Below are 144,179 nucleotides of genomic sequence, written 5' to 3'. Positions count from 1 at the left end.
CTTAGTAGAGATGTTCTTTTTCTTTGAGTGCATAATCGAGTTCTTTGATAACTTAAAGGCACTTGTATTATCACAACTTATAACCACTAGTTCCATCACATTTTCTTGAATACCTTATAGGTTGTTTGATCCAAGCTATCTATGTTTAGTTTACTACTACAGCTACAAACTCAACTTTTATTGTCAATTGAGAGATATAATGTTGTTTTTTTTTGGCCCATGTTACCAATCTTCTACCTTTTGGTTCCCAAAAATGCATATTGGAAATCCAAGACTTTCTCCAATTCTCTAATAGGATTATCAATCAATTTTCGATAGTGAATGGGAATAACCTCTTGATTCAATTCCCCCATACCTTACGCTTTACTAAAACTAGGTGGATAGACCTTCACCTAAAAACCTTGATCACTTGGTCCAAAGCTTGTCTATGGAGAATTTAATATTTGTGAGTTCTTAATTTGGAAAATACCTTAAAATCAATCAAAATAAAAGTTATATGAATGCTTTGAGATATTTACTTGTGAAATGAATATTATTTAAATGAAACCAATAGTGTTTTTGGATTATGGATATGGCATAAAATATTGAACTTAAGGCCTTAAACATCAACCCACTTTCACAAAATAAATTATAGATGAGTCCCTTATCCAACCTTGGGTAAATAGAGTCAAACTTTCTCCCGAATATACAACCATGACAAATAGTGTTATACCATCCACTACTTAATGAATTGAAGGTCTAATTGGCAAAAAAAACCTAGTCTAATTGAAATGAATTTCTTTGGAAAACCCAATCAAACAAAATTCACATAGACAACATTTCATATGCAAATTTTGATGATTAAAGACATGTACTAAAATCAATTTCTTCTGCATTAGTAGCAATTGATTTTGAAATAAGAAATCACAGGGGGTTAATTAGAGTAAAATACTTGAACGTCAATTTTCAAGATGAACAAGAAAAACATGGCTCTTGCATTTATTTTGAAAATGAGTACAATAAATTTGTACTTTAATTACAGTATCCAATATACCAAAAACTACATAAAACATTTTTTTTTTCTTATCTATGTATCTCTATATTTTTCTCCATTCTCTATCCCTTTTTCTTCTTATTTAATATAACTTCTCTCGTCTACTATTCAACTGCTAAATTTCCTTTGCAAATGATTCACTACTTGTATATATCTGATTATTCAAGAAAATGTGACTTTTCTAACTCAAGAGTCATGCCTTTTATTAACAAATTTAAATAACACTTGCTAATCATACTTGTGTTTGTCAAATTTAATTGACTTATTGGCTTAAATGGATTTGATCACCATGTACCCTTATTAACTTGCATATGTACAAAAGAGATGCCACCATAAATCGCCAATGATATAATTTTATGGACCTAATACTTTCTGAAGGTGCACTATATCTTTGCTTCAATATGCATACCTCAAACTGAGTGACATGGAGAGACACATAACAGACTGACTCAAATAACCACAAAGACATCACATATGGTTGTTGCATACTATTGTTTCTTCTACCAATTTTTTTCTCAATGTCATATACACCTAACTTCATCATTGATGTCATACACTAAGGGAAGAATTAAGCTCAGAAAAAAAAATCAACTTTCACTATTTAACACTTTTGGTCTAGAAAATATGCTTAGTAAGTGATGTTTAAGTCATTCCTTATATATACATACTCTTTTTTTTCACAAATATATCCCGAACATTTTCAACATTTTCACTCTACTCTCCTTAGGCAACATAAAGCATCGAATATATACACAATATCCCTATCAAGTGTGACAACATTTACATTTATGCCGTTTACCATTGACTTTATCGGGCTTTTATTTTAATCTCATCAATTTGGAATCGAACCTTAAACAAGTTTGAGAAATGATGTCTTAATAATTTAATTTATCTTTGGGGAGATCGCTAGTATTGTATATTAGTTGGAGCACCTTGAGAATACTACAATTCCTTGGACTATTATGTTAGTTTTCTGCTTTGTGTTATTGTTTGAAAGTTAATTGATTTCCTGAGAAATATCCACAACAACCTTTGAAAATTTTGTAAGCTAGTTTCTCCCTTTGTTCTGTATGTGCATATCTATAGTTTCAATCTACACCATGTATTTCTGATTTTGAAGGGTTGTCTTCTGTGAAGATAGATTCATGTTTATTCTTTAATGTAACCATTCTTTGTATAGTACATTGCATTTTCTTTAGATTACTAGTCTTCAATATTCTTACTTTTAAATTATTAAAGTGCATCATAGATATATTTGACTTCATCATGCCTACTGGTTGTTGCAGAAGCAAACCTCTTCTTTTTTGTTAATTTCTATTGATGTTGTTGATAAGTGACTACTGCTTGTAGGATTCAAGTCACTGCCACTCCAAGACATTAATAATGTATTTATCACTGCATTGTATTAGTTTCCTTCGTCTCCTACTGACTCAGTCAAAACAATATGTTGCCTTGGCTATGTTAATTACTATACATTGTATAGGCTAGGAAAAAGCTTATTAATAAAGAACATATTAACTCCATATTTTTGTTGCACATAAACTAGTGATGTATTTTATGTTAGTTATTTTTGCTCCTCCACATAAATACATACCAAAATTCTTATGTCAAACTGCAACTAGATTTCCAGTAGTCTCTAATCAATTCTTCAAGCTTCTTATGGAAATTTTCTTCTTTCCACTTTTGACATCAATGATTATATTTCCATTATGAATCTCCAAAATTATTTCTCAAATGGATGCCCTAATTTGCAAAAATTAGGTCTCTATCACCTCCAAGAAAGAATGCAGATCTAATTGTGATTTTTATTTCATGATATTTCGTTCCCAGTTAGCATATGTGAAGACATTGAGTTCAAAGGTTCCTTTGTAAGGATACCATAAATCATATTCTTCAGTATCCTTTAGGTATTGGATATCCTCTTTGCAACAACTAAGTGTGATCCTTTAGGATTGGCCACTATCTCTACTACTTGTGCAATGTTTGGTCTTCTGTGTACCATATACCATAGCTTATCATGGAATGGTAAAGTGTTTCATTTACTTTAGGACTCTCATCCTCCTTTGACAACTTGCAACATTTTAGCATTGGGGTGCCTACTAGTTAAGACTCATCTAGTCTAGAGGTATTTAGAATCTCTCTCACATACTTTGTCTAACTTATTAAGTTTCCACCTTTTAATTGAGATACATGTAGTCCAATGAAGAACTTTATCTCTCAAATCATGGAATCCCAAATTCTTTATTCTACTCCTCTACATACTCCTTTCTCATTTTATCATCACCTCCAAAGATGATATCATCTACAAATATATATGCAATCAATAATTCAATTTCAATCTCTTTCTTCAAATAAATGTTGACATTGTCATTGGTCCTCACAAACCCAATCTTAATTAGATATAAGTTAAGTCTCTCATACCATACATAGAGTGTCCATTTCAATCCACACAAGGCATTCTTTAACTTGTACACTTTGTTCTTTATAGACACAAACCCCTTAGGTTGGTCTATGTACAGTTCTTCCTCTAAGATTCCATTCTAGAATGCAGACTTTACATCCATTTAATATACCTTGAATCTTTTGTAAGCTGAAAATGCTAGGAGTATCTCAACTTCTTTCAATCTGGCCATTGGTACAAAGGTCTCCCCATATTCAATTTATTTTTCCTATGAATATCCTTTGCAAACAAGTCTGACCTTATTCCTTATTAAATCCCTATCTTCATTAATTTTATTCATTTATACCCATTTTTTGCTGATGCATTTGTATCCATTGCTCAGGTAACTAGTGTCCATGTCTAATTCTTTTCTATTTGGAAAATTTCTTCCTCCATGGCCTTCATCCAATCTTTATCCCTCAAGGTTCTTTTCTAGCCTTGGGCTCAACTGGCGAGAGTAGACATGTAGTCTCTCTTTTTTTTCTTCTTGTCATCACTACACCATCCTTATATCTAATGATCTAATCAGCTGAGTGGTGCCTTCTTACATACTTAGATAACACTAGTTCTTCCCCTACTGCTTCAACTAGTCATTTCTTAGGTAGAATTGCTTATGTCTGTACATGTTCCTGTAAAGCATCTATAGGTTCCTTTTCTATAGGTGCAACAAGTGGGGTGTAAATGAATTGCTTGTAGTCTTCTAGTTCTCTATCACTTCATTCATCATTTTTTTTAGAGAACCCATTCACTCTTATGTTGGAAAACTACACTATCTTATCCATCTTGGTGATTAGACACAGGTAGGACTTTCTTTTTGTGGAGTACCCTAAGAAGATTCATTCATCACTCTTGTGTTCAAATTTCCCTTGGTACTCATCTCTTTTACTATAGTATTTTCTTCCAAAAACCTTGAAGTAACTCATTGATGGTGAGTATTCAAATCATATCTCATAGGGAGTATTATGTATACATTTCTTCACTTGTACCTTGTTCAAAGTACACATTATAGTGATCAATGCTTCCCTCCTATAGAATTGTGCAATATTCTTTTGAATCATTAGAGGTATGGTACAGTCTATTATTATATTGTTCCTTCTCTCAACAACACCATTCTATTAAGGAATTTGGGGACTATCATGTGCCTCTTAATAGTGTGCTCCTCACAATAACTTAAAAATTCTTGTGAGGTGAACCCAACTCCCTTGGCTGATCCTAGGCACTTCAGAGCTTTGCATATCTCTCTTTCCACTTTAGCTTTAAACACTTTGAACATGAGGAATGACTCATATTTTTCCTTCAGATAAAGAATCCATGTCATCTTAGAAAAATCATCTGTGAAAAACATAAAATTTCTATCACCAAATATACTTCCACTGCTCATAGGACCACACAAGTCAAAGTGCATTGTCTCTAGAATGTGTTCTAAAGTAAATATTTTTCTATAAAAATGTGAACTAGCTAACTTACCCAGCTGACAATCTTTACACATAGCATTATTAGGCTTAGGAATTAGAGGCAAGCCTCTCAAGCATTTCTTTCTTCCTACCTTTACAATGCTATCAAAATTTGCATTGCATAGTCCTTTATGCCACAACCAACTATTATCTATTGTGGCTATTAAGAACTTGCTTATAGTAGAGTCAAGGTAAAATATATTACCTTTTCTTTTCTAACCAATTGCAAACAATGTACTTGTCTTGTCTAATATCATGCAAGACCCTTTGTCAAAATTGAATCTACAACCTTTATTACTTAGTTGAGCTATGCTCAACAGGTTATACTTTACTCCTTCATAAAAAATACATATTCACAATTTGTGGAATCATTTAAGGATATAGAACCCTTACATATTATAGCACATAGAGCATCATTACTAAATCTTATGTTCATTCCTCCATCACATTCCACCACTTTGAGGAATTTTCTTTGGTCTCTGGTCAGGTGATGAGAGAAGCCACTACTAATGATCTAATTTTTGTTGTGGCATCAAGAGAAGCTTTCCTATCAATGCATCAAGAGAAACTTCACCTTTCTCCAGTAATCCAAGTTCTTGGATGATTAAGATTCTTATAGCATATTGAGGTTACAATATCCTTGGTATCTTGCTCACTGTATTATCTTCCTCCAAGTTGCCTTCCTTATCTTACATTGACCACAAGATCATTTATTCTTTTACTATATTGATAAATGTTTTATCCTTCTTGCATCCTCATGTAATCATATTTTCCTCTCAAGCTATTAGCATTTGCCTTTTGGACATGCTTGTCTCCATCATAAACAGTTCCAAGCTTCCTAGATTTCAAATGCAATATCAAAGTCTTCTACATCATCATAATCAACATATGAGAGAGTACTTACCAGGGCATCCATGGTAAAAACATTTATTTCTTTCTCCTTAGTTTGGCTTGCATCAAGTGATATTGCAGGATGGATGTATTTGGTCTCAATGTGTTTCCAATATGCATCTCCCAAAAATCTGAGATGCAACTTTATTTTTCAACACTACAAAAAATATTTTTCCTTCAAAAACTTTGGTGCTTCTCTTTTCATCATTTTGATCTTTTCCTCATGTTCTTAGACTTGTCTTCAAAGGATTGTGGCTCTAATACCACTTGTTGGTCCACACAATGCAACAAATATTGAGAGGTGGGGTGAATCAATATTATACTAATAGATTCAAACTTTTATCGTTTAGCTTTCTACTGATATAACCTCATTTATTCTAACCATTCAATAGATAAACAACATAATATGCAAGAAAAACAAATCTACATGCATAACACAAATTTATTTCATGGAAACCCAATTAGGTTGATAACAATGGTTGCGAGATGATAATCAAGAAGTTTGCATTGTTATAGAGTGTGCCTGGTCAAGAGCTTATCTGTGTTAGAAGATTACAATGACACTATTAGGTGTCACTTCGATAAAAGACTTGAGAGAGACATGTTAGATTCTTTACTCAGTTAAAGGTGGTTTGGTTAAAGGACTTGGAACAAAAGTGAATGTGTTTACCCTATAAAGGGATTTTATACAAAGGACTTGCTAGAGTACACCCACAATGGGATTTTTTATTCTAATGATAAGAGTACAACAAAATGATTGACCCAGGAGAAGTAGCTACTTAGCTTGATTCAAATCACCTTTATGCTCTTAAACCAGTCTACAACTTGCTTAACTCTCCTTGGCTTTGCAACTCAGACTTGACAACTTTTGTGCTCCACCCTCACCACCCTCCTCAACTTCAACACTCTTTTACATTGTGTGTTTGGCTCTCTAGCTTCATATAACACACTTTTCTTCAACTCTCAATACCTTCACCTTTTCTTCTCACTTTTTTTCTTCATGTGACTAATGTTGGTTTCCCAATTAGATTAATAACTTGGTTCTAAAGCTACAACTCATGGATTGGAAATCCTTTACCTTTTCTTCTGACTTTTTCTCTTCATGTGATTTATGTTGGCTTCCCAATTAAATTAATAACTTGGTTCTAAAGCCATAACTCATGGATTGGACATACAAACTAACTAGTTATCTTTTTAATAAAGAAAGATCATTTAAATTATCAACATGAGGACACATACTTCAAATGGGTCTACAAAGTATATGAAATATAAGATTCTCTAAGCTATTATATCATTACAAAATAGGAAATGCAACAATGCTAGAAATACATCTAAGTGCATAGTAATGGAACTATGTATTACCAACTAATTCACATCTACAACTTCTATGTATATTGCTTGATTTATAAGTTTATTGAGTCTTTAACAAGTATATAGTATGTGACCTCGTCATTCTTTTAAACAACGAACAGACTTATTCTAAAACAATGACTATAAAAAAGAGTCTAAATACAACTTGTTTTCTTGACTGATTGGAAAAAGTGTTTGTTTGGGCTCTTTTATGACAAAGATGAATTTTGAAGATTTGTTGGTTTTCACAATACAATAAAAATCTTATCCAACCTCCTTTGAAGTTGTAACTCGAATTACAATAAATAGAAGAAGTTTCACTAAATGTGCTAATTTTCTATTCCACCTTTTTAGTAGTCCACTTCAAATGCATAATACTCTTTTATTATTGTGAATTGGATCAAACTCTATTACCAAATTATGTTCCTCATTTTTAGCTTTTTGGATCATTTTGAAAATCTAGATTTCATTAAGAAATGTGAAAGATATCTTCATTTTACTAAAATTGGGTTTATGTTGCCTTCAAACTCACCACCTTTTACTCAATCAAGTTCTTGTTAGTGTTTCGCATGAACAATTATGAATTAATTCAAACGGTCAAAATAGCTTGTGCACCTCTTTTTTAGCTTTCCAAATATGTTAGAAAAATCTAATTTCATTGAGAATTGAGTAAGATATGCCCATTTTACTGAAAAATGACTTTAACTTTTTCTACGTTTCCAAAAACTATTAAATATTGACAAGTGTCAAATTGCTTCTCCATGCCAGCTATATGAATGACTCAAATTCTTGGAAAAAAATTTGTTAATCATCTTAAGATAATTATTATTTAATAATAATCGTATATCAGGATAAACCATCACAATTTAACATTAATTAGCTAAACATACAAATGTTAATCAATAGCTTATTAATCATAGTAAATGCTTCATAAATCAAGTTAATCTATGGCTATGACTTGGAAATATATTGCAATCATGGGGTAAAGTGTTATAATAAATAAATATAAATATGACAATTTATAGGCTAATTAATTGCAATCAACCTAGCATTTTGGCATTCCAACTTCTTAGAATGTTCAATCCTACTTTTTCATTAAAAAATGAATGACTATATATAATACTTACTCAATCTCCTTCAAACCCTAATTCGAGAATTCAAAATTTGGGGTGTCCTACTTTTTCTTGTGTGCACTCTAGTCTTTGTCATGCATTGTTCTTTTAGGTTGTGTGTGTAAAGTGTACTTTCCTAACATAGAAGGTCATGGGTTTCTTATGACCCATGTCTGCTCATTGGGAAGGATTCAAATTTAAACTATCCCACCTATTTTCTCATTGGAGAATGATGTGACAGATCCCTCTCCATTCTTCAAGGTGTTAGATGATTTCACCTACCCTTGTGACGTGTCAAGTTGCATGTTTCTTGCCTTTTCTCTTTATGCTTGATACTTTTATAATCTCATCAGTTGTCCTTGAGGACTTCCTTTCATTGTGTCTTGTTTGGCAACTAGTCTTCATTTCTTGTTTGTCTGTCTTGACTCCTCACTCAATGTGAACTTGTACTTGGCCCAATTGTCTAAGTATAATTATGAAGATTGATTTCCTTTACTTGTCCTACTTTTATCTTACTCTAGTCCTCTTCTAACTATAACGCATTAGTTTCATACCTTGTCTTACTAGTTTCCCTTCCCATATCAGTCAACACTCCAATCCTTCATTGACATTAATGACAACACTACTTTAATATGTCTTACCAATAAGCTCCACCAGTCTCATAACTTGACTCTTTTGATAGTTATGCCAATATAATATTAGTTTGAATATAATTTAAGGAGAATTTATAAATGATGTTAAAAAGACAATGATATTATCTTTGATCATTTATTTAGAAGCCATACAAAGGCATGTGAAGAGATATAAACTTAACTGGTCCCATTCAAAGAAAATGTAGGGATTTGATAAACAAGTCAAATAGACCTTAAAAGACACCCTACAAAAAAGATGGCTAAATAATTGAGGGCCAGTCTATAGAACATAGGGTGCCCTCCTTGAGGGTTATAAAGCCTGACTTGAATAATAGTTTCAAGGAAGAACGTGGAGTAATTGAAGGACATTTTGTAGAACACGGGGGATCCTCCCAAAGAATTAGGAAGCCTGATTTGAAGAAATCTTTAAGGATTATGTAGAAACAAGTGAATATCTACATATTAGCTATTATAATTGAATTTAATAGTTTTTAATAACAAATATTTGCAAGGTAATTTCATTTTGTAACAACTTACTACTCTCTCTCTCTCTCTCTCTCTCTCTCTCTCTCATGACCCAAAGCCCTATGTCCCTCTACCATGACCCAAATGTCCCACTTACATGGGCTAGTGTTGGCAGACATCATGCCTTACATCTAAAAAAATGTCCCCAATCATAACATAGAATGTTAGCATTTGATTAACTATATATATATATAGTTGTTAATAATGTCTAATGACAATTAACTCACAATAACCAATATTAATTAATGTAGAGACATCTCTCTTCTACTCTTATTTATATATCTTAGATCTAGATTTGAAAAGCACATACCACAAAATGGTAGTGCTTCATACATTTGCAATGATCCTAAAAAGGTAACATACATCTCTCCTCCCCCCAAACCCATATGTCCTAATAACATGGGCTAGTGTTGGTGGACATCACACCTTAGATCTAAACAAATTTCCCCAATCACAAAGGAGATTGTTGATGTTGTAGCTTCAGTCAGATTCATTTGATCTAGACTCTATCCCTTATGGTTATTGTTTAATCATTAGTATTTGATTAATTGTCAATTATGTGTGTCTAATGACAACTAACTTACAACAAGTTCTCTCTAAGAGCTAGAATCCCTACCTTTTGGTTAAAAAAAGATGATTGTTTTAGTGATTTATTAATTAGCTATAATTAGTTTAATAAATCTATTTTAAGGTAGAGAAGAAAAATGAATATTTTATTGATTGTCTCAAAAATTCTAAGTTCAAAAAGACTTTCACATTAATAAAGAAGTCAGGGAAATAAATTTTTGCCTTTGATCTTATTTAGATTTGTATCATTTGGAGTTTAGAGTTGAGTATTTTCCAAAACCATATAAATAAATAAGATTATGAATAACTGTAGATTGTTTGTGGTGCAATCGGTAGTATGAATATCAAATTCGTGCATGACAACAAGAGTAGTATAACATAATTTTATTATTTAATAATAGTCAAATTCAGAAATCATAATTCATCATTGTTGTATTGCTCAGTTTTCTTAGATTAAGTTAAAACCTTTTTGTATTATGATCTTGCATTCATTAACTTGAGTATTTCATTACAAATAAAGTAGTTAAAAATATATTGATGATGTGATAACATAGAATCTTCATTGGCAACATGAAAGCATAGATAAATCATTAAATATTTAACAATCTTTAAAAGAGATCAATGATATAGATTGACCCTTTTTTCCAATTTGTCCCTTTCATATATAAGTCATTAAGTCTTTAATGACTTTAGATTACATATCTAAAATCATTAACTCTTTAACACCTTTCAATTACATAAATTGGACATTTTGTTAATATAAAGTAACTAATACAAAATAGAGTCAATCTAATAAAAGATAAAGAAAGTTGGTTTTATAAATGTAATCAAGCCTTTGACTTGTTATATTTAAATCTATTTTCAAAAGACTATTTTGTAACTTTTCTATTTTTTTATCCATCAAATTCTAAGTCTAGATAATTTCATATAAACTTAATAAGAAAGCAAGATAAGTTAATCTAAATGTACATGCTTAGACCCCCTAAACATCAAGCTATAACTACCAGAAAAGTGATTGTCTTAAGAACAACAATAATAGTACACAACCATATATGTAAAACTTTTGAAAACAATTCAAATACTATTAAAAAAGAAAAGACATTGAGTTAAAGTTGTTGGTTATCCAAGTCAAACAATTTGGTAAAGGAATACAAGATGAGAGTATTGTGGGATTATAATACAAATCGGTATGAAGATCATTATGCCCATTTTGTGATGTAAACATTTGAAAATATTGCAGTCAACAGTCATGCCTTATGGAATCGATCCATAGGAAATTAGAATGAAAGTCCCTAAATATATGAAAGACAATTGTCTTGCATGCAATGCATTGAAACCTTTCATCTACTCATTTACAAGATAAACTAGTAGAGAAAGGTATGGAAAAGATAGTTGAGGTTTGAAACCTTTAAACCCCAATATATTACTACAAAAATAGAGTGGCTAGCGTATATATAGAAAAACCTTCATTTCTAATCATAGGATATGCAAACTAATGTGGACCAGACAAATATTTAGTGCTTAAATCATTAATAGATAATATGGAAAACAAATGTTGGTCATTAGTAAAGCAAAGCAAAGTCATCAATGTTATGTTTCTTCAATTATATATGTATGCCAATTTTTTATGATAAGCTCCTCAATGTGCAAAATAGTAGAGACCAATAAACTCTTGAAAACAAAATATAGAATAGAGAAATTACAAAGCCATAAAATACAATGGCTAAAGACTAGTTATGCACACAAATAGCATTCAAAAAAAACTAATTTTACACACACACACACACACACACAAAAGCAAAGAAAATTCATTAATGTTATGTTTCTTCAATTATATATGTATGCCATTTTTTTATAATACGCTCCTCAATGTGCTTAGCACTAGAGGCCAATAAACCTTTGAAAAAAAAATATAGAATGGAGAAATTACAAAGTCATAAAATGCAATGGCTAAAGACTAGTTATGCACACAAATAGCATTCAAATTTTTTTTTAAACTATATATATATATATATATATATATATATATATATATATATATATATATATATATATATATATATATATATATATATATATATATATATATATATATATATATATATATATATATATATATATATATATATATATATATATATATATATATATATATAAACCCTTCTTGTAAAACATTAGGTATACTAGTTTTGACATGCAACACAACCCCCTTTCCTTGTCATCACATAATGAAAAACCTACAACAAATACAAACCCTTGAAAACAAAATATAAAATGGAGAAATTACATAGCCATACAATAGAAAGGCTAAAATGGACAACTAGGAACACTGATTTTCATTATCTTGAAACCCAATATAAGAGAACAACAAGCTAAAATGCAATAATGTAACTGAATCCTAAACTCAAGAATAAGAAACCTACAACAAATAGAAACACTTCAAAACACACACAAAAATGGACAAATTAAAGAGCCATAGAATACAATGGCTAATATGGGCAACCACACACAATAATTTCGATATCCCCAAACCCAACTTAAGAAAAGAACCAGCTAAAATGGAAGAATGTTTACCAATGCGCACACCTACAAATAAAGTTTTATACTATCCTCAACCAATACATGACAAAAATATAAACATGTATATATAATTATTTTTAATAGTGACATTCGTTCATGGAAACACAGTACAAGCACATAAGTAAGTCATTTATTAAACTTATATTTAATTCATTAGACCTCCATAAAATCCATGTATGGTAGACACTTCAACTACTCATCATGAATGGATTTAGACAATTTTTCTTTTAAAAAATATATATTTAAAACCGTTAGAAAAATTGTGACAACTAATCACAAAATAGTATTAGAATATGAAAAATGTCTATTTTAATAATAATATTGAGAAACATTTAAGATTATCCAATGTTTTCAAAATTTTGTCAAAAAAATATTAATAGTATAAACCGAGTGAAAACTATAGTCTCCTACCTTATAAGACAGGGACTAATAACCAATATTTATTAATGTAGAGACGTGCTTCTTCTACTCCTATTTATATACTTTGGATATGTATTTGAAAAACATATACCACAAAAATAGCAGTGCTTAGTACATTTGCTATGATCCTGAAAATATAACATGGTATCAAAGTAGGCTGGACATGTAAGAATTATAATGATGAAATAAATAAGCAACCAATATTACAATGAATGTATCTATCAAATTACTGCAACCAAATGTGCAGACATCACACCAATAGAAAATAGTACATGGAGAATACATTCTTCTAACATCACTCTATATTACATGTTTCTCTTGAGTCAAATATACTACCACATGATTGGACATTGAACATCATGCTATAAGATGATGACGACAGGAAGACAACTACCCTTATTTTCTCACCCGCGTGACTTACAATTCAAACCATAAGGTGAGTCTGAGTTTGACCTCCATTTGAGATGCCATTAAGCACATGGTCAACCCATATTATGAGAGAAAAAACAATTAGCATAAAAATATCATCTACAAATGCAGATAGCGTAATTTCCAATGGGACGAGAATAGAGAGCAATTATGTTAGAAGTTAAGGAGGATCAACACAAATATAATATTGTACACCAAAGATGTTGATGAAATGGAAGACATAGTCTCGCAGGAGGGTCATCTCAAAGATTGAAGCTTAAAGGGATTCAAACTGATGCAAACAATGAATATCAACTTGGGAAAAATAGTAATCAACCATAATATATGACAAGGAATAAGCATGTCGTTTGTAGCGATAGCAATTGGAATGACTTGTAGAGATCGGCCAATGACACATCAACCACTCACAAGATATACAAGTAATGTGTATCAAGGTTGGAATAGAGGGTGTTGGGTGTTGGAACCCATGCCTAAATAGGTAGGAAAAGGTAAGACGTGGTTTAAGTTGATATTATGTTATGAAATTAAAACATACTTAAATGTGTATATATGTTATTACTAAATCTATCATAATATAGAAATTCATTATTAAGGAATCTTGTATTAAATTAAGAATGATACTTAGACATTTAAGTGAATTAAAGGATACAAGGACATCCTTATATTTTCTTACAAGATGATTTAGTGTCTATAGTACCTATATAGAGTCATCACTCATCTCTATATATATAATGGCTTAGTCCCAGTGCAAGAGGTTAAGGTAACTCTTATTAGATAAACAATTAGATAATTACTATACATGGATATACGTGACAATTATCTATCTATCCACACACGCATGCATGCGCACAGATACATCTAATGACATTAAAAATTTGATACAATGATTGTGAGATCCAATACAGGAGTATGAAAAGTAAAATATTATGTGTTATTATTATTAGTAGGATGGAGTTAAATTTCTATCAGTGTAATTAACATTCTTACTTGTATCTTTATGCATCCTATAAGAGCATTTTGCATTGATCTTTTCCTATATGTTATTACAAGAAGAGGGAGATTGATATTCAAAAGGAGTCTAGCATGATTAAAGGCAGCCTCGAAAGAGAGGGAACAAATAGAGGATATGGTTCGGTCAACCTTCGATGATCTTGGTCGTATTGATTCAAATGGAGTGGACCATGTTGAGGTGGACTCTCCATTAATCAATAAATTATAGCAATCAAGACCACTATGCGTCATGGATATAAATCATGACTATTTGGGCCTACCCCTATGTACATCATGAGGAAGTGATGACTTCCAAATGATTATCACTTGTATCTATAGAAATCGTTGAAAGGTAACGATCTTTCAATAACTTAACCTTCTATTGTGATAGACATTTTATGATGTCTGAGATAGATCATAATAGATTGTAAACTTGCATGGTAGATTAAGCTCTTTAAACAAACCATGGGCATCTATTATGATGGGCAACTTATGATGTCTAAGCAAATCATGACAGATGATATCTTGCATGGTGGATTAAGTTCCTCAACAAACCATAACCTTCTATTATGATTGATATCATATGATGTCTAAAATATTACATACATGGTGGATTAGAATTTTTAAATACACCATGAAGTTTCTAAAACAGACCATGGTTGTTCCTATGGTAAGTATTATGAAGATGTGTGTACACACACCTTATTGAAATTTTTAGGCCAATACTCATGATATCAAATGTGATATCTAAATGTTGAATATCTTCTAATCAAATATATTATTATATTACAAGTGAGGTAATATATGGTCATGTGCTTATCCTCCCTAGCTAAGAGGAAATTTGATGTTGTAGCTTCAAATGGATTTCTTTGATCTAGACTCAATCCCCTATGGTTATTATTTAATAATTATTACATTTGATTAATCTTTCAGAACTAGATAAAGGAGAAGCTTCATCAGAACTTATGGCTCTTTTGAATGCAAGATCTTCTTCAAAGATTACATCTCTGCTAAGTTCAACAATTTTCTGTCCAGGTATGAAAATCCTATATGCTTTAGAAGTTTCACTATACCCTACAAAAATACCTTTCCTTCAGAGGATTCTAACTTGGTTCTCTTTTCTTTTGGAACATGGATATATATAGGACATATAAAAATTCTAAGATGACTTATATTGAGTTTTACTTTAGTAAATACTTCTTTAGGTGTTTTATCTTTAAGATAGGAGTGAGGACTTCTATTTTGAATATATATAGCAGTACAAGAGGCTTCTGCCCAAAGATAATATTCTAGGTTTTGGTCAAAAATCATAGCCCTAGCAGCTTCTATAATTGTCCTATTCTTTCTTTCTCCTACCCCATTTTGCTCTAGGTTATAAGGAATAGTGTACTCCCTCTTAATCCCTGATTCTTTACAAAACCTTTTAAACAAGTCTAAGGTATATTCTCCTCCGTTATTAGTTCTAAGGGCTTTAATTTTATGTCCTAAAATTTTTTTAGTTAATGCTTTGAATTCTTTAAAACTTTGTAGGATTTCTTCTAATTCCTTGAAGTTCTTCATCTTCTACTTTTGGTTTCCCTCCTTTCTTTAGTTTTTTGGATTCCTCTTGAAGAAAATCATTCTTGAGTCTATTGAAGTTTGGGAGCTAATCTCTGCTACTTATTCCTTGTGCAAATGTCTCCCATGAATCTGGCAATCCATCTATAGCCATAAGCATTAATTTTGTGTCACTAATGATGGTTCCTATGCTTGATAGTTGATCTCTAATGCCAACAACTCTTAAGAAGTAAGAACTTATCAATTCTCCTTTCTTTATTTGAATGTGATTTAATTGACTTTTTAGTGCAAGAACCCTGGTTACATTGTTTACTTTATAGGCATTTTGTGATGCATTCATCATATCAAAGGCTACCTTTAATGATTTTAGACTCCTCTTAATCATTATTAATCAACTGTATTATGGTTATGATTTAATCATTATTACATGGTGTGTGTCTAATGTCTAATGACAATTAAGTTACAATAACCAATATTAAATAACGTAGATACATGTCTTTTCACGAGATGTCTCTTCTACTCCAATTTATTGTTAAGAATATTAACCAAGATAAACCTACAGGTCTAACAATACAAATCGTACTTCCTCTTAATAGTAATATATCTCTAATGTTGGCATTTAATGATATATATATATATATATATATATATCCTATAGGTGCCAAGTAAGCCCTTTAGAAAGGATATATAAATAGGTTGTAAATGCAGATTATAGGACACACAATTAAAAAAGTCTACTCCTATAAGCATTTTATATCTTGCAATTTATATATGAGATTCTCAATCACAATAAAAGGTTCAATATTCAGTATTGTATCTGCATTATAACAAGCACTAATTTCATCAATATTCATACTACTTAGAAGATCATTCTCAGCATATAAGACTAGATTAAAAATCTGATTAAGAGATAAGGATTTAGCATAAACTTTACATGGTATCAGAGCTCCGGTAATCAAACCTAGGCTTTGCTAAATTTCAATAATCAGACTTTGTACACATCAAGAAACAATCTTCTATCTTCCATGGCTTACACAATTAGACCCAAGGATAGGTTTGATAGGAAAGAGCACTTTGAAGCTTGGAAGTTCAGAATCACAATGATTCTTGAAGAGAACAATGTAAAACAATTCATTGTTGGAGCATCTAAATAACCCCTAGTTGAACCTCACAAATCTCTCTGGAGTAGAGGAAATAGAAAAGCTATTCAAATCATCTCGGATGGAGTTAAAAATGATATTGTACCTATGCTTACAAAACATCAAACTTCCTTTGATATGATGAATGCATTACAAAATGCCTATGAAGTAAACAATGTAACCAGGGTTCTTGCACTAAAAAAGCAATTGAATCACATTCAAATAAAGAAAGGAGAATTGATAAGTTCCTACTTCTTAAGAGTTTTCGGCATTAGAGATTAACTATCAAGCATATGAACCATCATTAGTGACACAAAATTAATGCTTATGGATATAGATGGATTGCTAGATTTATGGGAGACATTTGCACAAGGAATAAATGCCAGAGATTAGCTCCCAGACTTCAATAGACTCGAGAATTATTGTCTTCAAGAGGAATCCAAAAAACTAAAGAAAGGAGGGAAACCAAAAGTAGAAGATGAAGAACTTCACATTCTTAATATAAACTCCTATAAAGGAAAGAAGAAGCATTTCAAGAAGAAAAAGGGAAATCAAAAGAATGAAAGCCCAAGAAAGATCTATCTAAAATAAAGTGTTTCAAATGTAAAAAATTTATTTTTCACTATAGATCTAATTGTCCTAAAAATTCCAAACAACAGGCAAATTTTACAAATGTCATTAGAGAAGAAGATACTTATGATCCCGAGAACCATGTTTTGTATTCCTCTCTATCAAATGAAATTTCAACTAAAGCATGGGTAATTGATAGTGGATCTTCTAGGCATATAATAGGATACAAAGAAACTCTAGATTATTTATCGGAGAAGGTTAATGGAAAAGTTACCATTGGTGATAACTCAACACACTCTATTGAAGGAATTGAAAATTTTACTTTGAAACTAAAATTAGGAAATACTCTTCTTCTTAAAAGTGTACTCTAAGTACAGGGGATTAAAAGAAACCTAATCTCAATTACAACACTTGAAGATGATGGACACAAGGTTGCATTCATGGATGGAAAAGTATTAACTTGAGCTAAGAACTCTTCCATCAAGAAAGAAAAGTTAATTGGTCAAAGAAAAGGATATTTTTATGAATTGAATACAGAATCTAGTCAATCCATTCAAGCCCTAGTCCACAAAGCTGAAGATTCAAATGAAATATGGCACAGAAGATTAGGGAATCGAAATTTTAAAAATTTATCCACTATTGAAAATATGGTTACTAGATTACCCAAATTAAATAAAGACCACCCTAGTATTGTGTTTTCTAAGGGTGTGCTATAGGTAAAAGCACCAGAAGTCCCTTTCATGATAGTACTAGGAAAACAAATAATGTACTAGAATTAATTCATAAATATTTATGTGGACCTATATCTTCTCGTTATCTTGGAGGATTTTGGTATTATATCTTGTTCATAGATGACTTCTTTAGGAAAATATGGATTTAATTTTTTAAATGCAAGGAATCAGAAGAAATCCTACAAAGATTTAAAGAATTCAAAGCATTAACTGAAATTTTTTTAAGACATAAAATTAAAGCCCTTAGAACTGATAATGGAGGAGAATATTCCTTAGACTTGTTTAAAAGGTTTTGTAAAGAATTAGGATTAAGAGGGAGTACTCTGTTCCTTATAACCTAGAGAAAAATGGGGTAGGAGAAAGAAAGAATAGGAAAATTATAGAAGCTGCTAGGGCTATGATTTTTGACCAAAACCTATAATATTATCTTTGGGAAGAAGCCTCTTGTACTACTGTATATATTTAGAACAGAATTCCTCACTCCTATCTTAAAGGTAAAACACCTGAAGAATTATTTACTAAAGTAAAACCCAATACAAATCATCTTAGAATTTTTGGATGTCTTGTATATATCCATGTTCCAAAAGAAAAGAGAACCAAGTTAGAACCCTCTGAAGGAAAGGTATTTTTGTAGGGTATAGTGAAACTTCTAAAGCATATAGGATTTTCATACTTGGACAAAAAACTATTGAACTTAGCAGAGATGTAATCTTTGAAGAAGATCTTGCATTCAAAAGAGCCATAAGTTCTAACGAAGCTTCTTCTTTATCTAGTTCTGAAAGAAATTGTGAATTTGGGTCATAGAGGGAGAACTTAGAAGAAATTGAAGATGGAATTCAAAATATGAACTTTGAAGAAAATTCAAAGAAAAGACCGCTTTGGGCCATTAAAACAGTTGAAGCAACTTAAGACTTTGTTGCACCTTTCAGAATAGTCAGAGAAAGCAAAAGACCTAAAAGATTCTCTAGTTATATAGCTAACATAAGTGATTTATCCAAAATAGAGCCAACCAATCCCTCTGATGCTATTAACTATACAAATTGGAAAGAAGCTATGATAGAAGAATACCAATCTATCATGAAAAATGATGTTTGGGAAATTGTTCCAAGACCTAAAGGAAAATATGTTGTTTCTTCCAAGTGGATATTTAAAATAAAGCATGTTGTTGATTTTAGTATTGAGAAGTATAAAGCCAAATTTGTAACAAGAGAATTTTCTCAGAAAGAAGGGATTGATTATGAAGAAAGCTTGTCTCCTGTGGCCACATACACCTCCGTAAGAGTAGTCTTAGCAATTGTCACATCAAAGGGATGGAAGGTACATCAAATGGATCTAAAAACAACATTCCTAAATGGAAAGATTTCAAAAGAAGTACATCTAGAGCAACGTGAATGATTTGAAACTCATGATCCTAACACTTTTGTTTATAGACTCAAGAAAGCTCTCTATGGGCTTAAACAAGCTCCCTGGGCTTGGTACGAAAGAGTTGATAATATCTCACTATCTTAAGATTCTCCAAGAATGAAGCTGATCCAAATTTATATTATAAAAGAGATAAAGATGATATGGTAATTCTAATACTGTACGTTGATGATCTACTAATAGTAGGTGATAATCATCTCATAGATTAGTGCAAGAAAGATCTAACTATAGAATTTGAGATGAAAGATCAGTGCATACATTAGCTGATGATGAAGTCTATTCTCACTAAATTTTTGTTCCATTATATGTTCAAGACACCAAAGAAAAGATTTGGTAGAATTCAACTAGAATACTAGTGAGCAATTGCAAAAAAGAAAATAGTGTGCGCATAAGTCCCTATAGAACCACTTATCTTAAAAAAATATCGGTCAGCAAGCTTGCAAAGAAATATTCCCCAACATCACCAATTGTAAAAGTATAATTGCCATGGTACAGAAATATTCTGTGATATTACTTGGTTACAATTTGAAATTTCATGACACTATGCCACACTTTTAGAAAATAAAAATTTGAATGTAAACCTTGTTGCCTTTTTCCTTATTATAGTGATCCTCCAATGTTGATAAGACCCATCCTCCCATCTATACTAGCTCTTGTTCAAGCCTAGAACTATAACCATTCAAATTCTAGCCAAATCAAATCGTCTCTTGATGTCCTTCCATACAATCGCCAGTTTTGATTGCTTGAAGTCTATTCCCTACATGCACAATGGATAAGACATTGGTACATTTAAAACCATATCCATCCTAAAATTCATTGTGATGGCTAGCAAGTTGGCTATATCAAAAGATAAGACAGTTACAAATAAAATAATTTTCACATACTTTAAAGTTCTATAGCAGCATTTGCTAGATTGTTGGCTTCACCATTAAGCTCCTGTAATTTGCATATGAAAAGAAACATATTATCATACACTAGAACAACTGGTGTCTATAATTAGACATGAATTTTAAAAAGGGAAACTAAAAATTTGGTGAGTGACACAAAAAACATTCATTCCTATAAATTTATCTAAGTTCCTATATCTATATCATTCTTGCAGTTTTGAAGTCTCAAAATAGAAATTGACACGACTAATCTATTTATCAATTCAACTTTTTGAGCATAAAAAAATTACCCAATAAATACACTTGAGCACATTCATAAGTGTTTAATATATTTCAACTCTCAGTAAGCTCATTGCATTAAGCTTATGCAAGAAGACATTCAAAATATTAATAACTTGGTGAACGATATTATTAAAAAAAATCATGTTGATCGTACTCATCGATATAAGTTTCCCTAAAGCCATAGAAGTATTTTTTATGATGTCAAACAAATATAATTGCAAAGAGTGTGCACTTTACCTTGTCTATGTGATTCATGCAAAATTCCTTAAATTTACTTTTCAATTGCTTCGTCTCCCTATGTAACCCAACGATGTTCTTACTTTTGACTGTGCATAAACCTTGGACCTGCAATTACATCACATCTTAGTGGAAAAGTAGTCCCAAGTATGAAACTATCTTAAATGAATGCAGAAGAACAATTCCTGTTGAAATTAATAGTAATTATATTTTAAACTATGCCCATGCATAAGTCTTAGACTATTACAGAAAAAAATTTCAGCTGAAACAAACTACAAAAAGATTCAAAATAGATGGATTGTATGCAGGAGCTCATAAATATATACTCACAAAGGCTCCTTGGAAGAAAGTACAATGTGAAAAGAACCAACAACACAAAATGTAAATTTGAGCCATCAAAAATAAACTACAGAAAAATAATAAATATAAATCAAGACAAAAATTTGACAATTCATTCAGATTAAAAAAACATGATCTAATTGTCAAGTCCACTTCAATCAAGATAAAAGATAGACCTAGCTAATAAAAAATAGCCATAAAGCATAATTAAACTCAACACATACACTATTAATATGCATATAGGAGATGGGAAGCCATTGGTGAATGGATTCTAATTTATCCATGCTACATAGGAATGTGTCTCAACCCCTCGAACCCCCATCCCCATCCCCTAGCATGTTTGCAGGACCTCGACGGGATGTTAGTGAATGTTTTCATGCCATCCCCCCAATCTACCATTCACAAAAATCATCCCAAAAGATATTCCCAATATTGGGGACATTGAAGAATGCAAAGGGGACAATTGGCTATCCTGAAAAGGCAATGAATGTCTCAGATGTCCCTTGACAGTCTCAGGCATCCCCACTGACTAGCATGTTTGCAGGATGACAAGATTTTAGCAAATTTTTTCTTGTCATCCCCCCAATCTGCCATTCAAAAGAATCATCCCAAAAGATATTCCTAATATTGGAGACATTCAAGAATGCAAAGGGGACAGTCGGCTATCCTGAAAAGCCAACGAATGTCTTAGATGTCCCCTAATAGTCTTAGGGACAGCTAGGTGTCCCCTCTCAAAATGAAAGCTTCACGGTAGTTTCATCCAAAAAGAGATGATTTTTAATTTTTTTTTCAGTTATAGTTGACAAGGATCCCGCCAACTATCCCATGCCCCTTATACACCCAAACATCTTGTTTTCCATGCAAAAGAAGAAAAAACTAAAGTAAGAACTCGAAACTTTGAGCTTCAAGGAACTGTAATTGAAAACTTGAAGCTTGGCATCTTGAAAACACTAAGGAAATTTCAAATAGCATATTGATATAACAGTGTCAAGGTACGTTATCTTGTGTTTTAGTTTTTGTAGCTTTTTAGACAGGGTTTGAAAATTCTAACTACTATTAAGTTTACTGCTTTTCTTTAATATAATTGTTTTAGTTTTTGTAGCTTATTAGACGGTTTGAAAATTATAACTACTATTAATTTTACTCTTTTTTTCAGATAATGGTTTCCTTTTTCTATACCAAAAATTCAACAGTTTTCAAAGTTCCAATGATGACAATGTGAATGAGGACAATGAAGAAATCGAAACATATATTTCTTCTAATTCTGAAAATCCAAGCATAGGTTCTATTGGAACTCCACAAGAATGTTTTGAATGTCATTCACCCTCTCTTCAAAAATTTGCAAAAGGGTCATTCAACACAAAATACCATTTCTTCAATTTGGCAGCAATTTTTCCATTAATAAGGGTGAAAATACAAGTGCAGCAGGCACTGGTTATCATATTTGTAAAACTGATTACCATTTAAGTCATACTAGGATCATAAAACATCTATTGGGTGAGTGTGGACATGTCATGTCCCCATTTTAGCTATGTCTAGCAGTGACATGAGAGTTAGCCTATTATGGAGTCTCATAGGCTGGTAGTGGTGATCAGGGACTCAGTCAAGGTTTTAAGCGTTCGAATTTGGTATTACAGGCAATAGTAGATTAGTTGAGAGCAGTTCCTTAATTTTAGGAGGCAGTTCCTTGATTGTAGGAGGAGATTCCTACCTTTTAGGAGGTGGTAACATTTCCAGAGTTGAGGTTCTATGAGATCACCTACTGGTCTCAATTTCAAGAGATTTGGGTGTGTTCCCTATATTTTAGGAGTATCCCTAGATTTGAGGGTGTGACTGCCAGTTGGCCTAGGTTGTTCGACATTAGTCACAGGCAGGTGACAAACTCAGTTTCATGTTTTAAAGGTGTTTTGGTTGTTCCTTGGCTACTTGGGAAGTATTTTAATATATTTAAATATTCTCCTCGGTTAGCATTTTAATAATTTAAATAAGGCTAAGTTTTTAGCCATTTTGGAGTAATAAGGAGTTTTTTGGCTCTATTTGCATCTATTTGCCTATGTGTGATAGCTCGTTGAAAGAGCTCAATCTCTAGTATTTTATTATCACTTGCTAAGACTTATTTGATGCTTGAAGCTATTTTTCATTAATAAAGTAATGATTTCCTTCTATTTGGACGCCTTTATTAGGAAAATAATGTTATATTATAAGGTTCAAATGCAATCCACTTTAGGGTTCTTTTAGTGTTTGAATTGCCTTGGAGAGGGGATATAAGGAGAACGCAACCTAAAGAGGAGTATATTTTATCATTTTATCATCCTATTTTGGACACCATTGCCCTGGACGAGCATTCCTCACCTAGGACACAAACCCTAGTGTTGAGATCTAATTTGTTGGGACAGAGCCCTCAGCAAGATCAGATTCGAAGGTTCCTATGCATATAGTTTGATCAAGGCAGTGGATTAGTTTCTAGTATTGTAGTTACACTTTGCAAGCAGTGGATTTTTAGGGAAGGTGGCCACTTTGGTTCAGCCCGACATTTATAATAGCAGCTCACGCAGATCCCATTTTTAGCTAGTATCCATCTTGTTTGAAGCATATTTGTATTGGTACTATTCTAGAACAAATCAGACTTTGCTGGTATGGTTTTAGAATCATTTCCAGATTAGTATGTATTGCTGCATATTATTTCTATCACTTCTATTTATTAGTTATTGTTATTTATTCATTGTAATAAATATATTCTAAAAAATACAAAAAGAAATAACATTCTTCTGCAACTTCTGTCTAGCTCTATAAGATCAAAGAAAAATCTATAGGAAAATATAATTTATATAATTAAATATTATAGTAGCAATAGAGCAAATATCCATTTGGGATATTTTAGTGGTATCAGAGCCTGATCTTGCCAGCCTATGGATTTGATTACGAATCTATGCATCCAAGAGCTGAGATACACAGATTTTATATGCGCAGGAGAGTTCAACCTAAGCAAGGTTTTGGAATTGAATAGGAAGTTCCTACCAACCTGTTGGGTTAGTTGCAGGTGAATACCATGGCCAGAATGAGAAATGGGTTCTCTAAGGTTTCATCTACGTCAATAGGTACAAATAAGAGGCCTCCTGCTAAGGCTTTCAATGATGCAATAATGAGAAGCTACCATCAGTATCGTTCTCTTCCTAAGGAGATACAAGACATGCTTGCATTCACATAATTTATGGGTATATCAGATGCCAAGGATTATTTGGTATCCAAAATTTCATATCAACAGCAAGGAAGGAAAGAAGAATCAAAGGATAGGAAAAAAAGTATTGGGAGAGAAAATAAGTTAACAAAGGAAACACTGACCAACAATAACCAACAAGAGGAATTACCACATGAAGATCTTGAGGGGGTATTAAAAGAGGATATTGAAGAGAGCCCTACTCTTCAATGGTAGTCCACATCCTTTGCTTATGGATTTACACATGTGCATAAGCTTATTTTGGAGAGCCAACTGAAGGTTGGTGAAGAAAATGTCATTGCAGCCTTGTCACATTTTGATAGTTCTCACAAGTTAGTAGAAAGCTACATTTGGAAGGTCCAACTTGAGGGAAGACATAAATGTAAAGAAGAGGCTTCATCAATCTCTAATTTTCATGTGCTTAAGACAACCATGGAGGCAATGAAAAATAATTACTTAAACCTTTTTTAAGATAGAGATCATCTTCTTGGCCTTGGTGTTATTTACTCTATTTCTTTGAGGGGGAAAGAAGAGGAGATTGATCAACTTATTTTAGAACTTTTAAAGGTTAGAAAAACTTTGGAAAATTCTCAAGAAGCTCTCCTCATGGCAGAAAATTAGATTGAAGAACTAAGTAGGGAGTTGAGTTTAATCCATGCTTTACCTAGAAAATCAAAAAATGGGAGGAACATTGTGTGGAGCTGAGTCTACTACATTCTACTTTAGCTCAATCAAAAAACCTACTTCTTGCAACATCCTGTTCAAAAAGACAACATATTCATGAGGTGAATGAGGAAGAGGATCCACTTGATGATACATTATCCAATGACACTAGTAGTTCCAATACTTAGGATATACAAGATGATTCCAAAGAAGGTATAGAGGAGGATTCCAAAATTTTGAGTTTGGATAGTGGCAATTTTACTTCCCATTCTCATGAGCTTGTTGCCTATAGTCTTTAAAAAGTTGATGACATACATTCAGTCATTGCTGATAACCCCTTTTCTAAGATGAGTGCTGATTTAATTTCAGATAACCAACCCTTTGAATCAGATGATGAGGAGACTCTTGATCTTGATGACACAAATGATATGAGGAGCTTAATCTTGGAGTATGATTGTGAATTTAAGCATACACTTGGTGGGCCAACCACTCAAAAATTGTCCCTTATGGGCATGGATGACACATATACTTCTGTTAAGAGGTGGCCTCATGGTTTCCTTTACAAGGCAAAAATAACCTTATTGATTGGTGACTTTGTACTCTTCAATCCATTGAGGATTAGTGACTATCCTAATGGGTATCTTATGACTCATCTGAGTTTTTCACTGTCTACATTAGGTTTTCAACAATATGGGAGTGTTGGGAGGTGCCCTTATAGGTTAGCGATGGAGTGGGGAGTGTTTTTTTTTTATTGGAATTGGTTTGATAGTATGTTTGATATCACTTGTGTTTCTGGTCAGAGTTATGATAGTGAGATATGGTGGCCATTGTTGATAGTTTTTGAGAATGCAAGATATTACTCACCCATAGTTATGGTGTCCTGCATAAACAAAGGGTTACTTGATAGTGATGGTGATAATATGAAGTTCTTCTACATCACACATAGTACAGGATTATCAAGCATGTTGGAGAGGTTGCATATGAGATTGAGTTACGATCTGGCAATAGGATTCATAATGTGTTCCACATGTTGTGTCTAAAAAAGGCATTGGGACAACATATTATACCATCTCCAGATCTTGGAAGAGAGGGAACAGTGGCTAAGAAGCAAGGTGATTCCAGAGTATTTGATTTGCTAGAGAGGTCTCCCTGTAAAGGACGCCCCTTGGGAGGGCGAGACTATTGTACAACATACAGCTTTGCAATTTCTTGTGGGCAAGCATCTCCAATATGGGGGGATTTGTCATGTACCCATTTTAGCTTTGTCTGGCAGTGACATAAGAGTTAGCCTATTATGGAGTCTCGTAGGCTAACAATGGTGATCAGGGACTCAGCTAAGGTTTTCAGCATCTAGATTTGGTATTACAGGCAATAGTAGATTAGTGGAGAGCAGTTCCTTGATTTTAGGAAGCAATTCCTTGATTGTAGGAGATTCCTACCTTTTAGGAGGTGGTGACATTTCCAGAGTTGAAGTTCTATGAGATCATCCCCTGGTCTCAATTTCAAGAGATTTGGGTGTGTTCCCTATATTTTAGGACTATCCCTAGATTTGAGGCTGTGACTACCAATTGGCCTAGGTTGTCTAGCATTAGTCATAGGCAGGTGAAAAACTCAATTTCATGTTTTAGAGGTGTTTGGGTTGCTAGCATATTTGGCTACTTGAGAAATATTTTTATATATTTAAATATTCTCCTAAGTTAGCATTTTAATAATTTAAATAAGGCCGTGTTTAGCCATTTTGGAGTAATAAGGAGATTTCTAGCTCCATTTGGATCAATTTGCCCATTTGATAGCTCGTTGGAAAGAGTTCAGTCTCTAGTATTTGATTATCACTTGCTAGGACTTATGTGATGCTTGGAGCTATTTGTCATTAATAAAGTAACGATTTCCTTCTATTTGGATGCCTTTATTAGGAAAATAATGTTATATAATAAAGTTCAAATGCAATCTACTTTAGGGTTCTTTTAGGATTTGAAATGCCTTGGAGAGAGGATATAAGGAGAAGACAACCTAAAGAGGAGTATCTTTTATCATTTTATCATCCTATTTTGTATGGCATTGCTCTGGAAGAGAATTCCTCACCTAAGACGCAAACCCTAGTGCTAAGAGTAGATTTTTTGGGATGTAGCCCTCAACAAGATCAGATTCGAAGGTTCTTATGCATACAATTTGATCAAGGCAGTGGATCGGTTTCTAGTATTGCAGTTACACTTTGCAGGCAATGGATTTTTAGGGAAGGCGGCCACTTTGGTTTAGCCTAACATTTATTACAACAACTCACCTAGATTCCATTTTCAGCTGGCATCCATCTTGTTTGAAGCACATCTGTATTGGTACTATTCTAGAATAAATCAGATTCTGTTGGTATGGTTTTAGAATCATTTTCGGATTAGTATGTATTGCTACATATTATTTCTATCACTTCTATTTATTAGTTGTTGGTATTTATTCATTGTAATAGCTATATTCTGAAAAATACGAAAGAAACAACATTCTTCTACAACTTTTGTCTAGCTCTATAAGATCAAAGAAAAATCTATAGGAAAATATAATTTATATAATTAAATATTATAGCAGTAGTAGAGAAAATATCCATTTAAGATATTTTAGGACAAAGGATTAAAGTTAGTAAACATGTCATCAGAATAAAATGTTATAATGGAAAAGTTGGAGTGAAGTCAAAATCAATGGTACTACTCATAATAAGAAACAAAAATCTACTGATTATAATGACTAGTCCAATGAATTTGTTTGCAAGAGATGGGGTAGAGGGAAATGAAAAGCCACTTTTCTAAAAGTGGAAAAATACAAAAATACGGTTGATAAATATGCAAAAACGTGAAAAAGCCAATGATTCAATTGCCACATATTTTTATGCCCTATTCATTTCATTTGGCTAGGTCCCATTATTTCAAAGCTCTACCAAAAAATGCAATGGTAGTTGGACCCTCTTGTGCTCCCCTTCGAGAACAACAATTGCATCCCTTCCTCCTTGAAAAACAAGTCTTAAAAGAAAACAAGTTGATGTATCGTTCCATGAAAGGAAAGTGGTTGTGAAAATGTCAATTAGTATTGAGCATAGTATAGTTGTTTCTAAATTATTAAAGCATTGAATATTAATTGGCACCATATATATCAATTGTTTAAGAAAATTTTCCTGAGTTGGATGGGTGAATAAATCTCAAGTTATTGGAATATGGTAGAAAGGAATATTAGAGAACTATCAAAGCCTACTTCCTACTACCACATCAAGGATGTTGTAGATATTTTTTAGTTGCACAAAAATGTATAAAAGTTTTAGCAATTAGGATTCTAAGACCAGTTGTTTGCACATGTGCTATAGATTGGATTCGCTAATTTTCCTAATGGACTTTTGTGCCTCCTTAGCAGTTGTAGAAATTTGTTGTTTAGTTTTCAGTGGCTATTTAAAAATAACGAAGAATCAAGAACTCCAAATAAAATATTTGCATGAGTTCAAAACATATGAAGAGAATCAAAGCACACTATTAGAGAACCCAAAGATGTTGAAACCTCATTTATTAGTTGGAGAAATAGGGGAATTTAATGGTGTAAAATAAGAAAGAAAAAAGATAATGATAAATTTATTATTTTACTAATGTCCAACAAATGACCACAAGAAGTCAATGGGACTGAAGAGCCAAACAAGAGAACAACCAATAGAAGGAACACCAAATGGTGACCACAAAACAAAGAGCAACGGAAAGAAGGAAAGAGAATCTTGGACCTTGACAAACATAAAGAGGGTAGAAGGGCAAGAAAACAACCTCAAGCCATTAAACAAACTAGGGAATCGAGGAGGCAATAAAAATAAAAAACCCATGGACAACCTAGGTGGTGCCGATGATGCAGCCTCTGAAGGTGACTCACTTGCTAGGGAGTGGATCTCTATGAGTAAGATCTGTGGGTCTCACAAACTTGGAATGAGAAGGCAAAGGTAAATGCTTTTTGGTGCCACACACCATATTAAGCAAGAATGAGGTAATGAGTTGATTAGACAAAGGGAAAAAGGGGCACCAAAAAGAATGATCCCATGCACAGATGGCCTCCTGCATATAAAGAGAAACACATCTTTGATCTATGTACCTAAAGGAGAGAGATCGTGCCTCCCTAAAAATTTAATAGAACTTGCCTATGTAGTGGAAGATAATGTGCTCCTCAAACTCCACCTCACTAAGAGTACAAAGCTAGAAAATCCTATCCAATTGGTGATCAGTACAATCTATCTAACCAAAGGAGGGAAGAGATTAGGCCTCCATGAAAAGACAATAGAACTTGCCTATGCAGTGGAAGATAATGTGCTCCTCAAACTCCACCTCACTAAGAGTAAAAAGCTAGCAAATCCTATCAAACTAGTGGTTAGTATGATCTATGTACCTAAAGGATGAGAGAGATCAGGCCTCCGTGAAAAGAAAATTGAACTTGCATATGCAATGGAAGATAATGTGCTCCTCAAACTCCACCTCACTAAGAGTAAAAAGCTAGAAAATACTATCCAACTAGTGGTCAATACCATCTCAAAGATGGTGGGAAATGGCTTCAAACAACCCAAAGGAAATCTTGAAGGACTACAGCCGATGAAAGAGGTATAAAAAGGATACACAATGATGTCATCTTGAAGCTCCAAAAAGTGCTCAACATAAAAGACATCTTTGGGAAAAGACCCTGGTGAGGTGCTTACCTAGGTGATGTGAATGTACCAAAGTAATGAGACTCGAACCTGGCTTAAACTTGACAAGGGTAACTCGACTCGTCACCCAGCTCAAACTCACCTATGACTTGGCAGTAACTTGGCAAAGTAATAAAACCCTTGAAATTTAGAAATTTTTTTGGATTTAAATTAATTCCATGCACCCTTGATTGAATAAAGATTAAACACACAAAAACATCATAAAATAGAAGGTAATTTGAGCACATACAGAACATACATCGATTACGTAACTACAAAGGAAAAAAAATAAAAATCAGCCGAGTCAGATGAGTTAGTCAAGTTACCCTACCAAGTCAGTCAAGTCAACTCAGTTGACCAGTCAAGCTAGGGTCACAAGTCATTTTGACCTGGATGAGGTAACTTGACTAGCTAAATCAAGCAACTTTCCCAACTCGTGACGAGTCTTGTTACTATAGAATGTACTACCTGTAAATATCATTCTTGATGGACATGTTCAATTACTGCCTAGGAGGGAGGAGGTGGAGGGTCATTCAAAGGATACTGGAATAGGAGAAGACAATAAATCTCAATTCTAATAGTACCTAGAAGGGTTGTGGCCCTTCTAAACCAACAATGAGACCAAATAGAGTGAGAAAAAGAGAGAAAAAGGGACTTAGAGAAGTAGTAGGTGAAGTAAGTGATGAGAGTTATTTGTCATAAATTATCTTATATTTTACCCTTTACATAAGTCTTCATCCTTATTTTCACTTTCCATGTTCTATTCCATTTTCCCATTTTTTGTTGCATATATTTCAATATATATACATAATATTTAGTTTAGTTTTTAGATAAAATATTTGATTGTATTTTACTAGCATTTATTATGCCATGGGAAATTCATATTTCATATGGAGAAGAAATCCCAAATATGTGACAGCCTATAAGCAAATTCAATATTAATTATTTATGACTAAAATCAAGAAGAAGCTTGTGGCTAAAATCAAGGAGAAGATTCTGGTTAAAATCAAGGAGAATATTGTGACTAAAATCAAGTAGCAAATTATGGTCAAAATCAAGAGGAATATTGTTTGAGTATTGTTTGCTAAAAATATGATGGAGTGATATTTGAATATGAAACCTACCAAATCCTATTTATTTCTATTACCACTCCACCATGCATGATTTTCAAAATGTCACATTCCATTTACTCAAATAACAATGCTCATTTCAAATAAAATGGGAGACCAATGGTTTAGAAGCATTGATCTTAGCCTTCCAATTACAGCCTTTTAGCCGATGGGTTATGCATGCTCTTTCCTATCTAATTTGTATTATATTCTATCTAAAATGAAATTGCTCTGTAATTAGAAAATGGAGGACCCAACGGTTCCAATTATTCAGCTCTTAAATGAGGGCTAAGAGATGAGATAAAGGAAGTTGTAGCACTTTACATGATGATGTAGCTTTGTCAATTCTGATCCACGTAATTCAACTTCAATATTACTTGTCTTGGGGTAAAAGGTTTGTTTTGGTTTTGGATTGAAACAATTCTTATTATGAGCAAATTGGAGGATTGTGGTTTGGAGCATCAATCTCCTATATTTTCTCTCTGCACACTCAATAATCTACAAATATAGCCAAGAGACAAATAAATTTTTCTTGCCATGAATAACCATCATTTCCTATATTTTATTTTCTTGTCTTAACTACCTGCAACCTTTAAACAAGGCCGTACAGAAACTATTATTATGTTTGTTTAAAACAATATCAATTGTGGTACATATTTGTTATCAGCTGCGTATATATAACCACCATAAGGAAAACTCAATGAAAAACTCTGTATTCTATCTGAGAAATAAAATATCGATTGTGCTAATCAGTCCAATGTCCACCATATTTTATCTCACAGCCTGACAAACTGGGAAGGGGGCCCACACTTTCCAAATCTCCAAGCCATAGGATTCACAGTAGGAGATTTCAGCAAACCTTAGATCCATTATATTTCAGCAGTGGAATAAAAATACTTCTCAGATATAGTGACAAACAATAGAGAAGTTGGGCAATCTTAGCTATACCTCAGCAACTAGATTGCAAGTGCAATTCTTAGAATTTCCAACCCTTATACATCAGCAAGGGCACAAACTTCAAACTCAAAAATGTCACAAAGACAAAAAAAGTAAATAATATTTAAATGGATGCTTTACTTATCAAATGGGCTCATATTTATAATCTCCAAATGGCACAAAATTTCCCAAATGAACTTCACTTAAGAAGCTTCCCACACACAACATTAAAACATAATAAAGTGCCATTATTTTAGATAACTGAGATTTTTTCCAAAGCCAAGCAGATTCAGGAATTTATGTCAGAACAACCCAAACCCAAACCCAAACAGAAGTTTCACAAGGTCAAACTCAAGCCATCTCTAGCATACCAAGAACTTTCAGCCAAGAGAAAAGCAATAACACCAAGCCCACGAATTTCCAAACTCCACAAAGCAGAGGACAAAGCTACCGACGAAGCACTTCAAGAGGCCTGGTTAGAGCGCACCATCAAATTTAGCCAACATCCAGGAGTTAATCCTGCTTATGCCTTACCAACTAGGCATGATTTCTATGATTAGACACCCTTGTTTCTCCACATCTTCTTGGATAAGCTTCACTTTAGAGTCATCTTTGTAGAAAAGCCAGCCATCTTAGCTTATCCCCTTAAGCATTATTAGCTCATCCATCTCATTTAGAATCATACCATCTAGCTAGTAATTGAAAATTTGCACATCTAAGCTTTCAAAATTTTTGTCACCTTGCTAAAAGTTTGCCATTCCTAAAATCTTCCAAATCCACCAATCTCACCAAGGTTATCCCTTTGACAGAGCTTTGTCTAGGGTAATCTAGCTTTGTCACTTGTTATCCCTCGTCACCTTGAGCTAAAGGTTGGGATTCACAAGTGGTCAATCTCGTGTTCTTCCTAAAGGATCATCACTCTATCCTTAAGTTGACACAATCACCACCAAGCTTGCACATAGGAAAGAAGACCTTTTGTACTTTGACAACATATCTTTGAAGTTAGAATCCCCAACCCAATCCTCCTTAGGTTTTTTCATATAGCTTTGCCTCAACCTAGGAAATCATTTGCATAGAAAAGCCTTCCCCCTTTTGCATCCATCAGCATTATTGCATCTCATCCCTAGGAGCATTTTTCATGCCACCCGTCACTCGCTTAGCCAAGAAGAAAGAAACAATGGAGCCCTATCATTTGGATCGAACAGCGTCAACCCCCTTGAGCACTCAGCCATCCTTCAGCCCAGAGCAAGCTATGCCATCACCTACTGACATTGAAGCTTTCATGAACCAACCAGGAAATGCAGTATTGGTAAATGCCATTATAGACAAAAACAAAGAGACAATCATGGCTAATTTTCGAAGGGACAATGTAGGAACCTTTGACTTTGGAAGACCCCCTCCATTATCAGATCCATCTCACCCATTGTTTGGGCAGCTGCCACCACCCATAGGCTCTTATCATCCAAATTATCCTCAATTTATTCCAAAAGAAGAGCCTCCAGCCAATCCATATGACCCAACAGACCCAAACATACCATCATCCACCCAAGTTGAAATCTCCATGCCACAAGCCAACCCAGCCACCACCACTCCATTCTTGGTTCATACCTCTTCGCTCCAAACCCCCTTTACCCAAAACACCTCACCATTCACCCCCTTCACTATTGCTGCTACTCCCGAACCTAGCCTTCCCAATCCACCCATCTCCCAAATCAGTGCTAGCATCTTTGGCCAACCTCAGCAATATACAACAGGGATGCCACCCATGGGGCCAAGTAATCAACCTTTCATCGCCCCCAACTTGTTTACCATAGCCCAAAGCACAATCCCATCATTTCCATTAGGTCTTGGGAGCTCAATACCACCAGCCACAAATCCACAAGCTACTACCTTCACTCCACAAAGCTATCAAAACCCACAAGCTACTGCCAATCTTCTACCAAGCTCCCAAGTGACCCTAGCTCCCACCACCACTCTACCAAGCTTCCAAATCCAGCCACAAAGCTATCAAACCCCATCAGTTCCATTTCCAAGTTTTCAATTCCCACCACCTCCACCACCAACTAATCCATTACCTCCAATTACCAACTACTTTTCAATGCCACTTCTAGGAGGTAATCCACCACCCCAGCCAACCACCAATTATTTGCATATGCCATCCCAAATGGGGGCACAACCCACATATATTGGTCAAACCCCACAAGCCCCCCGATCCTTTCCCTAAGCCTCACAACCATATTATACCTTACCTCCACAAAGCAATCCATTTACCCCACAACCATCTTATGTTCCTCAATCCCAACCTCAAATCCCATATCAACAGCAAGCCTCGCAGCACATGCAGCAATATGCACCACCTCCCCCTCAACAACCCGTCATCCACCATGTAGCTGCCCAAACAATGTACAATCCCTATCAGCAAACCCCTCATAACCATCCATATTCAATGGCCCCATCCAGCACATACCTACCTCAAGGCATTCCTACATTAGGGGCACCCCAACCATCACCTATCAATTCAGAGTGGGAGCAAATGAAGATAGCTCTGAAAGCCATCCAAGAAGGGAATGATCCAAAGACATTCAAGTTTGAGAATGTGTGTCCTTACCCATTTGACAGAGCCATTACCACGACACCATTTCCCAAACACTTTGAGGTACCTAAATTTGACAAGTTCAGAGGAAAAGGAGACCCTGTCACACATATCAAAGAATTTTACATGCATTGCTAAGACGTGGCATACAATGATGTCTTCCTCTTGCGCCTTTTTCCCAAAAGCTTGGCTGGACCAGCTCTTGAATGGTTTTATAGAATCCCCTATGGCACAATTAAAAACTTTGCTGAATTATCTGAAGCATTTGTAGCCCAATATGCCCATCTTGTTGAAACAGAGCTATCAATAGTTGATCTTGTCCACACCAAGCAAAAAGGTGGAGAAAGCCTTGCCGAATACCTGCAAAGATGGCAAACCCTTACCACCCGCATATCTTGCACCTTGCCAGAACGCCATGTGGTGAGAATGTTTATTGATAATGCACATCCCAGCTTGGCTCACCACATGACCATGAACTGTTTGCAGACCTATAAGGATATTAAAGAGAAAGGAATGATCCTTGAGCAAGGACTCATCAAAGATGGTGTGGTAAAGATTTACAAAGAGGCCAACCAAAATCAATCACATTCCAATGAAAAGTCTAGGTATTGGAACAAAAACAAGCATGTTGCAACAGATGGGGTTACTGACACCAGACATGTGAATATCGTTGGTCCTTCTCAAAACCAGTCTAACCCACCATATCAAACAAACAACCAACGAGCTACCAATTACCAACAACAAAACAACCAAAGCTATCAAAACCACAATACAAGACCCAACTTTCAAGGGTCTAACAATCAAGCTAATGCCATCAATGTAGCTGCAGGGCAAAAGCCCAGATTCCAACCTGCACCTAGAAACTATACACCCCTTGGTGAGCCATTGGATGTTATTTTTGAGAATTTGGCTAAGGAAAACCTCATCAAATTTCCTCCTACCCAGCAAATTGATCCAAGCCAATCTAAAGTTGCATGGTACAAGGACAATGAGTATTGCAAGTTCCATAGGGTAAACGGTCACACCACCCTCAGATGCATGAAACTGAAAGACTATGTGCAAGACCTCATTGATAAGAAGGAAATCACTGTTGGTGCCCAAACCTCTCCCAATGCAGGCTTACAGATTTATCAAAATGCTTTTCCTCCACACAACAACCAAAATCCTGGAAAAGCACCTATCCAAAACAACACCAACAACCGCCAGCCAAACCAACAGCATGGGAAGAACAATGACCACACTTCATCCTATATAGACTATGGTAGCCTTATAGGTTGTATATCTGAGAAAGAGCCTTCAGTCAATGTTATCAATATCTGAGGACCAGACAATGAGTGTGCGGTCACCACTCGAAGAGCGCGATTTAACATTGCAGGCCCACCAGTTTCATCAACACCATCAGCTCCATCAAAAAGCCGGTACAATATCTTGGAACACCTTGGGAACATGCCAGCCCAAATATCCATTTTAGACCTTCTCCGCACTAGTCCTGTGTACAAAGACATCCTTGACAGTGCTCTCATAGAATCTCGTGTCCCTTCTGATATCAATGCTACTAATTTTCGTAATCTTGTTGGACACCTTTCATCCTCATGTGCCCTATCTTTCAAACCCACCGACATACCCGCGGTTGAGCCAGATCACACCCTTCCGCTTCGCATAGCCATCATGGTATCCAATTTTGCCGTGAAAAGAGTAATGATAGATAATGGATCAGCCTTGAACATTTGCACCCTAAAATTCATAAAAAAAGCTGGGTATACTGAGGCAGATATGATCAGTGAGGTTATCACCATCAAAGCTTATGAAAACTTGGAAAGGACCACAGAAGGGACTATTTTGCTACCAATCAAGGTTGGGCCAGTCATTCAAGAGACAGTTTGCCATGTTGTTGATCTAAACCTACCATTTAACATCCTCCTCGGTCGCCCATGGATTCATGCTATGAAGGTCGTTCCATCCACCTACCATCAGTGCATCAAATTTCTGCATCAAGGCACTGAGGTAACCATCCATGCCAATCCAGAACCCTTTGCTTACTGCAATGTGGTTGAAGCTTCATATACAAACCATTGCCCTGGAATAGACATCGGCACAGCCATCGCCAGCTCATCCCACACTTGTAATGACGCAGAAACCATCCTTGCCTCCACCCTATCTACTGTAAAGATCAACAACAAAGGATGTGGAGAATATAGTCTATCAGATGCATTTGCTGTCGGAGCAATCCCACTTGATCCACATACCCATGGACGGCCAACATATCACAAAGCTAAGGAGATTCCACCTCCTCGATACAAACAGTTTGGCCCAACCACCTTTGTGTCCTCAAAAACCCCTCTTCATGAGGAGCTCACTCCAGATATCAACAATTGGCTACATAAGGATGCACCTCCAAGAAATCAAGCGCGCCTTGATCACTTCAGCCATAAGTATCCCCAACAACATAAGCTTGTCACTGAAAAATGGAACTATCAAGGAGGTGGACTAGGACCAGAAGAAAGGGGCATGCAATGTCCCATCGAAGCACATGATTGGGAGATAAAGTTAGGTCTTGGCTTTGGCATACCCACAACTGGGGGCACCAACGAGAATGGTCACGCTTTTTCGAACATCCACCGCGGCCTTGTCGAAATCGAAGACATTCCTGAGGAAGTTGAAAAGAGAGCCTACGATGATATCCTAGACCAAATCCTCCTAGGAGACTCTGTTCTCCGAGAACTATCCATCCATCCCATTGACCTACCACTTGCTCATCCACAACTCATAGATTGGGACCAACCAAGTGTCATACATATTGATGAGTTCGCATCAGAGGAAGCGCTTCTAAGATTCATGGGAGCTGAAACTCCTCATAAGAAGACAAAGCCAGATTTTGCCTACATCTACAAGCTAGATCCCAAGGGGTATTTTGGAGAAAATCCCCAACCTAGTTTCGATACACACAAAACTGGAACTAAGGTAAAATCGGGACTAGTAATCTCAAGATAATCGACCAGAGGTGTCTTCTATTCTAATAGAGGATACTAGAGAAGTCAACATTGGTTCTTCAGAGATCCCTAGAATTGTTCACATTGCTGCATCCCTATCACAAGACCAAGATGACCTCCTCTTTGAGGTTTTACAAGAGAACATTGGCCGATTTGCATGGTCATATCAAGACATGCCAGGACTTGATCCAAAGCTTGTAGTTCATCATCTTGCAGTTGATCCAAAGATCAAGCCCGTCAGACAAAAGCTTAGAAAAATGCACCCCAAGGTGGCATTACTAGTCAAAGCTGAACTAGAAAGAATGTTAGCTGCTAAGGTTATTTGACCTATCGACTACTCAGAATGGATCTCCAACATGGTCCCTGTCACTAAGCCTTCCGGTGACATCAGAATCTGCACTGATTTTAGAGATCTTAACAAAGCTTGTCCAAAGGATGATTTTCCCTTGCCCAACATAGATATGATTGTAGATCTCACAGCTGGACATGAAATTCTGTCCCTTATGGATGGATTCTCTGGGTATAATCAGATCAAGATTGCAGAAGAGGACCAGCATAAGACAGCATTCACTACCCCTTGGGGAACCTTTTGCTACACCATGATGCCTTTTGGCCTAAAGAATGCTGGGGCTACCTATCAAAGAGCTATGACAGCCATTTTCCATGATCTTATCCATAGCATTTTGGAAGATTATGTGGATGATATCCTAGTCAAATCTCACACCTTCATGGATCATCTTGCTGACCTAGAAAAAGTCTTTGATAGGTTGGCCCAATATCATCTCATGCTAAATCCCAAGAAGTGTGTCTTTGGGGTCACATCTGGCAAGCTTCTAGGCTTCATAGTTTCTAAACGAGGTATAGAGATTGACCCCAAAAAGGTCAAGGCTATCTTAGACATGCCTCCTCCCCAGACACTGCGACAGCTTCGCTCTCTTCAGGGGAAACTTCAATCTGTCCAGCGCTTCATCTCCCAACTTGCAGATAAGTGTACACTGTTTTCACACTTGCTAAAGAAGAATGAGAACTTCAAGTGGGATCTTTTATGTCAATGCAGCTTCAATCAGCTCAAGCAGTATCTCACCAATCCCCCTATCTTGGTTCCACCAGTTCCTGGTCGTCCCTTGATCTTGTATATATCAGCAACACCTACTGCTCTAGGGGCACTTCTAGCACAACATGATGATTATAGCAGAGAGAGAGCCATCTACTATATCAGTAGAACCCTAGTTGGTTATGAAATCAATTACACTCCTATGGAAAAAGCTTGTTTGGCAGTTGTTTTCTCAACTCAAAAGCTTTGCCACTACATGCTAAGTCATACCATCCAACTAGTCTCCAAGATTGACCCTCTCAAGTATATGCTCTCCAGAACAGCACTTACAGGCCGTTTGGCCAAATGGGTTATGCTACTAAGTGAGTTTGACATCCAGTATGTGGACAGAAAGGCAATCAAAGGGCAAGCTATAGCAGATCACCTAGCTGATGCACCTCTAGTAGATGCATATCCTTTGCTCACAGAATTTCCATATGAGCATATTTGCCTAATTGAAGAATAGCCCCCATGGAAGCTTTATTTTGATGGCTCATACACCTCTCATGGATCAGGGGCAGGAATATTATTAGTTACACCTCAAGGAGATTACATTCCAAAAGCCTTCAAGCTACAATTCCCTAGCACCAACAATATAGTAGAATATGAAGCTCTTGTAGCAGGATTAAAGATAGCTGTAGAATGGAATATCACCGAGTTACAAGTCTTTGGTGATTCCCAACTCATCATCAAACAAGTCTTAAATGAATATCAAACCAAAGATGAAAAGCTATTACCCTACAAAGAGCTAGTTGATCAGCTGACCCAGCATTTTACAAAGCTTCAGTTTACACAAGTGCCTCGAATGCAGAACAAGGCAGCAGATGCCATGGCCACTATCGGCTCGCTCTTGGAAATTCCCCAAGAAGCTACACAGTATGAGTTTTTAGTTAAGCAGCTCCTCACACCTGCCTATGCGAATGAGGATTCAAACCGTGTTTGTATCTTGGTTGGTCCCCAATCCCCTTGGTACCATGAAATTCACGCTTACCTTAACGATGGTATCATATCCCCTCACCTCACACGTACCCAACACCAGAACCTCATCCGAAAATCATCCCGCTATGTTATCATAGCCAATACCCTATATCGTCGAGGTTATCACGATACTCTCTCTCGATGTTTAGATGAAAATGAGGCTGCGATGGCATTAAAAGAAGTACATTCCAGACTTTGCGGTGCCCACACGAGTGGTATTGTCCTAGCGCGACAAATCCTTAGAACAGGCTACTATTGGCCTACCATTGAAGAAGACTCTTGTGACTTTGTTAGAAAGTGTCTCCCATGTCAGCAGCATGCAAATCTTGTGCACGCTCCAGCACAGGATCTACAACCTATTGCACCACCTTGGCCTTTCGCTTGTTGGGGCCTTGATCTAGTTGGAACTATCACCCCTCTCTCATCTGATGGACATAAATGGATAATAATAGCTACAGACTATTTCACTAAGTGGGTGGAAGCAGTCCCCCTAGTCTCAGCTACAGGAGTTCAAGTCTCCAAGTTCATCTTGTACCACATTGTTTGCCGCTTCGGCATCCCATCCACCATCTTCACTGACCACGGAGTTAATTTTGAAAATCTCAACATGGAAGAATTATGCACTTCCCTCCGCATCCATCACCGCTTTTCTAGCCCATATTTCCCACAAGGTAATGGCCAGGCAGAGGCAACTAATAAAACCCTCCTCAAAATCCTAAAGAAAGTTGTCAATGATTCCGGCCGTGATTGGCACCTTCAAATAAATCCAGCTCTATGGGCCTATCGAACTTCCTTTCGTACATCCACAGGCACAACTCCATACTCCCTAGTCTATGGTGCCGAAGCGGTATTACCTATAGAAGTTGAACTTCCCTCACTACGCATATCTTTGCGAGGGCAAATCTCAGATGAAGAATACAGAGTAGCTCGACTCACCCAGCTAGATCTCTTAGATGAGAAGAGACAACAAGCCTATGACCATCTCACAGTCTATCAAACTCGTCTCAAAAGGAATTTCAACAAGAAGGTGCTCCCATGACACTTTCAGCCAGGTGACATGGTCCTCAAAGAAAATATGAAAGTCCAAGTAGATCGAGAAAAGAAAGGCAAGTTCGAACCTACATGGCTTGGTCCCTATGTGGTTACTACCTCCTTTGGCTCCGGAGCCTATCAATTATCTACACCAGAAGGAGAACTCTTGAATGATCCCACTAACATCATTCACCTCAAGAAGTTCTATGCTTGAAGATCCTTGGTATACCCAGCTTTTGAAAAAATACAAAAAAAAAATAGTAAAGAGAAATAAGCGTCCAATGGTGAAAACTTGGCAATTCAAGCGCCTTGGATAGGTACCTTGGTGAAAACCTGGTAATTCAGGCGCCTTGTGTGCTAAAGACTAATCCATTATCTATCACTATCCTATCCCTCATCCATCCACCCACCATCCCATAAAACACCTGCTTGTTCCCTTGGTGTTCCAATCAAATATCCAAAATCTGATGGAGCTTGTCAATACCTCCTGTACAGTTTGTAAATCTTGTACCAAAGCTTGTATTATACCTTGTAAATCTTGTACCATACCTTGTATATATCCAAATCTTGTCCAAAGCTTGTACCATATTCCATCTTGTAAATGATCTTGTATCCTAGCTTGTATCCTATCACATGCACACATAGAATCCCATTTTCCTTAAGCTTTTCACAAACCATCTACCTATCCACCTATCAACTATTATAGACACCCCATCCTTCACAAACATTTCCATCTCACAAAAAACCAAAACATGAACGAACTTGTACATTTGTAACATATCTTGGTCTGTCAACTTATACATCCTCTTTAGCTTAGTATCATTGTATCTATCCGGCTTTCATGTTAGTTCATCCTTGGTCAACATCTTGCACACATTGCACACCTTGGTTAGATATTCCAATGCATCCTTTAGCTAGATCTCCTATCACCAAAGTGTTATCCTTCTTAGTTTAGCTTGCCAGACGCATCACTCATCCAGATCCATCAGCTTAGGTGCTCTCTGATAGATTTTTGCAGGATATAGCTTTCCTCATGTCTGATCTTGGTCCGTTAGTACCTCGTCCTACCCATCTCGTTGGCAAATAGTTCTCTTTTGGATTTTCACTTTCTTTTGATTTGGGATCTTCCCTTTTGGGTCTTGAAATATCTTTTCCAAGCAATCTCCTTGTTCCCTCCTCAAGGTTGCCATGATCTTCCATATCATGGTATGCTGCGAATGGGGCAATTAGAGCGTAAGGTCTTGATCAGGTCTTTTGCTTGTTTTCTTTTTCTGCTTGTGGGTTACCTAGTGTCGTTTCCACGCTGCTTCCTCTGGGATTCATGTGTGATACTGGGGCAATCCTTGTGTGTTTGTTTTGAGTCAGTTCGTCAGTCCTCTAGACGGTTGGTGAAAAGGCCTTGATGTTCTTGGTAACCTTGGCAATTAACCAACAGTCTTATAGCAAATCTAGTGCTCAACTACATGGTGGTACTTCTCTTTGAAGTATCCCCCTGCTCAAAAAGCTTCAATGGATTCCTTTTATAGCGCTCCGCTCCTCCATCTCCCCCCCCCAATCCTGGAAAGTCTTAAGCTTGCCTTACTATTGTGCCTTTGATTTCCCTTTATCATTCTCCCGTAGTGAGAGTTTGAGCTAATTCAGCCCCTTCTCTTCGCCAACCTGCGTCTCAGCTCGTCTCAATTTCTTGTACTTTTCAAGAAGTCATCGAGCCTCATTTCTCTCCCCGCCGCCTTCTTGAGGGGGCATCATCTAAGTCTAGTCTCTCCTCTTCTTATCCGAGACTGGGGCAACCTTGTTGCTAAAACATCTTCTTCATGTCGTCTTCATTCGAACTTCTTTGAAATAGTGTCGTCTCAACACTATGTCAAAGAGGGGCAAAATGTGGACACCTAAATTTGATTACACTATTTTAGTAATCCTATTTAGTTATCTAAAAAGGCAGTATTAATTAAATTTCTATTTAATTAATCCTTTGTCATCCCCTAGTTGATTAATTTAATTAATCATCTATAGTCCTAATTGATAAATCAAATAATCTATTATTTATCAATTAAATCCTATTCTTCTATCTAATTCCAAAAATCCCCATTTATTAAATAAATCTATTTGATAAATGAAATCCTCAAATTCAAAAACCCCTAACCTATTTCTAATCCTCCATTTAGCTTAATCCACCCCATCCACCCATACTAACCAAGCTTAGACACTAACTCACCCACCCTCATTAATGCCATCCACTTGCACATCTCTAACATCCCTAATCTAATCCTAAACCCAAGCCTAATCCACCCCCTAATGTTGTCACATTCCTTAAACAAGTTTAAGACTTTCCTAATCCAAACCAAAGTCTCCCCTCAAAAAAAACCCAACCACTAAGTCATGAGTGCTCTTACAAAACATAAAGACTCTTACAAGCCCGCTCATGACTCTTACATCCATCTTACACACTCTTCCCTCTTCCACACTCATTCCTCTTACATCCCTCTTACATACTCAACCCCACTCATCATGACTTTAACCAACCCTTAACCCTACCCTCTCACACTCATCCTCCTTGTGACAAGTGTCACCTTCCCATTGGTGCTAAACAAGCACAATCCATGTGCTCCCCTTTGAGTGCATCTTAGCCCTCCTTAAGCCTTCATCCATCCTTGCATCTAAGCCCTCCATCCCTCTACCCCTTAGCCTATAAATTGAATCCCATCCCAAGCCATTTCATCAACAATCTTTGAGCTAAAGTTACCATGCTATTTTGAGAACCAAAGCCATCAATATTACCCTTATAATGCCAAATTGAGAGCTCACAAAGCTACCAATTTGCCATTACCCATCTCCATTGAAGCAGCTTTTGAGCATCTTGAGCATACATCCACAACAAAAGGACACATCTACAGAATCAAGAAAGCATGGAGTGTTTTCTTTTGTGAGGTTTGCACTTCTTATTTTCTTTCTTAGTCTAAGCATATATGTGAATTTAGTTTTTGGTTTGTGAATGTTTATTTCATTTGTTAATGTTCTTTGCATACTGATTCTGGTTCTACAATTATAAACTAATTTATTAATTTCTCTTGGCTCCAAAAATGACCTTTTCCACCATAGCTTCAAATTTTGACATGTAAGGCCATTGTTTCTTGTTCCCATGATTTAAAACTTTTTGTCCCGATTCCAAAAAACTATGATACTGAGGTGACCAATCAATAACACTAATAAAAATAGCAACCTCAGGGTATTTAGATGAATAATAATAATTCACCCGTCTTGCATAATCAACTAATGAAGCATCAGAATCAAAATCTCACAACACCAAAGTGATCATGATGATGAAAGACAGCGAATGAACCTAACAAAGTGACTTACTATAAATAGATGCACTCTCCAACATTCTTGGAGCCCAAACTAGAAGCTCGAAATAAAAACTGAGAGCATCCTCCAACTCCTCTAACTCGACTAAGCTCATTGGAACCGACAAATTGACTTACTATAAATAGTAAGACCCTCAAATGAAGCCAAAACACACCATATGCTGCTTGAAAGCCTATAACCACATAGATAAGACCCACAAATCCAATTGTCAGCTCATGAGGGTCGCAATGGTGAATTGACCTAGCCAACTACAAGAACCTGCTAAAAATAGGGACATTATAGTGTTGAATTGTTATTGTTCTATCCATGTTAATCCTATATAATTGTGATAACATAACTGATCTGAATTGTAGATCATATAGATCTAGTAAAGCATCGATATCCTTAGAAAGGATTTAACCTATTGAATACCATATATATATTAACCTAATCAGTTTCCTTAGAGCATTTAATAATGTTCTAATTAGCATAATCATTGTTAGTATATTTACTAAGTTGTTTATTCTTGAGACATTGATCTGGGCAATATACACTTTGGTGTGTGTGTAGAGCCAACCTAGAAAAAGTCATGTCCTTTCTGAGGACATGCCTCTTGAGTGCCTTATAAATAAGAGATAGGAATGTGGATAAAGAACACATAAGAATAACAAGTCTATTTCTTTAGCATTCTCTGTCTCATTCGACTTACTAGTAGAATTAAATATACAGTTGCAAATTTATACATGAATTAAAGAATACTATATATACTGGTTGGTGTTGATAAAACCACTCTTTAACAAAGTAAAAAAGCTTCATATTAGAGTTGGTTGTTCAAAATTTGTAGAAACTTTACATGGTATCAAAGCTCTGGTAGTCAAACCTAAGCTTTGCAAATTAAATGATCAGACTTTAAATATCTAGCAACATCCTTCTATCTTCAAAGGCGAGCACAATCAGACCTGAGGATAGATTTGATGGGAAAGAACACTTCGTTGCTTGGAAATTCAAAATTATGATGATTCTTGGAGACAATGATGTGAAACAGTTTGTTGATAAAGCACCCAAGCAACCTGATGTTGAACCTAATAAAACTATCTGGAGTAAAGGAAATAGGAAAGCCATGTAGATCATAGTAGATGGAGTGAAAATGAAATAGTACCTATGCTAATGAAACATCAAACAACATTTCATATGTTGAATGCATTATTAAATGCATATGAGGTCAAAAATGCAACTGGAACCCTTGCACTAAAAAGGAAACTAAATCATATACAGATAAAGAAGGGAGAATCTATGAACTCTTACTTCGTAAGGGTGGCTAGTCTAAGAGACAAACTTGCAAGTATAGGGACCAAAATTGAAGATAGAGAACTAACACTTATGGCTATAGATGGGTTACTAGATTCATGGGAAACATTCTCACAAGGAGTACATGCTAGAGACAATCTTCTAGACTTTAATAGACTTAAAGGAGATTGCCTGCAAAAAGAATCTAAGAAACTTAAGAAAGGAGGAAGATTGAAAATTGAAGATGAAGAACTTCATGTTCTCAATACAAATTCCTATAAAGGTAAGAAGAAGTACTTCAAGAAGAAGGGTTCATAATCTACTATATTGTTGGTGCAACTGAATTGAAGTCTAAAGAAGTAAAACTTCTCCAAACTAGGGGAGACTAGCATCACACTGGCCCCTGAGCCATTCTTGTTTCTTTGGCCATCAAAGAAGATTCTCCATACTCCACCATTGTCTTCTTTCATTTCCATGACATTAGGATTAGGAGTACCTTTCTCCAATATACAATATGTACCAAGGCCTATTTCCAAAGCCTCGTGTGTTGGATCAAACTGAAAAGTAGTGGCTTACTCATCTAAAAGATAATCAGGAACCTCTACTAAGGAACTGGTAGGTTCATGGGTCATTCCCTCATCATCTATCTCATGAATTATACAATTCATGTTTACAGGACTAGGTGTATAGGTCTCTATGTGATTAAGGGCAAGAGGTTTTGCCCTTATGGAAGCTGATGTCCCATATCTTGTTGTAAAGAACATATAGGACCAATCTAATGCAATATAACCACCTATCCATGTAGTAAAGTCTCTAGAAAGATGGTAAAATGTGGCTCAACTTCAGCTATTGATATGTCTTGCATGACAGTACAACCAGGGCATGCGTGTGTTGATGTCAGTTTTTGTAACACTACATAACATATAGTGATTGAATACTTGATACAGAATATCAAATACTCAATCCCTCTCTTAAAAAGTTAATACTCATGAGGACATGAGAGTAACTCCAATGTTCCTTACACCTATGGATAGTAACTCAGTATATTGATGTGATTTGCTAGTAATCACGTAGGTGAGTTTACGTTATTCATTCGAAGATAACTTAGTGGTACTTTGCTTGCTTGACTTGTTCTTTTCTCCTTGATCACTTTCACTTTCAACTACTCCTACCACTAAATGCTTATTGCTCTACTACTACTCCTATGGATGGAGAAATTAGGAAATGGACAGGGATCTAACCAAATGAAAGCTTGCCAACAAAACTACCTCCATTGGTGCAATGATTCTAAGGGATACTCTTAGGATTTTCACACTGACACCTATCTTCCAACCCAACTTGAAGTACAAGCAGAAAGATGATATGCAAGTAGAACTTAGGAGCAATTGGACTAGATTACCACACAAGGCTTCCTAACAAGCCGCTAGGATGCTAGTGGCCTAGTATATAGGTCCCTATCAACATTCACTAACATCACCATACAATTAGCCATCTACTTCTACTCTAACAACATGAAATGAAATCCTACATTAATTTGAGAGATAAGAACCATGCAATACGTCAAAATGATCATGTATATCCACCATGCAAGCCACAATAATGAACAGAGAACAATTTTGATAGTATTTTGGAAAAAATTCTCCAACATAACCCTCTCACAAATGAGAGCAAAATGGCCTTATATAGAGGCTCCAAATTACAATGAATGAATGAGATTAAGAGGCAAAATCAATGGCCAAGATTATTTCTTACAAACCCTAACTAGGGTTACCATTATTCAACCTATTACATGAGGGCACCAACTTTGTGGGTCAATGAGAAAATTACAATAATTTGTCAACCCATGAGAACATTGGACACTTGGAATGATTTGATTTCATGCACATGAAAGTGCCACCTCATCAACCTTATCTTAAAAATTTAATCAATCCTTGAGATGTGGTGAAGCCTTGGATGCTTGAGCTTGTCCTTTGAAACTTTCTCATCACCACTCGAACTTGCTCGTACCTAATGTCCTAACCCTAAAAGGATGAGGTCTTCATGCACTTGGGGTAATCTTGCCTTGGCCTCGATGGCTTCCTTGGATGTGAACTTCTTTGCAACTTCAGAGCCTTTCTCTTGGCCACTACCTTGAAATCGAACTTAACCTCCCCCATTATCCTTGCCTTCCTTAACCATCTTGGTCTTCCCACCTTCCCATTTGAATCCAACCAAGCTAACTTGCATGAATAGCCAAGCCTTGCCCAACCTCAAATATTTTCAAATCTCTTCTACTAATTTTCTCTTTCTTGAAATTGCGAGGCTTCTTAAATCTCAATCTTCAATCAAATTCGCCCTTCACTCAATTTCATTCTTCACCAAAGCTCGCACTTCAACCTTTGTTATTTTGCAATCAACTAGAAGGGCTAAGACCACATGTGGAATTGCTTTAAGTTTTGCACTACCCTAAGTTGTAATTCTATATTTCCACTTATAATTCTAGCCCAATCAAAATATGCCCTTTCCATTTGCAATTTCATCAATAAAGTAATACATCAAATTTTGGAATTGCATACCTTGTGAGACACCCATGACTTAGTTGAGCAGCACAATGAGGTCACCATACTCTGATTTGAAGTTTGATCGGGTGAACCTTGACACCTTGGTGACTCCCTTCTTGCCTTCATGTACCCAATTCTATTTTAGGAGAGTGAAGTAGGCATCTTGATTATCCTAGTGGAACTTGGTAGCTTGATCCATTGTTTGTCTCTCAACTATATCATGTTTATAGTGCCACTATTGGTGTCACAAACTTGCTTCAATTTTGAGAAGTTTGTCTTTGACATCATGTCTTCCTTGTCATTTTTGGTATACATTCTCTTAGGGTTTTTGCTTGCACTAACATCTACCATCCTAAACACTTATTTCTACCCCTTTGTTCTAAGTGATATGGACTACACTTATTGATCTCCAACCTTCTTTCTATTGGTGGATTCTAACTTATTTCTTCCTCGCCAAGTCTTATCACTACACTTATCAATCTCCAATCTTCAAATTAGGGGTGGGACTACCATTTATTTTTACCTCTTCGTTACCTTAGGATGGACAAAACTTATATCTCCCAACTTTATTCCTAGGGTGGTCTTGCTTATTTCTACCTCACCAAATGTCTTATCATGGAATCTACACTTATCTCTCCAATCTTCAACCTATAGATGGGATGATGAAGTGGTGGATGAAAAGTACAAGAAAGGGAAGAAGAACGAAACCAAGCAAGAACAAGAGAGAGACAACCTTGCCCTTAGAGCGGCCTCTAAACATAGAATGAAGTTTGTCATTATACCAACAAAGAATGCCTTTGGAAATTTTTCTTGCATGTGAAAATTTAGTCCTCCAAGCAAGAACGTGAAGTCATGGCAAGTTAAATAAGACCTTGGAATTCTATCCACCTTAGGCAAATATTGAAAATGCTTATTAAAACTCCTTGTCTAGGGAACCAAAATGTTTGAAAATCTTCCCTTATGTTGTCCAAATCGGACTTAATCAAATTCTTGAAATTGTCATTGAAATACTTGATCTAGGGCACAAAACAATGTCCTCAAATCTACCTTCAACATCCTTCAATAAAGCTGCCAAAAGTAGAAGATATCAATAAAAATTACTAGAGTTTGGTTATGACCCAGCTAGGGCATGAAGTGCTGCAATAAAACTTGTCAAATCAAGCCCTCAAATTTTTCATAAATAATATAAATCAGACCTTCAAAACACTATCCTAATTCTATCCAAAATGCCTTAGAACTTGTTGCCAATAAAACCCTAACATGCACATGCAAATTGCATAGAATGAAGGTTGTCAAATGTGATGGATTTTGCTTCCTTATGAAGACTAGAATTGACGTCAAAGGATCAGATCTAAAAATGAAACAAATGTTGCCCAAAATAGTCCACAATGGAGGCACCAAAACCCTAGATGCTAACACATGCCTCAAAACCCTAGCTCACTGCCCATGAAAAGATCTGATATAACATAACAACCCCTTTGCAAGAAAAAAAATCAATCCTCCACTAAATTTGCCCAAAAATTAGGCCTCCACAAAATTCGCCCAAGCAAGAAAAATCTAAATTTGCCTCAAAATTGCCTAGGGCAGAAATTCGCCCAAGATGGAAGAAGAAAAAAAATGCCTCCAACTAAGGAAAATCTGCTCTAAGAAGAAAATCGCCTAGGTTGGAAATTGCCTCTCCACAAATTGTGCCCAACACATGAGGAGGAAGAATGAATTAGAAATGAAAGAGGGGCGAGCCTCTCTTATACCAACATTTCACTAATCGTCCAAACTGACCGACTTGCCCTAGGAGAGACAAAAAATTAAATTAGGCCACCATTCATGGTCCAAATTTAAATGCATCATTAAAATTACCTCTTCTATAGTGAAATTAGCATATATTTAATTATCGGATAGGACCAAAATTGCAAAATAAAATTAAGAAAGCCCTGGATATGTTAAAATTTTCAGTTAATAACGTTTTAGTAATTAAAATATCATTTAAAATTGGATTTAGCAAGCTAAAATTGATTTTCAACTTTAATTTACCAATTTTTAAAAAATAATTTTAAAATCTTCAATGCAAATTTAACCAATTTAATGCAAAATTTTGCAATTTAATCCATTTTCGATTTTTTAATGCAATTAATTTTTTAAATTTTTTTTTACAAAAAATAAATCATTTCTTTAACATCCAAAATTGATTTTTTCAATTCAATTTCACTATCACAAAATTTTCTTTTCACCAAAAAAGTTAAAAATTTTCCAAAACAATTAAATCTAAAAAGAATTTTTATTTTGAAAAAATGCTCGAGATTATACAATTACATCCAATTTTCAAAATAAATCATCTAAGTCCAAAAATTTGTTAATTTATCCTACTGAATATTGTTCTAACCATCGAAAAAAAGTCATCTTTGAAATTTGTTCGGCCTAAGGATAAAATTGCCAATTCTGGAAAATCATGCTATGACCAAGTGAAAAATAAATTTAACCTCCTCCTCTTGATCTGAAGGTGTCCAAGGCGTAAAATTTTCTGAAATTGTAAATTTTTAGACAACTTCAAAAAATTATTGCCAAGGCGATCAAAAAAAGGGGTTCACCAAAAATTTTGGGGCGATGATGTGAAAACTTCACAACAGCATGCAATGCCATTTCCACATCTTTTAGGATTCCTATTGTTTTAACAAAGTTACCATCTAACAGGCTTATACTCAATACCCAGGAGGTTAGCAATACATTTAGGCATCACAAAACTACTAGTTGCAAAATCAATCATGCAATTATGAACTAGTTTGTCCCCTATAATCAAAGAGACATAAAAGGAAGGAGGCATAATTTTCTTACTTGTATCTCCTTCCTTTGTTGGCTGCACCTGACTTGTTGCACCATCCTCTTTGGCTGATTGATTTGACACCTCTATACTCTTTAACTCTTGTTGTAGTAGCTCCAATTGTGATGGCATAGTGGTAACATCCTGCAAAGGAATATTAACACTAGTCCTCTTCATCTGATCTACATAGTTGAGAGGGGTGCCAATTGCTTTGACTGGAGCCCTAGAAACTGATGACCGAATGTGAGTAGCATGAGGTTTAGTAGTCTTCTTGTTGTTTATGTCTTGCTTCTATTGGGGAGCAACACTTGATTGTGCATTTGTAACTGGAACCTTAGGAGCAACTTCTGAAGTTGAAGCTTGATTTGGTGGAGGTTTAACATTCTCAATAGCTCTTATTTTTCTTTTGGTATTATGATCCATAGCATCATATTTCTCATGCTTGGCATGGCAATGTTCCTCTAGCTAATGGTTCATAAAAGAACAATCACCCTGTTGTTGATGAGGACCATCTGTAGGTTGGGTGGCACTATATTGTTGTCCTTTTGCTTGATCTTCTATAACTAATGTTTGGGATGGTTATGCCTTATAACACATACAATATTCATATGAATAATTGCAAGGAAAAAAATCTTGCTCTTAAGAAAAGTTGTTTTGAGGAACTAATGACCTTGTTGTATTTGTGCTTGTATTTGCAGCAGAGGTATTATCCATAGGTCTATTTTGGTTGTGCGGAACATAACCTTGACCTTGATTTAGTGGCCTAGTATATGTGGAGTTTTGATAATGAGGTCGGAAGGGCCTACTATTTTGAGATTGTTACCTTTCTAAGGCCACCATCTTGTTGCTCATCTTTTGCACCACTGTGAAGTTGTCTTTCGGCTTCTTTTCTAGATTGGAACTTTGGTCTTGTAGCTTCCTTTCTATATTAGAGCTATGATCTTGAAAAATTTTGTCTGTATTTTGCATCATCATCTGCATCATGGCCTCGATCTTATCTATCCCACTTGACAATGTGGGAGTTGAGGGGCCAACAACAAGAGGTTGACATGTAGATGTGGTAGGAATAGGAGCTATTCTAGACTAATGAGTAGGCATGTCAAGAAAGAAAGGCATTAGAGGCCTTGGAGCTAACTTCCCTCCTAGAATCAAGATATTTTCTTCCCTTATGGAAATTTCATATAGAGCTGGTAAGGTATCCCCTCACATGGCTTGTAATGTATTAGCAATATCACTATTGAAAGCTCTAACGTAATATTAGGAAGCAGTACTAGGGGAAGGTTTTACTGCAGCAGGTATTCTATCTCATGTCTTTTGGAATCTATAATTAAAGTCTGTCATTTACTCGTGGGGTTCTCTCTTAATGGTAGTTAGCCACTCTAAAAGTGATAGATGATCACTTTTATTTTCAAAATGTTTGCATAATCTTTCCCTCAACTCATCCCAATTAGTGATAAGAGTTATGTGGCAATCCCCTATACCACTGTAAGGTTTTTCCCTTTAATGATGAAGCTAAAAGTTTAACAGCAACATCATCCTCTATAATACCATGTATATTGTAGATGTTCAAAATTTATTGAATATGCTCTATAGGAGAAATGGAAGATTCACCAGTAAAATCGGGTAGGCTCTTAAGAGAAAACACTGGGATATCATGTCTTTGGGTTAAAATGGTAGGGCTACCACCAGTAAAGGTAGCAAACACTTGATTCCTATAGAGCGGCATATGGAATAATGATCCATTCAGATGAAAAGATGGTACCCTAGGTTTTAATCTACCAATAAAAGGAGTAGAAAGTGATTTAAAAAGTGTATGTGCTACTTCTGAACTCCTAACTAGTGGTATAGAGTCTACTTATTTTTCTTCTAAGATTTGAAAATGAAAGTTCAGTATAATGAAAAGTACCTCTAGAAGATGGCCTTGTTTGAGCCTTGGGCATGAATTACAGGAATTTTGGTTTGGAAACCAAGATACAAAGATGGAGTCACCAAGTGCTTGAATGTGAGCCTCTTGAAGGCTTGAAATGCTTAGATCAACACTATTTACTCAGTATAAGTTGAAGTCCTTTCTTGACACCATCAAACTAGTAGACTTCTTAAAGCTTGAATGTAGTCCCACAGGGCGTGCCAAAAACTATTGTCACAAAATTTTGCATCCTTCCTCGAAGTTTGAACTAAAGGAAAGCTTGTGAAACATGTAAACAATCTCCATGTTCTAGGACATGAACAATGAGATTGAGTCTCCGGAGAAGGTCGACTTCCTTACTATTAGGGTGCTTCCTTACTACTTGAGAGGAAAAGGGAGAAGGACATGCATGCAAATAAAACTACCTAATCTAATCTAGAGGGGTAATATACCAAATAGTATGTTCAATCTTATCTCTACTTAGAAATGCACAGTTCATCAACATAATCTCAACATACATAGATTCAATCTCATCATATGTAGATCAGAAACCAAAAGAATGCTATAAGGAAAAGCTTCACTCTATATCATTCAAAAGCCAAGTAGATACAATCATACAATCAAAGAATGGAAGCAATACATCAACATAAGGTAAGAAGATATTGCACAAAATATTGATGGAAGAATGAGATGCAATAGAGAATTATATTCACTTAGAGCCAAAGGGAATTATAGTACCATAGTATGCAATACATCTGATATAGAACCAATGAAAAGACTGACCCTTGAAAAGCTTACAAAATTTGTTTTTATAGCTTAAGCATAATTGAGAAAACTTCTATCAAAAGCCAAAACTCAACTGCTGCCTTTAAGTTGTAGAGAATAATTATTACTAATCCAAGAGATTTGATTAAGTGCACATCCACATGCAGAAAATCTCATCTTCCATGCAAATTCTAGCTTCGAAGAGACAGAAATGATGGCCATAATTGCTCTAGCTAGGTAGGTAGATCACCATGGTGGCGATGAAGTGTATTTTCCATTTACTAGGCGTAGAGAACACCAAAAGGATGTTGCAGGCATTCAAAGGACTTGTTTTCCATCAAAGAATTGTTGTTTCATGTTCACAACCATGCCAAATCAGCTATGTCATCATTCAAAAAAATTCAATAGTCAATCCTTCCATGTGGCCTTATAACCTTTAAACATCCTACCAAATCACCAAACCTTCTATCACTTATGTTGACCTACGCCTGCATTAGTTTGCGGCTTTGCAACCCATTTCCCTCATTAAATGTTCGGCCATGTGAAACTGCAACTACCTCATTTCATGTCTTATTGTTGCTTCGCAGCTAGAAATTACTTTATCTCACAAATCATTTCAACCCTGAAAACATCATAAAAAGAACTTCCTCACACCCTTGCAATGGTGAAGCTCTAACTATTGTTTAACCATGCGATGCTATGATGTCTTTATCCTTAACTATGTCGCCTCTCTGTAACTGCCAGACAGACATCCTTCTTAATTGTGCGACGTTGCGACTACTACCCTAGATGATTACTGTCATTGTTTCATAGCTTCGCAACCATTTAACTTAACTACCACTGAAATCTTACGAAGTTGCACCTAGCCCTTAACTATAAAATTTCCTTTGTTCACAAACTCACAGCCTCAAATCTTAACCATAACATTAACCCAGTGAAGATGCGAAAAAAGCCTTTCGCAACTTCGCAGACTTAACTCTGAGTTATCTATAACTCCATGTGATGTTGTGATGACACTTATTCCTTAACTGCTATGATCACCATTTGCACCTTCACAACTTAAGATGTCTTCAATACTCTTTTACCTACGATATTGCAATAACTGCTAAACTTAACTATTTCATGCCATTGCAACCTCACAATTGCATTTCTTCATTGACCATTTGACTTGCGAAACTACAATGACATTTTTAACTATTGATCGCTCTACCGCAACCTTAACTCTTAACCAATTTTTTAACCCTACGAGGCCATGGCAATAGGATTTTGCCACATTGCCACTCTAACCCAAGGTAACCTTTAACCATGTGCAATGGAGTGACAACTAAAATTTTTGACTAAGGTTGTTGACTTTCGCAATTTCGTAACTTAAATCACTAAAGCTTTTCAATGGAGTGGTATCGATTCAATTTATCTTCTTTATTCGACAAACAACTCCTTCAAAATTAATCATATTAACTATCTCCTAACCCTTGCAACAATGCGATGAAGAGTATAACATGCACCTAGTCCCACCATGACATGAGGCAAACTCTCACTATCCCACTTTAGTTAAACTTTGTGCATCTTTGAAAAGTGGGAAAACGCTAAGCGTTGATCTACCGAGATCTAACGATTGGGAAGATAAATGTAGATGCGCTTGTCCTTCACAACCTCGCAACTCGAAACTGCATGCTAGCGGCCCATCTGATGGTTAAGTGTTAAACTAGAGTGACAAGGCAATGAAATGCAGTCGCATTATCGTAGCTTGAAATATTCATAAGAACATAACATGCAATATGAAGAAAATGATTAAGACTTAAGGATATAAAATAATGAACTAAAGTTTTACGTATCCCTTATATGCTTGCATCACAATCATAAATAATTCAAAAAATGTAGGCATGGCTACCACCCTAGGTTTTCATGAGATTGGTTAACACTAATCCATAAGGAGATTATGAATTTACTTATGTAGAGCACTTGAAACTAATCCACAAGCAAGTTAATCCCTTAAGGCTTTAGACCCCATCGCTACCCCATCATGGGATTCACTCACCTTTTGTGGATTTACTCTATTTCTACCTACATAACACCAACCAATCCTCTTGACGGGCTATAGCAAGTGATTAAGAAATTGGCTATAATGTGTGTGTGTGTGTGTGTGTGTGTGTGTGTGTGTGTGTGTGTGTGTGTGTGTGTGTTAGCATCCTTTGTATCATGATATGTATGTATAATACATACATGTATAAAATATAAAATATATATATATATATATATATATATATATATATATATATATATATGATAACTTATTACTAGTATGTATATGTGTGTGTGTATTCTACTTATCCTCAATAGAATTCAAATAATGTTACTTAAAAGAATGATCTCTCTTTCTTGTCTTGAGTAGAGCATATGTTTATACTCTTATTCTTTGCTTTGAAGAGTATCCTAAATTATATTCCATTGCTATATCTTCTTAGTCTTCCTCCTCTTTGAAAAATGGCAATGGGTGCCTTCTTATATACTATTAATTGGGATTATGAGTTTCTTCCCAACAAACACATTCAATTATAATGGCCTTCTTGACTTTAATAATCTCTAATCACTTCTATTAATTAATCACTATTAATGCATAGGATCTCTGATAGAAATAAACTATAATTTTAGACTATGATAAATTAGATTACTTGCTTGATCATAGATTGTGTATTGCATATCTTCAACTTCAGAATAGTATTCTATGCTTGGAGAATCCTCTACTTGAATAAAGGATTGATAAACTAGACTTTAATAACCTGCAAGAGATAGAGATTGCTGGGACTGCATCTTTGACTTGTGATTGATATATGATTAGTCCCCACCGATGCAATTATATATATATATACAATGAAGAGTCGTGTCCCATCCATGGCCAAAGGCTACGTAGGTTCATGACCCTACATGGGTATAACTAGTTGATTACCTTTTAATAATAATGCAATTGCAAGTTAATGACCGATGTCACTCACATGCCCGATATAGATTACAACCAATGCATTGAACCCGATATGAATTAGTGATAGTACTATACTCAATTAAAAATGGATCCTGATATGAATGGGTCGCAGTAATATTAATTACACACACACACACATGCATATAAGCACATATGTGTATATTGCGTATGCATAAAGGTATATATATTTGTTATTCTTACTTGAAATATAATTCATAAAACCAGATTCAAATGTTCAATATTAATTTGACTGATTCTTTACTTCAATTCTCCCTCTTAGCAAGGGAGAAGTAATAGATACTAGAATATAGAATGTCTGTATATAACACATTTTCTGACTTTAACACTCTAAAACAGTGATTTGTCAAATAATTAAAATCACCATGCTATGAACACTATCATAACATATATTATGATCTTTAATTGTCTGAGAAAAATATCTAGAGTAATCATAATGCATTTGTTATCAATGACTTCTGAAATATCTAGAACAAACTATCATGATAACAGGCCTATCATTTGCAAGATTGTCACCTTACAAAGATTACCTTCTGAATATACATGTCCATCAAAGATTATCACCTTTCATTACATATCTGATGCAACTAAACAACCATAGAAGCATAAACACATAAATTAAAAATTAAATTCAATATTTCAATATTACAATTTAATCATGCCAAGTTTTCTTTTAAAGTATTCCAACTTCACTTTAGAAAGAGGCTTGGTAAAAACATCTATTTTTTGCTCATTAATACTGATGTACTCTAGTTTGATAACACCTAGATCTCCCATATCTCTGATGTAATGACACAAAATTTCAATATGCTTAGACCGATTGTGAAAAACTTGATTAGCAGAAAACTTGATACAACTCTAATTGTCGCAATGAATCACAGTGGGCTTCAAAGCCCTTTTAAACAAATCAACTAGTAACTTTTGTAACCATACAACTTCTCTGGCTCCCAAGGAAGAGGCTATATATTCTGCTTTAGTAGAGCTTAATGCAACTGAGGATGGTTTTCTACAAAACCAAGAAATCATCCCAAATACAAGATTGAAGCAATACGCAAAAGCACTTTTACGTTTAGTAAAGTTGCCTGCCCAATCAGAATCTAAATATCCATAAAGATTGATTTCTACTCAATCATATTTGATTCCCATGCCAATAGTGTCTTTTAGATAGCTTAAGATATATTTACCTGCCATTATATGTATCTTCTTTGGTCCACACATGAACTAGCTTAAGGTGTTAGTAGCATAACATATGCTTGGATGAGTATTCACCAAATACAATAAGGATCCAATAATCTGCCTATAGTGAGTAGGATTCGTAGATTTAGAGTTAATCATATCATACTTCATCTTGTGAAGTCTGACTTCTATAGGAGCAGTAACTAGGTTACAATCCATCATTTCAAATTTTGTCAAAATATCAATAGTATATTTTCCCTAACTTAGAAAAATGTAGCTCACTTTTTGCTAGACTTCTAGTCCTAGGAAATAGTGGAGAAGACCTAGATCTTTCATATCAAACTCTGTTGTTAATTCTTGTTTGCACTTCTTTATAAGATGTTCTTCACCTGTTATTAACAAATCATTAAGATATAATACAAGAATAATCATGTCATCACCATCTATCTTAAAGTATAAGTAGGATCAACTTTATTCTCATAGTACCCTAACTTTCTTAGATAGTTGTCTATTCTTTCATACCATGCTCTAGGAGCCTGTTTAAGACCATACGGTGCTTTTTTTAACTTACACATATGAGATTTTTTATCATGAGTGAAGAACCTTTTTGTTTGCTCAATATAAACTTCTTCTTCAATTTCACCATTTACGAATGTTGTTTTAACATCCATTTGATGAACTTTCCATTCTTTGGATGTTGCGATTGCCAAGATAGTCCTAACAAATCTGTATCTAACAAATGGGAAATTTTTTTTTCATGATTGATACGCTCCTTTCAATGAGAAACCACATCCTACAAATTTGGTTTTATATTTTTTAATGCTATCATAAGGTGCATGCTTGATTTTGAAAAGCCACTTAGAAGAAACAACTAATTTGGTTTTAGGTCTAGGTACAATATCCCATACATCAATTTTTAGTATTGAATTATATTCCTCAATCATTTCTTTTTTCTAAGATTTGCTTGATAAATCTTCTTCAATATTTGAAGTTTTTTTTTGATAAGTTCAATTAATAGAGCTACATAACATGACTGATTTCTCGTACTCTTGCTTTCTCTAATTACTTCATCAAGTTCAACATCATTCTCTTCTCACATTTTCCTAGCCCAAAGTGGCCTCTTTTAATTGTTATCATTTTCAATTGTTAAATCCTCATAGCTTGATCATATTAATATTTTGATATTCTAGATTAGATAGATCAAATAAGCATTTAAGTTCCCTTACATAAGTCCTTATGATGAATACTTCTCCCTATACTGATCGGCAATTTTCTAGGCATTTTTATATGCCTTGTAATTAATTATTGTAGTTGATTATTAATTAACTATTAGTTAAATGAAAAGGTCATCGATTTGCAGTGGAATAGGATTGTTTCATGGAGGGCCAACCTAGAAGGGCTTGTGTCTTATCAAATGACAATACCCTTGGTTAATGTATAAAGGAGCAAGATTGTGGATAGAGGACACAGAATATTATCAAAAGTTTTCTCATCTAGTAATCTAATCCTTGACGACTTATTGAAGAGATAAAATATAATTTCCAAAATTTATTACAGAATTCTTGAACTATAACATTCAGCCCAGAATTGAAGTAGATCAATTTGTAGCAGGAGTAAAGTCAATATATTAGTAGTGGTTGATCAAAATTTGTAGAAATCTTACATGGTATCAAAGCTCTAGTAGTCAAACCCAGGCTCTACAAATTGACATTCAAACTTAAAATATCTAGCAACATCTTGCTACCTTCAATGGCTAGTGCAATTAGACTCGAAGACAGGTTTGATGGAAAAAAAAAATTTGTTGCTTGGAAATTCAGAATTATGATGATTCTTGAAGACAATGATGTAATATAATTCATTGATAAGGAATCCAAGCAACTTGATGATGGTCCTCATAAAACTATTTGGATTAAAGGAAATAGAAAAGTCATGCCAATCATATTAGATGGAGTTAAAAATGAAATAGTACCTATGCTAATGAAAAATCAAATAGCATTTAATATGATGAGTGCATTATTAAATACATATGAAGTTGACAATGCAACTAGAACCCTTGCACTAAAAAGGCAACTAAATCATATAAAGATAAGGAAGGGAGAGTCTATGAATTCATACTTCTTAAGGGTGGCTAGTTTAAGACAAGAACTTGCAAGTATAGGGATCATAATTGAAGATAAAGAGCTATCACTTATGGCTATAGATGGGATACTAGATTCATGGGAAACATTCTCACAAATAGTAAGTGCTAGAGACAAACGTCCACACTTCAATAAACTTAAAGGAGATTGGCTTCAAGAAGAATCTAGGCAACTCAAGAAAGGAGGGAAGTTAAAAACTAAAGATGAAGAACTTCATGTCCTCAACACAAATTCCTAAATAGGTAAGAAGAAGCATTTCAAGAACAAGGAGGGTAATCAAAGAAATGAAAAACCTAAGGAAGATTTATCCAAAATAAAATGCTTCAAATGTGAAAAATTTGGACGCTATAAATATAATTGCCTTGAGAATACAAAGCAGCAACTAAATTGTGCAAACGTTACTAGAAAAAGGGAAAACTATGATCTTAAGAAATGTGTATTGTATTTAGCGCTATCAAATGAAGTATCAAGAAAAGCATGGGTAATTGATAGTGGATCATCTCGACACATTGCAAGATACAAAGAAGTACTAAACTCAATATCAGAAGAAGTTAATGATGAAGTTACCATAGGTGATAATTCCACTCATTCTATTAAATGAATTGGGAACTGCACCTTGAAACTGAAGTCGGATATTTTTCTTCATCTCAAAAGAGTACTCTATGTACCAGGGATCAAGAGGAATCTAATTTCTATTACAACACTTGAAGATGATGGACATAAGGTTGCATTCTTGGATGAAAGTAGTGACCTAGTCTAAGAACTCTTCATTTAAGAAATCAAAGTTGATTGGTCAAAAAAAGGGATGCTTATATGGATTAAATATAGAAGCTATTCAAGCCTTAATTCATGAAACTACGGATATAAACAAAATGTAGCATAAAAGGTTAGGACATCTAAACTTTAAAGCCTTATTGACTATGGAAAAGATGGTTACTAGTTTATCTAAGTTGAATAAAATCATTCGAACATATGCAAAGGATGCGCTCTAGGTAAGAATGCCAAAATTTCATTTCAAGATAGCACTAAAAAAACTAACAATGTTTTAGAATTAGTCTACTCAGATTTATCTGGACCAATGTCTATTCCTTCTCTTTGGAGGATTCTAGTACTAAATACTTTTTATAGATGATTTCTCTAGGAAAAAATGGATTTACTACTTAAAATGTAAAGAATCTAAAGAAATCCTTAAGAGATTTAAAGAATTCAAATCCTTAACTGAAAACCTATCAGGACACACAATTAAAACTCTTAGAACTAATAATGAAGGGGAATATACTTCAGATTTGTGTAAAGATTTTTGTAAAGAAGCAGGAATTAAGAGGGAGTATATTGTTCCTTATAACCCATGGCAAAACTGGGTAGCAGAAAGGAAGAATAAAACAATTATAGAAGTAGCAACAACTATGATATTTGTTCAAAATTTAGAATATTATCTTTTGGCAGAAGCCTCATGTACTGTTGTCTATATTCAAAAGAGAAGTCCTCACTCCCACTTTAGAGATAAGACTCCTAAAGAAGTTATTTCTAAGGTTAAATCAAATATAAGTCATCTTAGTATATTTTTTGGGTGCCCAGTATACATACATATTCCAAAAGAAAAAAGAACTAAGTTAGAACCCTTTAGGAGAAAAAGTACTTTTGTCAGGTATAGCAAAACAACTAAAGCATATAGAGTTTACATACCTAGTTAGAGAAACATTGAACTCGGTAGGGATGTAATATTTGAAGAAGATTTAGCATTCAAAAGAACCCTAAGTTCTAAAAATCCTACACATATACCTAGTTCTGAAGAAAATCGTGAATCTAAGTTTCGAAGGGAGAACATTGAAGAAATTGAAGGTGAAATTCAAAACTTTAATCTTAAGAAAACTCAAAATCCTAAGAAAAGACCATTTTGGGCTTTAGAACTGTAGAGGAAGCACAAGACTTTGTTGCACTATCTGGAACCTTTAGAGAAAGCAAAAGACCCGAAAGATTTTCTAGCTATGCAACAAACATGAGTGATTTCTCTAAATTAGAAGCAATCAATGTTTTAGATGGTATTAAACATACATCTTAGAAGGATGCTATGACAGAAGAATGCCAATCCATTACTAAGAATGATGTTTGGAAAATTGTTCCAAGGCCTAAGGGAAAATTCGTTGTTTCTTCTAAATGAATATTTAAAATCACGCATGTTGCCAATGGTAGAATTAAAAATATAAAGTCGGATTCATAGCCAAAGGATTCTCTCAGAAGGAGGGAATTGATTATGAAGAAACCTTTTCTAGCTATGCAGCAAACATGAGTGATTTATCTAAATCAAAACCAATGAATGTTTTAGATGCTATTAAACATATAGTTTGGAAGGATGCTATAACAGAAGAATACTAATCCATCATTAAGAATGATGTTTTGGAAATTATTTCAAGGCCTGAGGGAAAATTTGTTATTTCTTCTAAATGGATATTTAAAATCAAGCATGTTGTTGAGGGTAGAATTAAAAATATAAAGCCAGATTTGTAGCTAGAGGATTCTCTCAGAAGGAGGGAATTGATTATGAAGAAATATTTTCTAGCTATACAACAAACATGAATGATTTATCTAAAGCAGAACCAACCAATGTTTCAAATGCTAATAAACATACAGCTTGGAAGGATGCTATGATGGAAGAATACCAATCCATTATTAGGAATGATGTTTGGGAAATTGTTCTAAAGCTTGAGGGAAAATCTATTGTTCCTTCTAAATGGATATTTAAAGAAATCATGTTGCTGATGGTAGCATTGTAAGATATAAAGCTAGATTCGTGTAAAGATTCTAAAAATTCTTTGAATCAGACTTCTATTTCCTTCTTTGATTGCTAACAATGATCTTCTACGTTCTGAATATTATGAAGTTTACACTTATAATTCTGATCTGAGAATTATATATCTGCAAATAGATCAGTCTAATATATTGCTAAGAAAATAACCTTAATGGTGTAATATATGGGGAAAACCGAACTTCTCTTATGCTAACATAATAATTAAACTTGTGACTGAGAGTATCTTCTAAACTTTCATTGCAAGGTATTGGTGCTTAGAAGAGCAGACTTAATTGTTTATGTGTGTTCTCTAACTACACCAATAACCCTCCTATATATCCTTACTAAAGGGTATGTCCCTCAAAGGGACATATCCCTTCCTAAACTAGCACTAACTAAACTCCCCTTAAGTCGATGATCTGGGAAAACAAATATAATAACATTTAACTATGTGTTAGTTTAATTAAAGATTATAATGTTGCTTCATGAGAAGTCACTAGCTCCTATAGAAAGAGTTATATCTAATATAATGCCAACTTGTGTGTGTGTGTGTGTGTGTGTGTGTGTGTGTAGACACACACACACACACACACACACATACATATATATATACATATATATATATACATATATATATATATATACATATACATATATATACATATATATATATATACATATATATATGTATGTATATATATATATATATAATAAGAAAAGGAAAGTACAGTCTATACTATCAGACCTTTAGGTTATTTGGTTAATATTCTTAACACTCCCTCTTAATCTGATAATCTTATAGAGAGATATTATATCTAAAAACACCAATACAGATGAATAAGCAAGAATTAATATTCTATATCTGTTTGATTCTTCCTATTATATAGTATCATAGAACACATGATACAAAGTCATATTACTAAACTTGTGATATGAAAAATCACTGCTACTAGTGATATTATACAGGTTAAATTTGAAGAGTAATCTAAAGCAACTTTCTTGTATTTCAGTCCAAAGTTAAGAGTGCCTTTTAAGTATCTCATAATGTGTTTTACCGCAACTGGGTGAATCTCCTTTGATTCACACAAAAACTGACGTAAGGAATTAATTGCATAGCAATTATCTAGTCTTGTATTTACTAAGTACATAAGGGACCCAATCATTTGTCTATAGAGAGTAGAATCTAGGGAAGGTGATTCTATTGTTGCTTCATTAAGTTTATGTAAATTAGTCTCCATTGAAGACAACAAAGGTTTACAATTCCACATTCCAAATATCTTCAAAATGTCTGATGTATACTTTCCTTGATTAGGTATGATACTGTCAGAATTTTGTCATACTTCTAGTCCTAGGAAGTAATGAAGGAGTCCTAAATCTTTCATTTCGAATTATCTAGTTAGATCTTTCTTGCATTGATCTATGAGATGATCATCACCAATTATTAGTAAATCATCAACATATAGTATCAAAATTACCATATTATCTTTATCTCTTTTATAATATAAATTTGGATCAACTTCATTCTTGGAGAATCCTAAGCAAGTTAGATACTCATTAATTCTTTCACACCAGACCCTAGGAGCTTGTTTAAGCTCATAGAGAGCTTTCTTGAGCCTGCAAACAAAAGCGTTAGGATCATGAGTTTCAAATCCTTTAAGTTGCTCCAAACATACTTCTTCTGAAATCTTTCCATTTAGGAATGTTGTTTTTACATCCATCTAATGTATCTTCCATCCCTTTGATGCGACAATTGCTAAGATTGCTCTGACAGAGGTATATCTGGCAAGAGGAGCAAAGGTTTCTTCATAATCAATCCCTTCTTTTTGAGAAAATCATCTGGCTACAAATCTGGCTTTATACTTCTCAACACTACCATCAGTAGCATGCTTTATTTTAAATAACCATTCGAAAGAAACAACAGATTTTTCTTTAGGTCTTGGAACAATTTTCCAAACATCATTTTTCATGATAGATTGGTATTCTTATATCATAGCTTCTTTCCAATCTGTACGTTTAATAGCATTAGAAAGATTGGTTGGTTCTATTTTGGATAAATCACTCATGTTTGTTGTATAACTAGAGAATCTTTTAGGTCTTTTGCTTTCTCTAGTTGTTCCAGAAGGTGCAGCAAAGTCTTGAGCTACTTCAACTATTTTAATTTCCCAAAGTGGTCTTCTCTTTGAATTTTCTTCAAGGTTCATATTTTAAATTTCATCTTCAATTTCTTCTAAGTTCTCCCTCTGGGACCTAGACTCACTATTTTTTTCAGAACTAGACAAAGGAGAAGGTTCATCAGAACTTATGGCTCTTTTGAATACAAGACCTTCTTCAAAAATTACATCCATACTAAGTTCAATGCTTTTCTGTCTAGGTATGAAAATCCTATATGCCTTAGATGTTTCACTATACTCTACAAAAATACCTTTCCTCCCAGGGAGTTCTAACTTGGTTCTCTTTTCTTTTGGAACATGGATATATACAGGACACACAAAAATTCTAAGATGACTTATATTGGCTAATCAAAACTTACATAATATAAGTTTTTCTTTTCTTTTTTCTTTTTTCTGTATTAAAGATTGCCTATAAGTCTTTTAATAACATTTGAAATCACACTTCATAATTTATAATCTACTTTGATTTTCCATTATTTTAATAATAAATTACTAAATACAATTTAACATAATCTAAAAACAATATGAAGGTGCATTTAATTTCTTGTAAGCCGTGAAATTCTTTTGTAACAGATTTCACCTCTTGCTTGAAAGTATAGATATAAAACCTAATGGATACATGTGAATATTTTTTCCTGCACTTTGTCTTGTTCCAACATTCTGCAATCACTTTTTTAGCCCTTGAGAAAACAAACTGATAGAGTTTGAACCAAGTATTAAAAAAAAATTCAGCTCAAACAGACAAGCGAGATCTAGAAAAAAAAAAATCCAATAGAGAACATAAGAGAAAGACTAATGATGAAAAGAATGTATAATGGATTAAATTTTCTGAAATCATCAACTAAAAGTCACATTATAACCATCATTTTTTAAAAACTGGAATGAAGATGCGGAGTTTAAAATGTTTAATAAAACCTAGGTCTCAGAGTTCTGATATAACAACAGACTTTCATTAAACGTTCATTTAATATTCAAATAAAGATGCTTAATTTGGAAATTTACTAAATACTTTAAGTTATAATATAACAACAGATTTTCATGTGATACCGGATTCAACTCTCTCAAATTACAGTAGAAATGGATATAACTGAGCGCCTTTTGAAATGGATGTGATAGACTGCCACCCTAGAAATAAGCATAACAGGATAGATACAAAGGGTTAATATATTAAACGTGGATGGACTTTTCTTTTTTGTTTTAATGGAATCATAAGCAGATTGTAAAGAATATTATCTCTACCCTGCAAACATTAAATTTCATCCAGAGAAAAAAAAAAGGCAAGTTATTAACATGAATCCAATCATCTACAAAACTTATCACAATGCTAAGAGAATAAAAGAAACTCAAACATTTTGCTTATTCTGTTATTTCAAACTTATTTTTGCACTGTTAACAAAACCCTACAATGCCAAGTAAACTCTAGCTGCCATTACTACGCTCTAGACAGTTTTTATAAAATATATTCACACAAAACATCATGTCAACAATGGATTCCTTGAATTCAGCACATCAATATACTGAGAATGTTAGCAAATGTATCGAATCACACTCAATAATCTATATAATCTATCATCGAAAAAATATTGAAACATGGGAATCCAGATTCCAAAAGACTTATTAATCTCATTAAGATTAGAATTTCATTGAAACTCACCAGTCCAAAAGGTTCAAATGTTGATACGCTGTAATTGAAATGTACAAAGAATATACCTTCTTGCAAACCACCATCATCAACAGAGCTGGGTTCTTTAACAGTAGTTTCAACTGATCTACTGCTACTGATATTGGTATTTGTGATGCTATCACTTTGTGTGGAATCATCATTCAAAACCATGAGTTCTTGAGGAACCAGATCAGTAAAACAGTCCACCATGTCCAAGTCTTGAGGCATATCAATAGAACCCAAGATATCATCATCAAGCTCAAGCTGATTCTGATCGTCTACTTCCATTCCCACATTATGATTATTACTATTGTGGAGGTTTGAATCCATTAAGTATTCTTCAATTACATGCAAGTTTGCTATGAAGGGCGGGGAAGGAACAATGAATTGGTGTGTGTCATGGTCATTGAATGACCATTCATTGGAACCCAGATCCATGTCAATTTGTGCATTGTCAGGACTACAAATGTCCAGAGGAGTGTTGAATATGTCATCCCACTCTTCTTCTTCCTGAGAAAAACTTTTATATATACTCACCTCTGCCATGGACTGTCTAAGCAATGTGTGGTTGAGTTCAGCAAGAATAGCACTGATATAGGTGTGCATTGGGATTCCACATGTAAATTACGGTATTTAGGTGACAAAGAGAAACTTTGATAGCTTAGTCCTGTCCATGTGATTAGGTTGGTGGATTGAGACTCCAATAATTTTCGATATCAATCAAAAATCGTGATATGACTAGAATACATGAAGATTAATGGATATGATTTGATGAGAGGAATTAATTGAGCTTCAATTGGGAGATAGTTGATTACCGAATAGAAATGGACAAAATTGATTGATTAGCTAAACTCAAAATGAATGATAGTTGATAGGTGGAAGTGAAGATAATTAACATTAGCCAATTACAAAATAGCTAATTGTGTGTAGGAGAAGAATAAATAAATAAAAATTTAATTTATATCTACAAAAGATATGTTTAGAAATATCAATCGTTAAATAAATTAAAGAATTCATTAAATTATAAGAGATTTTATTAGAAAATGAAATAATTTTTAAAAGTATTTAATTAAAAGAAAGTGGAGGAAAAAGAATAATTAGTCTTTAAGGGAAATCAAAATTATTTAATTATGAGAAAAGGAGGAAAAAATGTTTTTGACAGCTACTTAAAAGATTAAAGTTAGTTTAAAATCAATTATTTAATTTTTAAAAAATTAGTATAAAAGTTGCTTGCATATGTTTAGACAATTTTTAGTATCTCTTTCTTACGGAAAATAGATTTTGACTATTTTCAAAGAAGTTATAAGGCCTGCACACACGTAAACTTTTCTATCATACACACTTATTAAATATTTGTATCAATCTTAACAACATATGAATACTATATCTTTACTTAGAAATTGTAGTTAGCAAGCACAAGAAGTTATGAACTAAATAAAGATCTTGAATGCAAGAACTATATCAAACTCATATTATTTCACATTCAAACTCTGCATGTATATACACGCACACATATAAAGACACACAAACATATATATTTAAAAAAGATAAACCAAAATGTTTGATAAATAGCTCTTTACCAATCATAAGTAAACTCATTTTTACTCCAAATGGGATTAAGTACCTAGGTTTCTATGTATAATTTTAGGGAGAAAAAAAAAGAAAAAAAGACAACCACATTCATCATCCTACTTACATCATTTGCATCTTGCACATCCTCCTTTATGTCATGAGATCGTGTATTTGATCATCTTGGATGAGCAACAATCATACGAAGGTGGAAAGAACTTTGACTATCCTGGAGTAACAAAATGAATTTGTGTCCTTTGAGCATGACCCAAGTGAACAGGAAATTTTGTAGGTTGATGATCATCATATTTATGGTCACTTGCAAGGCAAGGATGGTTGAAACCCTTGTTCTAACTTTGTTCACATGGCAATAAAATGCCTATCAATGACCACCTGCAAAAAAAACATAAAGCATGTATCTCCAAGGTGTCTTTAGCATCATATAGATTGAAACATAAACACAACTTTTGAGATGGAAATAGTAGGAGAAAAGACGGCCAATATGGCTCTATAACCCATCCACAAATCATAATTTTGGATTGCTGTGAGTTATCTATTATCTTGGAAAAAAAAAAACCAAATCCATCGACAACTTTCTCTGCACAAATTTGAAACTTATGTAAAGAATGAAGCATGATGAAAATATTAGAAAGGAATGTTGAGACAAATTTTGAAAGAAAGGTTACCCACTACCAACATTTCTAGACAAATGAGAATTGAAAATGGAAGAAATAAATGATTTATGTCCTCCAACTGAAATAAAATGTTCTATGTGGTTGTTCCTAATAATTCATTTTTCAAATTTCTTGCTATCCTAGTCTAACCAAATACCCCCTTGTCCTTGAAGGAGCCCAAATCACTTTGTCTCTCTCTTGGTTGATAAACACCACTCTCTCAAGTAAAATTTGAGCCAGGAATTTTTTTTGTTCTATGGAAATATACAAGTTAGAGACATATTTCCAATTTTCTTTAGTTGTTATGATTTTTACATAATGTACATATTCAATTAGATTTTCACCCAATCTTGTGATATTACTATAATGGATTACTGGAATTAAAGGAATTTTAATAGAGAAGGCAAACCATATCAAGAGTTGGTTTAGAATTTCACCTCTTCTCCATTATGGACCTTCCAAGAAATATATTATGTCATTATATATTTCAAGGTTGCAATGAAATTCCATAATATTGATTCTTGAGGGGGGGGGGGGGGTTCTATTGTAGATATTCTAGTGGTATTTGAAGAGTCTAAATAGTTGCTTGCATAACTTTGTACTAGTTATTATTGGCTTTAGAATACAACTGCCAAACTAACTATTCTCCAAATGTTGAATTTTGTTTAACTATATCATGCATCCCAACTCCTTTAGACTTTTTACTAGTAGCTAAATCTTGTAAAGAGTTCAATGGAATTTTCTTAGCATCATTCATGTTATCTTTCCATAATCAACTCCCAATAATATTTTCAATATGTTTCACTATTATTGCTATGGATTTAAGAATTGCAAAAAAATAGTTGTTGAATGTAGCTAACACTATTTTTTATCAACAAATTGTGACCTTAGAATAAAAGCCATCTATTTTTCCATGTAGAAATTTGAGCTTTCAATCTATCTATAGCATTTGACCAGCATGTTGACTTATTTGCACCCATGAAGAAAGGGATTCCCAAATAAGTACAAGGCATCCTTGTACATTAAAAGCCCAAGATATGAACAATCTTTCTCCTAACAACTGCCTTTTCATTAAAGACATAAACCTTGGACTTGTTGAAGTTGATCTTCTACCTAGAAATATGCAAGTACAAATCTAGTATAGTTTGTTTTATTTGCTTGGCTTCTTAAATTATCACTTTCCCAAAATAGAAGTTGTCCTCCACAACAATGAATTTGTAGGGTATGTGTAGGATCATGGTGGACCAAAAGCTAGCGATGTGGAAAAAAAAATAGTCCAAAAACATCCAAAAGCAATTTAAAATACACTGTAATTTTTTCCCCCAATTCTAATACCAAACAAAATAAATCTACTAGAAGACATATCGAGTATCTGATATATCGACTATTCAATATATCAGATACCTAAAACTTGTGCATAGATTTTTTTTAAAATTCCTTTCCATTTTCTCACTCTACATTGCATCCAAAGACAAGTTTGTTCAATTATTATTTTTTTAATTTATTCAATTTTTTTTTTTTGATTTATGTTTTTGTAATGATAATGTAAGTTTTTAAGTTTGATTTATAAATTATTCATTCAAATTGTAATTATACATTCATTTTTATTATAAATAGGCATGGTAGACCCTAACCAATCTCCAAACAATCCCCCACAAAATGATGGTGCTCAAAAAAATCTAGAACCACCACTAGCCCCTCAAAACCCTCCCTGAATTCAAGACCTAATTAAATAAAATCTAAATCAATTGAGGGTTGTGCAACAAAAATATAACACTTTATGTAGTTTATCTCATGCGCTAGCCACCTTAAATACTATTGTGGCTAATATTGAGACCCTTACCTACCAGCATGATCCTTCTCTTCATTGGTATGATGAGATGCATCACTAGTTTGATGATGGTTTGGATTATGATGGGGTTGTGGCCCTTAATATTAGTAAAAAAGAATTAACCAACCTATTTTTTGACCCCAAAAATGGTAAAATAGTTGACCCTTGAGAACCAAAATTTTCAATCAAATGGTGCACTAATGAGGCCATTAGAACTCATTTTTGGGATTGTTGGTGGATGGTTTTTGACAAACCACCACACAATAATTTGAGATGCCCATATATTTCTTGCAAAAGTTATATGCTAAGTTTTTCAAAAGGCTTAAAGTTAATTATTTGAGCATGAAGTTGAATATGGGCGTAGGAGGTGGAGCTCCACAAGATAGACCTAGGGTGAAGCATAAGAAAGTCAACACATTTGTCCATATTGATATCCCTACCCCTCCTCTAAGCCAACATCTTGATGTCATCGCTAAGGCTAGTGTGGAATTTATTAGAGAAATTCATCATTTGAGCAGCCTACTAGTCACCCAAGCTAGGTCATTATTGCATCCTTGTGTCAATGATGTTGGTGCTAGTACATTTGGTAGTTCCTCACATGTTTGTGTGTCGCATACTTGTGATATGTGCAAGAGTCTTTGTTTAGGTCCCATTACTAGTTCTAAGTTTTAGTTTGAGGTTGGGGATGATGACACAACAAACAATGATTGTAGAGACAACCAAATTCCTACAAGAGACAATGAGGGGTGGGTAGAGACATGGGCTCCTTTTGTTCTGGTAAGTCTATAAATTTGATTCGTCATAGAATTTTTAATTTAAAATCAATATTTATATTTTAAAAAAAGTATAACTTCATACTTATGTAAATTTTTTGATTCATTTACATCAAATCTAGCTAATGATAGAGGAGGAAATGAGAGATTTGAATGCTATCACACTTTTAACCATTTAATTTGGCCTTGAGACCTCTGTGGTATGTATTATTTGATTACTCAGTAATTTCTTGTTTTGTACTATATTTTACATGATTTCTCATCTTCTTTTTCTTTTGTAAGTTTCACCTGTTAGTGGGGGACAATGTGAGGGGGTTGTGCCACTAACCATTGAGAAGGGGAAGCTAATTATATGTTTCAAAGTCATTAAATGCATATATAGATAGATATGTACTTTTTAGTTGTTTTTACTAATGAAATGTTATTAAATTATTATTTTTGGGGGGTGGCCTCTGATGATGCACATACCCAGATTCACCATTGTAGACCCTTTAGCATTTCCATTCACAACAAGATCCCTATAGTGTGTATATTTATCATTTATCTTAATGTTCTTAGATTAAAAATAAATAATTTTCATCATTATTGTGAAAAAAATATTCTTAATTGTCATAGGAAGCACCTAATGTGATGGAGGGAGGTCGGTAAGGCTTTGTATCTTTTCTCACTTAGTTGACATTTGTTGATCAGAGAACACTTAAGGCAAATTATAATTTGAATTCTTGATTAAGTTATCATTAATAACATTATAGCTTAAACTTGTATTAGATCAATCTGACAACCATACAAACATGTTTAGGATGGACTTATCAAGGTGTGTGCTTTGTTGAGGACATATGTGAGAACTCTTGAATAGTGGAGGAAGGCATGGAAAGAGGTAAATAAAGTTTTCTTCATTATTGATCAATATGCAATTTGAAAAAAATTGTATTCTATATGTACAAATCCATTTAATTAACTAGTCTAACTTGGATTTTATCTTTTTTGTGGGCTAGTGCACCAAGTTGGTGTATGAAAAAGTGGACACCCAAAAAAAAAAAATCAATAACCTGATTAGGTTATTTAAAAGTGAAATGCCAACTAGGCTTTGAATCTAGGCCAATCAAAGGGCTATTTTAAGCCTAAAAAGGGGTGACATAGTGTGACACTAAGGACATGGTCCAAAACAACCATATCCAAGATTTTCATCTATTGCAGAGAAGCCAAATGGATATAATCTATAATTTATTTTCCTGATGTTTTGGGAAATTCGGGAGAAAAATGAAAGAGGGCAGCTATCTAAGTCTATATAAGTTGAAGATAATTGAATATTTTTTAAGGATATCATCAAACCCACAAAAAAGAGTTCAAGAGATATATTTATAACAAATTTATAACAATAATTTACAATATTTACATCTCTTATCAGTTTTACATAGAAAATTTGGCATCTAAATATCCACATGTTTGATATCTCTTATCGGATTTTTATAAGAATATGACATCTAAATATGCACATGTTACATGTCTTCTCTTTTTTATATACAAATTTGGCATCTAAATATGCACATGTGACATCTCTTACTAGATTTATACACAAAATTTGGCATCTACATATGCATATCACTGCAAACGTGCAAAATTTTGCATAACATATATACAAAATTTTCAAAACTATTCTACCATATGTAGAATGATTCAACTATATAGCACACAATCAATCAAGGGAACCTTTTGGATCAGCTCTAATCCTTATTGTATCAAGTATTGCCTAGTGATAAAATTCACATACTTTCCACTTCTTGTTAAGAGGCCTACCATGATATAGTATCAATTGAATATTTATTGCAACAATAGGGTTATAATAATGAAGAATATGTCTGTATGTCTCAAAATCCTCAAATAACCACATGGTAGAATTATTGATAGGGTACCTACATTTAATTGTAAAGACAACTTAAAGTTAAAATTGATACATTATACATGACAAATTGACTTAAAGAGATCTTCATGGCAGGGGAAAAAAAACTACCTTCTAAGCCATGTTCCTATCACAATAATAGATCCTATTGGGTGCTCAATATCCTCACCATCAATGATTGTATCTATCAATTTCTTTTTGGGCTCAATACACCAACATAGAAATTAATTCACTCCATCATTATTCTCATATGCAATAACTACATATACATGACCTACATTATATAAAAGGATAAGTTAATGGTAAAATTGAAAGTAAACTATTTTAACCAAGTATTAAATTGATAACTTAGTACCTGATTTAACTAGGTCAAATACATGCTCAAAATATGTTGATGCTTCAACCTAGTTGAGTTGTAGTGTTGTAGGAAGTTGATATGAATCAATTGTATGAAAAGGTCTACAAGACCATAATTTGCCAACCCACTCTTTTGATTCATATTCATCTCATAAATGATGCATAAAAAAAGAGCAAAAGCATGCAATCTTTCTAGTATCAATAGCTAGTGACATTGCATTTGAACTTCAAGATGAATGCATCTCACTTGACCCTGTAAGTTACAACAATCTTGCAAATTTTTAATGTTAGGTTCATGTATCAGCCAAAAATATCTAGAAACCATAGACTTACCTGTATTACCCAGTCCCATTGTAGAATTGTACCATTGGACAATTACTTCAATATTTCTAGTATTGTTCCACCTTTGTACTTTAATTCCTCTCTACTAAGGGCTCTTTTCACACATGCTCCAACACCATCATGCTCTCCCTTTCCATATCCCACATCAATGAAATTCCAAAAATGTTGCACTCCTCTTGTCACATACATCCTACTCAACCAATAGAACATCCTTGCATTCTTGAATTGTGCAGTGCAATTATCTGACTATATAATGTGTTGATTGTATCTTTCATCTCTTTCCCTCAAATTGTCATAGAAAAATCTAAAACATCCTTGCACAAAATTTGATGAATGAGTTTGATCATCGCTAATATAGAAGTGTTACTCTCTTAATACTTTTTTGTCATCCTCTCTGCTATCATGTGCATGAATAAAAGTTATGTGTACAAAAATTGACACTTGCGTAGAGTTGTAATACATTGGTTGCACTTTATTTTGAGGTTTTGGTGTATAGTTTTTAGTGAAGTCAACAACTAAAACAATCGTACCCAAGAGAAAAAATTTCTTACACAAGTTGAATTTCTCATCTAACAATCTAGCTCTATGTGTATGACCTATGTAGTCATAAACTATTTTATCTTGAAACAATTGCATAAAATTAGTTACACATACATCACTTTTCACTAATTCACACCTATTTAATTCTTTTCCATCTTTAACACCATATATAACTGACTTGTACTTTCCAAGAAAAACTAGTGTCTTACCAATTTCATGTGTGCTATCTAGATGTAGGCATCTATGCACCTTTTGCAAATCACTACATTGAGGAATAAATCCTTTCAAACACATGGTCTTATAATAAATACACCCATCATTTCATTTACATAATACACTTGCAAAAAAAATTCTTAGTAACTTAGGAGGTTGTAGACCACATTCCTACAATATTGTGTTAGTACACAAAGTACAACATATATAATGATAAACATCAAACTGCATAGAAAACTCAACATGAACCCTACAACAACATGTAGTGCATGTATGATTTATCTTAACATAGAATGGTTTTTTTTATCTCAAAAATTCTTAAACTGGTTTTAATTTGAGGAAATCTTTGAAGAAACATTTCATAAAATTGTGTTCGAGTCATATGTAAAAAATGTTTTGCATGTGGCTCATGGTTTGTTTTTTTCAATTCATCTTTTGAGAACATCTTTTTGGTTTGGTGAAGCCCTTGTATTATCATGCCAAAATTTCTCTATTAATATTCTTATTGCATCAACAATAACTTTATCCTTATGTGGGAGTCTACCTTGGAATGACCAAAAAGAGGTATCATTAGAATTCTCAACTTTCTTTCGCCTCATTAAGGCTTTGAGTAACATTGTTCTACTTATCCTTAATGATTTACTTATTTTTCTTACCATACGATTTTTTTCCCATTTCCTTTCCCATTATGGTTGATGTGAGGACCCATTGACTTGTATTAGCATCTGTAGTATGTGCTTTTTGAACCAATAGATTAGTATGCATCAAGGAGATTTCTAACAATGCTTCTTGCACTACTATTTTCAGATGTTCTTAACCCCAAAATTCTCATTGTCTCTCTAAATTTCAGATTTTTAACCATTTCAACAAGAAGTTGGCATCTTCCACTTTCATTTAAATTTTCAATACAGTTATTCCAAATATTTTAGTTATCCAACAATTTCTTTCTGACATTTTATCATGCATTGACTTCAAAATATTTTCATCAATGTCAATTAGAAAACTTTGGTTTTCTACAAATTATCCTAGGAGATGTTGATGTACACACATGCTCTATATTTTCATTATGTACATCATGCACATTCATCATTTCAACTTGAAATGTTGCATTAGGGGCATTAGGTGATGTAAGTGTATTTTTCATGAACATTTTTGTTTGTTAAATTAGGTGTGTTTGCGACATCAATATCAATAGGTAGATTTTCATCACTTAAATTAAAGGCATTTGATGGTGTACCTTCACATAATCTCCTCATATGCTTCCTTGTTTTTTCCTTTGTTGCCTCTCATTTTCTAATAGTTCCTATCTTGTTCTTTCCCATGATTGTAGATGCAAATTACCCTAAAAACAATAAAATGAATACAATAAACAATAAAATACAAAACTAAACAAATTTACATGATTATTTTATGCTCAATCACAAGATACTAACAAAAAAAAGATATTGGCGCATGAAAAATATAAAATTTACCTTTTCCAAGCACAAAAAACCTTACACTTGCATACTTGGTAAAGAATACATGTGAAACAATAGTAGAATGTGGTGGATCACACTAAAAGAACATAATAATCATTGACATGCTATTTTATTTACATTTTTTAATAACCCAGTCAAATTGCATATAACCTAGTCAAGTTATTGGGTTCTAACTACATTATCTGTATAGATAAATAACTCAATTGGGTTTTATATCACTACTAAACAAAGGTATATTGAAGAAGGGGGGGAGTGATGGGGAGAGAGAGAGAGAGAGAGAGAGAGAGAGAGGGTGAGGATAGGGTAAAGAGAGAGAAGGGGATATAAAGAGAGAGAGGAAATGGGGGTGAGAGAGAGAGAAGAGGATGGGGGGGAGAGAGAGACATAGGATGGATAAAGGATTAGGGGATAAGAGAAAGATAGAGAGGGGATATGAGAGTGGGAGAGAGAGATTAGGAGATATGATAGAAATAGTGTGAGAGAGAGTAGGGGATATGATAGAAAGAGTGAGAGAGAGATGGAGAGAATGAGAGAGAGAAGGGGATGCGATAAAGAGAGTGAGGGTATAGGGGAGGGGGGGGGGAGAGAGAGAGGATGAGATGAAGAGAAGAATTAGAGGATACGATAGAAAGAGTGAGAAAGAGAAGGGGGAGAGAGGGATAGGAGGGAGGGAGGGACAGAGAAGGAGAGAGAGAGAGAGAGAGAGAGAGAGAGAGAGAGAGAGAGAGAGAGAGAGAGAGAGAAGGGGATAGGACAAAGAGAGAATATGAGCAAGAGAGGATGGGATGGTGAGAAGAATTAGAGAATACATGATAGAAAGAGTGAGAGAGAGAAGGGGATAGGAGAGAGAGATAGAGATTAAGAGATTAGGAGATATGATAGAAAGAGTGAGAAAGAGATGGAGAGAGAGAGAGAGAGAGAGAGAGAGAGAGAGAGAGAGAGAGAGAGAGAGAGAGAGAGAAGGGGATAGAAGAAAGAGAGAGAGGGAGGGAGGGAGGGAGAGAGGGAGAGATAGGGGGGGATGGGATGGAAAGAAGAATTAGAGGATATGATAGAAAGAGTGAGAGAGAGAAGGGGATAGGAGAAAGAGAGAGGGGGATAGGAGAGAGCAAGAGGGATAGGGGAGAGAGATTATGGGAGGGAGGGCGAGGGGGAAGAGAGAGAGAGATCAGGGGATATGATAGAAAGAGTGTGAGAGAGGTGGAGAGAATGAGTGAGAGAAAGGGGAATAGGAGAAAGAGAGAAAGGGGATATGAGAGAGAGATTAAGGGATATGATAGAAATTTTGTGTGTGTGTGTGTGTGTGTGTGTGTGTGTGTGTGTGTGTGTGTGTGTGTGAGAGAGAGAGAGAGAGAGAGACAGAGAGAGAGAGAGAGAAAGAGAGGGAGAGAGGGAGAGATTAGGGACATGAGAGAGAGAGAGAGAGAGAAGGCGATGGGAGAAAGAGAGGGAGGGTATAGGAAAAAGAGAGAATGAGAGAGAGATCGAGAGAGGATGAGATGGAGAGAAGAATTAGAGGATATGATAGAAATAGTGAGAGAGACAGAAAGGGATAGGAGAAATATAGAGGGGAGAGAGAGAGGGGGGGGGGAGAGATATTTGGGGAAAGGATAGAAAGAGTGACAGAGAAGGAGATAAGAGAAAGAGGGAGGGGGATAGAAGAGAGAGATTAGGGGATATGATATAAAGAGTGAGAGAGAGACGATGATAGGATAAAGAGTGAAAATGAGAGCAAGAGAGAGAGTAATGGAGAGAGAGAGAGAGAGAGGATGGGATGGAAACAAGGATTGGGGGATATGATAGACACTTGTTTAGCAAAATACATAACCCAATCTCTCTCTCTCTCCATGTCCCTCCCTCCCTCAATCTAACCTTGTGTAGTAGTAATACAAAACCCGATCAAGTTTTCTAGAACTTGATTGGGTTCTAAATGCATTTTTTATTTTCATAACCCAATTGGATTATTTGAATCCAAAAAATCTGATTGGTTTATGGGTTGGTGATAGCCTAGGAAAATGACCCAAATCCTTGGGAGACTGTTTTCCATCCATTTTTTTCCTTTAGACATTTTTTCATCTTCTAAGATGAATTATCATCTTTGTCTTCATTAGGTACACTAATGGTAAAGTGGGTATCTCTAAAATTACCACCATAATCTTACACGTCTTCTTAACTTTCTAACAATTTTTTTTTGGACAACATTAACATTATAAACTTTAATTACTTTTATGAATGCCTTGGCATTCCTCAGATACATACATCTACCATTTTTTTAATAAATTTTGATATAATTAACCAAATTTAAAATAAATTACATATTATTTTTTTATACTTTATATATGTATGTATGTATGTATGTATGTATGTATGTATGTATGTATGTATGTATGTATATGTATATATTAAAAAGTTTCCATTTTCAAAATTTATTTTGATGCAAGTTATGCTCAACACACGAACATGTACCAAAATTTTAGGATGTAGTCTATTCAATAATTCATAACAAAAAAAACACTAATCATAAAAGTACAAAAAAACACACAACTTCTAGATATGACTATTAGCTCATACTACCAAAGGGATATGCAAAATACTAAATATAACTATGTCTTTTGTGTTGCACACAAAAATAACTATGTTATCTTTTCTAAAAAAATTAGGAACTATTTTTCATGTGCACAGGTTTTGACCCACCTAATCTTGTCTATTTCATAAAAACTCTAGTATTTTAGAAAGTAGATTCAAAGTACTACAATTTATATGCTTTATGCATCTTGTCATTTTTAGTGGATATTCCTCAAATGACTCGTCCAAGTTCAGGTTTACCTGATTTTCAAAAAAAGTTGCCCACTTATACCCCCCTTTTTGTACACCATCTTGGTGCACTCACCCTTGTCCATACAGGACCTAGCGAGTTTAAAGAGTCCATCGAAGAGGCTTCATTTTGATGATCCTTCTACAATCTAGGACATAGTAGTTTTTTAGGGAAGCCTTGGGGCACATTTCCATATGACATATGCCATATTTTATGTATAAACTTTGATTTCATAGACATATTTTGATGACATGTGCCATATTTTGTATACGAATGTACATTTTGACATACATTTGCATCGAATCTATATATGATTATATACTTTGATATATTGTATTATTGTGAATTGTTGCATAGGTGTATTTGTATAGTGTATGGAATCTTGTTTATTTTAATAATGTTTATTAGAATCTTGTTAATTGAATTCTAATTCATTGGAATCTTGTATATGGTTTATGCAACTTATTCATTGTAGTCTTGTTCATTAAAATCTTGTTTGTGGTTTATGAAATCAATATCACACTAATAGAAAATAATTGAACTCCTCCAAAGATTTAAGCAACCACAAAACCAAAATCCCTCCTTAAGAAAAAATAGCTAGAAGCGAAGACAAGCCCTTGAAAATTTTCAACATCCAACTAACCACAGACATAAAGAAAAAACAAAACAATAAGGGCATTGTGTTATGACTCTCAAAGATTACTGCTCAAATGTACTTAATGCACCTTGTGGGAAGTTCGATGTGTGGTGTTTGTGAACTTTCTAATGATGAATCGATGTCACAATGAATGGTTCGAAAGTTGTGTGCCGGTGCACCAATTCACTGAGGAATACTATGAGATTTGGCATCGACCAATATCATTGTGCCAATTGAAACAAAATTGAATCTTGCAAAAATGAGAGAGGTTATAGTGGATATTGATATCATGGTTCTATAGCATGTGATAGTTCTTCAATAAGCCTCACAAGTTATGAGATACAAGTATCAGAAGATTGCAGCCTAGAAGTGCTTAGGACACCTTGGAAACGCTCTTGTTTGGGGTGCTTGCGAACATTCTAGGCTCCCCGTGGTCGAAACAGTAGTGTCATTGGGGTTCACTTCGCCATCCAAAGTTAACAGTGCCAACAAAATGATGTCATGATGAATGGTTCAAAAGTTGCGCACTGGTGCACCAATTCACTAAGGAACAGTGTGAGGTTTGGCATCGACCAAGATCGATGTGTCAATTTCAAATGAAATTGAATGTCCCATAATTAAAAGAGGTTATTGTGGACATCAATATCATGGTTCTTTAGCATATGACAATTCTAAGATACAAATGTCAGAAGATCACAACCCAAACATGCTTAGGGCACCTTGGAGACACTCTAGTTTGGGGTACTCACAAACGTTCTAAGCTCGCCAACGAAGTAGAAGTGATTGCAATGGTATTAGTTGCAAATGCTATAATAATAATAATAACCATTGAAACCTAAAGGACAACTTAGATTTTAAATGAAGCTTTTTGTATTCAAAAATAATAGAAATCTAATTGTGAGTTTTTGGTATGATTTTTAATAAAATATTTGAATTTGATTCTATATGTTTTAGCACATCTATTATCTATTTATTCAAAGTACTTTAAATTTCTATTTTAAGACTTTAATTATTGTACATAGATTTTATAATAGAAAATTATACATTATAATAATACAATGAATAATTTGATCTTTCATACTTTTCTAGAACTATTAGAAATGTTTTAATTAATTGTAAGTAAATAAATTGAAATACACACACACATAATGTTTAGTGTAGTTATTTATTACAATTCTTAGTTAAGTGGAATTTAATTAGTGATATTGTTAAAAGAAAAGAAAAATGATTCCACATATATTATATGTATTACAATGTGTAATTCTATGAGTTAATGTGTTGGTTATACAAATAGACACTTCTTAAACATGTTTCAAAAAATATTGCAATGACCAAGAATACTACTTTCTCACCTGAAAAATACATAGAATATAATTTAAAAATATTCTAAAACTAAACATTCATATATTTCATTCATATAATAAATATATAATAAAATTACAATCAAATTAGAACTAATAACACTTGTTTCTGAGTTACGTTATTTCAAGACTAATATTCGGTTGGCATTCGATTTTATGGACTTTTCGAAACCCGATTCTTTTTCAGTGGGAAAACCGAACAGATTTTTAAACTTACGTTGCTGAATGGACATGAAAACCACAAACAAATCATAATGCAATTATTCGCCTGTTTAAATTTGGCTGGATAGGCGCTGCAGTCCAAAATAGGAACCGCAAAATTTAACAGCTGATATCTTGTGTTCGATTAATTTTTCCTGACAAAACTTCTGTAAAGAATCAATTTGCAATAGAACATTTCCCACCCGCTGTGAAAAAGGTGCTATCTTTGTGAAAGAGAAAAGGAAACTTGGAAACATAGAATTACTATAAGAGATGCATTCTACAGAAAACTAAGAACAAACCTTTGCTAAAGCATCACATTGCAATACAGAAAAGATCCAGCGAGACGTGTTATAAAAGAATGTGGCAGAGAAAGAAAACAACATGCAACAAGCAGAGCAAGAACAGAGGAAAAGGGCAAGAACGGAGGATACACATGATCATGGCAGATCTCACTCTCTTGTGAACTACTGTAGTATATATCTAACTAAAAATACTTTCAAATACATTTCCATCCTTGTCAATCAAAAATTTGGAGAAGTTCCATCTGATGTCCTCATCAAAAACACCACCTCTGCATGATTTTAAGAACCTGTATACAGGAGCTGCATTCTCACCATTCACATCCACCTGCATATTCATAATTAGTATTTCAAATCATTATTAAGGAAATAATGTTAACTAAAAACTTTACTTTTAAATCATATACCATGTCCCCTGTATTTAAAATGCAACCCTTATCAAAAATGGGAAAGTTGGCTTTAAAGCGAGTGCATGCAATTGCTGCAATCTCTTCATTAGTACCAGGTTCTTGTGCAGCAAACTGATTACACGGAAAGGCCAATACTTCGAAACCTACAAACATGTTTTCCAAAATAATTTGAGCTCTCTAAAAACTTTGATGATTGACATTATTTATATTTTTCAGTATATATTTTGAAATCAAATTTTATTTTGGATTTTTGAAGATATGCTATGTTGTTTTAAGCGTTTTCTTGGCTATCAGTTCTCTTGTCAAGGGGCCTCTGTTTGTTTGACCATGTACGAAATTCTGTAGTTAAGCACACTCAAGTTGTAGTATTGGGATGGGTGACGTCCTCCGGGCTCTGGGGAAGTCGGGTGCTTTGTTAGGTTCGTGTTCAATCACTACTCATGAAATATGGATCAACTGGCTTTACTCAAAAACTACACAGTTAAATCCTGATAGCTATATCATAATTTAACTTGTTATAAAATTATTTCCTACGCACCCATTAAACATTTCTCGAAAAATAAACTTCTTCCTTAAAATATTTCATATCTGAAAGTCACTAAAGATAGTACTTTGCAAGATTAGATGTGCATTATCATTATTTGTACTTCCTTTTGGATTGACTCGCCCATTAGATTACACACATAGAGAACAAGTCAGGTGTTGACCTATAATTTGGCTTAAGATGGAAGAAATCTCATGCCAAAGTTTCCACAATTAAACCTTCTATAAAGATGTAGAGAAACTTAAATCTGATGTCAAGTTTCCACAGTCAAATCTTCTATAAAGACGTAGAAGAATTTAAATCTGATGCCAAGTCTCCACAGTCAAACCTTCTATAAAGATGTGGAAAAACTTAAATCTGATGCCAACTTTCCACAATCAAGCCTTCTATAAAGATGTGGAGAAACTTAAATCTGATGTCTAAGTTTCCACAATCAAACCTTCTATAAAGATGTAGAAAAACTGACTTTTAACTACTACCAATACAAGAGCATCTATTTTGTAATAAGTCATATAGAAAATTCATTCAAGTACACCAGATGGATACTTCAGGAAATATTCCATTACACCATACAAATTATAATTTCAGGGGGTTTACAGTTACAGACTGGTATTATATAACAAGCGTTCATCCCATGCAAAAGAAATCCTCAGCATCCAAGATTTACAACATTTTCATAAACATGAATTAGTATTTGAAGCCCAATGTCACCATCTCAAAGCCAATCCAAGTTTCTATTGGATTTATGATAGATTTTAGTTTCAATCGTATATAATTTTAAACGAACATACACAACTAGAAGCTATCACGGATATCATGCATCTACTTCAGAATTGTGTAAAACACATACCACTAAATCTCCACTACCATAGAAAAGCTAAACAGTCTACTTCCCCTATCTAAAAGTAAATTAAAAGCTCCAAAACTACAGATAAAAAGTCCTCTAAAACATAAAACTATTAGACATTAGAAGACTATATATATTACATATCACCTTGGTCCTTAAACTTGACATACAATTCATTCATCTCCTCATAGTTTGTGGTAGTAAGCCCACTAAATGCATGATACATAGATTTAAAAATATGTAAGAAATCCTACTTAGGAGTATCTAGTTTAGTTTCAAAATTGATGAAAGCTGAATCAGTTCTGTTATATTATTCCATGAATATTTTAAATGTGCTTGCAGGACATGGATGATGGAACAATTCAATCAAATAAATTCTTAACTCTTTATATTTAATAAACTTAGGTTTGAACCTATAGCTCTAGTTTTAAGAGAGGTCATAACTTGAAATCTTGCGGGTAGTAGATATTACTATAAGTCATCTATAGATCTATATACAGATTTCTCGGTATTATTGATTATAAAAGACTCTCAATCTTTTGTCTTTCTTTTGATTGCAGTTATTAAGAAACCAATGGAAACAGAGAAGCAGGGTGTTTCGTTGGCATATGAACACCTAGTACCACAAAAATCCAGAGAGATGGCTCGTAAGATTCTAGAGCATTGTGCTGAACAATCTTCAGCTCAACTAAAATCTAATGATGATTGTCAAACTTCACTAGGATCTTTAGAGCATTTGGCTTCGAGAATCAAAGGTACATCTCCCTCAAGACTCTCAGGCATCTATCAAATTTTGAATATAATTTTATGATATAGTTTTGAAATATATATTGTGATTGTTCAATTGTAACTCTATTATTAGCTGCCAGAACTGCAGGTTCCCAGTCCTTGAAAAACCTAGTGGACTCCTTTTTTGATCTCTTTTTTAATTTTTTGTATGGGGTTTCGGATCCCCTCAAAATTTGTTTTTACCGAAATAAAAAACTCTACTATAAACTATTTAATAGTCCAATCAAAAGTCTAGAATCTACAAACAAAATATAAATTCCAATAAAGTTCCAAATCAAGTACATTAATATAATAGCCCAAACATACCATCACACATTGTTAAGGTGGACTCTATTGTTTTCCAATCTTTCAAGACCTTGTAGATAATTGTATTGCTTCAGCATCAAATACTAACAAAATGACATAAAAGAGAAGCATGTTGTTGATTGATGAAGCAAACAAGATAGCAAAATCATAGTAGTCATAACAAATACACTGATAACATGTTGGCAGTAATACTTAATGTAATTGATACAATTGTCAATGAAACCTAAAAAGAACCTCCATGTTACAACTAAAGGTATCTTTAACAAGCAAGAACTTTTTGCATTGAACAGTGTATTTTATTTGTTTTCTAATAATTGCTTCTCATTTATTGCATAGAAAACACAATGCCAATATCAAGTTCAAATGACCATTCTCCATCAAATCTTGCAACACCTACCTTGGCCATTAGTTATTGCAACATCTACTTTGGGCCTGGTGGAGCATCATCTGATGTCACTAATGATACTAAAAGTATTCCAATAGTCCCAAAAGCGATGGAAGGATTTCGATTGGATTTATCAAATTTATGTCGGGTTCCAGAAAATAAAGGTTTTCGAATGTGTTTATCAGAGGTATGTCAGATTGATATTGGACTATGTTAATATTTTTTATTAGATAAGCAAGAATTTTGAAATAAGTTATGCTAATATTACAACTAACATGTTTTGTTACAATTTAGACTAACTTTGTCTGTCTCTTTGTTAACCTTTGTGGATTTTAAATAGGAATTTGATGATGAGGACCAGGTAAGCAATAATGCCACTAGAGGTTCAGCCCTCTATTTTCTTGATGTAACTTCTTCAAACATTTTGGTTTCTTAGGAATAACTTAATCTAACCATTTTATATTCCTTGCAGACTTGACTATAACAGGAGTCTAATGATGAAGACCATGTAAGCAACTATGGTAGTAAAGGCTTAGCTCTCCATTGTCTTGACGTAAGTTCTGCAAAGATTCTAATTCTTGTAGGAATATTTTATTCTAAGCATTTACTAACCTTTTACAGACTTGACTATAATAGGAGCATGATGATGATGCCCATGTAAGGAAAATGCTACTAGAAGTTCAGCTCTCTATTGTCTTGTTTTAAGTTCACATATTCTAATTTTATTAAGAATAACTTAATCTAGACTTTGCTAATTTCCATTTTTGAATGAGTTTATCAGAGATATGTTGAGTTGATAATGGACTATGCTAATATTATTTATTAGAAAAGTAAGAATCTTGAAAGGTCTGTAATGTCTTGTTCAAATAGAAAGTAAGATTTAAAAGTTATGCTATTGTTACAACTAATATGTTTGTTTTTCTCCTTTTTGATTATCTGCTAACCTTTGATAACTTTTAATAGGAACCTCATGACGATGACTATATAAGAAACAATACTACTAGAAGTTCAGCTTTCCATTGTCTTGATGTAAGTTCTTCAAAGATTCTAATTTTTTTAGGAATAACTTAATCTGACCATTTTCTAATCCTTTGTGGATTTGATTAAAATAGGAGATTGATGATGATGACCATGTCAACCACGATTGTAATAGAGGTCTTCATGTAAGTTGTTCAAATATTCTAAGTTTCTTAAGATTAACTTAATCTGACATTTGCTAACCCTTTGTGGACTTGACTTAACAAAAGTTTCATGATGATGGCGGTGTCAGCAACAATACTAATAGAAATATTGATGTAAGTTGTTCAAAGATAATAAATTTCTTAAGAATAACTTAATTTCATCATTTGCTAACCCTTTGTGAATTTTGACTATAATAGGGTTCTAATGATGATGACAATGCAAGCATCAACGATTCTCTAACCATTTGCAACTCTTTGGGGGCTTGACTATACAGAATTCTAATGATGACCACCATGAACAAAATTCTAATGATGACCACCATGTAAGCAATAGTGCAACTGCAGGCTCAGCTCTCCAATGCATTGATGTAAGTTCTTCAAAGATTCTGTAAGACATTTTTCAATCATATTGTTTCAGTTATTTGTCATAGTTTGAATGAGTTTTCAGATTCTACTTTTCATTTGGGTGATGAGGCCACTTAATATGCAAATATTAGTTGACATGATATTTTATCTGGAAAGCCATCAAAATTTATAGATAGTTTGTAATGAAATAACTTGCACAATAGAAGAAATAATATGAAATATTATATAAATACTTGATAATAACTGAGAGCAATAGGCCACTTCGAGGGGGCAACCTCCAGATATCTCCAATGAGAACACACTTCACAATATGATGTTGAAATGAGACTCAGAACCTCTTATATATTCCTAATTATGCTTAGGTTGAATAGACACAACTCTACATAACACCTAGGCCGACCTCCCTACCTAAATAATAATATAATAATGATAACATGACTTGATTAAGGGTTAAGATAGCCACAAATTGACTATCCATATCCCTATATACACCAATATTAAGGGCGTAGCATAGTTTGTGATTTGTAATTTCTGATTATTAAAATCCACCAACGAAGAGACACATTAATCAAAAGGTTACAGAGGTCACAACTAGCTAAAGTTTTCTTCCTCCCTTCCGTAGCATGTGTTAACTTGTGAATCTCATAAGTTTCTTTTGTTTCATTCATTCATTCATTTATTCATTGGCTAATTTGAAAGTCTAAAACTATAGTACTTTAAAAACACATGTTTGTGAGCTTTTCTCAGAAAATATATAGTTAATTGTCAACATTGTTCTTATGTAGGTGCAAAACAAAAGTGATTCAGTATGAAGGCCAATTGTTGGGGAATCTGAATAGACAGTGATATCCAACGCAACCTCCGAACCTTCAAAATGAAAAATTCCATTCAGTTGATTGAATAATGTAGGCCATTACCTTTTCATACAATTGGAAAGAGCATGCAGGCGGTTTGAAGCGAATTCCATGGATATCACAGCTTTAATAAAAATTTTGCTGCTGTTAACATCAAAATATTCGCCTGTTCCGAAATGAGATATTACAGGTTTTTGGATTCATGATATTGTAAGTTTCGTGTTCCTCTGCCTTTTTCAATGCATTAAGGGTTTCAGCATAGTTTTTGTCCTTCCTTCCCTGGGGTAAACCATGCTTATTTTGGACTTGGTTTGACAATGAAAGTTCAGTATGCTATCTCAAGCATCAGGATGGAAGAAGACTCACTAAAGGGAGAAAACAGGTTGATCTCTATTTTCTGCTGTAGATTGGATAAAACATAATGTAAGTACAATTCAACTACTAAAAGCATTGAATGAATGAAACAAGTCAAGGATGAAGAAGTAACAGCTTTGAATTATCTTTACACTTCTGTGATGTCAGATAAATGTTGACTAGATGACAGTGATTTGAAGCTCAAATGCAATTAATAGTCATTAATGGGTATAAAATAATTTAAATGTGTGAAGAATTAATGGTGCAACATTTGAAATTAAAAGGTAAGATGTAGATTAATATTTAGAAAGGAAACATGAGTACATTGAGAAGATCAGTTGTGACTACAAATTTCATGGAGACTTCAGAAATGGTGAAAATTGTATCAGTTTGCTTTTGAAAGGATGTGATAATTGCTTTGTTGCAAAGGGATGGGTGTTCTTCTTAGGACATTGTTTTGAATTGTTAAAAGATTGTCAGCTTAAGTCATTAGACTTAGACTTACTTTCTAACATAGCAAATTTTAAGTTTTTAGATTGAATTTTGAGTGATTTTTAAACTTTTTTTAATATTGTTTCCAACATTACAAGGATTACATTGGATTTGTAACGGTAATTGGCTGACACATTTGTGGCTGCTCGTCTTTCCCTCAACAGTTTCCTCCAGTTGCTCCAATTTGTTCACACAATGTAACTTTTATTTTTGCCTTGCTATAATTTTTCTTCCAGCAGTTATTCTTCTTACATCAAGAAGGCAGTTGGCAAGTTTTGTAGACACACATTCTTAAAATGTAATTCATAATGTAATGACTTTGTTTTAGTGTTGTTCAGATTGTCAAACCTCCTGTAACTCAAAATTGAGGGTCCATGGCTGGTTGTTTTCATGAACAACTACTCTAACGATGTAAAGAAATAAAAACTAGATTGTTTGAAACAAATGTAATCTTGAATATTATGAAATTGATTTTATAGTTCTTTTGTATGAATATTTTAGAGGTATTTTAAAATGTTTTATTATATAGATTTAAACTTAAATAGTTCAAACAATCAATTGAACTATGTTTATTTTTATAGATTTAACATTTTCATCTATGTTATATTTTGTTTAATTTCGTAAGTCATTAATTTTCTACTAAACTTGACTTTACTTGTAGGTTTTCCTATTTTCATGTTTTGAGGTCTTCAATCATTTTTCCCAAGAAGTTGGGTTAGCCTTGTTGAGGCATACCCTTTTACAAAAGGCTCCTTTATCCAACTCCTCTAAATATTTTTTCATAGGGTCATCAAAACAAGGAATGATGTGCTCAAAATGTCTTGTCTAGAAGAGAGAACTCTCCCTCCCATAGAAGGATGTGAATCCAACCTTTAAAAGAATTGACAGATCTTTTATGTTCAATTAAACTTGATTTCATGTTCTACACCCATCAGAAACATAACCAACCATGGCGCATTTATTTCAAAACCTAAAGAGCTCATATGTTTGATCTATTACATCACATTCCCCAACTTAGAGGATAATGTAATTAGATAAACAAGCACCTGCTTCATATACACATCAATATAGAATCTTACAAAATCATTATTATCTACATTATGTATCATTAACAATTTGGCCAACAATACAAGAAATTCATATCCAAATATTTTTGCCCCAGTGTTTGATCTATAAACTAGGAAATCTTAACTTGTGTAGGACTCTATTATTTCTCTAAATCCAAGATTGTATGATACTTCTTAAGGAAAATGATAGCATTACAAAAAAAACCAATACTAAATAAGAGAATACATATATAATATTCTCAGAGGGATAACATAGCGAAATAAATCATTCACAAGTACTAAGGTCTCAATAAATCTATGAAAAAACCAATACCAAATAAGAGAGTACATATATAATATTCTTGGAGGGATAACATAGAGAAATAAATCATTCACAAGTACCAAGGTCTCAATGAATCTATGTATATTTTCTCTTAGACCAAGCTCTAAAAACATTAATATTGAGTCTAGACTCTACACAATTTCCCTACTAGTTTTTAAGATTGGATGAAACTTTTTTCACAAGGAAATCAAGTACCTTTTACACCTAATAACTACACTCTACAACAATAATATAAGGACTACAATGTGTGGTTTGGACTTTTGATGATTCCTTGTACTAGTTAACACTAGGCCCTAGCAACGACTCTAACATTGGTAAAGTGGAGATGAAAAGTTCTTAGAAGGTATAGGAAGACAAATATTTATCCACTATATTATTTGCACCCAAAATCATGAGGAGCTCCTCACTCAAAACAATACTAGGACAAGTAGCATCTCCAAAATAGTAAACATCTTTAGTAAAGAGAAAATAGGAATAAGATGCCCTTGGTTTAGAGCCTATAATGGTTCATTGTGCACAACAAGTGACAAATCTAAATCCTTGAAGGATATAATCCTCAAAATCATGCCAAATGAAATTCTAATCATCATCTTTCAATTCTTTCACATTCTCCTCTCACTCCATCTACCTCAAATGAACCTATGAATTACCCAAAACTCTTTCACCTTCCTACTACTTCTAAACATAATCTAAATATTTTTGTTAAAGTAAAATATATATGTTTTATCATTGAGGTTGATATTTTATATGAATATTCAACAAGGTTAGTTACTCAAAGTTTTAAAGCTCTCAAATGGCACGCTAATAATCCTAAATGATACAATTATGCTGAATATGGTAGGATCCCCTATAATGATCATGCATTTTGAATTATTTTTATAATATTTGTCACGTTATTGAATAGTATACAAACATCAATATCTTTCAACCTTTCACTAACATCTTTACCTGTTAATTTTATTTCATTTATATTGATGAATAATCTCAGCTATTCAACGTCTCATAAAGAAATAAATTCATTGTTGTAAAAAAAATTATTATAGTCTTAAATTTTCAATTTAAAGTTAAACTACCTAAATGAACCAAAAAAAAGGAAATAAAATGCCTAGTTTGAACCTCGCTTCTTGTTGCTATCTAAAGGAAAATTTTCTAGAGTTTTCAAGCATTCATGTCTCAATCATTCTATAAGAATCCTAAGGTATTTTATAGGAAGTCTTCTAATATAGAAATATTATCTCTTATGATGTCCAACAAGAGTTCTCAATCAAGAAAGAAGATCTTTTTTGTCACCTACATGCATGTATTCATTCATTCTTTAAGGAAAGAATGCATTAAGCATAACAACATTAAAGATATTGGAATGGTGTTCATAGATCCATGCATTTGTGAAAATGCATCTTGGATTTCATTCCATGATTCGACAAATAATATTAAGAACCATACAACCTTTATATTTACATGCTTTCCTTTATGCAATTTCATTTTAATTTCAAGGTTGATTCCTAAATATGTGCTTGAGCAAGGCAAATCCTTTACAACTAAACCATCCCTATTTTTATGTTGATAGGAACATGTGATGAAGTTGTTAAAAATATGAAAAGTATGTGATCCAATGGATTGCACCTAACAAATATAAACAAAAGTGCAAGATATACAGTGGGTGGGTATATTTTGTACCTAAGCATACAATGGCAAAGGAATTCTATATGCTCCAAATCTACTTAAACTAAAACCACACACTCAATCTACATTCTAATTGGTGATTCAAGGCGCCACAAGTTACTAGCTAACTTATATTTTATTTTTTTGTTTTTGTTGAATCTTGCATATTGTCCTTAATTATGCTTTTATCAAGTACATTACTCATCCATATTCTCTCAAATCCAACTCATCTTAATCATAATCATAAAATATTACTAGACTCGCTAAGTGCTTAAGTCCCACTTTAGCCTACTGGGTCATTTTCTTTTTGATTATACATTAGGAAAGGGGTAGACAATATGGCCTCTACTACACGTTTGTCACTTTTTTACTATGCATTTTGGTCAGTCCTACATATTTTGATATATCTCCTTTCAATTCATTATCATTTCATGGTTATATGTTCTATTCATTAGATCTCATGTGTAATTATGTATTTTGAATCCATTTATGGTGGATAAATCTAATTTGTGTTGAGTTTTTGTCTACCCTTAAAATTTCATTCTTCCATTTAATAGATATACCTTTTCCATATTTCCTTCTACATTATTTTTATACAATTGAATCATACATATAGCATTTTGGTTAGGATAATTTGTATAATTATGGCCCCATTGATCTTGAGCCCTCTTTATTTCTTAGGAATCTTAATGAACCACACATGAATTCTAATGACATTACCACTATTATTGAGAATCCATCTCCCCACTCTTCTCACGATGATGATGAAACCTTAAGAGTGTCTCATACCCAAGAGCAAAATATTTCCAAAGAAGGTTAAGAACATTCTAATTCAAACATCATCACTTTAGTAGAAATGATGAGGAAGATACTTCAGAATGATGACCATTGTGTTGATTTCTTGCATACTATTTCACATATCATTCATCAAAATGGTACACACATTAAGGATTATCCTCATTATCTTCGTTTACCCCAACCTACTAGTAGTTTTGAGACTTATATGATTCCTAGTTCATTATCTAGTGTTTCCACCTATGTACCACCTCTCGGGGCTACATCTGCTTTGAATATTAATTCTACAAATGTCAATCTTTTAATTGTTTGCTCCTAGAATAGGATTTAATCATAAATGAAATTAAGTGACCCATTCATCTACTTAAAGAGACCAATTCTTATTATCACTAGATAATTAGACTTGGACCAACTAATAAGGAAGACTCAATGCCTTCTACACTTTAGGCTCCACAACACCTAGTCATGTATTCATTTGATAATCTTGTATAATCTCTACCCCAAACTTATAGATGAAATCAAGTAATTAGATAAATCTAGTACTAGAATGAACATAATTAAGGAGATACTAAACACTGGCTAGTTATTCATTGATCTGTACTACTTAAAATGAAGCATGACATAAGGTATTACAAACTTATTCAATATACAAATTAAAAAATGAACCTCATTATTTCTTCAAATTTTTGTGTGAAATAATATGAAAGTGCCTATTTATTTGGTTCATTATAAATTTGACATATATCTACACCTTATAATAATAAGTTTCTAGATAAACTTTTGGATCTAAGATAACACTACCTTACAAGTATATATATGACGAAGATTACTTATCAAAGTCCTTGAGTAAACCCAATAAATCTGTCATTAGTATCTTATCACTTTAATTAGTTCCTTAAATTAAATCATGAATACAAAAAAATATATCATAATAATGTATTGATTTAATAAGATCCTTGATCAAACAAAATGCATAAGATTCACACCCTTGAGATAAATAAGCCAGAAATATGTAATCTCATTATGTTTAATGTTACTCTTGATATATAATGAGAGACATAATCAGACTCAATCAAAACTTTCAACATAATAACACTAAATACTTTTGTTAGCTCCATTGAATGTTTACAAAATTTCTTAGCACTCCATAAAATTTTGTTGGAATAACAAACTCAAAAATAAAGTTCTACTGAAAAGATGCTAGCCCTTATCTCTTGATCTCGATTACCCTTTTATAGAAATAAGGATAGTAAAAGAAGCTAAGGCCTAGAGGAGAAATATGTCACATTTTCATCTAACATACATATTCTTGTTACCAAAAAAAATATATAGAAAGGACAAAATAGTAACTACTCACTTAGAAAAAATTGACATAAATGTCAATTTGTCTATCAGTGACTCAACACTTAGTCAATTGGTTACTTTGCTATGAGCTCTACAATTGCTACCATGCTTATCATTCAATTTGCAATGTTAACCAAGTGGCTCAGTTGCTCCTAAGCTAAGTAATTGGAATACAGTGTCTACTAAGCATATGAGTTAGTTTGCAATGTTTGTCAAGATACATAGTGTTTATTGAGCTTTAGAGACAAAGTTTAGGGAAAATTGAGTGTAGTAGAGACTATCGAGCCAGTCAATGGAAGTGAAGAAGATCATAGCATTAACTCAGCTCTATAGTGTTAACCAAGTTCAATAGTGTCTACTGAGATCATATGGTTAACAAAGTGGATCTAGTGTTGACCGAGTCATGTAGTGTCAACCGAGTGATCCAATTGCTACTGAGTTTCTTAGAGTTCACTGAGTCACACAAGGTTGACCGAGTTCAAGCTACCTAGAAGTGATTAGTATGGACCAAGCTTCAAAGTTCAACTGAATGCCAATGATTTTCAAGCATTAACAATGTTTGTCGTGTATAAAAAAAACACCGAGTTTGTCTTTAGAACTCGAGTTTTAATACTTGGGCCAACTTTGTGAATTATGATGAAATTAGTATTGTAGCTGACTCTGGTAAGTTATAAATTGGATTGGTATATATGTGATACATTGTATCATATCTAAAGAAGAGAAGTGAAGAGTGTATGATCAGCAGAAGTGCGAATTTAAGAAGGCTAGAAGAAGTATAAGGGACAAAATATATTTATCTATCACAGCTAGGTGATTATTATAATACAAGGAATCTCAACCAACAAATTAGAGTTACAAATTAGAGATCAGCCATTGGTTCATCCTAATAGGTGCATCAACCAAATCCTTTAATAGGGTAGACTTAACAGTCTTTGCTAAATCTCCTAACCGAGTCCATACTTCATTGTATGTTTGTAAATACTTTGACAAGGTGGATCTCACAGTCCTTATGGCTCCTAATAGGGTAGATCACTAGAAGCGGTCAATTGTAAGCCTTAATAGGTTAACTTTATACTACAATACTAAATCTTGTGGGTATCATCCTCACCCCAGTTTTACTTTTTGATTGAAATGTTTATGGGTCACCATATCTAGTGTCAAAGTGTTATGAATGTTTATTTACTTTCATTCTTTCATACATACAATTAGGTGAAAATATTATATGAAGGATTATTTGGTGAAGTGAGATAAAGTTTTATTGGTTCTTGATTCACCCCTCCCCTCTCAGTAACCTTGTGTACCTTATATTTCTAACAATTGGTATCAAAGCTAGTCAAGTTCTCATATAAAAAGTTTAACAAACTGAGAAAAGATTAGAGGCAATGGAGGTATACAGGCTAGATAAAGCTATTGCCAATGAAAATTTAGATCTTAAATTGGCCATTAGGAAACTAAATAAAGAAAAGGAGCAACTCTCTCAATCATTGAAAAGAAGGAAAGATCTTGCAGTACAAATGAATGACAATCTCTACGTTGAAGAAATAATTGAAGATATATATCTAGAAATAATTTAGATGAAGCTAATGAAGCAATCAAAGATCTATTAGAAAAGAATTCCAATCTTCAAGAAGAAGTTAGAAAGATGGAAAGAGCACAAGAAATCCAATTAGTGAGATTATGTGAAGTCATGAAAGAAAATGACAAAACTAAAGAAGAGATAGAAGGAAAGAACAACGAAATTCAACATCTTTGCCTTCAACAAGAAGACTTCATTGATCAACTCACTAATGCAGATGAAGAACTTATGAATCTAAGGTCAAAAAATGAAAGATTACAGAATGATCTCAACACTAAAAACAAAACCTATGAAAGAATAATGAAATCTCAAGAAAGCATGAATCAATTGAATGAATAAAGTCAATATAGACACAGAGAAAAAGTTGGAATAGGATACATAGAAGAAGGTGAATCATCTAAGAAAGGAGCTCAAAAGAATCAAAGACCTACTTCCAATCATTGTGGTAAGATAGGTCATACATCAAATAAATGTTGGAATAATTTTAAAGCAAAATTTAATGGAAAGTGTTATAGGTAATAAGCACAGTCATAGAGTAAGTGAATGTAAAGAAAAACCTAAGTTTGAAGGTAAATGTCATAATTGCAAGAAATAAGGACAAAAATCTTTAGAATGTAAAACCAACCAGTGGAACCCAATAAACAAATTGTGAAAGCAATATTTGGATGGGATTACAATACATGGTGCAGATGTCACTACTGTGGTGAATTTGGGCACATTGGAGCAAATTGTGTCAAACATCATATGAGAAAAAGTGACACTAAAAAGACATGTTTTATCTATACAGAACTTGGACATCTTTCCAAAAACTATATCAACACAGGTAGAATTGAAGATGAAAAGAAAGCCAAAGCTAACAATATAAGAAAGAAAATGAGGAAACAATGGGCACTAAAATCTCTAGAGAATGCAAACCAAGATCATGAAGTGAATGACACCCAAGTCAATTATTTGGGTGGTCCAAAAACTTCAACTTAGTTCCCTATAGAGATCACTGGAACTATGATTCAAAGGAAGTAATCTAACATCAGTTCCAACCAATAGAAAGACTGATCCAATCAGCATTCGAGATGCACAGGGATCACCAAGCATGATGAAAAGCAGAAGACCTTACTAAGTAAGGTTGGGTCATAGGACCTTACCAAGAACGGTCGGGTTAGATATTGTTGCAGACTCTAGTTGATAGTCCATACCGAGTGATGGAGACTCTACCAAGTTGTAGATATCTCCTGAGTATTAAACACTAAACCGAGTGGAGAATAGTCTGTTACCAAGTGAGTATGAAGTAGAAAACATTAATGGTGATTGAAAGGTGGAAATTTGTTAAAAGAAAGGAATCAAAGTCATTGTATTCATTGCAAATTTCTAGAGCTATTAGTGCAGACCGATTTTAGATCCCCCAAGTGATTTGAGCATTTGTTGTTAAAGGATTTTTGAAGTTTTCAAAAAACCTACGGAGCATGGCATCTTCGAGAAGAAAAGAAAAGAAAGGGTTTGAAATGTTGGTTCATGGAGTTGATTGCAACACACCAAACTTCAAGTTGAGTCCAACGATTGGAGAGGTGCTTGACCCAGTTGGTGTAGAATCACAAATTTTGCCTAAGGTATTACTCTTACATACATCTATTCTTTTTATCATTGTCAATCCAAAAATTTGAAACCCTATAAATGAATGAAGAATTTAAGGAATTATGTGTGGATGATGCATTGAAACCTAAACATCAACATTTGGAAACCAAGGGCTTAACAATGAAAAGACAACTAAAACCCAAGGTCAGGTAGAACCATAAAAGAGAACTCTTTCCTTGTGGGATGGAAGAGGAATAAAGATTAGTAGTGTAACTGACATGGAACTGAAATTTTTCATCCATACCATTACACATAAGATTTACAGTACAAGAAGATTAAATAATGGATCATGTGAAGCTGTTCTGACTTAAAAGGTTGTAAAGAATAATGTATCCTTCAACCTTGCTGAGCTTTTGTTGAATCAATTCAACAAGAATATGGAGAGCATCGAAGGATCAAAGAATAATCCATGTAAGTTTGGATCTCTTATAACATATTTATTCTTCTCTACTCAGAAATATTCCAAAGGTAAAGTAGTATGGAGGAAAGATATTCCTATTTTGTATTAGATTAATGAGTATATAGTAGAGATGGGTGAAAAAAATTTAATTATCATGGATATCTACTTTGAAACATTCAAGGAGAAGATGAATAATAGATATAGGATTCCAAGAAACTTGTTGAAGATTACTAGGATGATATATGTTTCATGGTGGACTGTGACAAAGTATACATTCAAGTAGTCAAACCTAGAGTGGCATTGGTTAAACCTCTAGAATATGAGGTTAACATTGATGACATCAAGGATATCAAGGAGAAGTTATCCAAGATAGATGAAGACATGAAGGAAAATGCACATCAGCTATCACTTGACCCAAGCCATTCCTCTACACATTATACAAAGATTAGATATCTGACAAGTTAACTTTATACTACAGTAGTAAAGCTTATGGGTATCATCCCCAACTCAGTTTTACTTTCTCATTGAAAGGTTTCTGGATCAACCTTTCTTATGTCAAAGTGTTAGAAATTTTTATTTCATTTAATTGTTTCATGCATAAAATTAGATTAGAATATTATATGAAGGATTAATTAGTGAAGTAAGATAAATTTTTATTGGTACTTGATTCACCCTTCCCTTCTTAGTAACCTTGCCCACCTTATATTTCCAAAAGAAAATTCTTTAATTACCTTCTTTCATGATGTCCTTTGATGAAGATCTAGTTCTAGGACTTGTGATTTCAAGGTAAAATGATTAAACTGTTGGAAATAGTAGAGATTATTGGCACTTAGATTTTTGTAGAAGTTTTGTATTAATAATTGGTTTTATCGTTGATGCCAACATAAGTTTAGTGTAAGCAATAGTCAATAGATTTGGACACATGAACTTACATTTGTGTAGAAGGATTATATACATCATGTCAATGTTCATTGTATTTTATTTAATATTATATATGAGTTACAATTTGTGTTGTAAAAACTAGTAGCAAACCAGTGAGAAGTAAAATATGCCAGATGCGGATGCAATATTTTTGTTATATCTTGATGGCAAGTATGAACCAATGTTGAAGAGCATGGAAGGTGATAAAAGACTTGTTTGTGTGCATATATTGTACTCTGGAAAGAATACATATGTGTAATATGCAATGTATTTTATTGGCAATTGACTAGATCATTGTAGCATGTGAAATGGTACTGGAAAATGTTAAATTATTATTGTATCATGTAGAACAATTCATGTAATGATTGTATAATTTCTTGATAATGCATGTATACCTTATAATGGTTATACATAGTTATTTGTACATCAAGGAAGCTCTAATAGCCTAAATTAATTAATTATTTATAATTGGTATATATATAAAAGTTATTATGAGGAATGAGATGTATGGAATGATAATTATAGATGTGAGCCTTGATGTTGGATTGTCAAAGAAGAGATGATAAGTTGTTGGGTGATTTGAGAAGAGGTATGAGTGGAATCTATCATCCTAGTGGAGTTCAAAGGAGATATTTTGGTAAGTAAGTTGCATATCAATCAGTTCACATTGTTGGATTTTTTATCCTTTTGTAAAGGTGGTTTAACCCTTCATCCTTTTAGCCGTGAGATCAAACAGTGTGCCTTTTATTATCATCAACTCCTAATATAGTTAGAACCTTATAAAAAGGGCTCAAGGTCTCCTAAAAGGGATATTTACTTTAATAAGGTATGTTGTACTAAATGTACCATATTTGACTCCTAACTAGGTCACATCTTTTTACAAGGAACTTACATGTTAGTAAACTATTTCATGAACATCATCCTCATCAAGGCTTTCCCTTTGATCAAGGTTTTTCTTTTAGAACAAAAATCAATATGTTACGGTGTATGGTCTCTTAGTGTTATACATTTTTTTAAATTCTTGGTGATTAGTTTCATAAGTTTTTAATTAATCATAGAAGCTTAGAATCTTGAGGAGATCTGCAATGACTTACAAGAATGAGTCTTAAATTTGATGGAGATGATTATGACAACTAGAAGAATGAGATGGTAACACATTTGATTCATATGGAGTTCATTATTGAACACTCGTTATGTATGAGATTGATATCAAATATGAGAGTGAGCTATCTTCATTCACATATACGGAAAAGAAGGAATTTTAATACAACATGCAAGAAGATGACATCGTCAAATCTTATGTACAAATGATCACAAAGATTGCAATAGGGGTAAATAGCACAGGATGAATAATACTTAAGGATGAGGTAGTGTAGAAAATTCTCAGATATTTGACACCATCTAATGAGAATAAAGTCAATGTTATTAAGTAGTTTCTCAAACCAATGGATTCAACATGGAGATGCTAATTGGTAAGTCACAAGATTTTGAAGTTACTCAATTTAAATATTCTTTACCTAAAGATGAAACTTCATTTAAAGATAGTGGCAAAGAGGTAAGAGGATAATTAAAGGAATATTAATTTTAATCTAAAATTTATGCAATAAAATTGGGGGTAAAAGTACAAAATCGTGTCACACTTTTATAAAGGAAAAGGACGACAACATGCAAATTGTTCAACTTAAATGACATAAAAGTAGTATTTTTATTTAAATTTTTAAAATGATGTAGACTGATGAAATACATAAAATTGAATGAAGTTTATGCCTATAAATTTTGAAAAAAAATGAGCAATAATTTTTGCATTTTATTTTATTTTTGAAGTTCTTTTTTCAATTGTTGAAAATATGGGGTGGAGTTCCCGCCAAACAAGTATATAAAAATATATATTTTTACTCTAATTTAAAATATTTTATAGATGCCATGTATAGCTAGTGAAAAATAATAATTTTTGATGCGTACTTTTCCACTATAAGTACTCAAAGTCGAACTTATCATAAATCAGTAGTTCTTTTTCCCATCAAAATTTGTCTATCAAATCTACAACTTTTTGGTGAAAATAACATATTCATGAAGATGACTCTCTCCTCGTGTGCTAAATATAGATTTTAATTCTTTTGACATAACTTCCTTTTTTCTATATTTTAAGTAGCATCTTCCCAAATGCAAAAATTTCTACTTGCAATACTTTGAAATTATAACATAACTAATCAAAAAACTATGAAATTTATATGATGATGATCTTAACTTCGAGATCTATAAAAGGGTATTTTATTTTATTTTTGACGAAAGTTGAGTTTTTTATGGAGAAATGAATTTGACCAAGACAACTTTAGATGTCCTTCACCGTGACATGCATTTGTACTTTTACCCTTAGTCATTTTGCATCAAGATGTATTACTAGAGAAAATAAGGTTAAACATAGTCCCTACAAGTCATAATTTCCTAAGGAATGTCTTAATGTTAGTGATGATAAGATTGAAATTAAGGGAATCAACTTTGAGGAAAGTGATAATGAATATGAAATAGGATTTGTTGCAGTTAGAGATGAGAACCATGTTAAGGAAGAAAAAGCATTAGTTTCACACATAGAGAAGAAATCAAATTGGATTATAGACTATGGATGTTCACATCATATGATAGGTGAAAAAGACAGGTTTATTGAGCTAAAAACATATGGTAAAGGTGTCAAATTTGGTAACAAAACAACTTACTTGATAAAAGGAAAATGTTCTATCACACTTGATGGTAAGACTAACACAAATGATATCTAATTTTTTGGTGGCTTCAAACAAAAATTGCTAAGTTTTAGATAGTGTGTAGAGAAGGGTTACCATTTACAATTGAAAAATAGAAAATGTATAGTCGAAGATAAATCAAGGAATGAGATTGCAACTGGTGCTTAGACCAAAGGTAATGTAATTTAGTGAAATATTTTTGAAGTAAGTTATTTTTTAAAAAAAATTGATGATAATTGGTTATGACATAGAAGGTTTTATCATATAAAATTTGATAATATATTGTAGACTAGTAATTCTAATGCATTCAGAGATCTACCTTAGGTTATGAATCCAACTAACATGATGTTTAAGGAATGTCTAATGGAAAAATAATTGAGGAATGCATTTCGGAGAAAATAATTTACTACTACAAGGAAGTTGGAATTGGCGCACACAGATATATGTGGTCCTACTAAGACAAGAACATTCTATGGTCAGAAGTATTGTATTCCTTTTTTTGACAATTTCACTAGAATGATGTGCATTTATTTTTTAAGAGATAAATTTGAGGCATTTGATGAGTTGAAGATCTCTAAAGATAAAGTTGAAAATAAATTTGGAATTAAGATAGAATGTTTAAACTATAATAGAGGAGGAGAGTTTACATCTAATAAATCCAATTCATATTGTGAGGTGTCGTATTCATAGACAAAATTTAGCCCCTAAGATACTATAATAAAATAGGGTAGTAGAGAGAATAATCATAACTATTTGTGACACAAAAAGAGTGATATTTCTTGAAGGTAATGTAGCACATGCACATTGGATATAAGCATTAATTATGTTATTATACACCTTGAACATAGTTAAAATAAGGCAAGGAGTGGGTGAAAAATCTTATGAACTTTGGTTTGGTCATGTATCTACAAATAAAGTAATTTCAAATCTTTGGACGCAAATGCTATATGAAAATAGATAGTGAAATGGGAAAGTTTGATCCTAGAAGTGATGAAGGTATATTTATTATTTATTTTACTAAAAGTAAAGCTTACATATGTTGTGATCTAAGATTAAAAAGATTGTTGAAATTGAAAATTTAAGAATTAGATTACAAAACATGGAAACTTATTTGAGATAGATAAGGGGATTCATGTTTAGATTGAAGAACCAAGAGAAGAATAGAGATGACAAAGGTACTATGCTTTGAATCATCTGTTGACATTACATTATGTTTGTTATTATTAACACACACTTATTTAGATAGATAGTATCTACCAAGCGTATTGCACAATAAACTATGTTACCCAAGCATTTAGGCTTTTATCGAGTTCAAGGAATAATATTCAGTTTGTGCCAAGCAGTTTCTACCAAGTTGGTGATCAGTAGTGTAAACTAAGCATCTTAGTGCATGTCGAGTTCCTTAGTGGAAAGTGAGTTGTGTTGTGCTTACCAAGTTCATAGTTAGAGTGATGTGAATCTAGTGTTGACCGAGCCACTAAAATTGTTATGCGGTCACCGAGTCATGGATGACTTTGTCGAGCACTTAATGCAAGCAAAGTGGAATATAGTTTGTCATTTAGTGACCAATCATACCAAGCATTTATGACAATTGAAAGGAAAAATTTGATAAAAAGGGAAAAATTGAAGTCATTTGTCACTGTGAAATTTTCAGAGCTATTTGTGCAAAGCAATTTCTAAGCATCTGAGTGAATTGTGCATATTACTATTGAATATTTTCGTAACTTTGAAAATCCTATTGAGAAAAATGGCATCCACTAGAAGAAAACCTAAGAAAGTGTTAGAAATGTTAGTTTGAGGCATGGAATGGAAGACACCAGACTTCAAGTTGAGTCTAGCTATTATAGAAACCGTAGATCTGAGCGAAGCATAATCTCAAATTCCATCAAAGGTATTGTTGCTAAATGATATTCGTTCACATTTTTGGTGTGATATTCAAGATATTGGAACTCTTGAAATGGATGAATCCTTGAGAGAATTGTGTGTGAATGGTGTGTTAAAACTAGAGCATCAACACCTTGAAGTGAAGGGTTTGACTTACATTCTACATATGCCATGAGATTTTTCAGATCAAATGGATAAAGATTTATCCTTAGTCATGTGCATAATGGTCAATTATGCTTAGAGAAACCTATTGTGATAACGAAAAAGATGATCCATAGGATTATTGGTCTTCTAATGTTGGCAAAAGATAAAATGACCAAAAGCCTAAGTTGGGTCAAGCTAGAAAAGAAAACCCTTACTGAGTGGGATGCAAGGGGAATGAAGATCAGTTGTGTTACAGATATGAAACTGAAGTTCAAGATACATGTCATTGTACACAAAATACACAGGTCAAGCAGAATCAACAATGTATCATGTGAAGTAGTGGATCTAGCATACAAAGTGGTCAAAAAAAAATTGTCACTTGACCTTGCCAAATTGATGTTGAATCAATTCAACAAAAATATGGAGAGTATAAGACTTCAAAGAACAATGCTTGTAAGTTTGGTTCACTCTTAATTTGTCTATTTTTCTATGTGCAAAATTTTTTCCCATCTAAAGGTACCATTGTATGGAGGAAGGATGTACTTGCTCTTTATCAAATTAATGAATATATAGCTGAAATGAGAGAAAACTATACTAATATTATGAATAAGTACTTTGATACATTTAAGGACAAGATGAATAATAGATTTAAGATACCAAATAAAATTTTGATGATTACAAAGATGATATTTATTTTATGGTTGACTGTGATAAAGTATATATTCAAGCAATTAAATCTAAAAATGTATGGGTCAAGCCTCTAGGTTATGAGGTTAACATGTTGGAAATGAGAATAGAGTAACTGAGAGGGGGAGGGGGTGAATCAGTTACTACAAAAACTTTCCACAGTCCCTAAGATGTCTGAATATACCTTTGATCTGATTAATAAAATGTTGAAACTTGATAATGTAGCAAATGATAAATATTAAGAACTGATATGATATCATGCACAAAGTAATTTAGCAATTAAGAACACAAGAGACACCAGTTTTAACGTGGAAACCCAATATGGGAAAAATCACCAATGTAACTTTTTCACTCTTCTGAAGTGAGCCCTATTAGGAGCCAACCCTGTTAAAGGTTACAAAAACACACTGTTAGGTGTGACCCTGTTAAAGGATTTAATCACCTTGTTAGGAGTGGCCTTTCTAGAGGTCTTTAAAAAAATTCAACTGAACTGTCACCTTGTTAGAGGATTTATTGAATGGTTGTTAAACCAACTCTGTTAAGAGATTTTGAATACACTGTTACAATGGTTAGAAAGCAACAATGAAATGACCTGATATAATGTGCAACTTATCTTTGCTGATTGCAGATCTCTATTATGCTTGACTGGATCCTTACTGATCAAATACAACTTTGTAGCTCCTTTAACACATCTGATCCTCCATCAGACTTTTCTCAACATTCGCCTCTTCATACTATAATTCGCATTCATAACTTTTTCATAATCACACACTTTAATTCATAACTTGAATGACCATATATACCTTTCAGATTATCTTAGTTGGCTAAAAGTAATTAATTAGCAAATCCCTATACTGGCCGACCCTGCACAGTGAACTTTGTTCATAAAACAATTTCTATGTTAACCGACTGAGCTCGATTGATATAACGAACTTTGTGACAAACCATCAATCGCCGAGAGAACTCGATAATTATTGAGTTTCCTGAGATAACCGAGTGAGCTCGGTGGAAACTAACCTTTGGAGATCGAGTGAAGCTCGGTTAACACTGACTTTTCCATAATTCATTTGATGATCGAGTGAGCTCAGTGGAAACTAACCTTTGCAGACCGAGTGAAGCTTGGTTAACACTGACTTTTCCATAATTCATTTGATGACCGAGTGAGCTCGGTGGAAACTATCCTTTGGAGACCGAGTGAATCTCGGTTAACACTAGCTTTTCACATTTCCTTCGTTGACTGAGTTAGCTCGGTTAACACGGTCTTCCACATTTCCTTTGATGACTGAGTGAGCTTGGTTGGTACTGTAAATTGCATTGCAGACTATCTGAGCTCGGTGAACTTGAGACTAATGACTAATATGACATTTGTGTGACATCAAGGACAACATTATCCAACATAACATTGATGAAACCAAGGACATTATTGAAGCACTATTAAATGAGCCTATTGACCCAAAATTTGCATACTTTGGCACCTATGATGAAGCAAAGGCAAGAATAGAACTTGAAATAAAACTCCCTCAAGCGGTCAACAAAGGAAAGAAGAGAATTGCAGAATTGAAAACCAAATTCACTCCTCTATTGACTGAAGGAAAAGGAGATGACATTGATGATGATGAAGTAGAAGATGAAGAAAATTTAGAAGAAGAAGAACCTATAAAGAAGAAAGGTAAGGTTATTATAACCAAACTTTCCAAACCATGTACTCTTGTGTTCACAAGGACGTCTAGGAAGAAACAAAAGATGTGTGAAGAAGAAAAGGATATAATTTTCAAGAAGTCTCCACCCACCATTCAAGAAAGATTGAAAGAAATAGATTTAGGAGTCAACATAAAAAACTGCAAAGCATTAAGGTATGAAACCAGAACTATAGAGGAGTAGAAGAAAATTGAAGACATGGTTATGTCTAAGATGGGCAAATGGAAATGTTCTCTAGATGATCTTGTTTAGTAGATTCTGAGTGAATTAATGGTGAAAGTTAAGCCAATATGGGATTATGCAAGGAAAATTGCTAAAGACATACATGAGCAGACCCTAAGGTAACTCATATCAAGCTTAAGTGACAAGGAAGTAAAAGAATCCTTAAAGAAGAATGAAGAAAATCTTACCTTGAAGTTTAACACTTGTCTAATTTTGATCAGTGACATTGAACATGTGGTAAGGAATGCCACCAACACATGGAAGAACATTTACAATCTTCACAAAAAAAGTGATTTGATTGTTAATGTCAATGACAAGGAAGATGATGATGAAGAAGTAACACATAATGATAACATAGATGATGAGGAATAGGATCAAGGACAGGAAGCTATCAAGGAAGATTTACCTAAAGTTTAGAACATAGAGGAGATTGACCCTAAGAAAATTGTAGTAGTGGTTATAGCCTCGCGTCCTCATTCTCTGAGTGAAGCATTGAAAACAGAAATCTTAGAGAAAGCTACTACAAGATTGATTATGTCAAAAATTTAAAGTACAAGCACTCAATCAATTTTTGCACCTGCTTTAATCAGTACTTCATTAACAAAAGTGACAACCACTTCATCTACCAAGCAAACAACACTTCCTCCTCCATTAGTTTTGGTTACACAAGGTATTTCGTTAATAAGTGCAGTATCTACTTTTTTAGCTAGTCCTTTTATTTCTACCATTTTTTCCATTCCTAATATGCAAATAATAAGTATAAAGATAGTTGAGACAAACCCTCAACTCAGTACAAAAAAATTCAGTAAAGGCAAAGAGAAAGAAGAATAAATTGATCTTGATGAGGAGATTATTATTCTAAATTGGGACATCTCCAATCTCAATCCTGATCAAATGCATATATTTGGAGAGATGCTTCAAAAGAAAGCTAAGTAGCAAAGGCTTAGAGAAGAAAGAGATAAAGATTTTTAAGTTCTAGAAGATGCAAAGAATATTCTAAAAGAGGAACTCAGCATTGAGGTTGACACTTCTCAACCAATTTTGGTTCAGTTAGAAGAGGTAGTCCATAAATTAAATGAAGATTTAAATGAACAAGAGAAATTGTTGTAGAGAGTAGAGAAGAAATTTGGAAATAAAGTTTTGGAGCTAATTGCACAAAAGATTGTAATTCATCAAGTAGATCTATCTACTATTCTAAGCTCATTGGAGACCTCTTGCAACAATATGACTTGAGTTTTCACATGATATTATTTAATCACCTAAATATCATAAAAGTAAAAAAAATAAAAAAAATTATAGAGAACTTTAGATTGGTATGTTCAAATAATATGCAATGCAGGGTGCAGCAAGCGATACGAGGACACTACATAGTACTCGTTCTACTAGAGATATGAGGCTAGGAGCAAGAATACCCAAGGTAAAGTTTTTTAAATATTATTCAAAGTACAACAATACATTGGTTTTGAAATATTATTTCTTAATTGGTTTTCTTAAAAGTACAATAATACCTTTCCATCTCCTACCATCATTGAACCCTACCAAATTCATCAAATCCATCCAATTCTCATCCACATATCTTGCTCCTAGCATACCAAAGCTCTATCTAATGAATCTCATGAGTTCAACCTCCATATATCCATTTGCATCGAAGAACCTCCATTCACATAGGATGTCTTCTAGGAGTGTGGAGATCATGAATCTCCACTTTTATTTCTTGACAAGGTGCCAAAAGTTTTTTCACATCGCTCTTTTTCTTATCGATCTCTTTATTTTCAATTTAGACCTTATAGTCTTTTTGAGCCCCAATTTTTCCTATCCTTCAACTATCCTTCCAATATTGTCCTTCAAGTCCTTCTTGTGTCTTCTTTGTCTCCTGTGATCTTCTTGTTGTTATTGTGCCTTCTTTCCATTTACAACATTATCTCATATTTATAACAATATGCTTTACTATTTTATAGGGCTTGTCAAGAGCTGAAATTTCTCAAATTGATGATGCCACACTTTCTGCCATTAACTTTGGCCGTGAGAGTTATGCAGTATCATAGCTTGTACACCTATCAATTTTATGATTTGAGTTGAACTCATGACGTGTCTTATTGATTCCTTTTATATTATATTTGTTTTTTATTTAGGGTACTCCACATAGCTCAAGGTCTAGAGGAAAGGGAAGGAAATCAACAAGAACACTGAAGCAAAAAAATGTATTAAATACAAGTCAAGTTTATATTTTTAAATTTATTATGAATGAATGTATATACATGTAGTTAATATTGATGAATATGTGTTGACTTTTTTGTTATATATATGTAGAAACAATTTAGTTTTGTAGACTCTATGAATGGACCTAGGATTGTTGATGTTGAGGCAATGGAAGAAGAGGTAAAATTTCATATTTTCCATCTCATTAATTTTAGGTTATAGTATGCATTTTTTCTATATACATATTAAACAATTGCATTTACAAATGAGTACATTTTTAAAAAAAAATTTATGGTTATTATCAATAATTTGTCTTATTAACATGTGTTATTTATCTTTTGCCTATTACAACACTCTTTGAGACTTTATGCAAATCCTTTCCCATTTCATTTTGTTAGGAATCCCAAGGGTCAAAGATGGGGTCAAATACAACAAAGGCTAGAGATATGTATGTAGAGTCTTAGTTGAAGCCCTTTTGTGATCTCAATTTGGATTTCTTGTGCGTGTGATAGAAATCCCTAACGCCTACTCTACAATTCTAACATTTTATCGCTTACCATACAGGTTGTGCCTCATACTAGTATTGATTGATCAATGGTTGTGGCTCTTGCTAGCACAGGAGATCTAGCTTAGGCTGTAGTATTTTTATTTTTTTAACTCTATTTGGAATCTTTAATGCCACTCTATATTGTTAAAAATTTATCGCTTACCATAAAGGTTGTGCCTCATACCAGCACTAATTCATCAATGGTTGTACCTCCTAGTAGCATGAGAGATCTAGCTCAAGCTACAACAGGTTTTTTTTATACTCTATTTGGATTCCCTAAAGCCTACTTTATAATTCTAACATTTTATTGCTTACCATATAGGTTGTGCCTCATACGAGCACTGATTCATTAGCTAGCACAAGAGATCTAGCTCAAGCTACACTATATATTTTTGATTTTTACTCTATTTGTAATTACTAATGCCACTCTATAATGCTAACATTTTATCACTTGCCGTAAAAGTTGTTCCTTATACCAACACTGATTCATCAGTGGTTATACCTCTTGCTAGCATGGGCAATCTAGCTCAGGTTGCAATATTTATTTATTTTTTACTTTATTTGGAATCCCTAATTTCACTCTATAATGCTAACATTTTATCACTTACCATACAAGTTGTGCCTCATACCAGCACTGATTCATTGGTGGTTGTGCCTCCTGTGAGCATTGATTCATTGGTAGTTGTGTCTCTCATCATCACTCTACCTCATCATTTTTTTAGGAGTCCCACCCATTGACCAAGGAGCCCATTATTATAATGATTGAGAGAAGGAATGAGGTAATAAAAAATCCAACTATCCACAATTTAGAACCCAATTTCTAGTTATTTTCATATAACTTATAGATAAGATATTTGATAGTGTATTTTAAATTTTCATGTACAAACACCTGGCAAGCCACGAATTGCATCAAAGAGGCTCAATTTTGATGATCCTGCATAGTCGTAGATATTGATAGTGATATACATATGTAGTTGTGGTCATCACATGACATTGACATATATTCAACTTTTGTATTGTATATATTCAAGATTTGTATTATGTTGTGCATTGAACATTTCTATTGTACACATTCAACATTTGCTTGGTATTTGACTTTTGCATTGTCTATTTTTGAGATTTGTATTGTGCACATTCGACATTTCTATTGTACACATTCAAAATTTCTTGGGTATTTGATTTTTCTATTGTACTGATAAGATATAACATCTTTTTGTAACTACATGATTGATATGACATAATGTATTGATCATTTTTATATATATTAAACTTGGATTTCCATCCAACTTGTTTAATGTGTGCATACAAACTTGTATTTCAGCTCACTTTCTTGCAATTAATCAAATACATGAACTTTCATTATTTTATACAAAAAAATGTAACATTTTTATCAAATTCATTATAAAATATAATCATATGTCACTTATTTTGATGTAACAAGACATTAAAATAAAAATATATATGTCCTAATTTGTGTATTAGTGTCAAAGATCGCAACCCGATAGTGCTTAGAGACTTAGGGACACTTCCATTTAGTGGGGTCAATACCGTCAAAAAGAGATTATGGCTAAAAAGGGGTTGGTCATAATCCAAACCTGACCAACTAGAGCTAATGGAGCATACGATTTGATCATAGCACCAACAATTTGAAATATACACAACATTGCTCATTTTAATTGAGTAACATTGCAACTTTTGGCAATATGTGAGATACGAATGACAAATCCAAACAAATTTGAATCTTTAAATGAGATAGGTTGTTGTAGTCATAGATAACATGATTATGTACCACTTGACAGTTAGTCAATACCTCAAATGAACTCAAATAAATGTCTGGTCAAAGATCACATCCTGATGGTACATAGAGACCCTTAGGGATGCTTCTGTTCAATTTGGTGAATACCATCAGAGGGACTTTATGGCTGAAAAAAGGTTGGTCCTAGACTAAACTTAACCAACCCAAGCTAATAGAGTAGTGATTTGATCCTAAAACCAACAATTTGAAATACACACAACCTTTCTCATTTTAATTGAGAAAAATTGCAACTTTTGGCAATAGGCTAGATGCGGGTTCCAAATCTAAACAAATTTGAATCTCTAAAAACTAAGATAGGTTTTTGTTGGCCTAGATAATGTGATCTTGTATCACCTAGTATTTTCTCAATATCTTACACGAGATCAAAGAAATGCCCGATCAAAGATCATAGTCTGATGGTGCTTAGAGACCCTTAGGGATGCTTTCGTTCAGTGTGGGCGATATCATCAGAGGGACATTTTGGCTGAAATGAGGTTGGTCCTAGCCTAAACCCAACCAACCTGAGCTAATGGAGCAGCTGTGGATTGCTAGGAAAAGTCAAAATTTCTCATTAGGTTCTAAGTTGGTCAAAAGTTTCTCAATGAGCCAAAAGTTGCTCAATAGGCTAAACATTGTTAGGGAAGGGAAACTAAAGTATTAGGTAACTTATTAGGTCCTAGGAATCTTAGATAGGGTCCTAGAATAGTCCTAGATGGACCCATTTGACCAAAAGATGTCAAAAGCAAAAATTGCTCAAAAGTTACGCAGTTGCTCAACAAGTTGCTTGTGTAACTTTTGTAATCTTTGGGAAGTTTTAACTACCCATGCTTAGGTATATGAGCATGAGGAACATATTTTGGAAGGTTATAAGGTTTTCAATTAGATTCCACATGTGTGTACCTATTGTGTAGACTGTTATAGAATTTCTAATTATTTTTACAATGCTTTAATGCCCTAGTACAACTATTAATAAACCTAAATAAAATAGGTCTCATCAGGCCTATTTGAAGATAGTGAGTTTTGAATGGTTATAGTTGTGACTAGAGGTATTAGGCAAGGTCAAGAAGGACTATTTATAGTTTTAAAAACAAGAGCCATTGAAGGGTTCAAGGATTGGATCCTTAATTAGGAGTGGTTAAGTGCTAGAGCCCTAGACCCTCTGCATCAATCCTAACATTGTATTATAACAATTCTAATCCAGGAAAGAATGAGATTTTGTAGGTGGAGAGTATTTGGAGGAGTTTGATGGTGTTTTGGAGTGTTTTTAGGGTCATGAAATGGAGCGATAGGTGTAGCAACAGAAGATATAGCCATTAGAGGGGGTCTTTTTATGATGGAGTCCATCTTAGAATAGTTTAAGGATGGTGTAACAACTTTCATTTGTAGGTATTGTGTTGGGAGGTCAAACATTGAGCAAGCCCTAGATTTTTGGGGTTTTGGGGTCCAAATTGGGGCTTTCATATCCAAAGGTGTCATAGAGTCAAATTGGATGCATATTCCTCAAATTAGATCCATTTCATGGTAGTGCTGAAAGTGGCAAGGTTTGGGAGTACACCCATGATAGGGTTGCTTTGAAAATGTGGGGTATTAGGCCTATGAGGCATAGGGCATGATTGAATGCATAGATATGGAGATGAGGAAGAGTATTGAGGTTATGGAGTCTATTGGGGATATGAAATAATGAAATTGATCATTGATAGGTCTATAGCATGGGTTGAGGGCCTAGAGTTTATTCTTTTGGAAGGAAGAATAAGGTGTTGTTACAAAAGAAAAGAAGGCATTAGCATTCTCCTAAGAAGATTTTGAAAATCCTCCATTAGCCTCTGCATCATGATCTCCAACACATTTACACTCCTTTGGGTCATCTAGTCATTGCCCAACCAACTTTTGCACTTGGTTGTACATTCTTGACAACTTTTGCAAAATTTGCACTTTGCAACCTTTTAACAACTCTTTGTACTATTATGCAATTTTAATTTTCTCATGCTTTATATAGGGTGGGTGGGTGGGTAGTCACCCTTTAGGACTCCTCTTAACGCTTTGAAACTTTCTTGCCAAAAGTTGCTCAAGCAAGTTTTGAAAGTTGCAAAATTGCACAATGCAACTTTTACATTTTTTGAAACTTTTCACAAATTTGGTCAAATGACCTTCCTATCATCTCAAACTTATCTATAAACCTTACCTATGGTAAAAACCTAATCCCAACTCTTTGTTGACCCTAGTGACCTCGTGATGACATCATCATCATGCCTTGTGCCAATCAAAGGGTTATTTTAAGCCTAAAAAGGGGTGACATAGTGTGACACTAAGGACATGGTCCAAAATTACCCTATCCAAGATTTGCATATATTGTAGAGAAGCCAAATGGGTATAATCTATAATTTATTTTCCTGATGTTTTGGGAAATTTTGGAGAAAAATGCAAGAGGGCAGCCATCTAAGTCTATATAGGTTGAAGATAATTGAATATTTTTTAAGGATATCATCAAACCCACAAAAAAGAGTTCAAGAGATATATTTATAACAAATTTATAACAATAATTTACAATATTTACATCTCTTATCAATTTTACATAGAAAATTTGGCATCTAAATATGCACATGTTTGACATCTCTTATCGGATATTTATACAAATATGACATCTAAATATGCACATGTTACATGTCTTCTCTTTTTTATATACAAATTTGGCATCTAAATATGCACATGTGACATCTCTAATTATATTTTTATGCAAAATATGGCATATAAATATGCACATGTTACATGTCTAATCGGTTTTATATGCAAAATTTGGGATCTAAATATGTATGTGACATCTCTTATCAGATTTATACACAAAAGTTGGCATCTACATATGCACATCACTGCAAAAATGTAAAATTTTGCATAACATATATACAAAATTTTCAAAACTATTCTACCATATATAGAATGATTCAACTATATAGCACACAATCAATCAAGGGAACCTTCTAGATCAGCTCTAATCCTTATTGTATCAAGTACCGACTAGTGATCAAATTCACATACTTTTCATAGCTTCTTGTTAAGAGGCCTACCATGAGACACCATCAATTGAATATTTATTGCAAAAATAGTGTTAGAATAATGAAGAATATGTCTATGTGTCTCAAAATTCTCAAATAACCACATGGTAGAATTATTGATAGGGTACCTACATTTAATTGTAAAGACAACTTAAAGTCAAAATTGATACATTATACATGACAAATTGACTTAAAGAGATCTTCATGGCAAGGGCAAAAAAATATACTACCTTGTAAGCCATGTGCCTATCACAACGAAAGATCCTATTGGGTACTCAATATCCTCACTATCAATGATTGTAGCTATCAGTTTCTTATTGGGATCAATACACCGACATAGAAAGTAATTCACTCTATCATTATTCTCATATGCAATAACTGCATATACATGACCTGCATTATATAGAAGGATAAGTTAGTGGTAAAATTGAAATTAAACTATTTTAACTAAGTATTAAATTGATAACTTAGTACCTAATTTAACTAGATCAAATACATGCTCAAAATTTTTTGATGCTTCAACTTGGTTGAGTTGTAGTGTTGTAGGAAGTTGATATGAATCAATTGGATGAAAAGGTCTACAAGGCCATAATTTGCCAACCCACTTTTTTGATTCATATTCATCCCATAAATGATGTATACATAAAGAGCAAAAGCATACAAGCTTTCTAGTATTAATAGGTAGTGATGTTGCATTTGAACTTCAAAATGAATGCATCTCACTTGATCTTTTAAGTGTACAACAATCTTGCAAATTTTTAATGTTAGGTTCATGTATCAACCAAAAATATATAGAAACCATAGACTTACTTGTATTACCTAGTCCCATCATAGAATTGCACCATTGGACAATTACTTCAACATTTTCTAGTATTGTGCCACATTCATAATTCAATTCCTCTCTACTAAGGGCTCTTTTCACACATGCTTCAGCACCATCATGCTCTCCCTTTCCATGTCCCAATCAATGAAATTCCAAAAATGTTGAACTCTTCTTGTCACATGCATCCTACTCAACCAATAGAGCATCCTTGCATTCTTGAATTGTGCAGTGCAATTGTCTGACCATATAATGTGTTGATTGTATCTTTCATCTCTTTCCCTCAAATTGTCATAGAAAACTCTAAATCATCCTTGCACAAAATCTAATGAATGAGTTTGATCATCACTGATATAGAAGTGATACTCTCTTAATACTTTTTTGTCATCCTTTATGCTATCATGTGCATGAACAAATGTTGTGTACAAAGAATGACACTTGCATAAAGTTGTAATACATTGGTTGCACTTGATTTAGAGGTTTTGATTTATAGTTTTCAGCAAAGTCATGAACTGAAACAATCATACCCAAGAGAAAAATGTTCCTACATAACTTGAATTTCTCATCTAGCCATCTAGCTCTATGTGTATGACCTATGTAGTCATAAACTATTTTATCTTGAAACAATTGCATAAAATTAGCTACACATACATCACTTTTCACTAATTCACACCTCTTTAATTTGTCATGCCCAAACTACGAGGGCAAAAACACACAAATCTCTTTTTTTTTTAAATTTTAAAATTAATAATATTATAATTCTCAAGTTGATAAGTTTGTGATCACATTACAAGAAAAGATTCACTTAATTACATCATAAGTTTATAAACTCTTGTGGAGGAATACATTGTTAAACTGAAGCTCTCGAGATAAAATAATATTGATGTTTATTTCGTTTCAGATTAATCTTAAAACAATAGATTTAAATTTCCTCTATAACAATATAATTAAATATAGATTTAACGATTATTACGTAGTATCTTTCATCTCATACAAGGTTAACATTAAAAAATAATAATTCTTATAATCTCTTTGATAAAAAAAAAACAACATCGATCAATGATAATTTAAGTATTTAAAGAAAACTTTATAATTACAATAAAGAAATAATAATTAAATAATTTTTAAATACCTATGAAATAAATGAATAAAAATGCTAACAATTAAACAAAATTAACTAACTAAAAAAAAAGACTTTAAAACTATTAATCATAAATTTAAACAAGACTTATCTTAATATAAATCTAAACTAACATAACATAACATACTAATTTACTTTCTTACTTAAATTAATACAAAATCTAATCTAATTAAACTAATGTCTAACTTCACTTACTTTTTAACAAAAGTCTAAAATAACTACTTTAATAATACTAATAAATCTAATACTAAAATTAACTAAAAAGGAACAAATATTATTTTAAACTAATTCTTAAATTCTACTAACTTAATTTTACTAACTTTTAAAAAATAACATAAAATAAAAATAAACTATAAAAAAAAAATACTAACTAAATGTAAAACTAACTAAAATAACCTACCAAACCCTACTCTACCTAAACTTTGCATCAAAACCTTATTATAAGCAAGTTTAACTGACGTCCCCCAAGGAGATGGGTATGAATTGATAACATAAAGTTTTGTAGGTAAGTTTAAGATATTTAGTTATATGATAAGCTAAAATTCTTTTTTTGTTTATTTAATTACTATTTTTTTTTAATACAATATTCAATAAATCAAAGAGGTTAACAAGAGAATCTTTTAGATTCTCTGTTACAAAAACATAACAATATGTTTCTCTCATACAAAAGACAGAGAGTTTTACTCTCTTAAAACTTTTTTTTTTTTTGAAATTTTTTTTTCTAAGTATAGAAAATTTTAAAAAAATAAAAGACATAGTGAAGAATTATTTATCTAAGTATATATTTTAAAGTTGATATATTACTAAGAGGGGATTAATTTTATTTTTTTTAAATACATTGAAAAGATCTACTTGCAACTAGATAAGCCAAGAGATTTAGATAATCATTTAAACCACAATGCAAGAATTTATTTAATTTCGATAATCACAAAAACTAATCTTTCATTCATAATAAAATTTTCGTTTCCAACATATAAGAAAACTTGAAGATTTGCCAACTTGAACATCATCATTGTTTCCATTCCTACTTTTTTTTGTGTGCATCCATCTAAATTAAAATTACGATTAAATCACATGATAGACAATTATACCCAAACACCAAATTTATTGGCAAACCTGATTCAAAGGCTCAGCTGGGAAAGAACCAGGAAGAAAACTCGGTGTCGTTGCCATTACAACATAGTTTTGATGAACAATTACATAGGATTTCAATCCCAAATTACAACCATTTAATTGAATTTTTCTCCATGACCCTCATCAAGGGATTCATAACAATTTCTGCAACACATTTCCAAAACCATGGAGGGAACAAAATCTGATCGAGGGACAACCAAACATAACCAAGAGACAATCAAACATGCATATTCATACATGGTTTACACAATGGGATTCACAATGAATCAAAACTAGGGAAAGGTGGATTCTTCCAACCAGGAGAAGTCAAGCACAACACCAAACAGATGCCCAATCGGGGCTATATACCAAGAACTTTTGTTCTTCTATTTCAACATACCATAATCATACAAGGTTTGTGCTGATAGGTAGGGGCCCATAACACCCTACCCTTTCTCCCTCTTCTCATCCTAAGAAGAGACTCTACACTGGTTGGAGTCTGACTAAACAAACCTTTCCAGAAATTGGTCACTTCTGCCCTCTCCAAGGGTGAGTAATACCAAAACACCCATGCAAGAAAAATCTCAAAATTGCAAACATAAACATGAAAGGAAATCATCCAAAAATAACATGGTTTTCAAAGCTTCCCAACATACCCACAAACATACAAACATTGAAACAACAACAAGGTAGCATAAGCATGAAACAAACATGAAAATTGAACAAAGAAGATGAGAATTTCCTACCTTTACAAGAGGTAATGGCAATGAACCAGTTTGAGTAGAGTTTCCCTTTTCTTGCTTCAATCTTCAAAACTCCTCTCTAAATGTAGAGATTGGGTAACAACCTCCACTAGTCCAAGAAAGGCCTCTAAAAAAGTCTCCAACTCAACCACCCAAAAGGATCAATAACTTCACCCAACCACTTACAATTCTAGAAACTCCTAACTCAACCCACACTATGGTTAAAAACTAAGTGGAGGTGAGGTGAGACAACTCATGGTAGCCATAGTCAATTTTCGCACAAAAGCAAAAAGAGACTTTTTGAGTGGCTTCAAAAGTCAATAAAAGGGGCTTAGGGGGTTGGAAAAGACCCCTAACCCACACCCATACCCCTTGGGTATAAAAATTTCATGTTTTAAGGCCTTAGGAAAAGGTTTAGAGCTAAACAAAAGCTAGGAAATAATTAGGACCAACTAACAACTCTAACAAAATAGATTAAGCACTAATCCGGATTAAGGATGACTAAACTCGATTAAGAACCCAATTAGCAAATTGACACTGACTTAAACTGACTTAGGTCCATGGGTTACACAACTAACCTTAACTAGCATGCTAAAGAGCACAAGCAATTCACGAGTGTCACGTGACACTAAAAGAACATAGTTACGAACATTAACATTTACTGAACACAAAGAGATACATACATACATCTCACAATACAATACTTGATTTACGAACAACAAGGTTTTCAAAAATTAGCACATAGAGATCAGTTCTATTCCTCCGTAGGGTTTCTCGGCTAAAATATCTGCACACTCATTGCACACATCAGTAGTCCCAAAAATCACATGTACATATATACGTATCAGAAATTCACATAAATTGAAACATACATCAATCAAGGTTTCTTGCATCCTACTTATATCCTTCATCATAAAGATTCCAAAATTAATGTGTTAATCCTACATTTTACTTAATTCATCAACATACATATACCTAAAACCTTAAATGATGAACATTAAATATCTGAAAATAACATCACACAACGTAAAATAATATAATATGTTCAAGTTTCTGATAATGTCTCGACATCTCAAGTTGTGAGTATCAAAATGATAAAGTAACAACTAAGGCTACGAAGGGTCAGGGCGAGGCCTCACATAATTCTTTTCCATCTTTAACACCATATATAATTGACTTGTACTTTCCAAGAGAAGTTAGTGTCTTACCAATTTCATGTGTGCTATCTAGATGTAGGCATCTATGCAACTTTTGCAAGTCACCACATTGAGGGGAAAAACCTTTCAAACACATGGCCTTTTAATAAATGTACCCATCATTTCATTTGCATAGTACACTTGCAACAAATTCTCTTAGTGACATAGGAGGTAATTGTAGACCACATTCCTACAATATTTTGTTAGTACAAAAAGCACAACATATATAATGATAAACATTAAAATGCATAGAAAACTCAACATGAACCCTACAACAACATGTAGTGCATGTATGATTTATCTTAACATGGAATGGTTTTTTTATCTCAAAAAACCTTTGACTGATTTTGATTTGAGGAAATCTTTGAAGAAACATTTCATAAAATTGTGTTTGAGTCATATCTAAATTTTTTTTGCATGTGGCTCATGGTTTGTTTTTCCAATTTGTCTTTTGACAACATCTTTTTGGTTTGGTGAAGCCTTTTTGTTGTAATGCCAAATTTTTTCTATTAATGTTATTTTTGCATCAATAGTAACTTTATCCTTACATGGGAGTCTACCTTGGAATGACCAAAAAGAAGTCTCATTAGAATTCTCAACTTTCTCTTGCCTCACTAAGGCTTTGAGTAATGTTGTTCTACTTATCCTTAATGATTTACTTATTTTTCTTACCATATGAGTTTTTTCCATTTCCTTTCCCATTATGGTTGATGTGAGAACCCATTGACTTGTATTAGCATCTTTAGTATGTACTTTTGAACCAATGGATTAGTATGCATCAAAGAGATTTCTAAAAATGCTTCTTTCACTACTATTTTCAGATGTTCTTAACCCCAAAATTCTCATTGTCTATTTGAATTTCAGATTTTTGACTATTTCAACAAGAAGTTGGCATCTTCCACTTTGATTTAAATTTTCAAATAGTTATTCCAAATCTTTTAGTTATCCTAAAATTTCTTTCTACCATTTTATCATGCATTGGCTTCAAAATATATTCATCAATGTCAATTAGAAAACTTTGGTTTTCTACGATTCTAGTAGATGTTGATGTACACACATGCTCTATATTTTCATTATGTAAATCATGTGCATTCATCATTTCAACTTGAGATGTTGCATTAGGGGCATCAGGTGTTGTAAGTGTATTTTTCATGAACATTTTCATTTGTTAAATTTGGTGTTTTTGCGACATCAATATCAATAGATAGATTTTCATCACTTAAATTGAAGGCATTTGATGGTGTACCTTTATGAAATCTCCTCATATACTCCCTTATTTTTTCCTTTGTTGCCTCTCATTTTCCAATCATTCATCTCTTGTTCTTTCCCATGATTGTAGATGCAAATTACCCTGCAAACAATAACATGAATAAGATAAACAATAAAATGCAAAACTAAACAAATTTGCATGATTATTTTATGCTCAATCATAAGCTACTAACGAAAAAAGATTTTGACACATGAAAAATATAGAATTTACTTTCTCCAAGCACAAAAAACCTTACACTTGCATACCTGGTAAAGAAATACATGTGAAACAATAGTAGAATTTGGTGGGCCACACTAAAACAACATAATAATCATTGACATGCTATTTTATTTATAGTTTTCAATAACCTGATCAGATTTCGTATAACCCAGTTGGGTTATTTGGTTCTAACTACATTATCCATATGGATAAATAACCCAATCGAGTTCTATGTTACTACTACAAAAATGTATATTGAAGGAGGGAGGGATTGAGAGAAAGAGAGAGAGAGAGAGAGAGAGAGAGAGAGGATAGTATAAAGAGAGAGAAGGGGATACAAAGAGGGAGAGGAAATGGGGGTCATGGAGGGAGGGAGAGAGATTAGGGGATAAGATAAAGATAAATAATTAGAGAGAGAGAGAGAGAGAGAGAGAGAGAGAGAGAGAGAGAGAGAGAGGATGGATAAAGGATTAGGGGATAGGAGAAAGATAGAGGGGATGTGAGAGTGGAAGAGAGACATTAGGAGATATTATAGAAATAGTGAGAGAGAGAGAGAGAGAGAGATTAGGGGATATGATAGAAAGAGTGAGAGAGAGAGATGGAGAGAATGAGAGAGATAAGGGGATATGATAAAGAGAGGGAGGGTATAGGATAGAGACACACACACACGCAGAGGATGGGATGAAGAGAAGAATTAGAGGATATGATAGAAAAAGTGAGAAAGAGAAGGGGGAGAGAGAGGGATAGGAGGGAGGAAGAGAGAGAAGGATAGGAGAGAGAGGGATAGGAGGGGGGAGAGAGATTAGGGGGTATGATAGACAGAGTGAGAGAGAGAGATGGAGAGAATGAGAGAGAGAGAGGGAGAGAGCAGGGGATAGGAGAAAGAGAGGGAGAGCATAGGCCAAAGAGAGAATGTGTGTGAGAGAGAGAGGATGGGATCGAGAGAAGGGGATAGGAGAGAGAGAGAGATTAAGAGATTAGGAGATATGATAGAGTAAGAAAGAGATGGAGAGAGAGAGAGAGAGAGAGAGAGAGAGAGAGAGAGAGAGAGAAGGGGATAGGAGAAAGAGAGGGAGGGTATAGGAGAGGGAGAGGGAGAGGGAGAGAGATAGAGAGAGAGGGGGGGATGGGATGGAGAGAAGAATTAGAGGATATGATAGAAAGAGTGTGAGAGAGAAGGAGATAGGAGCAAGAGTAGGGGGATAGGAGAGAGCAAGAGAGAGAGGGATAGAGGAAAGAGAGAGATTATGGGTGGGTGGGCGGGAGGGAGGGAGGGAGAGAGGGAGAGGGAGAGAGAGAGATTATGGGAGATTAAGGGATATGATAGAAAGAGTGTGAGAGAGGTGGAGAGAATGAGTGAGAGAAAGGGGAATAGGAGAAAGAGAGAGAGGGGATATGTGAGAGAGAGAGAGATTAGGGGATATGATATAAATTGTGTGTGTGTGTCTGTGTGTGTGTGTGTTTGTGTGCATGAGAGAGAGATTAGGGACATGATAGAAAGAGTGAGAGAGAGAGAGAGAGAGAGAAAGAGAGAGAGAGAGAGAGAGAGAGAGAGAGAGAGAGGGGGGGGGGATGGGAGAAAGAGAGGGAGGGTATAGGACAAAGAGAGAATGAGAGAGAGATTGAAAGAGGATGAGATCGAGAGAAGAATTAGAGGATATGATAGAGATAGTGAGAGAGAAAGAAGGGAATAGGAGATAGAGAGAGAGAGAGTGATACGAAGAGGGAAGGGGGAGAGATATTTGGAAAAAGGATAGAAAGAGTGACAGAGAGAAAGGGATAGGAGAAAGAGGGAGTGTTACGATTAAACCATAGACAAAAATAACAATTACATGCAAATATAACCAATAACAAAAAATAATAGATCACACAAAAAAGAACACAAGGAACAAAGATTTAACATGGTTCACCCAATCCCTAGGCTACGTCCACCAAATAGAAAGTCTGATATTTTTACAATCCAGTGATTGCAACCTAATTACAATCCATAATCCCTTACAGCTCAATACTGCCACAAGAACCAATTTGGCATCACCACTATGATAACAATACCTAACCCTAAGCCCTTTTATACAAGTATTTTTATGACACTTTAGGGGTACAACATGTCGGCCATATGTTAGCCACAATGTTGGCCATGGACCCAAAAAAGGTTTCGGGCTGTTACCCTAAACCCCAAAGAATTTATGAAGTATGTATAGTACTTCCCTGATCAGTCACCACAAACTAACAAGAAGGGGGGTAGGAGAGAGAGATTAGGGGATATGATATAAAGAGTGGGAGAGAGAATGAGATACGAGAAAGAGAGACGACAATAGGATAAAGAGAAAAAATGCATGTGTGTGTGTGTGTGTGTGTGTGTGTGTGTGTGTGTGTGAGAGAGAGAGAGAGAGAGAGAGAGAGAGAGAGGATGAGATGCAAACAAGGATTGGGGGATATGATAGACACTTATTTAGCATAATACATAATCTAATCTCTCTTTCTCTCCCTCACTTCCTCCCTCCCTCAATCTAACCTTGTGTAATAGTAATACAAAACCCGATCAAGTTTTGTAGAACTCGATTGGGTTCTAAATGCATTTTTTATTTTCATAACCCAATCAAATTATTTGAATCCAAAAAACCTGATTGGGTTATGGCTTGTTGATAGCCTAGGAAAATGACCCAAAGCCTTGGGAGACTAGTTTCCCTCCAATTTTTTTCCTTTAGACATTTTTTCATCTTCTAAGATGAATTATCGTCTTTATCTTCATTAGGTACACTAATGGTGAAGTGGGTATCTTTAAAATCACCACCATAATCTTAAACATCTTCTTAAAATTTTAACCATATATTTTCTTCTTTTTCTGGACAACATTAACATTGTAAACTTTAATTACTTTTACGAATGCCTTGACATTCCTCACAGACATATGTCTACCATTTTTTAATAAATTTTGATATACTTAACCAAATTTAAAATAAATTACATATTATTTTTCTATACTTGATTATATACATTTTTTTATTAAGTTTCCATTTTCAATTATTTTGATGCAAGTTATGCTCAGCACATGAACAAGTACCAAAATTTCAAAATGTAGTCTATTCAATAATTCATAGCAAAAAAAATACTCATCATAAAATTACAAAAAACACACAACTTCTAGAAACGACTTAGCTATCATCCTACCAAAGAGATATGCAAAATACTAAGTATAACTATGTCTTTTGTGTTGCACACAAAAATGACTATGTTATGTTTTCTAAAAAAACCAAGAACTATTTTTCATGTGTGCAGGGTTTGACTCCCATAATCTTGTCCATTTCATAAAAACTCTAGTATTTTAGAAAGTAGATTCAAAGTGCTACAATTTATATGTTTTATGTATCTTTTCATTTTAGTGGAGGGTCCTCAAATGTTTCGTCCAAGTTCAGGTTTACGTGATTTCCAAAAAAAGGTGTCCACTTATACCCCCCTTTTGTACACCATCTTGGTGCACTCACCCTTGTTCATACAGGATCTAGCGAGTTTAGAGAGTGCATTGAAGAGGCTTCATTTTGATGATCCTCCTACAACCTAGGACATAGTATTTTTTTAGGGATGCCTTAGGGCATATTTTCATATGACATATGCCATATTTTATTTATAAACTTTGATTTTATAGACAGATTTTGATGACATGTGCCATAAAGAGATGTACATTTTGACATACATTTGCATCAAATTTATAGATGATTATATATTTTGATTTATTATGAATTGTTGCACAGGTGTATTTGTATAGTGTATGGAATCTTGTTTATTTTAATAACGTTTATTAGAATCTTGTTAATTGAATTCACATTCATTAGAATCTTGTATATGGTTTGAATGAATCTTGTATATGGTTTATGCAACTTATTCATTGTAGTCTTGTTCATTAAAATATTGTTTGTGCTTTATGAAATCAACATCGCACTGATGGAAAATAATTGAACTCCTCCAAAGATTTAAAGCATCCACAAAACCAAAATCCCTCAAGAAAAAACAACTAGAAGAGAAGACAAGCCCTTGAAAATTTTCAACATCCAACTAACCACAGACACAATGAGCAAACAAAACAATAAGGGCATTGAGTTACGACTCTCGAAGATCATTGCTAAAATGTACTTAATGCACCTTGTGGGAAGTTCGATGTGTAGTTTTTGTGAACTTTATAATGATGAATCGATGTCATGATGAACGGTTCGAAAAGTTGTGTACCAGCGGACCAATTCATTGAGGAACACTATGAGATTTGACATCAACCAATATCATTGTGCCAATTTCAAACGAAATTGAACCTTGCAAAATTGAGAGGGGTTATAGTGGATATTGATATCATGGTACTATAGCATCTGACAGTTCTTCAATAAGCCTCACAAGTTATGAGATACAAACATCAAAAGATCACAACCTAGAAGTGCTTAGGACACCTTGGAGATGCTCTTATTTGGGGTGCTTGCAAACGTTCTAGGCTCCCGATGGTCAAAATAGTAGTGTCACTGGGGTTCACTTAGCCATCCAAAGCTAATTGTGCTGACAAAATGATGTCATGATGAAAGGTTCGAAAGTTGGGCATTGGTGCACCAATTCACTAAGGAACAGTGTGAGGTTTGGCATCGACCGAGATCTCTATGTCAATTTCAAATGAAATTGAATCTCCCAGAATTAAGAGAGGTTATTGTGGACATCAATATCAGGGTTCTTTAGCATATGACAATTCTTTGATAGGCCTCACGAGTTCTAAGATACAAGTGTCAGAAGATCACAACCCAAACATGCTTAGGGCACCTTGGAGACACTCTAGTTTGGGGTACTCACAAACGTTCTAAGCTCGCCAACGAAGTAGAAGTGATTGCAATGGTATTAGTTGCAAATACTATAATAATAATAATAACCATTGAAACCTAAAGGAAAACTTAGATTTCAAATGAAGCTTTTTGTATTCAAAAGTAATAGAAATCTAATTGTGAGTTTATGGTATGATTTTTAATAAAATACTTGAATTTGATTCTATATGTTTTAGCACATCTATTATCTATTTATTCAAAGTACTTTAAATTTATATTTTAAGACTTTAATTATTGTACATGGATTTTAGAATAGAAAAGTATACATTATAATAATACAATGAATAATTTGATCTTTCATATTTTTCTAGAACTATTAGAAATGTTTTAATTAATTGTAAGTAAATACATTGAAATACACACACACACACAATGTTTAGTGTAGTTATTTATTACAATTCTTAGTTAAGTAGAATTTAATTAGTGATATTGTTAAAAGAAAAGAAAAATGATTCCACTTATATTATATGTATTACAATGTGTGATTCTATGAGTTAATGTGTTGGTTATACAAATAGACACTTCTTAAACATGTTTCAAAAAATATTGCAATGACCAAGAATACTACTTTCTCACCTGAAAAATACATAGAATATAATTTAAATATAATTTAAAAATATTCTAAAACTAAACATTAATATATTTCATTCATATAATAAATATATAATAAAATTACAATCAAATTAGAACTAATAACACTTGTTTCTGAGTTACGTTATTTCAAGAGTAATATTCGGTTGGCGTTATAACACTTGTTTTCAGAACAGATTTTTAAACTTACGTTGCTGATTAGAAAAGGCAGTCCAAAATAGAAACCGCAAAATTTAACAGCTGATATCTTGTGTTCGATTAATTTTTCCTGACAAAACTTCTGTAAAGAATCAATTTGCAATAGAACGTTTCCCACCCGCTGTGAAAAAGGTGCTATCTTTGTGAAAGAGAAAAGGAAACTTGGAAACATAGAATTACTATAAGAGATACATTCTACAGAAAAGATCAGGAAACAACTTTCAAACAGGGTAATGGAAACTGCAAAGGGCTTAATGAAAAGAGTTGTGGATCCAGCGAGACGTGTTATTAAATGTGGACTAAAAAAGTTGTGCATTGAAATGGTTCAGCTGCATCAGCAGGAAGCGCACGTTTAAAGAATTTGAGGAGGATCCTGAGGCAGAGGAAGAAAACAACATGCAACATGCAGAGCAAGAACAGAGGAAAAGGGCAAGAACGGAGGATATACATGATCATGGCAGATCTCACTCTCTAGAGGTTAGTGGCTTCTGCTCAAAACAGAGTTCATATATATCTAACTCAAAATACTTTCAAATAAATTTCCATCCTCGTCAATCAAAAATTTGGAGAAGTTCCATCTGATGTCCTCATCAAAAACACCACCTCTGCATGATTTTAAGAACCTGTATACAGGAGCTGCATTCTCACCATTCACATCCACCTGCATATTCATAATTAGTATTTCAAATCATTATTAAGGAAATAATGTTAACTAAAAACTTTACTTTTAAATCATATACCATGTCCCCTGTATTTAAAATGCAACCATTATCAAAAATGGGAAAGTTGGCTTTAAAGCGAGTGCATGCAATTGCTGCAATCTCTTCATTAGTACCAGGTTCTTGTGCAGCAAACTGATTACATGGAAAGGCCAATACTTCGAAACCTACAAACATGTTTTCCAAAATAATTTGAGCTCTCTAAAAACTTTGATGATTGACATTATTTGTATTTTTCAGTATATATTTTGAAATCAAATTTTATTTTGGATTTTTGAAGATATGATATGTTGTTTTAAGCGTTTTCTTGGCTATCAGTTCTCTTGTCAAGGGGCCTCTGTTTGTTTGACCATGTACGAAATTCTGTAGTTAAGCACACTCAAGTTGTAGTATTGGGATGGGTGACGTCCTCCGGGCTCTGGGGAAGTCGGGTGCTTTGTTAGGTTCGTGTTCAATCACTACTCATGAAATATGGATCAACTGGCTTTACTCAAAAACTACACAGTTAAATCCTGATAGCTATATCATAATTTAACTTGTTATAAAATTATTTCCTACGCGCCCATTAAACATTTCTCGAAAAATAAACTTCTTCCTTAAAATATTTCATATCTGAAAGTCACTAAAGATAGTACTTTGCAAGATTAGATGTGCATTATCATTATTTGTACTTCCTTTTGGATTGACTCGCCCATTAGATTACACACATAGAGAACAAGTCAGGTGTTGACCTGTAATTTGGCTTAAGATGGAAGAAATCTCATGCCAAAGTTTCCACAATTAAACTTTCTATAAAGATGTAGAGAAACTTAAATCTGATGTCAAGTTTCCACAGTCAAATCTTCTATAAAGACATAGAAGAATTTAAATCTGATGCCAAGTCTCCACAGTCAAACCTTCTATAAAGATGTGGAAAAACTTAAATCTGATGCCAACTTTCCACAATCAAGCCTTCTATAAAGATGTGGAGAAACTTAAATCTGATGTCTAAGTTTCCACAATCAAACCTTCTATAAAGATGTAGAAAAACTGACTTTTAACTACTACCAATACAAGAGCATCTATTTTGTAATAAGTCATATAGAAAATTCATTCAAGTACACCAGATGGATACTTCAGGAAATATTCCATTACACCATACAAATTATAATTTCAGGGAGTTTACAGTTACAGACTGGTATTATATAACAAGCGTTCATCCCATGCAAAAGAAATCCTCAGCATCCAAGATTTACAACATTTTCATAAACATGAATTAGTATTTGAAGCCCAATGTCACCATCTCAAAGCCAATCCAAGTTTCTATTGGATTTATGATAGATTTTAGTTTCAATCGTATATAATTTTAAACGAACTTACACAACTAGAAGCTATCATGGATATCATGCATCTACTTCAGAATTGTGTAAAACACATACCACTAAATCTCCACTACCATAGAAAAGCTAAACAGTCTACTTCCCCTATCTAACAGTAAATTAAAAGCTCCAAAACTACAAATAAAAAGTCCTCTAAAAGATAAAACTATTAGACATTAGAAGACTATATATATTACATATCACCTTGGTCCTTAAACTTGACATACAATTCATTCATTTCCTCATAGTTTGTGGTAGTAAGCCCACTAAATGTATGATACATAGATTTAAAAATATGTAAGAAATCCTACTTAGGAGTATCTAGTTTAGTTTCAAAATTGATGAAAGCTGAATCAGTTCTATTATATTATTCCATGAATATTTTAATTGTGCTTGCAGGACATGGATGATGGAACATTAGTAAGCACTCCAGAATCGCAGTGGTCACCCATACAGTTTCCAATTACAGGTGGAAGGCAGGTGAGAAACTCTGTTTGACAACATTTTTCTCCTAAGATTTTGGTTTTTGAGATAAATTGTTGGTTTTTGACATGATATGATTTGCACTGCAATTGTTAAAAAGGAGTAATTGCTCTCATATGCCATTGAGGATGACCCGACAAAGGACAAACTCTGATTCCCCATTGGGTAATTCTAGTCCATTTCAATCAGCTGCTTAACAAATCAATCAAATAAATTCTTAACTCTTTATATTTAATAAACTTAGGTTTGAACCTATAGCTCTAGTTTTAAGAGAGGTCATAACTTGAAATCTTGCGGGTAGTAGATATTACTATAAGTCATCTATAGATCTATATATAGATTTCTCGGTATTATTGATTATAAAAGAATCTCAATCTTTTGTCTTTCTTTTGATTGCAGTTATTAAGAAACCAATGGAAACAGAGAAGCAGGGTGTTTCATTGGCATATGAACACCTAGTACCACAAAAATCCAGAGAGATGGCTCGTAAGATTCTAGAGCATTGTGCTGAACAATCTTCAGCTCAACTAAAATCTAATGATGATTGTCAAACTTCACTAGGATCTTTAGAGCATTTGGCTTCAAGAATCAAAGGTACATCTCCCTCAAGACTCTCAGGCATCTATCAAATTTTGAATATAATTTTATGAGATAGTTTTGAAATATATATTGTGATTGTTCAATTGTAACTCTATTATTAGCTGCCAGAACTGCAGGTTCCCGGTCCTTGAAAAACCTAGTGGACTCCTTTTTTGATCTCTTTTTTAATTTTTTGTATGGGGTTTCGGATCCCCTCAAAATCTGTTTTTACCAAAATAAAAAACTCTACTATAAACTATTTAATAGTCCAATCAAAAGTCTAGAATCTACAAACAAAATATCAATTCCAATAAAGTTCCAAATCAAGTACATTAATATAATAGCCCAAATATACCATCACACATTGTTAAGGTGGACTCTATTGTTTTCCAATCTTTCAAGACCTTGTAGATAATTGTATTGCTTCAGCATCAAATAGATAATTGTATTGCTTCAGCATCAAATACTAACAAAATGACATAAAAGAGAAGAATGTTGTTGATTGATGAAGCAAACAAGATAGCAAAATCATAGTAGTCATAACAAATACACTGATAACATGTTGGCAGTAATACTTAATGTAATTGATACAATTGTCAATGAAACCTAAAAAGAACCTCCATGTTACAACTAAAGGTATCTTTAACAAGCAAGAACTTTTTGCATTGAACAGTGTATTTTATTTGTTTTCTAATAATTGCTTCTCATTTATTGCATAGAAAACACAATGCCAATATCAAGTTCAAATGACCATTCTCCATCAAATCTTGCAACACCTACCTTGGCCGTTAGTTATTGCAACATCTACTTTGGGCCTGGTGGAGCATCATCTGATGTCACTAATGATATTGAAAGTATTCCAATAGTCCCAAAAGGGATGGAAGGATTTCGATTGGATTTATCAGATTTATGTCGGGTTCTAGAAAATAAAGGTTTTCGAATGTGTTTATCAGAGGTATGTTAGATTGATATTGGACTATGTTAATATTTTTTATTAGATAAGCAAGAATTTTGAAATAAGTTATGCTAATATTACAACTAACATGTTTTGTTACAATTTAGACTAACTTTGTCTGTCTCTTTGTTAACCTTTGTGGACTTTAAATAGGACTCTGATGATGAGGACCAGGTAAGCAATAATGCCACTAGAGGTTCAGCCCTCTATTTTCTTGATGTAACTTCTTCAAACATTTTGGTTTCTTAGGAATAACTTAATCTAGACATTTTATATTCCTTGCAGACTTGACTATAACAGGAGTCTAATGATGAAGACCATGTAAGCAACTATGCTAGTAAAGGCTTAGCTCTCCATTGTCTTGACATAAGTTCTGCAAAGATTCTAATTCTCGTAGGAATATTTTATTCTGAGCATTTACTAACCTTTTATAGACTTGACTATAATAGGAGCATGATGATGATGCCTGGATGTAAGCAAAAATGCTACTAGAAGTTCAGCTCTCTATTGTCTTGTTGTAAGTTCACAGATTCTAATTTTATTAAGAATAACTTAATCTAGACTTTGCTAATTTCCATTTTTGAATGAGTTTATTAGAGATATGTTGAGTTGATAATGGATTGTGCTAATATTATTTATTAGAAAAGTAAGAATCTTGAAAGGTCTATAATGTCTTGTTCAAATAGAAAGTAAGATTTAAAAGTTATGCTATTGTTACAAATAATATGTTTGTTTTTCTCCTTTTTGATTATCTGCTAACTTTTGAGAACTTTTAATAGGAACCTCATGACGATGACTATATAAGAAACAATACTACTGGAAGTTCAGCTTTCCATTGTCTTGATGTAAGTTCTTCAAAGATTCTAATTTTCTTAGGAATAAGTTAATTTGACCATTTTCTAATCCTTTGTGGATTTGATTAAAACAGGAGCTTGATGATGATGACCATGTCAACCACAATCTTAATAGAGGTCTTCATGTAAGTTGTTCAAATATTCTAAGTTTCTTAAGATTAACTTAATCTGACATTTGCTAACCCTTTGTGGACTTGACTTAACAAAAGTCTCATGATGATGGCGGTGTTAGCAACAGTACTAGTAGAAATATTGATGTAAGTTCTTCAAAGATTATAATTTTCTTAAGAATAACTTAATTTCATCATTTGCTAACCCTTTGTGAATTTTGACTATAATAGGGTTCTAATGATGATGACAATGCAAGCATCAACGATTCTCTAACCATTTGCAACTCTTTGGGGGCTTGACTATACAGAATTCTAATGATGACCACCATGAACAGAATTCTAATGATGACCACCATGTAAGCAATAGTGCAATTGCAGGTTCAACTCTCCAATGCATTGATGTAAGTTCTTCAAAGATTCTGTAAGACATTTTGCAATCATATTGTTTCAGTTATTTGTCATAGTTTGAATGAGTTTTCAGATTCTACTTTTCATTTGGGTGATGAGGCCACTTAATATGCGAATATTAGTTGACATGATATTTTATCTGGAAAGCCATCAAAATTTATAGATAGTTTGTAATGAAATAACTTGCACAATAGAAGAAATAATATGAAATATTATATAAATACTTGATAATAACTGAGAGCAATAGGCCACTTCAAGGGGGCAACCTCCAGATATCTCCAATGAGAACACACTTCACAATATGATGTTGAAATAAGACTCACAACCTCCTATATATTCCTAATTATGCTTAGGTTGAATAGACACAACTCTACATAACACCTAGGCCGACCTCCCTACCTAAATAATAATATAATAATGATAACATGACTTGATTAAGGGTTAAGATAGCCACAAATTGACTATCCATATCCCTATATACACCAATATTAAGGGCGTAGCATAGTTTGTGATTTGTAATTTCTGATTATTAAAATCCACCAACGAAGAGACACATTAATCAAAAGGTTACAAAGGTCACAACCAGCTAAAGTTTTCTTCCTCCCTTCTGTAGCGTGTGTTAACTTGTGAGTCTCATAAGTTGCTTTTGTTTCATTCATTCATTTATTCATTGGCTAATTTGAAAGTCTAAAACTGTAGTACTTTAAAAACACATGTTTGCGAGCTTTTCTCAGAAAATATATAGTTAATTGTCAACATTGTTCTTATGCAGGTGCAAAACAAAAGTGATTTAGTATGAAGGCCAATTGTTGGGGAATCTGAATAGACAGTGATATCCAACGCAACCTCTGAACCTTCAAAATGAAAAATTCCATTCAGTTGATTGAATAATGTAGGCCATTACCTTTTCATACAATTGGAAAGAGCATGCAGGCGGTTTGAAGCGAATTCCATGGATATCACAGCTTTAATAAAAATTTTGCTGCTGTTAACATCAAAATATTCGCCTGTTCCGAAATGAGATATTACAGGTTTTTGGATTCATGATATTGTAAGTTTCGTGTTCCTCTGCCTTTTTCAATGCATTAAGGGTTTCAGCATAGTTTTTGTCCTTCCTTCCCTGGGGTAAACCATGCTTATTTTGGACTTGGTTTGACAATGAAAGTTCAGTATGCTATCTCAAGCATCGGGATGGAAGAAGACTCACTAAAGGGAGAAAACAGGTTGATCTCTATTTTCTGCTGTAGATTGGATAAAACATAATGTAAGTACAATTCAACTACTAAAAGCATTGAATGAATGAAACAAGTCAAGGATGAAGAAATAACAGCTTTAAATTATCTTTACACTTCTGTGATGTCAGATAAATGTTGACTAGATGACAGTGATTTGAAGCTCAAATGCAATTAATAGTCATTAATGGGTATAAAATAATTTAAATGTGTGAAGAATTAATGGTGCAACATTTGAAATTAAAAGGTAAGATGTAGATTAATATTTAGAAAGGAAACATGAGTACATTGAGAAGATCAGTTGTGACTACAAATTTCATGGAGACTTCAGAAATGGTGAAAATTGTATCAGTTTGCTTTTGAAAGGATGTGATAATTGCTTTGCTGCAAAGGGATGGGTGTTCTTCTTAGGACATTGTTTTGAATTGTTAAAAGACTGTCAGCTTAAGTCATTAGACTTAGACTTACTTTCTAACATAGCAAATTTTAAGTTTTTAGATTGAATTTTGAGTGATTTTTAAACTTTTTATAATATTGTTTCCAACATTACAAGGATTACATTGGATTTGTAATGGTAATTGGTTGACACATTTGTGGCTGCTCGTCTTTCCCTCAACAGTTTCCTCCAGCTGCTCCAATTTGTTCACACAATGTAACTTTTATTTTTGCCTTGCTATAATTTTTCTTCCAGCAGTTATTTTTCTTACAGCAAGAAGGCAGTTGGCAAGTGCTGTAGACACACATTCTTAAAATGTAATTCATAATGTAATGACTTTGGTTTAGTGCTATTTAGATTGTCAAACCTCCTGTAACTCAAAATTGAGGGTCCATAGCTGGTTGTTTTCTTGAACAGCTACTCTAACGATGTAAATAAATAAAAACTAGATTGTTTGAAACAAATGTAATCTTGAATATTACGAAATTGATTTTATAGTTCTTTTGTACGAATATTTTAGAGGTATTTTAAAATGTTTTATTATATAGATTTAAACTTAAATAGTTCAAACAATCAATTGAACTATGTTTATTTTTATAGATTTATCATTTTCATCTATCTTATATTTTGTTTAATTTCGTAAGTCATTAATTTTCTACTATACTTGACTTTACTTGTAGGTCTTCTTATTTTCATATTTTGAGGTCTTCGATCATTTTTCCCAAGAAGTTGGGTTAGCCTTGTTGAGGCATACCCTTTCACAAAATGCTCCTTTATCCAACTCCCTTAAATATTTTTTCATAGGGTCATCAAAACAAGGAATGATGTGCTCAAAATGTCTTGTCTAGAAGAGAGAACTCTCCCTCCCATAGAAGGATGTGAATCCAACCTTTAAAAGAATTGACAGATCTTTTTTGTTTGATTAAACTTGATTTCATCTCCTACACCCATCAAAAACATAACCAGCCATGGCGCATTTATTTCAAAACCTAAAGAGCTCATATGTTTGATCTATTACATCATATTCCCCAACTTAGAGGATAATGTAACTAGATAAACAAGCACCTGCTTCATATACTCATCAATATAGAATCATACAAAATCATTATTATCTACATTATGTATCATTAACAATTTGGCCAACAATACATGAAATTCATAGCCAAATATTTTCGCCCCAGTGTTTGATCTATAAAGTAGGAAATCTTAACTTGTGTAGGACTCTATTATTTCTCTAAATCCAAGATTGTATGATACTTCTTAAGGAAAATGCTAGCATTACAAAAAAAACCAATACTAAATAAGAGAATACATATATAATATTCTCAGAGGGATAACATAGCGAAATAAATCATTCACAAGTACTAAGGTCTCAATAAATCTATGAAAAAAACCAATACCAAATAAGAGAGCACATATATAATATTCTTGGAGGGATAACATAGAGAAATAAATCATTCACAAGTACCAAGGTCTCAATGAATCTATGTATATTTTCTCTTAGACCAAGCTCTAAAAACATCAATATTGAGTCTAGACTCTACACAATTTCCCTACTAGTTTTTAAGATGGGATGAAACTTTTTTCACAAGGAAATCAAGTACCTTTTACACCTAATAACTACACTCTACAACAATAATATAAGGACTAAAATGTGTGGTTTGGACTTTTGATGATTCCTTGTACTAGTCAACACTAGGCCCTAGAAACGACTCTAACATTGGTAAAGTGGAGATGAAAAGTTCTTAGAAGGTATAGGAAGACAAATATTTATCCACTATATTATTTGCACCCAAAATCATGAGGAGCTCCTCACTCAAAACAATACTAGGACAAGTAGCATCTCCAAAATAGTAAACATCTTTAGTAAAGAGAAAATAGGAATAAGATGCCCTTGGTTTAGAGCCTATAATGGTTCATTGTGCACAACAAGTGACAAATCTAAATCCTTGAAGGATATAATCCTCAAAATCATGCCAAATGAAATTCTAATCATCATCTTTCAATTCTTTCACATTCTCCTCTCACTCCATCTACCTCAAATGAACCTATGAATTACCCAAAACTCTTTCACCTTCCTACTACTTCTAAACATAATCTAAATATTTTTGTTAAAGTAAAATATATATCTTTTATCATTGAGGTTGATATTTTATATGAATATTCAACAAGGTTAGTTACTCAAAGTTTTAAAGCTCTCAAATGGCACGCTAATAATCCTAAATGATACAATTATATTGAATATGGTAGGATCCCCTATAATGATAATGCATTTTGAATTATTTTTATAATATTTGTCACATTATTGAATAGTATACAAACATCAATATCTTTCAACCTTTCACTAACATCTTTACCTATTAATTTTATTTCATTTATATTGATGAATAATCTCAGCTATTCAAAGTCTCATAAAGAAATAAATTCATTGTTTTAAAAAAATTATTATAGTCTTAAATTTTCAATTTAAAGTTAAACTACCTAAATGAACCAAAAAAAAGGAAATAAAATGCCTAGTTTGAACCTCGCTTCTTGTTGCTATCTAAAGAAAAAATTTCTAGAGTTTTCAAGCATTCATGTCTCAATCATTCTATAAGAATCCTAAGGTATTTTATAGGAAGTCTTCTAATATAGAAAGATTATCTCTTATGATGTCCAACAAGAGTTCTCAATCAAGAAAGAAGATCTTTTTTGTCACCTACATGCATGTATTCATTCATTCTTTAAGGAAAGAATGCATTAAGCATATTGGAATGGTGTTCATAGATCCATGCATTTGTGAAAATGCATCTTGGATTCCATTCCATGATTCGACAACTAATATTAAGAACCATACAACCTTTATATTTACATGCTTTCCTTTATGCAATTTCATTTTAATTTCAAGGTTGATTCCTAAATATGTGCTTGAGCAAGGCAAATCCTTTACAACTAAACCATCCCTATTTTTATGTTGATAGGAACATGTGATGAAGTTGTTAAAAATATGAAAAGTATGTGATCCAATGGATTGCAGCTAACAAATATAAACAAAAGTGCAAGATATACAGTGGGTGGGTATATTTTGTACCTAAGCATACAATGGCAAAGGAATTCTATATGCTCCAAATCTACTTAAACTAAAACCACACATTCAATCTACATTCTAATTGGTGATTCAAGGCACCACAAGTTACTAGATAACGTATATTTGTTTTTTTTTGTTGAATCTTGCATATTGTCCTTAATTATGCTTTTATCAAGTACATTACTCAGCCATATTCTCTCAAATCCAACTCATCTTAATCATAATCATAAAATATTACTACACTCGCTAAGTGTTTAAGTCCCACTTTAGCCTACTGGGTCATTTTCTTTTTTGATTATACATTAGGAAAGGGGTAGACAATATGGCCTCTACTACACGTGTGTCACTTTTTTACTATGCATTTTGGTCAATCCTACTTATTTTGATATATCTCCTTTAAATTCATTATCATTTCATGGTTATATGTTCTATTCATTAGATCTCATGTGTAATTATGTATTTTGAATCCATTTATGGTGGATAAATCTAATTAGTGTTGAGTTTTTGTCTACCCTTAAAATTTCATTCTTCCATTTAGTAGATATACCTTTTCCATATTTCCTTCTACATTATTTTTATACAATTGAATCATACATATAGCATTTTGGTTAGGATAATTTGTATAATTATGGCCCCATTGATCTTGAGCCCTCTTTATTTCTTAGGAATCTTAATGAACCACACATGAATTCTAATGACATTACCACTATTATTGAGAATCCATCTCCCCACCCTTCTCACGATGATGATGAAACCTTAAGAGTGTCTCATACCCAAGAGCAAAATATTTCCAAAGAAGGTTAAGAACATTCTAATTCAAACATCATCACTTTAGTAGAAATGATGAGGAAGATACTTCAGAATGATGATCATTGTGTTGATTTCTTGCATACTATTTCACATATCATTGATCAAAATGGTACACACATTAAGGATTATCCTCATTATCTTTGTTTAACCCAACCTACTAGTAGTTTTGAGACTTATATGATTCCTAGTTCATTATCTAGTGTTTCCACCTATGTACCACCTCTCGGGGCTACATCTGCTCGAATATTAATTCTACAAATGTCAATCTTTTAATTGTTTGTTCCTAGAAATTGATTTAATCATAAATGAAATTAAGTGACGCATTCATCTACTTAAAGAGACCAATTCTTATTATCACTAGATAATTAGACTTGGACCAACTAATAAGGAAGACTCAACGCCTTCTACACTTTAGGCTCCACAACACCTAGTCATGTATTCATTTGATAATCTTGTATAATCTCTACCCCAAACTTATAGATGAAATCAAGTAATTGGATAAATCTAGTACTAGAATGAACATAATTAAGGAGATACTAAACAATGGCTAGTTATTCATTGATCTGTACTACTTAAAATGAAGCATGACATAAGGTATTACAAACTTATTCAATATACAAATTAAAAAATGAACCTCATTATTTCTTCAAATTTTTGTGTGGAATAATATGAAAGTGCCTATTTATTTGGTTCATTATAAATTTGACATATATCTACACCTTATAATAATAAGTTTCTAGATAAACTTTTGGATATAAGATAACACTACCTTACAAGTATATATATGACCAAGACTACTTATCAAAGTCCTTGAGTAAACCCAATGAATCTGTCATTAGTATCTTATCACTTTAATTAGTTCCTTGAATTAAATCATGAATACAAACAAATATATCATAATAATATATTGATTTAATAAGATCCTTGATCAAATTAGAACACAATGCATAAGATTCACACCCTTGAGATAAATAAGCTAGAAATATGTAATCTCATTATGTTTAATGTTACTCTTGATATATAATGAGAGACATAATCAGACTCAATCAAAACTTTCAACATAATAACACTAAATACTTTTGTTTGCTCCATTGAATGTTTAAAAAATTTCTTAGAACTCCATAAAATTTTGTTGGACTAACAAACTCAAAAATAAAGTTCTACTGAAAAGATGCTGGCCCTTATCTCTTGACCTCGATTACCCTTTTATAGAAATCAGGATAGTAAAAGAAGCTGAGGCCTAGAGGAGAAATATGTCACATTTTCATCTAACATAAATATTCTTGTTACCAAAAAAATATATATAGAAAGGACAAAATAGTAACTACTCACTTAGAAAAAATTGACATAAAGGTCAATTTGTCTATCAGTGACTCAACACTTAGTCAATTGGTTACATTGCTATGAGCTCTACAATTGCTACCAAGCTTATCATTCAATTTGCAATGTTAACCAAGTGGTTAAGTTGCTCATAAGCTAAGTAGTTGGAATACAGTGTCTACTAAGCACGTGAGTTAGTTTGCAATGTTTGTCAAGCTACATAGTGTTTATTGAGCTTTAGAGACAAAGTTTAGGGAAAATTGAGTGTAGTAGAGACTACCGAGCCAGTCAATGGAAGTGAAGAAGATCATAGCATTAACTGAGCTCTATAGTGTTAACCAAGTTCAATAGTGCCTACTGAGATCATATGGTTAACAAAGTGGATCTAGTGTTGACCGAGTCATGTAGAGTCAACCGAGTGATCCAGTTGCTACTGAGTTTCTTAGAGTTCACCGAGTCACACAAGGTTGACCGAGTTCAAGCTACCTAGAAGTGATTAGTATGGACCAAGCTTCAAATTTCAACTGAATGCCAATGATTGTCAAGCATTAACAATGTTTGTCGTGTATCAAAGCAACACCGAGTTTGTCTTTAGAACTCGAGTTTTAGTACTTGGGCCAACTTTGTGAATTATGATGAAATTAGTATTGTAGCTGACTCTGGTAAGTTATAAATTGGATTGGTATATATGTGATACATTGTATCATATCTAAAGAAGAGAAGTGAAGAGTGTATGATCAGCAAAAGTGCGAATTGAAGAAGGCTACAAGAAGTATAAGGGACAAAAAATATTTATCTATCACAGTCAGGTGATTATTATAATACAAGGAATCTCAACCAACAAATTAGAGTTATAGATTAGAGATCAAACATTGGTTCATCCTAATAGGTGCATCAACCAAATTCTTTAATAGGGTAGACTTAACAGTCTTTGCTAAATCTCCTAACCGAGTCCATACTTCATTGTATGTTTGTAAATACTTTGACAAGGTGGATCTCACAGTCCTTATGGCTCCTAATAGGGTAGATCACTAGAAGCGGTCAATTGTAAGCCTTAATAGGTTAACTTTATACTACAATACTAAAGCTTGTGGGTATCATCCTCACCGCAGTTTTACTTTTTGATTGAAACGTTTATGGGTCACCATATCTTGTGTCAAAGTGTTATGAATGTTTATTTACTTTCATTCTTTCATGCATACAATTAGATGAAAATATTATATGAAGGATTATTTGGTGAAGTGAGATAAAGTTTTATTGGTTCTTGATTCACCCCTCCCCTCTCAGTAACCTTGTGTACCTTATATTTCTAACAATTGGTATCAAAGCTAGTCAAGTTCTCATATAAAAAGTTTAACAAACTGAGAAAAGATTAGAGGCAATGGAGGTATACAGGCTAGATAAGGCTATTGACAATGAAAATTTGGATCTTGAATTGGCCATTAGGAAACTAAAGAAAGAAAAGGAGCAACTCTCTGAATCATTGAAAAGAAGGAAAGATCTTGCAGTACAAATGAATGACAATCTCTACGTTGAAGAAATAATTGAAGATATATATCCAAAAATAATTTAGATGAAGCTAATGAAGCAATAAATGATCTATTAGAAAAGAATTCCAATCTTCAAGAAGAAGTTAGAAAGATGGAAAGAGCACAAGAAATCCAATTAGTGAGATTATGTGAAGTCATGAGAGAAAATGACAAAACTAAAGAAGAGATAGAAGGAAAGAACAATGAAATTCAACATCTTTCCCTTCAGCAAGAAGACTTCATTGATCAACTCACTAATGCAGATGAAGAACTTATGAATCTAAGGTCAAAAAATGAAAGATTACAGAATGATCTCAACACTAAAAACAAAACCTATGAAAGAATAATGAAATCTCAAGAAAGCATGAATCAATTGAATGAATAAAGTCAATATAGAAACAGAGAAAAATTTGGAATAGGATACATAGAAGAAGGTGAATCATCTAAGAAAGGAGCTCAAAAGAATCAAAGACCTACTTCCAATCATTGTGGTAAGATAGGTCATACATCAAATAAATGTTGGAATAATGGTAAAGAAAAATTTAATGGAAAGTGTTATAGGTAATAAGCACAGTCATAGAGCAAGTGAATGTAAAGAAAAACCTAAGTTTGAAGGTAAATGTCATAATTGCAAGAAACAAGGACAAAAATCTTTAGAATGTAAAACCAAGCAGTGGAACTTAATAAACAAATTGTGAAAGCAATATTTGGATGGGATTACAATAAATGGTGCAGATGTCACTACTGTGGTGAATTTGGGCACATTGGAGCAAATTGTGTCAAACATCATATGAAAAAAAGTGACACTAACAAGAGATGTTTTATCTATACAGAACTTGGACATATTTTCAAAAACTATATCAACAAAGGTAGAATTGAAGATGAAAAGAAAGTCAAACCTAAAAATATAATAAAGAAAATGAGGAAACAATGGGCACTAAAATCTCTAGAGAATGCAAACCAAGATCATGAAGTGAATGACACCCAAGTCAATTATTTGGGTGGTCCAAAAACTTCAACTTAGTTCCCTATAGAGATCACTGGAACTATGATTCAAAGGAAGTAATCTAACATCAGTTCCAGCTAGTAGAAAGACTGATCCAATCAGCATTCGAGATGCACAGGGATCACCAAGCATGATGAAAAGCAGAAGACCTTACTAAGTAAGGTTGGGTCACAGGACCTTACCAAGAAAGGTCAGGTTACATATTGTTGCAGACTCTAGTTGATAGTCCATACCGAGTGATGGAGACTCTACCAAGTTGTAGATATCTCCTGAGTATTAAACACTAAACCGAGTGGAGAATAGTCTGTCACCAAGTGAGTATGAAGTACAAAACATTAATGGTGATTGAAAGGTGGAAATTTTTTAAAAGCAAGGAATCAAAGGCATTGTCTTCATTGCAAATTTCTAGAGCTATTAGTGCAGACCGATTTTAGATCCCCCAAGCGATTTGAGCATTTGTTGTTAAAGGGTTTTTGAAGTTTTTAGAAACCCTACGGAGCATGGCATCTTCGAGGAGAAAAGAAAAGAAAGGGTTTGAAATGTTGGTTCATGGAGTTGATTACAACACACCAAACTTCAAGTTGAGTCCAACGATTGGAGAGGTGCTTGACTCAGTTGGTGTACAATCACAAATTCTGCCTAAGGTATTACTCTTGCATACATCTATTCTTTTTAACATTGTCAATCCAACAATTTGAAACCCTGTAAATGAATGAAGAATTAAAGGAATTATGTGTGCGTGATGCATTGAAACCCAAACATCAAAGTTTGGAAACCAAAGGCTTGACTCATATCTCTCATATGCCAAGAGGCTTCTAAGTCAAATAGATGAGATATATTTTGAGCCATGTACATAATGAGCAGTTATGGTTGGAGCAACATATGCAAAACCAGGAAAATGATTCATAAGATCACTGGACTCCCAATGCTTAACAATGAAAAGACAACTAAAACCCAAGGTCAGGTAGAACCATAAAAGAGAACTCTTTCCTTGTGGGATGGAAGAGGAATAAAGATTAGCAGTGTAACTGACATGGAACTGAAATTTGTCATCCATACCATTACACATAAGATTTACAGTATAAGAAGATTAAATAATGGATCATGTGAAGCTGTTCTGACTTACAAGGTTGTAAAGAATAATGTATCCTTCAAACTTTCTGAGCTTTTGTTGAATCAATTCAAAAAGAATATGGAGAGCATCGGAGGATCAAAGAATAATCCATGTAAGTTTGGATCTCTTATAACATATTTATTCTTCTCTACTCAGAAATCTTCCAAAGGTAAAGTAGTCTGGAGGAAAGATATTCCTATTTTGTATTAGATTAATGAGTATATAGCAAAGATGGGTGAATAAAATTTTATTTATCATGAATAACTACTTTGAAACATTCAAGGAGAAGATGAATAATAGAGATAGGATTCCAAGAAACTTGTTGAAGATTACTAGGATGATATATGTTTCATGGTGGACTGTGACAAAGTATACATTCAAGTAGTCAAACCTAGAGTGGCATTGGTTAAACCTCTAGAATATGAGGTTAACATTGATGACATCAAGGATATCAAGGAGAAGTTATCCAAGATAGATGAAGACATGAAGGCAAGTGCACATCAGCTATCACTTGACCCAAGCCATTCCTCTACACATTATACAAAGATTAGATATCTAACCAATCTATAGGTAGAACTATTGAAGGCAAAAGATAGGATCAAGGTCATGCTTGCAAAAATCCAAGGCATGATTCTTCCAAACATGGATGCATTGCAGAAACATATTGCACATGCAAAGAGACTCATCCATGATAACAACTTCTCCATAGCTGATCACATGATGGAATTATCAATAGAAGTTTAGATTGTATTGCATGCAAGAAAGGCACTACAGGAAAATTTGGACAAGATGATGGTACTTATTCTGAAGGTACATTATGAGTTCTTGTCACATTTTGGTATTAACATATAATTATTATAAACATTTGGAATTTACATCAAAATGGGGGAGTAGTGTATATAATATGTAAAGGAGGAGAAGTATACTATACTATGTATATATAAGGGAGATATATGTATGGGGGAGCAGTATAGTATAGTATGAATAAGCAAGGAATACCTTTACAAAAGCAATTTTAAAAAATTATAAAATAAGAGTATGTTACCAAGCCATAGCAAATAGAAGTTAAAACCAAGTTGAAGACGTGGAATGATGGAAAAGGAAGTTTTAACTTACAGTTTTGAATGATCATATTTTTGTTTTGATAAGTGTTTTTGTCACTAATGCCAAAGGGGGAGATTTTTGATATAAAGGTTAATTTGTCTATTAGTGTCTCAACACTTAGACAATTGATTATATTGCTACTGAGCTCTATAGTTGCTACTGAGCTTATCATTTAGTTTGTAGTGTTAACCAAGTGATTTAGTTGCTCTTGAGCTAAGTAGTCAGAATACAATATCTACCAAGCACCTAAGTCAGTTTGCAGTGTTTTTTGAGCTACACAGTTTTTACCAAGCTTCAGAGACAAGGTTCAGTGCAAACCAAGAATAATAGAGGCTACTAAGCCAATTAGTGGAAGTGAAGAAGATCATAGTGTAAACTGAGCTCTATAGTGTTAACCAAGTCCAAGAGTGTCTACCAAGCTCACAGGGTTAACAAAGTGGATTTAGTGTTGACCGAGTCATGTAGTGTCAACCAAGTGATCTAGTTGCTATCGAGTTTCTTAGAGTTCACTAAGTCACATAGTCTTGACTGAGTGCAAGCTACTTGGAAGTGATTAGTATGGATTGAGCTTCAAAGTTCAACTGAGTGCCAAAGATTGTCGAGTGTTGACAGTGTTTTCCATGTATGAGAACATCACTAAGTTTGTCTTCAAAATCCAAGCTATAGTAGGTTGGTTGACCTATGAATTGTGATGAAATTGGTATTGTAGCTGACTCCAATAAGTTATAAATTAGATTGGTATATATGTAATACATTATTGTATCATATCCAAAGAAGAGAATTGAAGAGTGTATGATGAGAATAAGTGAAAATTGAAGAAGGCTACAAGAAGTATAAGGGATAATAAAGATTTATCTATCAAAGTCAGGTGATTATTGTAATACAAGGAATCTCAACCAACAAATTAGAGTTGCAAATCAAAGATCAGCCACTCGTTCATCCTAATAAGTGCATCAACCAAATCCTTTAATAGGGTAGACTTAACAATCTTTACTAAATCTCCTCCTAGTCGAGTGCATACATCATTGTATGTTTGTAAATCCTTTGACAAGGTGGACCTCACAGTCCTTATTGCTCCTAATAGGGCATATCACTAGAAATGGTCAATTGTAAGCCTTAACAAGTTAACTCTATACTATAGTACTAAAGCTTATGGGTATCATCCCCAACCTAGTTTTACTTTCTCATTGAAAGGTTTCTGGATCAACATTTCTTATGTCAAAGTGTTATAAATTTTTATTTCATTTAATTGTTTCATGCATAAAATTAGATTAGAATATTATATGAAGGATTAATTAGTGAATTAAGATAAAATTTTATTGGTTCTTGATTCACCCTTCCCTTCTTAGTAACCTTGCCTACCTTATATTTCCAATAGAAAATTCTTTAATTACCTTCTTTCATCATGTCCTTTGATGAAGATCTAGTTCTAGGACTTGTGATTTCAAGGTAAAATGATTAAACTGTTGGAAATAGTAGAGATTATTGGCACTTAGATTTTTGTAGAAGTTTTGTATTAATAATTGGTTTTATCGTTGATGCCAACATAAGTTCAGTGTAAGCAATAGTCAATAGATTTGGACACATGAACTTACATTTTTGTAGAAGGATTATATACATCATGTCAATGTTCATTGTATTTTATTTAATATTATATATGAGTTACAATTTGTGTTGTGAAAACTAGTAGCAAACCAGTGAGAAGTAAAATATGCCAGATGCGGATGCAATATTTTTGTTATATCTTGATGGCGAGTAGGAACCAATGTTGAAGAGCATGGAAGGTGATAAAAGACTTGTTTGTGTGCATATATTGTACTCTGGAAAGAATACATATGTGTAATATGCAATGTATTTTACTGGCAATTGACTAGATCATTGTAGCATGTGAAATGGTACTGGAAAATGTTAAATTATTATTGTATCATGTAGAACAATTCATGTAATGATTGTATAATTTCTTGATAATGCATGTATACCTTATAATGGTTATACGTAGTTATTTGTACATCAAGGAAGCCCTAATAGCCTAAATTAATTAATTATTTATAATTGGTATATATATAAAAGTTATTATGAGGAATGAGATGTATGGAATGATAAGTATAGATGTGAGCCTTGATGTTGGATTGTCAAAGAAGAGATGATAAGTTGTTGGGTGATTTGAGAAGAGGTATGAGTGGAATCTATCATCCTAGTGGAGTTCAAAGGAGATATTTTGGTAAGTAAGTTGCATATCAATCAGTTCACATTGTTGGATTTTTTATCCTTTTGTAAAGGTGGTTTAACCCTTCATC

General features: G+C 33.5%; 1 protein-coding gene across 1 annotated transcript; it reads right to left on the bottom strand.

Annotated features, from left to right (window-relative positions):
- Nucleotides 1-87,208: 87,208 nt before the first annotated feature.
- Nucleotides 87,209-130,923, bottom strand: LOC149570985 (putative phospholipid hydroperoxide glutathione peroxidase). Its single transcript, XM_089815666.1, has 5 exons — nt 130,805-130,923; nt 127,080-127,141; nt 125,568-125,684; nt 125,327-125,461; nt 87,209-87,315 (listed from the first exon to the last, which is right to left on the bottom strand). The coding sequence occupies exons 1-5, from the start codon at nt 130,921-130,923 to the stop codon at nt 87,209-87,211; spliced, it is 540 nt and encodes a 179-aa protein (XP_089671792.1).
- Nucleotides 130,924-144,179: the final 13,256 nt, after the last annotated feature.

Source organism: Cupressus sempervirens, chromosome 2 (assembly GCF_028749045.1).
Source record: "Cupressus sempervirens isolate cs-2001-9-10 chromosome 2, ASM2874904v1, whole genome shotgun sequence".
Classification (NCBI taxonomy): domain Eukaryota; kingdom Viridiplantae; phylum Streptophyta; class Pinopsida; order Cupressales; family Cupressaceae; genus Cupressus; species Cupressus sempervirens.
The sequence above is the reverse complement of the archived record's forward strand: the minus strand, read 5'-3'. Positions and strand labels throughout refer to the sequence as shown.

Bases quoted from the DNA above. Each gene is read 5' to 3' on its own strand.
- LOC149570985 (XM_089815666.1), bottom strand. From the start codon at position 130,923: ATGAATGAAACAAAAGCAACTTATGAGACTCACAAGTTAACACACGCT. The intron at 125,462-125,567 runs ATGGTTGCATTT...TTATGAATATGC, and splicing joins CAACTTTCCCATTTTTGATA to AGGTGGATGTGAATGGTGAG. The intron at 87,316-125,326 runs GTATTTTGAGTT...ATTTCGGAACAG, and splicing joins GGATGGAAATTTATTTGAAA to GCGAATATTTTGATGTTAAC.